Source organism: Rhopalosiphum padi, chromosome 3 (genome assembly GCF_020882245.1).
Source record: "Rhopalosiphum padi isolate XX-2018 chromosome 3, ASM2088224v1, whole genome shotgun sequence".
Lineage (NCBI taxonomy): Eukaryota > Metazoa > Arthropoda > Insecta > Hemiptera > Aphididae > Rhopalosiphum > Rhopalosiphum padi.
In genome coordinates, this window is record NC_083599.1 from 81,412,148 (window position 1) to 81,539,690 (window position 127,543).

The following is a 127,543-nucleotide window of genomic DNA, read 5'->3' on the forward strand; positions in this document are numbered from 1 at the left end:
AATATATACGCATGGGATGTGCCTGGGAGTTCGTTTAATGTTCGTTTGTCTGCTATTTTTTCTCATATTTTGTAATTTATTTTATTACTATTGAAATCTTCTTCAAAAGTACTTCGATTTTCTATAAGTAATTTAATACCTGTTGAAGTCCACAGTTTTGATTCAGGTTTATCTTCAGGTTTTTTAACTGCATTCAAATTTGACATTTCTAAAATTTTAGAGGACTCCAAACAGGCATTTGTTGTCTCCATCTTACAAACGTACAACATGGTAAATTATATGTTCACAAAAACACTTATTTGCCATATTTTACTTTTGTTGGATGGACAACAAATACTTTTAATATTATTCAGCATTCATACCAGTTGTACTTTTAATTGAAGCTTTGTTATTTTCAAACTTTCCATTCATAGTGACATCATATTTCATACCCCTAAATACATTTAAACATAATATTGCTCTGACATTGTCCAAAATTACATATTATTTTTATAACAAATCTATAAAAAATCATACATATCATTCAGGTATTTCCACCCTTATTACGTCGTTTTTTTTTAGATGAACACACTCTCTTGACAAAATTGTATGTATGTTAAAACACAATACATCATTATCAAGATCTAAACATTTTTTTAAGATAAATTAGTACTAAATAAATACTTGACTAAATGTTTATTATAATTGATATATTATTTAACAGATAATTAATATTAATGGTAATGTGATGCAGTGTTAGATCTAAAGTAATGGTCTGAGTGAATATCTATCATATAAACTTATACTTATAATAAAACTGTATACAAACCATGATCAAATGATGAACACATTATTTCTATGTCTAAACATTTGAAATAAACACAATCTTCATGTATAAATGTTATTTCCATTTTTATAAGGATAATAAGAACACAATACTATATAAAAAATAAACGGAGATACGAATTACGTTTATTCTCAACTACAGTCACTAGTCATAGAGATAAGTAATAGGTAAGGTCTCATTAACTCGATATGACGAATGACGATATAATATTATAGTTATAATATAAGAATGGTTATTTTCGTCTCGAATACTTGATCAATATTCAACGGATTATAATTATAGATATTTACTATTTACAATTCATATTAGTGACTTTTGGCGCGAACAGTTATTATCAATTCCATCTGGTTATAAATTCGCTCAACCGTAAAATCACAGATAAATGATAAGTCAATCAGCTTGATTACCTCCCCCCCAACGGATTGGCCATCTGCTGTATTTAGGAACAATCAAATCCAGCGGCTGACCAATCTGATGAATTTAGGAACACACGGAATTAATTAATGATTTAAAAAAAAGAGTATTATTGATTACACAAACCGAGAGATTTTAGATAACCAGAAGATTACCGGCCGAATTTTGCCAGTTAAAAATCCGACCGTAAAACATGTGGTAACCGGAGACTTTTTGCATAACCGACGTATGTAAGAACCAACTGTCCGTTAAATTTTAGTAAAACCCCCGGTTAGCACTAACCGACACTTAACCGGACATTGTAAGAACGGGCCGTAATGTATAACTGATTAAATTAACATTGGGTCTAGGACATTTCGCCGCAGACCGATTCGCCGCCGGACCATCTCGCCGCAGACCCTCTCGCCGCTACCGCTTCGCCGCCGGACTATTCGCCGCAACAGTTTCGCCGCGAAGAGAATCTCCCCACGATATATTATTAAAGATTACTATAGAACAACGCTAAGAACTTTGCAATAACTTTGATATGTTCCTCAATTTAAATCAAGTACATTTTATTACCCCCATGGTCTCACTCTTGTATTTGCAGCTTTAATTTCCATTTGTGCATAAGCAGCCATGCGCTGCTTGTACACTCTGGGGCAGAAGACTTTTTTAGAGTGCATTTAATAGGTGTAACTAGTAATTTAAGTTAGGAGGGGCTAGATTAAAATGTTTTATAGCAAATATTTTTTAATTAAATTATTATTTATTATTTCTAATGGTGTTTACGTGTTTACAATTGACTTAAATGATTATACAATTATACTATTTTATATTGTATTAGGCAAAAATAAAGTTAATACTAATATTATGATTTATGTTTATAATAAGCACATACAATTACCCAACAATTCTGGGGGGCCGAAGCCCCCCCCCCCCCAAGCCCCTATTAATTACGCCTATGAATTGTGCTAATATGAACAAAGTCCCGCAAAACAACACTTTTTGAAAGAAAAAATAGCAGCATAATATTTTGTAAGTACGATCTATGTTTACGGATTAATATTATGTATTTATGTGATAAGAATTATGAAACTATTATAGGTTTAATTTTCGTTTTTAATAAACACGTTTTTAATTTTCAATATAAAAAAAAAATTTGGTAAACCTATTATTTTCTAGATAATAAAAATGAATATTCTAAATGAAATCTAAATTATCATTGTTAAACCTTTGATTAGAACATAATTAATTAGGTATTCGTATTTATTAATAAATTGATTAATGCATAGTGGCATAGAAGACTTCTCTTAATACCAGCGTTCAACATAGGTAAGTCGTAAGTATTTATGATTTATATTTGGTGACGAGGTAACCCATTGATCGTGGTGGCGTGGTATCATAATATATTATATACATCATCATAAGATAGGTAGGTACTTATAAATTATAAGTAAATAAACAAATAAAAACACAAAAAAGTTATGGTAAAAACTAAAAGTTGATGTCGAAAGTTAAAATAATCTCTTTGAACTCGGAACTACTATAATACAACAGAAACTATACTGTTATTTTTTCGACTTAATATAAATTATAATGTATAATTGTTCCTAGTTAATTTTTCCCACTACTTCATCTATTATTATTTATTTATTTACTATACATATTACATATACCTTTGAGGTAATTATTTTGTATTTTCGATTATACTATGTTATATAATTATATGTACCTAGGTTTATATTGGTTAATTATTACATACGCGTAAGTAAATTTTATTAGTTTAAAATTAAATTGTATTTGCTAATAATCATGTACACATTTGTGCAAGAACCACAATAACGTGCATTATTTAGTTAATCGATTTTGATGAATTTTATATACCAAATACATAAATATTTATTTATGTATATTTATGTATTAATGTAACATAGAATACTAATAATATATATTTTTATTTATCATGCAGCCATAACTATTTTGTTACCATTAAAAAAAAAAAATTATTAATGATTTTTACGGATAATTTTTTATTGTACTTATTCATTTTAACACAATAGTTACTGTGTATAACTGTCGCTATTTATATCCAGTTACTTGTATTTTTCTATGTAGAAGGAGTAATTTAAAACTTTCAAGAAGCTCAATTGGAAATTATTAATGGTATTATTGGTATTAACCTTCAAAGTAAGTATAGATTTTAATTTTATTATTTATTTTTTGTTTAACAAGGTGTTATAATTTTTAATAGATTATTTATATTTTGTATTTACAATTTAGATACTGACGATGCCAACAATTCAAATAGTATTAATAATTATTTTAATATTTTTTTTTTCTGTAATATAGAGATCATTTTGTATATCATAATTAAAGTTACCTAATTGATTAATTTACACAAATCACAAGCAGTAATCGAAAGCATCAAAATAAATGATTTGTTTAGTAATCTATATGTTATATCTTAAATTATTTCATAGATATATCATATATTCAAATTTCAAATGTTGAAAAATCGTTAAAATTTAATACAAGGTACATTATAAGTCAGTGGCGTATTTTCAATTTTTTTCGGTGGAGGGGGGTGGTGTAATAAATCCAATGTATAATGACAAAAAATGTATTTGATTTATGAATATTGGGCGACAAAAAACGTTTTTTTGTTGTATGTGGTTCAAGAATTTGTAATGTTGGAGATTCGACTGTCTGATCAGATAGACTGCACGCAACTGGTGCAATAATAAATGATTTCAATGAACTGTTTTATTTTTTTTATTTGAAGACATATTTATTTCAATTCAAAACAATAAATAGATACAAGTATACAACTATAAAATAAATAAAAAAATTAATTTGAAAGTATTTATTAAATAATTATTAAATGTTAGGTTTTGTTAAATATGTTTTTATGATATTACAACCAGAAACCAATTTATTTAAAAATAAATATTCTATATTAACTCATTTTATACAAAAGGTTAGTTAAAAAAAAATCATTCCATTTGACGATTTGCAAGACGATTCTATGCAACACCTATGCATTTTCTATCAGAGACATTTATGAACCGACACATCACAGAGACATAGAGTACAGATAAAGCTACAGATTTTTAAAGAATAAATAATATGAATTTGTATTTAAAAGTTAGGCGCGGCGGCGGGTTTTTGAGTGTTCGACCGCGTCCATTGGCTAATTTTAAGCTATATTTTATTCACGGGAAAAAACTGCATCGTCCGCCCGTGCCTACATAAATCAGGGTTTGCAAATATGTAAGAATTTTTAGTTTTTTTTGTTAGAGGTTCTGGGGGGGGGTCCAGTACCCCTGGACAGCCGTAAATACTCCACTGATTATAAGTAGTACCTATCATAGATCGTGGAGTGCGTTAATACAATACTCAATATCTACTGATATCTAAAATCTGTATATACGATTAGTACCTATAGTCGAAATAATGCTATGATTCTCAGCTAAACGTTGATTTCTAAATGAAAATTACATTTGTTTGTACTTGAGAAGTCAAAATTTAATATTTTCAGTATTTCTTAGTTAAGAAGGAAAAACAAAGAAAAAGTAACGTAAAACAGGAATATTATAGGCAAACCCTTCTTTTTAAAAAATGTGTGTTTATTTGTATAATCTTAGTTACTTTATTTTTCACCAAATATCTTATGATCATTTTCCACACATGACAAAGTTGACTGTTTTTGAACTATTTATAGATCTTATATGAAATTCATTTTTTATAAATATATATCATTGCAATTAAAAAATGTTCGTTGAGTCAAAAAACTTGAAAATTTAATACAAGATTCCTTACAAGTTTTTGTATGCTAAATTCAAATGTTGACAATATTAAATAAATTCTCGAAAATTTGCAAACCGTTTCATATGTTTTATGTATTTAAATGCTTTATTTCGGGCAAAAATTAATTCAACATACTGTGTATGGCTACTGTACCTATAAATTATGTAGTAAACTAGCAATGTCTATATAATAGTAAAATATATTACTTTAACAGCAGTTGGCATTATTGGCAATAATAAAATAGCCAAAAATTATGTCTATGCTCTTGAAGCCCCCTTCTTTTATCACCGCCGTCCCGCGATGTTTTTACCATATCGTTATCGGGTATCGTTTATTTTGACATGTATATGTCTTATGGCTGGGGGTCATTCTGTTAATTTGTGTGACAACGAGAATGTTACCATGACGTCATTAGCGTTTAATATGATGTGTATGCGTGTGTGTGTGTGCATCGACCGGTAGAAACCGGTTCCCGGAAATAGGCGATTATACGAACGTTATCGGAATTGCGGTGTAATGTGATCTATTAGTAACATTAGGTATAGCCCGTTACATATATATATATAAATTTCACCGCTATTTATAAAATCACCGCTGCTATACCGTATTTCTTTTTTCGTTCATCAGTTGTGCGCCCGCCGGAGTTTAATACGGAATAATCGTGTGTGTATTGAGTATTTATACTATGGCTCCGAAACGTAAAGCCGAGTTAATGCGAGAATCTCGTAAACGTAAGCGCGATGATGAATTACGTGATAGCGATGAGTTTTTTCGGTTTATTCGCGATACGCCATTTAGTTCAAAGACTACTGATTCTGAAAAATTTGAAGCGTTTTTACGTTTACGAAATTCGAATGCACCAAAGCCGGCGAGTAACGCCGAAAAGTGTAAGAGATATCGCGAAGTCGACAAATTACGTAAGCGCGAATCCAACAAATTAAGAATGCGCGACGCTCGTTTAAAAAACCAGCTTGAAATCGTCATTCCGATAACCGAACCGCCGCGAAAAGTGTGTATTGACGAATTTCCTGTCTTTTATCTAACTTGAGTTATTGAAGTTCGTTTAGTTTGTATCTAACAAGTCACTAGTCAGTATGAAAACAGAACAAATTAAATCTGCATTGAAAATGTATGTAATATTCAACTGTGCAAACATGAAAAAAAGGTATATTCAAATAAATATAATTTTTTAATTACAAACCTTTCTTCCATAAGTCTTAACAATTTTTGTTTCTGACGACAACTCACTGAGATCTTGGGAGATTTTCTTTTAGAATATGTTATAGTGCTTGAAACTGGTGAACCAAATAATGTAGAAGATAAACATTCTAAAAATATTGTGTTATTTAACATTATATATCTAAAAGTTCATTCCTACATTTAACATAACATGAAATAATAGTTACTTTTTGGTGGAGAAACATTTGATGTAGATCCTAAGAACTCATTCAATATATCATAATATTTCCATGTTTGACAGCCTTTACTGGTAACTTTTTTGGATGCATTATCGTGTACTTTGTTGAATTGATATTTTAATCCACGCCACTTATTACTACAGACGTTAGCATTAAAACAATTTTTTTTTCATTTCTGAAGACATGTCTTCCCACAATCTATTTTTGTTCCTTGCTAATAAAAAATATTTATCTTTTTCTCTTCTAAGCATTTCTAAACATTTGCATGTGTTGTTACTCAATTTTAATAAAATGTAAAATCATTCATAATTCAAGCTTATTGCATAGAATGTAATTATTAATTAACAATCCAAATTTGCTATGTAGCATGCTGGTGAGGAATTTAATATGGTGGGGGAGGGTTATTATATTGATTACAATAATTACATATTATATAATAAATAAATACACGTATAATTCATCATGTTGTAAGGAGACTCTCCACCATGTCTACTGCGCTGAGTGAGACGAAGCCACACATATGAGTGTTGGCAGTGTGAATTCTGTGCATTCTCTTAAGAGGATGTTATACCGGTATGTTGTGTCTCTGCTTTACTAATGTGAGTCATAGCAAATTTGCGTTCAGCAGAATAGATTTTGTGATGTTAGCTTTAATATTATAGTCAATTTACCTATTATCATACTTAAAGGTAATAATATTATCTAGGGCATCTCATAGGCTTTTATTGATATCTTCATTTTTAAAGGAGTTATAGTTATGTGAAATATAAAGACTTAAAAATGCTCATAATTTGCTAAAAATTCAAATATCAATAAAAGCCTATGGAGATGCCCTAGAAAATATTATTACCTTTAAGTTTGAAATTAAATTTACTCTAATATTAAAGCTAACATCACAAAATCTGTTCTGCTGAACGCAAATTTGCTATGACCTACATTAGTAAGACAGAGACAACAAATGCGGGTATAATGTCCTCTTATTATTTTTCTTTTTGTAAGCGAAAAATTATATGTTGAAAAAGTATCAGTACAGACATAGTTAAGTTTGTTTTAAAATATGAATTAAATATCACAGTAACATGATTGGTTTACACCTAATATATTATACTTATACTATATATTATAATATATTATATACTTAATATATTTGTACCTGTTTATAATAATTCATAATCATAACTTTATTCAATATTTATTTGCTTAAATTATTTTAATTGTATTAATCATGTCTGCTATTGTCACAGTATTCAAAAGTTAAATGGTGAATTAAAATAGAGGTGTATAATCATTTAATATAATATATTTTTGTAATTTTAAAATTAAAACCTATCTATTTTAAACTTTTCAGGTGTTTTTTTTTGCTTTTCCAGTTGATTTTCATATTTATTTACAGCAGCATCAAATCAACTATCACAGTAATTGTAGTTAGTATTAGTGATACCAAGTTGTAGTTTAAAAAAAAAAAAAAAAATTAGTAGTAGTGATAATTAACAAAAAAAAAAACTAGTTTTAGTGGTAGTTGCCGTTTAAAAAAAAAATAGTAGTTTTAGTTGTAGTTGTAGTTTTAAATTCCCCTTCCCCACCATAAAAAAGTAGTTTTAGTGGTAGTTGTAGTTGTAGTTAAGATTTTAGTTGTCGAAGAGGGTTTTACTTAGACAGCTAAAAGTGTTGACGAATTATCTTTCAAAAGGAAAATGATCGTAATTTAACAAAAACAATTGCTAATGCCATTAATAGAAAAACTTCATCTCTTCATAAACGTATTGGAAGTATGAACGATGTTGATTTATGTAATGTGTCAGAAATGAATAATACAATAATAAAATGTATTGAAAATTGTAACTATACGTCTAGTGATTTCTTAAACTACAATAACATAATTCTAAATGACATTTGTAAACACCTTAGAGTCACTGCAAATCAAGTTAACCGTACTAAGGTGTATATAAAATGTAAAAAACATTTCAATGTGTCATTGTGTAATCTATCGGATGACACAAACTATATGGATTCAAATACTGTTTATTTTAATGAATATTCTGGTATTGAAAATTGCATTTTATATTCTGATTACACAGAGTCTGAACTTGAATACACAAATATATCGCCCCAAAGTGATTTTAGTTGGATGATGAGAGATCCACTAATACCTAGTAGTACTCCAATTCTACCAGAAAACATGAGCGTTGAATCTGATTCTGTTACACCAAGTAAATTAGTATGCAATAAAGATGTTAGACTTGTGCCTAGTCCCCTTAGAAATGCATATTTTAAAAAAACTCCAGTGAAGTCTGGTGTTGTGCTGCCTTTGGCAACAAAAAATTATTTTCCAAAACAATACGACAGCAATGAAAGTGAGTTTTTTGAAGGAACTTTTTCATTTCCATCTATAGAGTGGTCTCATATGTTGTATACACATGTTAACGGTAAAAAGGTTATGGAAAAGACTATATACCCTATTATGTTCAGAAAGCTCATAAGAACTGTGAACAATACATGCGTTTTAAATGCGAAAAGGGTTAGATACTATAAAAATAATTGCAATGTGTACATGTATTGTAGCCATGAGGGGTGTAAGATTTTTAGAATTAAAGACCAACCTAAAGACAAAGAGTTTGTGGCAAATGTATATAGCTCTGGTCAGACACGGATTGGGCCGGCGGGACGCCGGGAGTTTTCCCGGTGGGCCGGGCAACTGTGTCGTACTTTCTTTTTTCAGAATAAGAGATTGTAATAATAATAATTACTATAAATTTAAACCATGTGTAGATTGCTAGACTGTGTGATTATCATATTTTATTGTTTATTCGTTGACTGATTTGAATTTTATCAGTTATAACATGTAAGCACTGTTACACTGTTATAGTGTTGAATCCATGACTATGGATAATACCATCTTTGATCGCAGTTTGCACATAGTCCTTATACGGTAATATTAGACCGTATAAGTTAAAAATAGTTTGACTATAATAGATTATGTGAAATATTCCGAAAGATAACACGATAACGTCATGTCGTCATGATCGTATAATTATATTATACTTGTCATGAGTCTTATAATATACTTTTTATATTAACACTGAACAGCCAACATTATTTTGTATTTCGTAATCGTAAATATTTATTTTTATTTTAAATATGAGTAATTCGAAACATAAAGGAGGTGCTGAAAAAGCATGAGCCAAAAACAAAAAACTTCTTTTAGAATCTAGTGCAAAATGTCCTAAATTAACTGGTATGTTTAAGATAAATAAAACTGAAATAACGGATAAAATTAGTAAAACTGGTAAGTCTATAAAACTAGTCTATATTGAAAATTAAATTTATGATCCTTATTTATTTAGTGTTGTTTCTAACTAAATAAATTCTATTTGCTTAAACTTATTTAAATTATTTACCCTAGTTATGAAATGCCTTGTTAAATATTGCCTGAAATGCATATTACATGGCTTGATAATTGATATAAAACAAGGCTTATGCTTTTATTTATATAAATGGCTAACTTTTAAGAATTAAATACTTCAGTTGTTAATTTATAGTTATTACTACATTAACTAAAGAATTAATGTATTAATTAGTTATAAATATATTTGTGTAACTAAATTTGAATAATTTTTTTTCAAAAAGGGCCGGCATAGGCACAAGTTTCCCGGGCCGAATTTTTATCCCAATCCGTCCCTGGCTCTGGTTTAAATTAACATCACAATCCAGATGACAACGGTCTCACGAACCACGTAAAAGGGTTTCAGCGAGACTTGAACAAAGAAGCGCTAAAAAAATTAAAGCGTTTTCCTTCAGGAAATAGGACCATAGGCGGACATATTGGTTAAATTTTTAGGGGGGCTATAACAATTAAATGTAAAGTTACTCGCAGGGGCTTCGCCCCCGCACCCCCTTCCTATACATAAATATATAATATTACAAATATAAATATAAATGTTTGTTATAATAATAAAAAAAATAACATATATTTAAAAATAATTAGTAATTAATTTTATTTTAATAGCAAATATCTGTTTTTATCAGCAAAGATATTTAAAATATCTTATAAAGGTTGCTGAATCTATCGTGAAGCATCGACGTCCTTAGCCAAGTTTTTATTTTTTTCATTGCACTGAAACTTCTTTCGCAAGTTGCTGAACTGATTGGTATCGTTAATGCTATTGTAAATAGTTTTTGCAAATTAGGGAATACTGTTTGGTTTTCTGAAAAAATTCTTATAACATCAGTTATGTCAGTCAATATTCACATCAGAACCAATATTTTTAACTACAACATTTTTAGCCACTGTCATTTCTGAATTAAGGCATTCCTTGGATACATTCATTAGAGACTAAAAATTAATATAAAATAATATATTAATAGTAATATTGACTATTGTAATTTATAAATCAATAGAGTAGTATAATTTTAGGTATTTACATGATAATGGTTAATAAAATGAAGACTATCATTAAAATTCAGATTGAAAAAATGATCTATAGATGAAGCCATCATAAGACTTTCAGGTGAAAATCGTTTTTTAAAATTTGCAATAACTAATTCCATGACAGTATAAAAAAATTTAGTTCTGAAATAATCTTCTGTAGTAGACTGTTTTGTATTATCATTAGATATATTATATTGGTCACTAGTAGATGTATTGACAACAAAATTTTTTAAAGTATTTGGCCCCATTCTTTTTCTTTTTGATCCTATATGGCAGTAAGCATAATATTGAAACCTTAATTTATTTTATTATCTGTACATATATCAAGTATTTAAATTTAACTAGAGATGGAATTTCAATCAATATGTTATGTTCATTCAAAAACAATGATATTTCTACCCAAAGTTCAGAAAAGGCCACATATGTTCTTAAACTTTCAAAAGAAGCAATGATACCTTCGATAAGATTGCTTGCTTTACCAAGAGTTGCTGTCTTTTCTTGTAATTTGTTAAGATGTTAATTATAGAAAGAATTTTTTGTAATATGAATAAATGAACTGTAAATGTTACTATTCTAAGATTATTGAAACAAATAATAGCAATAATAAAATTTCAAATTAAGTTTCGATTTTGGGGGGGCTAATGGGCCTATGGGGCAGACGCTGTTGACCTGGCATCACCCACTCAATTGAATTGTGGTAATTTGCAAGGCACTAAATCAGATGATGCTATGAGAAAAATCAGATCAGAAGCTTTAAGTGCCGATGATTATGATAAAGATAATTTCACGATATTGTATTAATGTGTGATGACTAAGAAAACAACTTTGTAAAGCATATCGGCATACCGTCCGTGCATTGTTATAGTAACGAGCAGTTGGACATACTAAAAAATCTGATTAAAAAACAAAAACCAGTAACTGGGTATAAGAATAAAATAATCTTGCCGATTGAAAATCCAAATCGGAACTGAACATTGAAACGTTGAAACATTTACTCATAAACCATATCTTATAAAGATAGTTAATCTTTTTTTTCGTGATAACCTATTGGCCATGATATTTAGCGTATGTACCCAAACGTGCTATGTGTTTGTGTACCCAAACGTGTTCCACATTTACAGGTAAAAATAATGTAATGTACCAAAACGTGCTTCGCCCTGTTTTCCACCACTCGAATGGATCAAAGTCAAATCTTAAGTGTGTTACTGCTAGGTAGCCTTGAAACTAATCAGTATTTCATTCTCAGGAAGACTTTCATGGCAATATAAAAATTTGAGATCGCTATTACCGATTGATGTATGTTGTTGCGGCTGTTGCTGATGAACAACAATATCACTCAATAAATTTTTAACATGATAACGAATTTCTTCTCTAACATAAATCGGTTCATGTTCCAGATCCTTATACCTTTATTTAATTATTTTTTATACCTATTCATATTATACAGTCCATTCACATTATACTTATGGCGACAAGGTTCTTTCACTATTATTGTGGTCACCTTATGCGCCACCATTTTGGTCCATCATCCCGGATTTGATTTTTAAATAAATTGCAATTATATTAACTAGCCTGGTTGTATAAGTATTTATATATATATTTTATTTTAGTTTTTTTTTTATAGTGAAATTTCTTAAATAGTCATAGAAGCCATTATTTATTATTGTAACGGTTAGGATTATTAATAATTTTTGTATATACTTTAAATAAAACCAAATATGATTCGAATCAAATTCATGATAACTACACTAAAAGAAATTAATGCATTTTCTAGGGACTTCACAAATAATACCAAAGCACAACTACAGGTACAACTAGAAGAAATCTTCACCATGGCTGACAAATTTGAGGATTGCCAGGCCCAAATAGAAAGTGATGGTACAAAGACTGAACAAGAATATATTAATGCCAGAAGTGGGTTCCGAAGACTATTATTTGATACAAAGTCAACGTTGTTGGAGCTTTTAGAGCAGTATGATAGAGCCAATGAGTCATTGACCACTCCATGATATAGCCATAATTCAAGAAATAAAAAATTCAATATGTTAAAGCTTCCTACTCTCAAGCCTCCTTCATTCAATGGTGATTGGCAACAGTGGACGGCCTTCATTGATGATTTTGATACCATGTTTCACAAAAATGTAGCAATTATTCAAAAATTTCATTATTTAAAAAGATGTGTTGAAGGCCCAGCAAGAGAAGTAATTCAAAATTTTAAAACAGAAGAAAAATATCAGGTAGCCTATGATGTTTTAAAAATGAGATATGAAAATAAAATTGCAATTATACAATCACATATACGGTCCCTGCTTACAACACCTAAACACCTAAAGTGACAGTGGCTTCGGCTAGCGAGCTACAACGATTACATTACCATATTTCTTCAAATATTAATGCTCTAACAGCCCTCAATCAACCAGTGGATAAATGGGATGCCTGGTTAGTGACCATCACGTGTACTCGTTTAGATAATGTAACTGTTGCTGAGTGGCAACTCAAACAAGACATAAAGGATTTACCCAAGTATAAGGATTTAGAGGTGTTCTTGTCCAATCGTATAACAGCTTATGAAGCGGGTGACATTGCAACGGTATCCTATTCAAATGAAGCAGTAAAAAACAACATGACCTACAAAGCTCGTACTAAAAAGGTTTTGTTAGCAGATACTAATAGTGATCAACACACACAAAAGCCTTATAAAGCTCCACGTTGTAACTTGTGTGCAGGTCCATATAGATTGCCCAGTTGTATGCAGTTTGATGCAATGTATATGGATGAGCGCCATGACCTTGTTGAAAGGAACAGATTATGCTTTAATTGTTTATACCAGTGGTGCGCAACCTTTTTTGATCCACGACCCCCCAAAATAATTTATTTTTTAATACGACCCCCCTTCCTACCAACATTATGTAAGTGTGTAATTTAAATTTACTTAATAGTCTTAATGTATACACACATTTTGTCATATACATTAAATCGTTAATTTTAGAGCAGTTTTAATATTTCTTTAATTAAATTAATCAAAAACATGAAAAAAAAATACAAAATTAAAGTTTTATAAAATCTAAAATTAAAAAATGTATCATTATAATGATAATCAAAAATTTTAATATTTTTAAAATTATAAAATTACTTTTTAATTATTTTAATGAGAGACCTGAGCTTGCATTGTAGACATGATTGATTCTATGTTTGGTTTGATATTTGACACTGCTACTCTTAAATCAGCTTCAACATTTAATCTGGAGCGATATTTGTTTTTAATTATCGTTAGTGTTGAAAATGCTGTTTCGCATAAATAAGTTGATGCAAAAGGAAGTAAAATTGATATAGCTTGTTTTGATAATTTTGGATATTCAGATTTGATGGAAATCCAAAATGTATCACATGCATTTTCTTGAAATCTGATACGTAAATTTTCATCTGATGACAAGTCAATAAGTTCTTCGCTTATTTTTAAATTTCCTAATTTTATTTCATTGATATTAAAATGAAATGGATTTCTTATCCAACCTAGACTTTCTTCTGGGAAATCTTCAAACCGTGCATTAAAGTTTGTTTGTAAACTTATTAGATGAGTAGTTATAATTTATTTTATCATATTAATATCCACATCATTATCACTGAGGAATTCTGATAAACATGAAAATAAAATAATATACAATATACATAGTATAAAACTTTGTCATTTGGTGATTACTGGCGACCCCCTAATAAAATTTCGCGACCCCCAGGTTGCGCACCACTGGTTTATACTATGGACACAGCGTTAGCAAGTGTAGACATTCTTCATGTCCTAAATGTGGTAAACGTCATCATGAAAAATTACATATTAATCAGAATCAGACAAAGTCGTTTGTATCGCTGAAGTTCTTACATCCCAAATTAACATCAATGCTGGTTCCAAATAAACTAACAATAGGATCATATTAGCTACTGCTATTGTGTACATTACTGACATAAATGGTACACCTCAGCTATGCAGAGCAGTGATTGACTCAGGTGCTGAGATCAGTTTGATAACTGCAGCCTGCGCTAAACGTCTGCAATTACCGTTCGAATCATTGCCATGTCCTATTTCTGGTATAGGAATGACTAATTCAAATGCTTACTCCGTCATCAATGCCAAGTTGTCATCGCGCATCAATAATTATTACTGTACCTACAATTTCACGTACTTACCAGCATAACAAATAAAATACCTCATCAATATTTTGATGTCAGTGCTCTGGAAATTCCAGAATCAATTAAGACTCAATTGGCTGATCCAAACTTCAACATTCCTGGTCAAATTGATATATTGCTTGGAGCTGAGTTATCCTATAGTATTTTTAATGGACAAAAGTATCCTTTATCTGATTGCGCCATTTTACATCATACTACTTTAGGATGGGTATTAGCTGGGAAGGCTTTTCTATCATCAGAAATAGCATGCTATTATAATTCTGCAAGACTCGTTGAGAGCTATATCGATATTTTTCGCATGTGCTTATGATTTCCAAACTGGGCATGCATATTTGGCAGCTGAGTAGCTTAGTGCTATTGCTTAGTATATAGCTTAGTTCTCTGTTTGCATTTCTGTTTCTTAAGTGAAAAAAAATACGTTTGCGTTTTATTGGGGTTTGGTCTTTAGTGGTTTTCTTTGTAGTATGTAGACATTTCTTTCAGGGCAAGTGTCAGAGTCTTTTCTACTTCTTCAAACGTGTCTTTTTGAAAGGTAATCGCTAAATCATCCGCATACAGGAAATGTTTTGTGTTTAGATTCGTTGGCTGGTCATTTGTGTAAATATTGAAAAGGGTTGGTGCTAACACGCTGCCTTGTGGCAGACCACTGCGTTGTTTTCGCCATCTACTCTTCTTGCCTTGTAAGCTGACATAGAAACGTCTTTTGTTTAGGAGCATTTCGATAATTCTGGTGAATTTTATGTCTAAAGTAAAGTTAGTTCGTAAACTTTTCGTTTCAGTTTCCTAAGATTTATTGTGTCATAAGTTGCACTCAGATCTGCAAAAACAGCTCCTGTGATTTTTTTCGTTTCAAACCCGTCCTCTATATGTTATGTAAGATGCAATACCTCGCTTGTGCAACTCTTTCCAGGTCGGAAGCCGGCTTGTTCGCTGATCAATTTCTTGTCTATTTTGGGCATGACTCTGTTTAGTATTGTAACGTCCTCTCTTCACCGGGCGTTCGTCTCTCGAACCCTACGGATTTAAGTTCTGTTTATTTTTTCGAGGTCTCGAGGACTCGACCTCGGTGTGTAATATTAATACTAAGAGATCTGGGTTACCTTATTGAAGTAAGCACATAGGTATAAGATATATAAATATATAATATAATAAGTGACAGATATATAATTATTAATGGTTTACCGATCCGGGTAGATGATGACGTGCCGTGAGTGTGGATCGTTGATGGGGCCGTCGGATCGTCGCGGAGTCGATGTTGATGTTGTCGTTGTTTCCGTGCCACACACACTCTCTTCACACACTGCCTCGGTCATAATTATATACTCCGCTACCGTGTGCCTAAAACCCTTGGTCAGCAGTCAGCTGCGATCGCTATTCCTCACACTCAGCATATTAGGTAGCGGGTGCCCTACTTAAGGAATAATGTACGATGCCGATAGATGGCAATCGTTACAGTATCATTCTTTCCAGTAGTTTGTACTTTCCGTACTTATTATGTGGTCGTTCTATGATCAGGGTCATACCGTTAATTTTAGGTCTGTTTTGATCTTCGTCTTTGTGAGTTTCCTGTAAGAGAAGTATTTCGCAGACTTGCTCTTTTACCATATCTGCGATGATTATTTCTTTTTGTGGTGTAAGGCCCTCTATGTTGAAGAACACCAAAGTCAATGCTGGCTCTGATAAGGACCGTTTTGACTGGCTGTGGTTGGTAGGATTGGCTAGCGAGTGATGCATATTTAAAAAACCTAGACGTCCATTTGAAAATATGTCTATTTTCACATATCGTTTGTACGGCCAACATCGCTCCCTTGGTGTAATTATGAATATTTTCCACTTTAGCATTACAGTAATGACAATTTGTAAATAAAATTGACAAAGACTCCCAGAAAACAATGTAACATGAATCATTTTCTATTTCTTTAGATTTCTATAAGACATTTTTTCCAGTTTGAAGTACTTTGATGTCCTCATCATAAACTTCAAAACTTTCATCCTCCGAAGTTGAAAACTCATGAAGTGATCAATTTAATGATAAATTATGGTGACTTTTTAATACTTCACTACCTAATTCACATTGTATACCGATTTCGTTTTGTTTACCAGCCACAAATGATTCATTTGTAATCGCCACTTAATTACCGCCTTCTTCTTCATCAACATCACTCGATTCACATTCACTATTTTCAAAAGACCCAAATGAGGGCTTTAACTTTTTGGGTGTACTTGTCATTATAGAAGATATAGTTTGTTTTTTTCTTTTGACCTTTTTCTCTTTTCTCGTTTGGATAAATTTGTAGAATTTGAAGTAGAGGGTATATTTTGAGGAACCGTAGGAACAGCATTTGCGTTAAGTTTTACTTTGACTTTTATATTTGGCATTAATTGTTGTCGTAATAAATCTGACTGTTCATAGTCTTCGCACATGTTTTGATCAAATTCTCGCGCCATTATCAGGGTTAAAGTTTTTTCGTTTACAATAATACACCCAACTTCGAAACCTAGTAGGTGATTTCGATCGACATGGAAACACATGAAAATGAACTCCAGATAAAGATTGCTTTTCACTTCTTTCATTACAATTAAAAACAGAGCACAGCGTCATTATTTCAATCTTAAGTTGAAAAATTATACAGTGAAAACTATCTAAAACGGAATCGCATGGGACCAACAAAAAATTCCGCTTTAAGTAGTTTTCCGCTTTATTCGATAAAACGGAAAAATTCCGGATTATTCAACAAAAAAATAAGAAATACCAAAGAATATTTCTCAATTTATTGTTTTAATTACATAATATAATTCATTAAAATTCATTAAATTTAAACTAAAATATAGGTTTTTTATTACATATTACATACTATAAGACGACAATAAAATATTACGTATAAACATTAAGCATTTCCAAAAATGATGAAGAGTTTTTTGTTTAGTTACGGTTGCTGCTATTTTTTCTCTGTATGTTGTTTGATCGATGAAACCAATTGAAGAAGATTATCATCTTGTTGATCAATAGCAAACCGATGAAGATTTTTTATTTCAATTAATGCTTCTTTGTATGTTTTAATTGTTGTGACTTCTTCATGCATTACTTCTTCTTCGTCGCCAGATGAATTACTTTCACAATAATTTTGTGAATGTATTTCTTGGCTCTCCGTTACCAAATTTGTATCAATCATCAAGAAATCATTAACATTATTTTCACCTACGGTTAAGTTGATTTCACTTATGTTTTCTTTGATGTGTTCGTCCATTTTTTCAATTTCACGTGTACCATTTGTATCATCATAGGTAAAACCAACTTTAGTGAAACATGCTTTAATTGTTTCTCGCTTCAACAATTTTACAGCGCCATCTAACCACTGTATTGCATCGAGAACTGTTATTTTTTTTGACATTTCCTAAGTACTATTTATTTGATCAATATTTGCAATCAAAGACTGCATGAGAAAACGACGGTAATATATTTTAACGCAATAAATTATACCTTGGTCCATAGGCTGAGTTGTACTTGGTGGGATCCAAGCAAGTTTTAAATTAGATAAAATAAGTTTTGGATAACAAGACGCATTATCCAAGAATACAATTATTTTTCTATTTTCTCTTATCAAACGAATATTAAACTGATTAAGCCAGTTTTCCATTATCGATCCGGTCATCCAAGCTTTTTTATTAGCACACCAAATGACGGGTAATTTTAAAACATCTAGGTTTTTGAAACATCTTGGTTTAACTAATTTTCCTATCACTAGAGGCTTTTCCATCCCTCCGACTATATTACCACATAGTAACACCGTTAATCTTTCTTTAGATAACTTTCCACCTTTGCATTGTTCCCCTTTAAGTTTTAATGTTTTATTTGGAAACTCACGAAAAAAAGTCCAGTTTCATCACAATTGTAAATATTACACGCATCATAATCTTTTACGTATTCAGATATTTTAGATTTACACTCATTTACACTATCAATATTTACATCATTTGACTCACCACAAACTTTATTCCACGCGATATTATGTCTATTTTTAACTAGATAACCAACCGTTGGAAGCTTTAAAAGAATGATTACAATGTCGTACTGCAATTTCACGGGCCTTTTCTTGTATTATTGGTCCCGAAACAGGAATATTTTTAGCTCGTACAGCTACAAACCAGTCCCAAATTTCGTTGTTAATAATTTCATTATCATTATGCTTCATTGCTTTTATCATTTTACCGTTTCCTACAAAAATATAAAATAATTTATATTTACGTTTATAAATTACGTACACTTTCATACATATTATGTACATTATAAACATTGTTAAAATAAATAAAAAATAAGAAATTACCTTTTAACCATTCTTCTTTAATTCTATTTTAATTTTTAAGAGTATCGTAAATCTGAGTTTTTCCACAATTAAATACATTTTGTAATTGTTTTACTGAATGTCCTTTTGTACTCATATCGATCAGTTGATATTCTTCATTTAAGGGGAATGTCTAGTCACACATAGTATGTTTTCGTGACCAGAGATCGCGCTTCAGTCGATTTACCTCTACTTTCCCCCCAATCATGCCATTAATATACAGGTTTAGTATGTTATTGTATTCAGAGATGGTGCGTTAGCCAATTTATACTGACGTGATCCATACCCAAAAGTAATTTGAATTCCAAAATTTTAATGCATATAAATCCGGTCTTTAGTTATAAATTAAAAAATGTTATTATATAATATAGGTGAATATTTTATCATAAAACACTCATTATTTCAAAAAGTCTCATTGTTTTTGAAGAAAAAGTTGGTAGCGGTGTCGTATGCTATCTACGCACTAAATACTAGTGTCGTATGCTATCTACAAATATTTATCTACACTCTACAAAGTACAAAGTTAGATCCCACGGGTTTTTAACGATTAGTTGTGTCTGTGAATTATTCGCGTGTGTTTGTCATTTGTATTGCGTTCAAAATGACTTCAATTGGTGATTTATATAGACATATTATTTATACTGATGATACTTGTGTTAATTTTTTAAAACAAAAAGGTGTCTTACCTAAACAAGAATTTTGTGAAAAAATCAATAATGTTAGTAATGAAGTGTGTGGTAGCGTTCTCAAGGAATGTTATAAAAATAGCCGCAAACACACCGTTTGGGATGTATTTCTAATGAACGAATACTTTTTAAAAAATGTTGTCCATCGATAATATAGCAACAGTGGCGGAACTACATATGATTGAAGGCGGTATTTCGTGAAAGGGGCCTCGGCGCCTCGCAGTAAAATGTACTTTTTAAAAAAAATTTCGGTTCAAGTAAATAAAATCATTGAATACTGAAATAATACAAAGTATACTGATGGGATAAGTGATTACTAAACGTGTATACGGAATAAGGATAACCATACACCATAGTATTTAGTAGGTAGGTACTATTAATAATTAATGTGAATAATAATACGAGTATAATATTGTCATGTCTTATCGCGATATGCGGGCATGCGGCGGCGGGAGATGGTAAACTGCGGCAAAAAAAAAATTAAGATTATACAATCTGCGGCTAAACCGATAAGATACATTATACAAACTGCGGCAATTTATTTTATATACCTTCTATTATAATATACTATATACACATTTATTGTTTAATTAGAGTATATAGTCTATTAGAGTATTAGGCGTAAAAATTAAGAAAAACCAATTTTTAAAATTGAAAAATATTATTATTATCAACAATTATTTTAAGAGATCGTAATGATAGTAATGATAGTATAATCAAAAAACCAATATTAAAATTGAAAAATATTATTATTCTTAAAAATTATTTTAAAAGATTGTTATAGGTATCTTATAATCCAAAAAAAAATTTAGTTTAAAAAATAAAATAATAATACAATAGGTACCTAATTAACACTTTGTCGTTTATTTTTAAAACATACTTTTTTCAAAAATTCATATCTTGAAATTCGTCCTTCTTCTTTCATTTGTCGCTGTTCGTTTATAAATTTGTATTTTTGCGTTATCGCTTTATTTCTTTTTTGTATTACCGCTTCTTCTGCATTTCTAATTTTTATATATGTGCCAACTTGAATATCCTGTATAGCATCTATAAATTTATATAGTGATGGGTGATGATGATAAAAATATGCGTTAAATTTTGAATGGAAAGATTCACATACATTATTTGTTATAACTTCTGATTTCGATGCCCACAAAGAAGGAGGGAATACGTCTTGCATATAAGTTTCTGTTAAATAATCACAAAATTGTACTATTTTATTATTAGATGGCATATCTGCTATTAAATCAAAAACAAACGAATCTTCGACTTCATCAGGTTCAAGGAACGGGAGACCAAAAATATAATTTAAAAATTTTCCTTCATCTGTATCTCTTTCAATATAAAGTTTAGATAGACCCAAATTTTGTAATTTTCTAAACCACGCTTGGCCAAGATGAAAATTACAACCTCGAATAATACTGGTTGGCCATAAACTGCGAACCGCTTTGTGTATTCCAATTTCAAAATCAGTTACGAACATATTCGGGTTAAGTACAAATCCTTCGGTCAAACATGCATCACGTAACTTTTTAAATAAATGTTCATAAGTCGATGTACGTTTATTGGGAAGCAATGCATATACCAGATATATATATATACCATTTTGAAAACCATGCAGTAAGAAAAAACTGATAAAAAAATTTAGTACAGAACTGGAATGTTCTGTCCATAAAAACTTTTTCCATAGAACATAAGTATTTTAAATTTGTGAGACATGTAAATACAATTATATTTGTTTCCTTATCATTAATTAGCAAAAAGTTTTCATTTTTGTTAGTCATAATATTCATATTTATTAGAACTGTATGTACTTCATTAATATCCTTGGGAAGTGGTGGGTGATATTTGGTTTTTTTATTATATAAATTTCTACGAATATATGAAATATCATTAACCAGTGATTGAGTATCGTTTTCTAAACTGCGAAGTTCTTTTCTTATTATTTTAGATGGCATTTCGTTTATATTGCTTTCAGATATTTTTCGTTTAATATTATTATTTACTGCTTGACGTCCAATTGAAGAATCTGATTCATGACTATGATCCAAAACAGATTTTTCTTGATCAAGAATTTTTTCCTTGTTGAAGACCAATTTGGCCTTGCATGTTTTATTGACGCATTCCCATGTTTTATTACCATTTGTCTTTGATTCGTATTTAAATTTGAATTTAAAATTGTTTAACACTGTTAATATTTTGCCATTCTGGCTAAACATTGTTGTAAACTCCATGACGTTGAATAAATATTAACTACTAACACTTGTAAGACGTAAGTAGGTACTAACTAGTATTAACAAAAGTACAGGAACCGATATTACCGATATGTTTCGTTAAGACTTAAAAATACATTTGGATTTACCTTACCAATTTGTACGCAAGACAAATTACGTACATGGTGCCTACATATTAGGTACACATAGACAGGTATATATGATATAGTATATAATAGAAGGTATCTATATAAAATAAATTTCCGCAGTTTGTATAATGTATCTTATCGGTTTTGCCGCAGATTGTATAATCTTAATTTTTTTTTTGCCGCAGTTTACATATCGACTTTTAGAAAAAGGTAAATTTTGCCGCAGTTTACATACAGCCACGGCGGCGATACGCGGTAACTCAGAGTGGAGCCCATAATAGCTGGTATACTAAATTATATAAATAGATTATATACTGCGGTCTACGGCCCAAGAAAGAAATTATTTTTTTCATTTCATTCTAACGATTTTAAATATTTGAATACGAGAGTGGTGTTATTGGGTGTTTGACGGTGTTTGGTGTCAGAAACAACGTCCAAGTTACTTAGGTAAGTAGTTTTACAATTATTTTGCATTGAAAGACAACATTAAATTGTGATTCGTATACAATCATTGTGGTGGGTCTAGGACATTTCGCCGCCGATATTTATATTGTCGTGGACGCTATTGTCATTTATTATAATATATTATACATTTTATTCATATTTTTAATGGAGGCTTGACTATTTTCCTTGACTCGCATTTAATATTTTTATATCTCCATCAAGCCACCACTACATATTATTATCATGTTATTTATTATATTAACACATTCAATCGCTAAATACCCATATTTATTATTGTTTTTATCTGTTGGGCCAACATCGAATTAAAATATAATTTAAATTAATAAATATAGAAAGAAAAATATATTTTTAGTGTACAACTTGAATTTTAAAATCTTATTTATAAAGAATGATCCGAAAAAAAGATTTGAAATTGGAGCGAGTAAACGAAAACGCAAAGCAAAGGAAGAGAGAAAAACTAAATTGTTATCGTCTGTTTCAAAGTTCTTTACCAAAAATCTTGAAATTGAAAAACCTAGTCCTTCAAATTCATTTTCATCCAATGTTGTACAAGATATGCCATCAAGTTCCTCATCATCCTTTCCCATCAACATTATTCCACACTAAATACCATCTAGTCCACCGTCTTTTTCAGTCAGCACTATTCCAAATGAAACACTATCTAGTTTCTCACCTTCTTTATCGACCAACGAAATTTTAGAGGAAATACCATCCATTTCCTCTTCTTTTTCCCCAATTGGCAATATTTCAAATTTAGATTTCTTCACTAAGCTTCTAGCATTACCAAATCCTACTGATATTGGCCATTTTAACCATCTAACGTTATCAGATTAGTTGAAAAAGTTTATTGTTGAATATGGATCATGTCAACCCAAAGGACCATTTTATAGATATTCAGATTCATTAAATAATCGCGTATCTAATTTAACGTTTAATGAAAAATATTATTATTCTGGGTCATCAGTGCCAGGTGGAAAGACAATTAGACTCTGGTTATGTTATTCAATTATTCGCCAAGTGGCATATTGCCAGCCATGTACTCTGTTCGAGAATAGATTAAAAAACAAACAAACATCATGGATTGAAGGTTTTTATGACTGGGATCACATAACAATTGCTATTAGGCGTCATGAAAGTTCTACATTTCATCTTGTGTTATGTTAAGCTTATAATATGTATTTTAAAAACTTAAGTATAGACAGTCAAATAAAGAAGCAAGAAGATTCTGAAGCTGAATATTGGACCGCAGTTTTAAAGCGTATAATAGATGTAACTATCACACTAGGTGGCCAGAATTTATTTTTCAGGGGTCACAGAGAAGATGCCAACTTAAAAAATCCTGGAAACTTTATGGCTATATTAAAACTTTTAACCAAATATGATCCAATATTGGCTACACTTCTAAAAAACCAAAGGGAAGCATAAAATATCTGAGCCATCAAGTTCAAAATCAAATAATTGCATTAGTTGAAAGTGAAAAAAAAAATATAATATCTGATGTTTCTTTTGCGCCATTTTTTTCCTTAATTCTAGATTCAACACAAGACGTGAGCAAGGTTGACCAAGTTTCTACTATATATCGGTACGTGCATATAGAAAAATATGAACTAGGAATTCCTAAAAGTATTGAAATAAAAGAAGATTTCATTGAATTTCCGAAGCAGAAGGAGGTACGGGTGAAGCAATGGAAAAACAGACTATTGAGATATTTAAAGAGAATGGTCTTAATATTGGTAAATTTAGAGGAATTGGATTAGATGGCGCAGCAAGTATGAGTGGAAAACATAATGGCTTGCAGGCTCGACTTCGGAAACGACAACAAAAAGCCAAATATATTCACTGTGCGTCGCATAATTTAAACTTAGTGGTAAACGATTCTGTTAAAAACATTTCCGAAATTAGACAATTTTTTGAGATGTTAGAAACTTTATATATTTTTTTTGGAAACAGTATACTTCGATGGTCAATGTTGAAAAAGAAAGAAGTGACATTTCTAGATCACTTAAAAGGCTATGCCCTACACGATGGTCGTCTAGAATTGATAGTTTAATATCACTCAATCATATGTACCCAGACGTTATGAAAGTTTTAAACAACATAACATTGACTGGGCGTAATAAGGATGAACAAAACGATGCCTCCACACTCAAAAAATATTTCGAAAGGTATGAAACAATTATTTTAATCCTTGTGATGTATAAAATATTGTCAAAAATTAATTTAGCATTCAAAATACTTCAATCACCTGGAGCTGATATTGGAAAGGCAGTTGATTTGATGAAAAACACAATGTAAAATATGTTGAAAATCCGTAATAACTTTAATAATTTGATAGAGGAAGCAGATTTTAAAGCGTTACAGTGGAATGTTACACCGGAGTTTTCTTGTAAACGGACGAGAAAAGTAAAACAATTTTATGGTGAGCTATGTCAAGATCAACGTCTTTCACAAGGAAACCGTTATTTTGAAACGTGAGTTTTATATCGCTGTATCGACACTGTAGTTACACAATTGAAAACAAGATTTGAAGGTGAAATAAGTAATTTATTTAGTTGTATTTTAAGACTGCCTATAATATCAAATCAGTGTCAGATCAGTGAGAGTACAAAAAAGTTGGCTGATGAATTTCAGGACTTTAATCCAGCAGAACTTGCCACACAAATTGAGTCATTTAAGTGTCTGTTTGCTTCTGAACTTAAGTCTTGTAACAGCGTTTTTGATATGACTAAATTACTAATAATTTAATAACTAGTTTCCCTGACTTATTAAAGGCATTTTACTTGTTCCTTATATTACCGGTTACTAAATAAATAAAAAAAAACTTTCAAACAAATCAACATATTATTGTGTAGCTTCTTGCTTATTTTTATTTAAAATATATTTATTTTTATTGCACACTAGTAGACAAATTACTTGGTATATAAAAATTAACAGTTGACACTTAAAAGTTTTGATAATTAAACATTTTTATGGATCTTAACATTAGACAGTCTTACTGTTTCAAATTAAAAATATTATAATAAAATATAATTAATTAATCACAATGTTAGATTTGGTAAAATAATAAAAATAAAATAATAGTCCTCTTCTTTTTTAAAAGCTTAGAAAAAAAATGAAAAAAAAAACAATAGTTAACAATAGTATTTAAGTATTTAATTTTAACAATTAACAGTCTTTTTATTCTTATGTTATTAAAATATACAAAGTATCATACATTAACTTGGTTAGTCTCATACCACCAATAGTTGTGGCATTCAGCATTGCCAATATTGTAAATAGTTACGTTGTGTACTTTTAACTTCATGCTGTAATATAGTGCTTGAAAATATGGGCATAATTTAACTGCTTGCATGTCCATTGTAAATACATGAGCCCTATTTTCTTTGGCAGTTTGTTTATCCAATTCTTTCTCAACCTGAGCACGATCTTTATGAGCTATATGTACAGCAATTTTATTTTCTGAGACTTGGCCAAATTCATACGAAGCACACATGTCACATTTGTCCTTTCTAGGTTTAAATATTGAAAACTTTTTTCTTTTTTAAACTTGACAAAAAAAAGCTTTACTAAATGGAGCTGATTTATCTGAAATACATATTTCTGTGTATAAATTATATATTGCTTGCACGTCTTTGAATGGCCCTTCAAAATAAATTCGTTCTGTTCTTTTACGACCATAATGGAAGGGTAGTTTTGGTAAACTATCAAACGTATTCTTAAGATAATCTAATTTATTAGCATAAGATAATCTTATTGAAATACTTTGAACTGGTCTATACTGTGTAGTAGTCTCATTATTTTTATCTGGTTCTTCAATAGAAATAAGTTGCTTTTGTTTTGGAATACCGTGCTCACTTTTTTTTACCCAGTTTAATACCATCCATTCTTTTAAACATAATGTATTTAGGAACATTTTTTTACAAACTTGAACAGGCAGACTATCTTTATACCTGAGGTGATAATTATAAGTCTTAGATCTTCTTGTATTTTCTTCAGTAGTTTTCCTTTTAACCTCTGTTACCAAAACTGTTCCTAATACAAATGTTTCTTTTTCTTCCCGAGAAGCGTTCAAAAAATGATCAAAAATATTTTGTCTTTGTTCCTCAGTAAAAGAACTGCAAAATCGATTTTTCGATTTTAAGCAAACAGAAGATGAGCAAGTATCCAATAGAGAACGTTTAGACCTAAATATATTTTGTTGTACAACATTTCCTATACGACAGAACCCTATGTATGCCTCTCCTTTCATTCTTAATTTTTTGTTTGTTTCTCTTTGCCATTTAGTACTGTCTGAATATACATTTCGTTTTCTTTTAATTGTACATGAATTGGAATTAATTTCAGCTCAATTATCTAAATTACTATTTTCTTGAACACTAGAAAAATCATTTGTAATAAGTTCATTGATATTCATTTCTAAATCATTAATTATTTCACTTTCTAATAATAATGTATTATCAGAAATCTGGTTTTCAATATTTTCATTATTATTTTGTACAGTAGTTACTTCTAAAGGTATATAATTATCTTCGAATACAACTTCAGCAGAATTTATTAAATCTTCAAAACTAATAGGCTGAGGGTCTTTCAAACTTTCGTTATTGCTAACTGCAATTGCAAGATTAACTATTTTTTTAATTCTTGATTTCGATGTCATGTTTTATATTTATATTTAAAATAAAAAAACAGGCACTAATTAGTAATATTATTATAGGAAAATAATTTAGTAATAATTAAAAAAAAATATTTTTTACTTTAATAAACGGTACAATAACACGTAACTGCAAATTTATTTATTTTTTTTATTTTGCAATACCACGTATCTGAAACAGTATAAAAGAAGTGATTTTATTTAATAAATTTGACAAAATAACTTATTTGTAATTTAAATAGGAACAACTATGCATTGTATTTATAAATTCAAATATAATAATTACTTGGTATAATAAAAGGATTCCGTAAATAAAGCCGTCCTCGAATCCTTCACACAGTAAACTGTGTAGATACGTGTTGTCACAGATACTATTTGGATACGTGTTATCACTTAAATCAAATTTTGAGGGAAAATAATTAATTTTAGGTTATTGTACAGAAAATAAATTTTGTGCGCAAGGAGAAAAAGAATATTTTGGTACCAAAACTCATTTTATGTAAAATGTCAGATACGTGGTATTGTCATTAGTGTAACGATAGGAACAATTTTTTATTAGCATTTGAAGTTCAAATATTGACGAAAATTCATCAAAACCATGATTATTTACAAGTTATTTTGTAGGTATAATTCATAAAAATGTTTGTATAAGTAGCTAAGAGTTGAAAATTTAATACAAGAATTTTCATGAGTTTGGTTTACAATAATTATAAATGAACTTAAATTTTGGTGTATTCAGGCCATTGCCTATAAAATAATTCACTTTTTTCACCAACCACTGGAAATTATATCCTAAGCTGACAAATCATCTCCATTCAAAATCGTTTTTCGTATTCAATGATACCTCTCGTCGGATTCAAATTTAATACATCAATTTATTAGTGACCTACTATACAGTAGAGCGTCTCACTTGACCACCCTTTTTGTTTTGGTTTTCATGGTGCTTTTAAAAATTACTAGGAACTTTAAGCTTTTCGATGCACCAGAAACTAGATTTACTTTCCCATCAAACAAGACACTGAAGTTGAAAATTGAAATATTATTTCGACTACTAATCGTGTAGTCACAAAAATTTTTTTTTAAAACAAAACTAAAAATCATTGTAAAATCAATATATTCATCGCTCCGCTCAGAATCTAAGATAAAAATTTGATTTTGATGACAACTGGTTTCGCGTAAATATTCCAGTATATCCATAATTTTTTTTGGTTTTCCTAATTTTTGTGAATTTTTACGAAGTATGAAGTATGTAATATCACCTCCAGAGCTAAATATTATGTTTTGAATGAAAAATTTTCACTTATCTATTTGAATAAAAATTTGGATATAACAATATTGCATAATAATAGGTATAATAATAATATCACGAATAATTCAAATTTGTTTATTGTTTATGTATAATTATTAATTATATAGGTAGCCAGGTAGGTAACTAATTGCTATATTATATTATAGACTACAGAAATACAGCAGTGGTATAAATTTATAATTGTGTATAAAAAATAAATAATATTATGAACTTATAAATATATTATCAATGCTTACATCAAGTTGTCAATTGCAGCCTCATTTGACAATGAATTAGAAGCTCCATCGCCGCGCTGATTGTGTAAATAATTATTTTCGGAAATCGTTTCCGGGTCAACAACATAATCATATTCCAAATTATTTTCTCTATTGTAAAAATTATAAGACATTTTAATACTAGGTTATATTTTAGTTAAGATAAGTATGAAGAAAAATTAATAAAGTATGTAATAAGTCGGTTTTTTAATAATAATGATTTCCTTTTATTACAAAAATTTCTGACATATATATATATATTACAATATTTTCTTTTATATATAAACGTCTACTTGTTCATTTGAACGTACAATAAAAAATATAATTAATTCACACACAAATATACACCAATATATGTAAATAAATACAACTCACGGTTAGATTCACCGGTACCGGGATACCGGCACTCACACAGAGGTGTTAGTACAGGCTCACTGTACCACAACTGTGTGAGGCGGTGGTGAACACTTAACACGGCGGCAATAACAAAGGCGAACTGTATTCCGACCGTGTAAAGGTCGATAGTGGTCAGGTGAATCCGATGCGGCTTGTTGACTGTTGGACCGTTGAGCTGTATCGACTCCAAGCTGGTTGGCTTGGCTGGGTGGCAGCGACTTGACGGCGGCTCTTTGTTGACTCCACTGGTTGGCTGGGCGGCGGCGGCTCCTAGCTAACTTGACCGACGGCTTTAGTCACTGGCCGGAAAACATACAGCGGCTTAACTACAGGCACTGTATGCTCTGTATTCCGACTGTACGGGAATTCCGACCTAGTCCCGGCTTCTTCAGCTCGGCGGTGAGATTCGATTTCATGGTCGCTGTCGGGTCCTTTATCTGTACTGGTAACAGCTCACCGTTTTTGCAGCTGTTCTTGAGTGGGTTGTGACATTTAGCGACTTTTACATGATTATTCTCTTCTTTTTATTAACGGAGTGTATCGTAGATTGATTAGGAAGATGTATTGATTATTTTTTAGGTCTTGCGGATAATGGTTTGTTTAATAAAAGGTGTGAACCACGACTGGCCACGGGGTTCACAAAATACATGTGCCGCGCCGCGCTCTCTGTTGGTAATAATATGTCGCGAGTGATAATCGTCGACACGGTTGTCAAGGTAACGGAATATCAGTTACGCGCTCTAGCGGTAATAATATTCGTTACAAGTAGATACTAACTTTTCTTTTTGTGCAGTTCTCCAATTAACTAATCCGACATACTTACGTTTTTTACGGATAACACTAAGCCTTAAATGACTTTTTTTACCTTTTCGATAATCTGACATTATACTATACAATAGCAATAGTCAAGTTTCAAACGCAAAATGGAAACTATGAATGAATGTTGTTGTGAACCCCTGTCTGTATGCTATACCCAGAATAAGATATAGTTATAATATAATATAATATAGTATAGTGTGTAAGCATATTGAGAGCATATATTAAGCATATATGAGAAAATACATTCAATATTTTTTGGTAATGAAAATATCAATTCATCTTTAAACCCAATTAGGGTTTCCAATATTTTTAATAAGTATTTTACAACCATTGGGAGTAACCTTGGAGGCTTGATAAATAAATCAAACTATCATTATGTTGAACCAAATACAACTGAATCTTTTGATACAATTTTTAATAAAAAAGTCAGTGTCGACGAAGTTTTATTAATTATCAACAATTTAAAAGATAAGACAGCAGCTGGACATGATGGCATATCAGTTAAAACACTAAAACTCATAGCACAAAATATCTCAGTTCCATTAACCCATATCTATAACTTAAGCATATCGGAAGGTACATTTCCAGATATATTTAAACTAGCCATTATAAAATCATTATATAAAAATGGTGATCGAACAAGTATTATCAACTATAGACCTATCTCAATGATCAGTAATTTCGCCAAAATACTTGAAAAGGTAATAAAAAGTAGGTTAATAAAATTTCTAGAAAAAAACAATATTCTGTCTAAAAACTAGGTACTGAAAATGCGTTATACAATGCGACATCATTTATTTATAATGCACTTGATAACAGTAAAAAAGCAACAGGAATTTTTCTGGACCTGGCTAAAGCTTTTGACACGGTGGATCATGCTGAACTTATCAATTTACTTCCTAATTTTGGTATAACAAAATCAAGTTTTAAATGGTTCAAGAGTTATCTAGACAAAAGAAAACAAAAAGTAAAAATCAATGGCATTTTAGGGGAAGAAATGTTAATTACTTGTGGAGTACCTCAAAGGAGTGTTTTGGGTCCTACTTTGTTTATATTATATATAAATAGTATATGTGATCTTGATATCAATGGGCAAGTCGTAACGTATGCAGATGATACTTGTTTACTTTTTTCTGGTGATACTTGGGATAACGTTCGAACAAAAGCTACACTCGGTTTCAAAAAAGTATTAGGTTACTTGAATCAAAGAAAACTTACAATTAATTATAAAAAAACAAATTTTATTAATTTCTCTATTCATAAGGATGAAAATAATTTTGATCATTTAAAAATACACAATTGTGGAAATGAACCTTGTGGTGAGTTAAATTGTCAAAGTATTTTCAGAGTGTCGTGCACTAGATATCTAGGATTAATAATCGATAATAACTTGAGATGGAATCTACACGTGAGTAATATTGTGTCACGACTACGAACAGTGTCTTTCAAATTTTATAAATTAAGAATTTTTTTACCAGTTCATACTTTAAGAATAATTTATCTTGCCTTATATCAAGCAATATTACAATACGGCCTGTTGGTCTGGGGAGGTACAGCCAAAAACGCACTACAACCACTAGTAATACAACAAAGATTAATAATTAGGATCTGTCTGAGTAAAATAAGCCTAGAAGGATCAACAATAGAAAACTTTAAACTATTCAATGTTCTATCACTGGAAAAACTTTACAAAAAAATAGCTATATTTTTCATAATTAAAAATTATTATCAATGGGTGGACGTCGTTAACATTAATGAAAAAAGAGAAAATAGAGCATACAATGCTAAGATACCTTATACTAAAAAATCTTTTGGGAAAAAATTTATTAATTATCTTAGTCCCACATATTTCAACTCACTGCCAATTAATATTAAAATAAATATATACGATAACTCCAGGAATCTTAAAAAGTCGAATCTCAAAAAATTAATTTTCAACTGGTTAGAAACTCATTTAGACTAGTGTTTATCGTTTATGTATATTATAATTCATGTATTTGTTTATTTATTTATATTTTTATTAATTTTTGTATTAATCACTAGATTTTGTAACTCTCTACCATCATCACAAGCTTGCTTACAGGTGGTAGATAGATTCATTTTATTATTATATTATTGTAAATTTGCTCTTTTGAGCTATGTATAATTTATTATAATAAAAAAAAAAAAAAAAAAAAAAAAATATTAACATGTGAACCGATAGAGTGACACGGTTTTAGGGAATTCGCTGTGTGGACAGTTTTGAGCCCGAGCGAGCCCCTACCGTGTCTCGCCGTCTGTGTAATATTTAGTGTAGTTCTAGCAAACCAACGAGCAGAGCCTCTGTTATTTTCTTAAGTCTAACAATTATTCCGTGTAACTAATTTCTTTTAAAATTGATTATATTAATAAAGTATTAGTGATAACTTAAACACCGCGTATTTATTACTAACGAACAAACTCGGTTGTGGAGACGTCCATAACAATGTATATGAAATATAAATAATAACACAGTATCCCGATTCCTGAATTATAAAATATAATATGTAAATAACTATTAACATACGCTTTTGTCGAATTCCCGTAATGACGTCCGTATTGATTACTAAAATTAGAATTGTTTACGAGTTTGAAATACCGCGGTTATGCAACACATTGTTTTCGTGTAACTACCTATAAACAGTATCGGTTTTTGCCGCTAGAATCACCAGTTGCTGTTCACATTATTTTGAAAATAAATAACTTATTTTACATATTAAAATTTGTTCGATTTTTTTAAGTAATTTTTTTTTAATTCTTGGTGATATTGTCTATGTACGCTCTTTAAAAAAAAATCATATCAATCACCAAAAAGAAAATATTATTAATTAACACTCATAACATTTTCATTGTAGTTTTTTAATTATTTAAAAGAATTGGAATAAAAATTAGAAATCAAAAAAAGAGCGTACGTAGATGATATATTTCTTAAATTTTTAATACAAATTCTAAGGAAATCGACTCATTAGTTTTTACACAATCAGCTTTTTTCTGTGTCTTGTTTTGAATAACATATTTGTAGACTAGTTATCCCCCTTAATGAAAGACACTTATATTTTGGCATTTTAATATTTAATGCGATGAATGGAAGATAAAATAAAATTAAAAGTGTACGTACGACTGTTGGTGTAAGACTGTCTCACAGTTACTAAGAAGAAAATTCGTATCGTTTAAGATGCGATAATATGCATTGTATTTACAATGTACATATATTGTACGAATATGTACCTATAGAATAGTTTTATCTTCTTTATGTATCACTTTTTAACGATGTACATTGTACATCGGCATATCTATATTTTATACCTTACTAGCTTCGGTGTGCCTCACTTTAAGTGAAACTCGCTGTAAGTGAATACCCTAGGACGGATGGAAGAGCTTGAAAGTGGAAAGTTTTCAAAAAAGGAAGACCTACGGCTGATTGGTAGTACTGCGAGTCGTCTATCGGGATGAATGATGATAAGGCGGTTGTTGTCGGGAATTGATAAGACGTTCGTGGCGTCGATAATAATATTATTTATTAAATTATTATTATATATGCCTCGATTCCCGGCTTGTGGAAGCCGCCTTCGAGATTCTAGGGTTGTAGAAGGCGCCTTCGAGGGGGTCGAGTGAAAATCGTTTCAAGGGAAATTCGGTTGGAAATGGTAGTAGGGTGTCTAGAAATCGGTCACATATATAGTTTGTCTTGAGGCTTGCCCGGTTCTTTTTTGAATGTAATTTTCCCAAAAGATATGACGTTCGACTTAAAATTTGTCCCCTACTATACAACATCAGACTTTCGACGTCAGGAGGTATAACAATCCGCCGTAGGCGCATTGCCCAGCACAGGTATCGATTTGCATCGAATGAGGACTGATAGCTAGACACTCGATTACCATTTTTCGTACTTATATATTTTTATACATTCAAAAAAGAACCGGACAAGCCTCGAGTTGAACTATATATGTGACCGATTTCTAGACACCCGACTACCATTTCCAACCGAATTTCCCTTGGAACGATTTTCACTCGACCCCCTCGAAGGCGCCGGAGGCGGCTTCCACAAGCCGGGAATCGAGGCATATATATATAATAATAATTTAATAAACAATATTATTATCGACGCCACGAACGTTTAATCAATTCCCGACAACAACCGCCTTATCATCATTCATCCCGATAGAAGACTCGCAGTACTACCAATCAGCGATAGGTCTTCCTTTTTTGAAAACTTTCCACTTTCAAGCTCTTCCATCCGTCCTAGGGTATTCACTTACAGCGAGTTTCACTCAGAGCGAGGCACACTCACAGCGAGGCACACCCGCAGCTAGTCTTATATAATAAAACGTGAAGCGGTTCTTCTTTTGTCCTCTTGAGCGCTGCCGGTACTTTAGCGGAGAGCCAATCACAAAATTCCGATCTTATCGCCCTTCCGCCGTTATCTCGAAGCCCGCTCTTATCACACCGCCGTCCCGCGATGTTTTTACCGCGTCGTTTTAGTTCGTTTTCTCGGGGTCGCGATCGCGTTGACCGATCTCTCGATTACGATTTTTGCGTGCTAATACGCATATCACGTATTGTAATACGTTGTATGATTTATATAATTTTTTTTTTTTTTAATATGACGTGGGAATTAATTCTTTGGATAAAATAAAATATATATGTTATGCTAAACGTGATTGAAAACATTACGATGTCGCGAACAAATAAAAAAACGCGTTTAGAGTCGAATCGTACGGATTTCGTGGGTAAAAAACGGTGCTTAGACGCCCGATTCGTCGCGGCTCGGAAACGGCTCAAGTGCTCGAGATTCGACGTCGGTCTTCAACTGGGACTGTAGTCGATAGGTTTAGGCGTTAGGATAGGACATAGGATTAGGCAGGTGTTACGAGAACGAATCTCGCTCCGGCGGTAATTCCGGCGGCGCTTTGATTGACACGGCCGCCCACTTTTTTTGCACTTTTTTTCGATTTTTTTTATCACGCGATTTTATATCTTAAAATTTCGACATTTTTTTTTTTCCGTCATAGATCGTTGAATTATTATGACTTAATAATAAATAACCTCATTATATCGGTTTTACGTACGATTTTATTTTACGCGTGTCCTCATTGCCGTCGTCGAGAGTCCAGTGATCTGTCGATAGCGGTGTACTGATATAACGGAAGGTTTATTCGTCGGTAAATTTCCTACGACTTTATTATATATCACACGTATTTCGTTTTTTGTACGTTATAGTTAAGTCTGTTATACATACATAATAATAAAATATTTAAAAACACGTTACGTTTAACGATATTAATAGGTTTAACTATATACATATAATTTAATATACGTCCACGATATATAAGTAGGAAATCGTATAAATATATTTGTGCGTGTGTTTGTGTATGTACTATGAAAAAAAATGTGAGTAGGTATCAAATATAATTAAAATTATTAAAAAAAAAAGAATCGAATACATTACAATAATAGTAAAATAATTTTAAACATAAATGATATTATTTATATTTTTTTTTTTTTATCATAATAATTGTACATCGACAATGTTCTGGTGGACTTAAACGTTACAAACATGATATGTTATAAGTGTATTATATGTGTAAAACTCATACTCTCCTCATCTGTACACAAATTGTTGTTACACCGATTATGTAATAAACATTAAATAATTAAATAAATTATATTTCTAATGTTTTATATAATATCTACCTAATAAAATACGTGGGATTGTATGTAATATTTAATTTTTTTAACACGATACATTGCAAATTTAATCACGTGTATTATATTTAATAATAATATATAATATTAACGAGTGTATTGGCTGATGTTAGTATTTTATCGAAACGGGGGTTAGAGAAAAGTTCTTATTTCACTGATTGCGCCGACATTGTCTGCGATCCGACGTAGGCGGATCGCCTACCCGGCTGGTTTGGTTTTCCTTAAAACTTTTTGAAAGTTGAGTTCATACAACGTTTTGATTTCACTTATTGCGCCGACGGGGTCCGCGATCCGACGCAGTCGGATTGCCTACCTGGTAGGCATAGTAGTTGCATATAAATTTATTTTCACGAGTGATTACTGATTATTCAACGCTCAAAAGACGACATTCGACTATAACATTTTTTCCTGCTTTCGACGCCAGGAGGTCAGACAATCCGCCGTAGGCGGATTCCGCAGCCGGTTATCGATTTACACCGGTAGAGGGCTGATAGCTAGACACTCAAAAGTCTACGTCTCAATTTCGACTTTCAAAAACTTTTCACATTCGAAAGAATACCGCCAAACAATCGACAACTTATCATCATCCCGATAGAAGACTCGCAGTATTACTAATCAGTGGTACCAACACCGCGGACTTATTACCGCCAAATCTTTCTTTTTTTGAAAACTTTCCGCTTTCAAGCTCTTCCATCCGTCCTAGGGTATTCACTTACAGCGAGTTTCACTCAAAGCGAGGCACACTCACAGCGAGGCACACTCACACCGAGGCACACGGGCAGCTAGTCTTATATTATAAAACCGCAAGCGTTTCGCCCGAAACCCACTTGAGTGCGCTTGCTGTACTCGCCGCAGTTCCTAAAACGGAAAAAAGAATGCGCTCCGGTCGCCGTTATCGCGTTCGGTCGGTTATCAAAAATGTGTTGGACAACTATACTATTACTATTATTATTATTATATATTTCACTTTTATACGGATTTTATAGCGTTTTCCGAGTTTTCCCGTGTTCGCGTGATTTACGATATTTTATATATTAGCGATTGGGCGTGAGAAAAAAGTCGTTTAATACGTATATATAATAATATAATAAATATAAATAATGAATAAAATACACATCGAACGGATATTTCAGATATTTACAAATATATTTTAAAGAAAATCAACGAGAATGTCTGTGTGTGTGTGTGTGTGTGTGTAATGAAATACGAATTAAACGATCATGACGCGAATTCGGTGACGGTTCGGAAACGGTTTAAGTGCTCGGGATTTGACATCGGTTTACAACTCAAACTGTAGTCGATAGGATTAGGCGTTAGGATAGGATAGGATTTAAGCAGGTGTAACGAGTTCGAATCCCGATCCGGCGTCGATCCCGGCGGCGCTTTGATTAACACTGCGAGTCATTTTTTGCATTTTTTTTCCAATGTTTTTTTTTATTTTTATATGATTTTGCCGGCGACGTCGGTATATTTTTTTTATTACTCGACTAATAAAAAGCAGTATTTCAACATTTATGTACTATTTTTTTTTTGAATATTGCGAGTGTTAAATATACGTGTTTTTTGTAATAGTACTTATCGACTACCACCGAGTATGTTATATTATATTATTTATAGTATATATATTATATAATATGTAAACACAATATGTGTAGTGTGTACGTATGGAATATTTATTAAAGTAATATAGATCGGGTATGCACACTAATATTTAATTACAACCTGATGTGATAAATGTATTGTGGATTATTTCACTTATAATAACTCACAATACTCACATCGTCCGCGATCCGACGCAGTCTGATTGCCTACCTGAGGGGTTTGGTAACACTTAAAGTATATTCAATTTTTAGCAAATAAAAAATTAAGATTTCATAATTTGCGCCCACATAGTCTGCGATTCGACGCAGTAAATAGGACGTAGATGGGACGTTATAACACTTTGTTCGACTTAAACTTTATCCCCTACTAAACGACATCAGACTTTCGACGTCAGGAGGTATAACAATCCGCCGTAGGCGGATTGCCCAGCACAGATATCGATTTGCATCGAATGAGGACTGATAGCTAGACACTCGATTACCATTTTTCGTACTTATTTAATTTTTATATATATTCAAAAAAGAACCGGGCATGCGACAAGACACGGTATTACACCGGTTAACGACTGATAGCTAGACACTTAGTTACCATTTTTCAAACTTATTTAGTTGTGTATAAATCAATTTTCCCAAAAGATATGACGTTCGACATAAATTTTGTCCCCTACTATACAACATCAGACTTTCGACGTCAGGAGGTATAACAATCCGCCGTAGGCGGATTGCCCACACAGGTATCGATTTGCATCGAGTGAGGACTGATAGCTAGACACTCTATTACCATTTTTCGTACTTATTTAATTTTTATATATATTCAAAAAAGAACCGGGCAAGCCTCGAGTTGAGCTATATATGTGACCGATTTCTAGACACCCGACTACCATTTCCAACCGAATTTCCCTTGGAACGATTTTCACTCGACCCCCTCGAAGGCGCCGGAGGCGGCTTCCACAAGCCGGGAATCGAGGCATATATATATAATAAATAATAATAATTTAATAAACAATATTATTATCGACGCCACGAACGTCTTATCAATTCCCGAAAACAACCGCCTTATCATCATTCATCCCGATAGAAGACTCGCAGTACTACCAATCAGCGGTAGGTCTTCCTTTTTTGAGAACTTTCCACTTTCAAGCTCTACCATCCGTCCTAGGGTATTCACTTACAGCGAGTTTCACTCAAAGCGAGGCACACTTACAGCGAGTTTCACTCAAAGCGAGTTTCACTCAGAGCGAGGCACACTCACAGCGAGGCACACTCACACCGAGGCACACCCGCAGCTAGTCTTATATTATAAAACCGCAAGTGTTTCGCCCGAAACCCACTTGAGTGCGCTTGCTGTACTCGCCGCAGTTCCTAAAACGGAAAAAAGAATGCGCTCCGGTCGCCGTTATCGCGTCCGGTCGGTTATCAAAAATATGTTGGACAACTATACTATTACTATTATTATTATTATATATTTCACTTTTATACGGATTTTATTATAGCGATATCGATTACATTCAAAAGAAAATTAACGAGAATGTGTGTGTGTGTGTGTGTATGTGTAATGAAATACGAATTAAACGAGTAAAACGACGTATAACGCGAATTCGGTGCCGGTTCGGAAACGGTTTAAGTGCTCGAGATTTGACATCGGTTTTCAACTCAAACTGTAGTCGATAGGATTAGGCGTTAGGATAGGATAGGATTAGTCAGGTGTACCGGGATGCGTATTTACGTTCTGTACATGAATCTAGCACTCAGTGCCAAATCAACGTATAGTCCGGAGTTGTAATTTCTGTTCCGTTTTATACACGAGTTTGGCACTTCGGCGTTTATCGTAATATACATTTTATAAAATATGTGCATTATAAAATATTACGTTAATATTAATATTATTTATTATTATTGTAGATAGAACTGAAACTAATAAATAAATAATAACCCGTTCAATATTTTTATTTATACTCGTTTTAATTTATATTTGTTATTTAACACTTAATTGTTATAACTTGTCACAAATTTAAAATATTAATACAATTTTTAATATTAATAATTAAAATATTATAAAATAATATATAAACATTTTTATAAATCAGCTTAAACAAATAATAATAATAAAAAAATATTTTTAGCATTAATAATAATATGTACTAAAATATACTAAAATGTACTGTTATAAATATAAATATTGTTTGTTCACTGTACTAAGTACCTATGTGGCTATGTCAATGAGATTTTGCATTTGTTGTATTATTTTTTATATTTTCTCCTAAATTTCTTTTTTTGTTACGTTTTTTATTAGCTGGCATTTCACTATTTGATGGTCGACCTGCTTGAATTCGTTTGGCACCTGTTGCTATCTGACTTATTCTTCTTGACCACGATGTTGGTTGGATTCCTATTACTTTGCCTCGACGTGATACGCTAGCAGAAACTTCAGATAATTCTGAAACTGTAGTAATTCCACCAATTTTTTTGTTTAATAGTTTTATTTTGTTTAAAACAAATGGGTTGTTATTATTTTTAGCTATTTGTTTTATATTGTTTATATTTTTAGTTAGTAATTCCAATTCAATATCCATTTCATTGTCAATATTAATAACAGTATCATTTTCTACTCCAATTTCCATATTAAATTTTTGCATACTACTGTGAAAATTTAAATTATCTAAGATATTACTTTCTTTATTATTAAACTTTGAACATTCAGTCTCCACCTCAAACTCCATTGTGTCCATATCCATTTTATGTAGAAACGTATGGTCAAAATTATTTCCTACAGCCAAAGTCCCTATTTCAATTCGATCATTGTCTGACAAGTTAGGAAGATTATTAACAGTGTCTCCAAATAAATGTACTGCACATATATGCTTGCAAAAGCGACCACCTTGACCAGCTGCACAATCACAAAAAAAATTTAATTTATCGTTTTTTATAACTGTATAAAAATTATTTCCAGATGATGAATTAATCTCATAAGTTGTATCATTTTTTTTATTTACATCGAGTAATTTAGCTTTATTACAAAAATTTTGAAAAATAATTTCAAATTTTGTAACACGAAATGACGAAAATTTTATCAGACGCCTTTTATGATAATCCTCTAAAATTTTGCAAATAAAGTCGACTAAAGCTGCCGAATTAAAAGCTTTACAACGTTCGAGAACTATGTCTTTAAAAACTCTTATAGATGCTTCTACAATATTATTGGTATTATGGCCATGAGTTGGAAATTGAGTTCTATAACATATACACCATTCTAACATTCTATTTCGATAAGTCATCATATGTTTTGAAAAAAGAACTGATTTATCGTTACATAGTTCATCCATCATTACTTTAGCTTCAATTTCGTTAGGTGAATACATAACTTTTCGAAATCTTTGCATGTATAATTGCCTTTCAAATATACTAACACCATGTTTACTTTCGCATAGCCAACGCCATAATGCCTGTAGAACATGAAATGTACATAACAATAGTGTAGAATTTGGAAAAATTTCATTGAGGGCTTGGCGTTCTGATTTACTATCATCAGTCATAAAAACCAATGGCTCCATTTGTCCATAAAAAGCAAAATTTCCCAATGATTTTCTTAAAAATTTGAATGCGCTGGCATAATCATCTTTAGTAGTGAATTTATGAATCAACACAGCTAATGGTATGCCACCAACTTTTGTAACTCCAAAGAAAAATGTAACGCATGAGCCACCTTGGTCACATGAACCACTAGAATCGACAAAAACAATATCTCTAGAAAGAGGCAATCCATGAGCTCTACGCATTATGGGCGTTACAATACAAATACAAAATGGATTTTCCTGCACTTCAATAATATGATCGTGAAATCTATTTTGCATTTCCCTCACTACTTGTGCAATGCTATTTTCTGTACGATCACCAAAATGTTTTGTCCTAAAAGTAATTTTTTTTCTTTACATTTAAAATTTAATGAAAATATTAAAATTACTTACCTCCAATAATCAAACATTTGATACACTTGTCGATCCGTAGGGTTTGTTTGTACATCTGCTAATAATTTAATAATTTGCATATCATCATCAATGTTGGCCGTTAATTTAATTTCATGATATGTTTTAGCTGCTGAAGGAGTCATCCCGTTTGAAAACATTTCTATAAATTCGTCTTGAATATGTTTTGCTACTCTTAAGTAACTATAAGCTTCAGCATTATTTATTTTATGCGTGTGATGAAAATGTATCTAGAAAAATATTTAAATGTTTTGATTGTTTGTGTAAAAGCAAGCATCAATTCCCACTGTCACTGTGCAATATTACCTATATTTATTTTATATCTATGTAATATTTCACTGCAACACGTAATATCACTAAATTTGTTAATTTAATAGGTATAACATACATATTGCTGCAATTGTAATTGCTTGTATTTGCTGACATTTAAAAATAAATCAAATATATAAAAATAATCACTAAATATGCAAAAATATGCACCATTTAACTATTTAAGGTAAAGTGCTTTTTTTAGAGTATTCAAGTATAGATACTATATCTATATGTAAGTACACACTATTTTTTAAACTATTTTTATTGACATAATTTTCTATTACTTACTTTTATTTCTGCGTTCAGTCCTCTGCGTATCAATACATCCTTTTTTCGCGTATCTTTTGTATTTTTTTTGACATGAATTTTAATTAATGCATTATTACAACCTTTATTGCGATTTCTAGCAATATTAGTTCCAAGTACTTTATTCCACGAAGAATGTTGGCAAACATAATCTTTGCGATATTCAAACAATTTCATGTTTGGAAATGTATTTCTTACAATCCAATTAGTTTTTGATGACATAGAAAATAATTTAACCCATTCATCGCATGTTTTATGGTACGATTCATCAATTTTGTTAAACTTGGTCCTTAAAACAATTTCAAATTTTTCTGAATCTTCGACGTTACTCTTAATTATTTCACAGTATGAATCAAAATCGAAAAGATTTGAAATCATAGTAGTCATTTCTTATTAAAAATTATAATTAAAAATTAACTCAGTTTAGTATTGGTATTTAAATATCTAAATTAACCACACGTAAAACGACGGAACACGGAAATGTACTGTTGAATCTTGTATAGTAAATAGTAATATACGTACAAATTGGTATAATAGGTACTTATTTGAGATAAGTACAAATTCAGTTTATAAAATATATAAACGTATAAAATTCCCACTTGTTCGATTTTTGCTATCGCACTATCAAACGTAATTATTATTACATTATCTATATCATACAAGATAGGTATATACCTACAGGTCACAATAGTTATAAAATGTATAAAAGGTGTGTAACAAATTTGTGACAAGTTAAAACTTAATTACTAACACTTATTTAATTATTATTTATTTAAGCTGATTTATAAAAATGTTTATATATTATTTTATAATATTTTAATTATTAATATTAAAAATTGTATTAATATTTTAAATTTGTGACAAGTTATAACAATTAAGTGTTAAATAACAAATATAAATTAAAACGAGTATAAATAAAAATATTGAACGGGTTATTATTTATTTATTAGTTTCAGTTCTATCTACAATAATAATAAATAATATTAATATTAACGTAATATTTTATAATACACATATTTTATAAAATGTATATTACGATAAACGCCGAAGTGCCAAACTCGTGTATAAAACGGAACAGAAATTACAACTCCGGACTATACGTTGATTTGGCACTGAGTGCTAAATTCATGTACAGAACGTAAATACGCTACCGGGATCGAATCCCGCTCCGGCGTCATAACCGGCGGCGCTTTGATTAACACTGTGAGTTATTTTTTGCATTTTTTTTCACTTTTTTTTCCAATGTTATATTATTTATTATTATTTTAAAAATTATATATTATAATTGTTCTTTTACAATATAAGTATGTCACTTTAATTTCAATTTGTAAATGTTATTATTCTTTCCTATTAAATATATATATATATATATATAGGTTTTGCTAACCAAAACAGAACTTGACCTGAGTGTATTTTGGGAATAATAAAATATTGTAATTATTTGTTTTAAGATTTAAAATAATTCAACGGATACGGTTGTATACATGGATACATATAATTTTTATAGTTGTTATTACATGAGTATATTACAATACACTGTTGTGAGAATAGACACACCATTGTTTTTATAATAAAAAATATTACATTATTATACTGTGTATGCATATACATTTTTTTATTTTGTTGGTAGCTAAACCTTTACACATAATATTATGATTAAATTTAAATATACTGAATAAAGTAAACATACCATCCATAATAATATAATAATAAGTTCTATAAAAAAATAAATACATTTTAATTTTAATTACTTATAACAATTAAAAAAAACCTAAAACAAAACACATAAAAATACTGTAAAAGAACGTGTACTCACTTCAGTGGACTGATGTAAATAAATGGAGTCCAAACGACAATTTTGTTCTAGCCCACGGATTGAATATTACGTAATTATGATTGGTACCAATAACGCAGGTCTGTCCATCGTTCTATCCATCGGCGATGATTGACAAATAGCTTTATAGTCCAGTGCAATTAGACGAAAAAAGGGGTTCAGCTCGGAAAAATTCCCACCTAGCTGAATTTTGGTACACATCTTTATTACATCGTTGTAAACAATGTCTAAAAAGTCGACCTCGATATCATGTACTCGTTAAAGGTTATTCGAGGTCAAAGGTCACGAAATTGGCCTTTTTTTTAATATCTCGTTTTTTATTGGTCGTACAAAAAAAAGTCTTCGATACAAATTGTAGGGGAGGTAATTATCTATAAAAATGGTCAATTAACATTTTCACGTCATGTTGATAGTTTTTCCGTTATAAGGCCAACAATGTGTACACTTTTAATGAAATATGATTTTTTCGCTAAAAACAAGTAGCCTTTGCGTTAATATCTCGCTTTATACTGTTTGTACGATAAAAAGTCTCGAACAAAAATTGTAGAGGATAAAATTTTCTACAAAATGGTTATATATATATATATCCAATCGCACTTGCGGTATACAAATTTTAATGTTTACCATACAAAATGACAATAAAATATTATATTATATCATATTATAATAACGATAATAAGAATGCATTCGTTTTAGGCCATAGTTTGTTCCACCCATTCTTCAAGTTTGAAACACTCAAATCAGCCCATGCACTGGCAACATTGAATATAGCATCCTTTATTGTATATTTTTTCCAAAACTCTTTAATACCTATAGCATCGTTAGATGACAGCAAACTTTCGATAAAATATTTTCTGTACCGACGCTTCATATTCTCAATTATGCCCTGGTCCATAGGTTGGATAAGAGGGGTTGTATTTGCTGGGAGAAAAAGACATGTTATATTGCCATCATCACTTTTCAGTTCTCCAGAGGGATGTGTTGGTGCATTATCCATAAGCAGCAGTGCTTTTTGTGGCAACTGTTTTTCAGCGAGATGAACTTTTACTTGTGGTACAAACACTTTATGAAACCAATCAAAAAATATTGTTTGGTCCATCCAAGCACTTTTTTGTGCATAATAGTTCACAGGTAGTGCATTCATATTTAAATTTTTAAATGCACGTGGTTTTTTTGATTTTCCAATCACCAGCAAAGGTAGCCTATGATTGCCGGTTGCATTTGCACACATATTTGTTTTGACACATGTTGCTCAATTTTTTCAGCATCCCGTTTTATGTCATTCACTGTTGTTCTCCCCACACCATAAATCTGAGCAATATTTGTAGCAGTTTCACCTTTCTTCAAACGTTTAATAATTTCAAGTTTTTGATTGAATCCTAATACAACACGTTTCCTCTTTTCTGCCATTTTCGAAACACGACACATAAACTACGAAAACACTAATACACTGGCTGTTCGTCGGTCACTGATTAAATTACAATACATACATACATAGTACAACACATACACACATAAATTTATAGTTCGTTTATCACGTTTATCGCTTATATTGGATATGTACATATTACAAACTATTTTTATACACTTTATAGTTACTGTGTATGGCACCACGACGAGTTTATCACAATCGTCTAATCGCCTAATTATTTTTTTTTTTCGGCGATGACCGATGACGGATAACAGAGAGTGACGGTTAATCGAAGTTCTACTGTAGTTAGTTGTCGAAGTTGAACGAACGTTGTCACGTGTTTATCGTGTTTTTTTTGCGTTCTGAATTTTTTTACAAGTACTGCTTATATTACATAACCAACTAAATGGCGGGTAATTGTTTTATATGTGAAAACTCGCTATTGGTCGGTGAAACTGTAAATGTCGAGCGTGGATTACAAACATTAAAAAACGCTAGTAATGAAAGAGACGATGGACATCTTGAGTTTTTAAATAATGTAACATCGGTAACTGTGCATGTTGAGTGTCGTAAAGTGTATACACACAAAAAAAAATTGCCTCATTTAAAAGAGAACGTGAAGAAAACGCTGCAGGTCCATCTAACCCTTCACCGCATAAAAAACGATCAAGTAAATTTGATTTTCGAACGCTATGCCTTGTTTGTGGTGAAGAAGCCAACGAAGATGTTGAGAAAAGAAAACGACAAGAATATCGAAGGAAAATTAAACAGGTCAGCACACTTTCATTTAAAGATAATATTATTAAAACAGCTGAGTCCCGTGATGATAGACTCGGTAAAATTGTAAGGGATAGAGTTAATTTTGAATATGATTTAGTAGCTGCTGAGGCGAAATACCATGATAACTGTTTGATATCTTTTAATAAATACAAAAGTGGTGGATTAGTAGGTCGTCCACATGACGAAAATATCAGATTAGCGATGGAAGAAATATTTTATTACATAGAAAATAACAATGATTGTCAATTCACCTTAACAGAGTTAGTAAATGCAATAACTAGTGATTTCATTCCAGATGCAAAAACTATAATTTATAAATTAACTGCTCGTAATGGAAAAGATATTATAATAACTACAAAACACGCTAAATTAACAATTATTTGTTTTCTTGATACGCAAAAAAAAATTTTGTGTCAATCGTGGTATGAAAATAAAAAATCTAATGTTTCGGAAGAACGTCTACGTGTTGTAGAAGCAGCAGCAGCAATTATCAGAGAGGACATTCGTTCTGTCTTGATTAATACCGATACATATCCTCCGGTAAATCAAATGTTCGATAATATTAATAAAAATATACCACAAAGTCTATTATTTTTTTTAAAACAAATAATTATTAAAAATAAAAAAGGTAATATTAATGAATTGGAAAATAAATGTACCGCACTAAGTCATGCAATAATGAAGTGCACTCGCCACTTCAGTGGCTTTCGAGTAATATATTAAATTAAAATATATATATTTAGCAAAATACACACATCACACTTTTAAAAAATTAATTATATTTAAAATTATTAATTCTATTAACTATCAAATACAAATATAACATATAACTTCATAACTCATAACATATCATTGTTTAAAAAAGAAAAACAATTATATAAACATGATGTTGAATGCATTATTGTTACCTCAATAGGTGTAGTGCGTTCAGGTATTTCTATATGATACAACAAACAACTTGAGTCATACAGTGAATATTTTATTGAATACTTAACATTTTTATTATTCATCCATTACTGTAATTCAAATATTCATTGTTTACATTTTAATCACTACTCCCTCTTATTAAAAACCAATTTTAAATTTTAAGAAGAATATGAGTTTGTTGTCCCCCACAACCCATACTTGCTGGTCAAGTATGACGCACACATAAACGTTGAGGTGTGCTCTACTATAAAGAGTGTGATGTATTTATATAAATACGTCTACAAAGGCCATGACGCTGCTACCTTGGAAGTCTGGAATGGAGATGAAATAGAAAAGTATGTGAATTAATTAAACTTATAGATTCTACAATTACAATTAAGTAATATAATTGTGTTAGTTTATTTTTAACTTAATTTATTTTTTAATGTTTTAAAATATACTTATTTATTTAATTGATTGACGTTCACTGCTACACAAATACATTACATAAAAACAATTTTTATAATTTGACGTTTTAAGATTATCAAGTACCATACTTAACATTTTACATGTCATTATTAGGTACATATTGCAATACTTATTACTATATATTACCTAAGTTGACTTTACATTAAACCAATGATGATATTATAAGTAACAAACAAATACCAAACACAAAATTTTATTTATTATATCAAACTGCAACCAGATTGCATGGTAATTACTATTGAATCTTAATATTTGTTATTATTTTTTTTTATTTCTATTTCAATACAATACACTTAGGCGTTAATAATAAAAACAAAAATTGTATTAATATTATCAAAAAGGTCTACTAAAATTATTATAAATTTGTATCAATATTGTTAGTCTACCTTTCTGATTCATATTGTTTATAACAGTTATATTATATTCTTTGATGTTCATATACAATGTACCATAACAATTGACAACTATAATAACATTGCATATTGCTGCATACTACTTATACATTAATTTACTACACTTTAACTTATTAGATATTTTCATACAATGTTAACTTAACATTAATTATTTATTTATTTATATTAAATTATATATGTATTTTCTATTGGCATATATATATATATTATTATATTTTGATTATGATACATGTTGTTATTGATTTCAGTTACATAAACTCGCGGTACGTCAGTCCGCCAGAAGCTGTTTGGAGGTTGTTTTCGTATGAAATGCATAAAAGGAGTCATACGATCGTCAGACTTCCAGTCCACCTGGAAAACTATCACAATGTGTACTTTGAACCTTGACAGGTACTAGAGCGGGTGCAAAACGCCGCACTGGCTCGAACCAAACTCACGGCCTTTTTCGAACTCAACACGACCGACGTCGAAGCTAGACAGTACCTGTACCAAGAGATACCGGTACACTACACTTGGAACGCGACACGTAGAATGTGGTCACGACGGCGAAGACGGGTGACATACGAGACGTTGGCTCGAATGTACGTCGTCAACCCACTTGATCGAGATCGTTTCCAATTGCGACTGCTACTTCTGCACAAGAGAGGCCCACAGTCTTTCCGGGACATGAGGACAGTAGACGGGGTAGAGTATCCAACCTACGGGGCAGCAGCCGTCGCGATGGGACTTTTGGAAGACGACCGAGCTTTGCTGGCGTGCATGGCCGAATCGGCAACATTGGACACTCCAGCCCAGCTTCGTTACCTGTTCGTGACGATGCTATTGTTTTGCGAGACCGCAAACCCATTAGCGTTGTATCAGGTAAGCGAAACACACATAATGGAGGACTTCAATCACCGATTGCGAGACGTCGACCGCGCGAGAGCGGCGTGTTTGGACGCAATCGACCAGTTGCTTCGGGGTCACGGAAAATCGCTCGCGGACTACGGTTTGCCACTACCGGACGTCGCACTGTTGGAAGAAGACCCGGACGACGACATGTTCGGTGCAATAGACGCGACGGTACGCTGGGCCGAACAACTGGATAACTTGAACGACGAACAACGTGCAGTGTTCGATCGTGTGATGGCGGCTGTAGACGACAACAGAAACGTCGCCAAACTCTTCTACGTCGACGGCCCCGGAGGAACAGGTAAAACGACACTATACGGATGCCTCATATGGTCACTTCGCAACCAAGGGCGATCCGTGTTGTCTGTGGCTTTTACAGAAATCGCTGCGTCGCTCATGGACGGCGGCATGACGGTGCACTCGACGTTCGGATTGCCGTTCGGTACGCTGACAGACGATTCGACGTCGACCATCACCATGCAGTCGTTACGTGGTCAGAGGATACGTGACGCGGCACTAATCGTCTGGGACGAAGCGCCCATGTCTCCGGGACTACAACTCACGGTGGTCAATAGGTTATTGAAGGACATCATGGGATCGGAATTGCCGTTCGGCGGTAAACCGGTACTGTTCGCCGGTGATTTCAGACAAATACTGCCTGTCGTGCGGAGGGGGGTGAGGAGTGACATCGTCAGGTCGTCGATCAAATACAACTGTTTGTGGCGTGACTTGAAACAGTTCAGTCTGACGCGGAACATGCGCGCCGACAACGACGTGGACTTTGCGACTTGGTTGCTTCAGCTCGTGAACGGCCAATTGCCAGAGGTCGATGGTGTTCGGGACACCATAGAAATTCCCCGGGAAATGGTATGCGATGTCGCTAATTTGATTGATTTTGTTTTTCCGCAACAAATGTCGTTGGTCAACAACATCGACGAATTTGCTCGGAAAATAATTTTATGTCCCTGGAATGACGAATGCAGGCAGATCAACCGTACGGTGTTACAGCGCATTGACGGAGCTCACCAGAGTTATACGGCCATAGACACTGTGGTGGTCGACGACCCCGACGAAGTGGCTAATTATCCTACAGAGTTCCTGAACACTCTGGAACCGGACGGACTGTCGCCGTACAACTTGACGCTTAAGGTAGGTTCGATTGTGATGTTGCTTAGGAATCTAGATTCGAAGAGACGTCTCTGCAACGGAACGAGATTGGTTGTCACTGAACTGCGACGATACAACTTCAAGGCGAGGATGTTGTCTGGTGGTGCACAGGATGATATAATCATACCTGCGATACCACTCACGTCCAGTGGCGAAGATGACCTGCCCATCATAATGCGGCGAGTGCAGTTCCCCGTACGTTTGTCGTTTGCAATGACCATCAATAAGTCACAGGGTCAAACGTTCGATAGAGTTGGATTGCTTCTGCCTTCACCGGTGTTCACACACGGACAACTGTACCGTAGCCTTTTCAAGAGTGAGGAACTCTCAATCCATTAGAATTGGTATGTTTGGTGACGATCGTGGAAGATTTGTCACTAAGAACATTGTGTACAGAGAAGTCCTACAAGCAGTACAATGAAGTCTTCAAGAACTTCGTGAACATCAAATCTGTGTGATACATCTGTGTGATAAATCTGTGTGATACAAGTTGTCTGTGTGACATACGACGGAGAGAAAGTTCGACAACCTCCACGTGGTTCTCTCTGGATGCGAATTCGCTTTGTAGTGAATTCGTAACTAATGTCGAACATTTATACTTGCAGCAAACACCTAAATATTGGTAAATTATTTACAATTATTATGATTAATAATATAATTTGTTGATAATTATTCAAGCTTACATTATATATTATACACATACATTAAAACTGACCTTCTTTTATTTTTATAGGTAACCAGAAAATAAGAGCTGATTAGTGCTTACCGCATCACAGAATACATACTCCTATAAATAAAATAATTTGAATTATATATTTTCAACAATTTATAACAAATATTTAATATATCTATAAATATTTTTAATATTACTTACGTTGACATGTGTGTTAGTATTGATTGACATTTTGTATTAATAATATGTTGTAAAAAAATTATTATCGCACTAATTTGTAACAAAAACATAAACTGATGACCATAAGAATGTACAGCATTTTAATTATGTATTTTCATTAATTTGTTAATTTTACTAATAATATATAATTAGTATAAAATATATATTATACTGTATGGTTTTTTTTTTAATATTTATAATATTCATATTTATTTATTTATTTATTATTATACTTCTATAATCTATAAATATATTATTACCATTTTACTAATATTGTATTATATTGATAATTGATGTTAATTTAATTTATAAATATTGTTTGTACAATAGTTACTGGTTACTCAACTAATAAAAAGCAGTATTTCAATATTTATGTACTAATTTTCTTTTTGAATCAAACACATAATATATTGCAAATGTTAAATATAAATGTTTTGGTATCAGCTTTGTTTTTATGTATTTTGTAATAGTACTTATTAACTACCACTAAGTATGTTAATAATATTTATTTGAGTCTAGAGATTTTAAATTTAATTATATTTCTATTTAATATATTATATTGTAAAAAAGATTTGTTCCTACCTAATGAAACACAATACCTACGTGTATGTATGGAATATTTAGAAAATATTACTATTATAACTTTTACAATATGATGTAATAAATGTATTGTGGATTATTTCACTTATTACACTCACAATACTCACATTGACCGCGATCCGACGCAGTCAGATTGCCTACCTGAGGGGTTTAGTAACACATAAAGTATTCAATTTTTAGCAAATAAAAAATTCAGATTTCGTAATTAGCGCCCACATAGACTGCAATTCGACGCAACCAAAGCGATTTAGTTGTGTATAAATCCCAAAAGATAGGACGTTAACACTTCGTTTAACTTAAAATTTTTCCCCTACTATACAATATCAGACTTTCGACGTCAGGAGGTATAACAATCCGACTACGGCGCAGCATAGGTATCGATTTGCATCGAATGAGGACTGATAGCTAGACACTCAATTACCATTTTTTGTATACAGTCAAAAAAGAACCGGGCATGCGACAAGACACTATATTACACCGGTTAACGACTGATAGCTAGACACTCTATTACCATTTTTCGTACTTATATATTTTTATACATTCAAAAAAGAACCGGGCAAGCCTCGAGACAAACTATATATTATGTGACCGATTTCTAGACACCCGACTACCATTTCCAACCGAATTTCCTTTGGAACGATTTTCAATCGACCCCCCTCGAAGGCGCCGGAGGCTGCTTCCACAAGCCGGGAATCGAGGCATATATATAATAATAATTTAATAAATAATATTATTATCGACGCCACGAACGTCTTATCAATTCCCGAAAACAACCGCCTTATCATCATTCATCCCGATAGAAGACTCGCAGTACTACCAATCAGCGGTAGGTCTTCCTTTTTTGAAAACTTTCCACTTTCAAGCTCTACCATCCGTCCTAGGGTATTCACTTACAGCGAGTTTCACTCAAAGCGAGGCACACTTACAGCGAGTTTCACTCAAAGCGAGGCACACTCACAGCGAGGCACACTCACACCGAGGCACACCCGCAGCTAGTCTTATATTATAAAACGCGTGACGTTTCGCCCGAAACCCACTTGAGCGCGCTTGCTGTACCCCCCGCAGTTCCTAAAACGGAAAAAAGAATGCGCTCCAGTCATTATCGCCGCTTATCAAAAATGCGTTGGACAACTGTACGATTATTACTATTATTATTATAATATTACGCGCTTTTCTACCTGATTTTATAGCTTTTTCCGAATTTTTCCGTATTTGCGTAGTATACGCTCTTATTATATGTACCAAAAATTCTGTCGTGTGATCGCGACGACCGATTAGGCGTGAGACAAAAGTCGTTTAATACATATATATATATTAATAATTATAAATATAAATTAAATAACCATAAAACGGATATCGATTACAAATATATTCAAGATAAAATTAACGAGAATGTCTGTGTGTGTGTGTGTAATGAAATACGAATTAAACAAGTAAAACGACGTATAACGCGAATTCGGTGACGGTTCGGAAACGGTTTAAGTGCTCAAGATTTGACAACGGTTATCAACTCAAAGTGTAGTCGATAGGATTAGGCGTTAGGATAAGGATAGGTTTAGGCAGGTGAACCGAGATCGAATCCCGCTCCGGCGACATTACCGGTGGCGCTTTGATTAACACTGCGAGTCATTTTTTGCATTTTTTTTCCAATGTTTTTTTTTATTTTCATATGATTTTGCTGGCGACGTTGCTATATTTTTTTTATTATTCGATTAATAAAAAGCAGTATTTCAATATTTACGTACTAATTTTTTTTTTTGAATATTGCAAGTGTTAAATATATATGTTTTTTGTAATAGTACTTATTGATTGACTACCACTGAGTAATATTATTTATTTTTTAAAAAATTTAATTATATGTCTATATAGTATTATATTATATAATATTTATTATATTGTAAAAAAGATCGGTACCTACCTGATAAAACACTATACCTGTATATTGTATATGTATGGAATACTTAGAAAATATTTTAAGAGACTGTGCTATAATGTATTTATTAAAATCATATAGATCGGGTATGCACACTGAGATTTAATTCTTTATAGTGTAAATTCTATAGTTTTTTTTCTATACTAAGGATAGTATATAATAATACAATAAGAGCATGATATATTGTACCCACATAACAAAAAGTGATTTTAAAATCATTTTAGAAATATTTTTCAGAAAACAATGAATATTTATAAAACATCGTTTAATGATCAACATATATTTTAAAAATAATTAGAAAATATTTTTTGGCCGAAAAATATTTTTGTTTCGTTTTCAAAATATCTTTTGAAATATTTTTAAAATATTTGCATAATTAAATTTTTAAAATATATTGTTAACGATATTTTTAAAATATATGATAATATTTTGTATTCATTTTAAAGATGACTTCTAAAAATGCAATTATTAATTTTACCTTTATTATGGTGCATAATATTATACTATTAAAAAAAAGGATTTGGGCTGTTTTTGAAGCCTTGAAGGCGTCAGGGGCAGATTTAAGGGGGGCGAACCGGGGCACTTGCCCCGAAGTTTTGGATGGAGAGCACCAAATTGTGGACATAACTAAGGGAGAGGGCTCTATAATTTTTTATTTTAAAAAATATACAAGATCTGGCACTGGAAGGCGTCAATGTAAAACCATAACAGGAGCAAATTTTTTGCTGTAATTTACATAACAATAACAATTTTGAATACAAATAAGTTAGGAATAATAATTAACAGTTAGAACTATAATAAAAACTTTAAATTTTATTATAGCAAGTAATTTGCAATTTTACTTTTATAATTTATATACTAAAGTACCTATATAGTTTATATCAGCTTAGCTGATGACAATATCCTCTTATTAAATAAACCAAAACATAAATATATAATAATAATAATAATATAATAATAACATAATATAATAGTAATATAATATATATATACATGAACAATAATAATATTAAAAAGGGTTTTTTTGTTTTTGTTTCTTTTCTTCTCGGAACTTAGCATTTGCCATGAAAAACTTCATAGGTTTTAAAACCTCTTGATCCGTGCAGTTTCGATGTTTTTGTACACTTCTTATAGTTTCTAAAATATTAAGTACATTTTATTTTATTAAACTAAGCAGTTTATATAACCTAATATTATAAACAGTATTTAGTATACTAAAAATATCTTACCAAATATGATGGAACAGGAATGTAGAGTAGCAAACACCATTTTATGCTTCTGTCCTGCATAAGAAAACTTTGATAGCAAATTATTGTGAAACATATTATACATTATTTGGCGTGTCATATCTGAGACACTATCACGTGATAGTCTACTTAAATAATGTACCTGCAAAATAAATTATTAAATTTATGTAATAAATATTGAAGATATAATATATTGATAGGTTTATTTTTAACTGAATTATAATTACTATTTTTTGTCGAAAATCATTGTCCACTATTTTTTCTTCAAAAATGTTTAGTTCTTCAAGATTTATTAAAGGAAATTTGTAAATACTTTCATCAACAGGACAATAATTATTTTTTGTGGAAGAACTATTTTGGTTTTTTTGCAGGTCACTTAAAACATTATTTAGCCGGTCAAATTTAGTTGTAATATTTTTTACATCATATTTAATATTTGTCACAGAACGAGTCAAGCTTTTTAAAATATTAAGCATTTCTGAAAAAAAGAAAATGCTTTTATTACAAATTTAATAGATTTGGTTTATTCAATATATTATTACCAGCTTGGACTTTTGAGCTATTTGAAATTGATACAGATGATGACGGTGTACTAAAATGAGTTGGTGTATTGTCCAAATGTTTATCTTCAACATTAAACTTTTCTAGGCAATCACTTTTTAAATCAACATTTATATTATCCATGCCATCTGCTATTAAAATAATATATATATATATATTAAAAAAAAATATACATTAAAATTGTAACTATAACACTAAGCAAATACCTACAATACGTATTGATGTTATAGTTAATCAATTTAAATTAAATCGTGTATACTGATTATTTAGATAGTAAATATTAATAAATAATAAAATCTACAAATAGTTATTATAATAATAAAAATAATATTTTACTGTAATGGATTGAAGTATTATCAATATTAATGTTGTCATGATAAATGTCTGTATTGATTTGTGAAGATTTGGAAGGAATTAAAGTTGACCCAAAATCCAACTTTCTTTTTATAATTTTATTGGAATTTGGTATGTCAATATCGTCCACATCCCATTTTCCAAATGGTGAGATTAAGATAGCACTTGTAGATACTAAAGGCTTATTTTTTGAAATTGATGAACCTATTAAAATAAAATATATACATAATAAGAAATAGGTATATTTTAAAAATTTAAATAGCTACGTTATCTTTATTATTAGTTTATACAATATTTACTTCTAAGAGGTAAATAAGATTCAGTAGATGATCTTTTTTTATCTTCAGATATATTTATACTGGTTTTGTATTGGAAATATTTTAATGGAGACTTTTTTTTGCCTGTTAACAAAATATTAGAATGATTGTATATTTTAAAACATAATTATATTAAATTAACAAAATCTAATTTATTGCTTACTTTTAATGTTTGAAATTAACATAGTATCAGAATCTGAACCAGTATCTTCATCAATATCTGAAATGATTATTAATATAGTATAATTAAAAAAAAAAATGCAGCCATTTTATTTACTATGTTACCTGTTTCAATAAACTTGGGTGGGCTTAGAATTTTGTCTTGAATTGTTTTAAAATGTTTTTTAGGTTTTTTTTTTAAAGAAAAAGAATCACCATCGTTTATATAATCATCATCAATTTTTTTACATCGAATATTCCTTGTTTCTTTATCTTCTTCAATTGAAGATAAGTCTGATGTAAAAGTTGCTACTTCAGCTTTAGCTTTGGCTTCTTTTAAACTTGCTAAAAGTTTTTTAAATATAACAAAAAATATTTTTTATGTTACGATTTTTGGTAATACTTATTATAGTAGATATTAAAATAACTAACAATAATATGAACAGTTTATTAGTAATAATTGTATAGGTAATAATTGTTTTTAATTAAATATGTGTACTTACAAATAGATTTAGCTAATAAGATACGAATTTGAAACCAGGTGTACTCAAGTGTATTAGGTTGTTTTTTTTTCTCAATTTGCCTGATTGGATCTAAATGCCTTTTAGGCCAAGCACATGTTTTTCCATCACTTGACAACCAGTGTGATGGAACAGCTTCTACTGAGTTTTCTTTTATGAATAAAACGATGTGATAGGTCATATTTACAATTATAATAAATAGATAAAAACAAATGTATTTTGTTTACTTTGAGTTTGAATTTAGTAAAAAAAAGGTGTTTCTATTTATTATAATTATAATATTTAATACTAGGTATAACAAAAATGTACATATTGATATTTTGTACAATAGGTAGTTATTAACTTTATTTAACAATTTAACAATGTTGAAGAAATAAAATATGACGTTTATTGCGAGCCACACTGAAACCCGTTCGCCAGCCGTACAAGCACGCGGGCGGCGGGCCACATGTTTGATACAATGATACCATTATGGCACTATCGTATTAAATAATTCGCAGTTTTTTTCGAAACTAGAAAAAATATTAAAAATCAGGAAATTGATGAAATTAAAATTTTAAAACGTCAATATTTTCAGAAAAAAAAACTCTACAAAATGACTATCTTCAATTTTTTTTTAAATAATTAATTGTCATTAAATTGAAAAGTAATATCATCAATTAATTTTTTGACTTTTTCTAGAATATTTTCTCTAACTTCGATTGTTTCATATTCCAAATTTTTGTACCTAGGATCAAAAAATGGGACAACGTGTCTTACAGATATGACACTTGGTGATATTACGCGTTCATTTAATTTAAAACGTTCAGTAAGTTGTTCTATTACAGTTTGTTTAAATTTTAAGCTAATTCCATCATCATTTTCTTTTATTTTTAAATGTTTTTCTATTAGTTTGAACATAATCAGTGTTATTCATAGTCAAATTGGACCTGGTTTAACAATGGTTTAATAGTAGTTTAACAATAGTTTATATTTTTTGTTATTCATAGACGATAAACTTTACTTAGACCATAGACTAAGTTTAACGATAAACCTCTGATTTATAAACTAGGTAAATAGTAGGTTTAAAGCTGGTTTATTATAAAAATCACTGTTATCTTAATATGTATTATCATTTAATTTAATTTAATTCATTCGTGTTTTAAAAACTTGTGTGTTTTATACTTACGAAAAATGGATATCGGTAATGTACAAAATGTTAGACGCGTAAGAAATTTAAGAAATGTGCGTTTTATTAGACAGTGAAAAATATATAAGATTCGTAAAAATCCTTACAACGAACTTACTAATGATGAATTTCGTAAAAAATATCGATTTTCAAAAGCAGAATGCTTACAAATCGTAAACGAAATTCGTGACTTTTTACCTCGAGCAGTTAACAATCGCGGAAAACCAATTTCACCGAGCTTACAATTGTTGATTGCACTTCGTTATTTAGCTAGAGGACAAGTAATTATTAATTATGTTTTAATGTTTATAGTAATAGTTCATTTATGAATTTAAAACAAATTAAAGTACCTATATTGTTATAATTTAAGGTTCAGGACGACAATGGAGACTTACATGGTGTTAGTCAACCGACAGTTAGTCGATGTTTGAGTCAAGTTTGTAGAGCACTAGCATCATTAAAAAATAATTATATTAAGTTTCCATTGACCAATGAAGAGTTAGCTACTAAAAGGCAGATTTTCGTAGAAAATTTAATATGCCTTCGATAATTGGTGCGATAGATTGTACACATATACGGATCAAAAAGGTGGCGGGTGACTACTAGTGATGGGCACAACCGAATAATTTGAATAACCGACTAATAGTTATATTTTACTACAAAAAACCGACTACAGTTGGTTACAAATTTACAATTATCATGGCCAACTAACAAACTGCTCAATGACTAACACTAACAAAAAACGACTAATGACTATAAACTATCGAAAAACGACTAACGACTTATGACTTTTAAAAAAACAACTAGGTAACTAACGAAAACCGACTAAATAACTAAAGGAGAAATTTGTCAACTTATGATATTACCACCAAAAATAAATATTTATCTTAAAGCTAATAAATAAATGTATTTAATGGTTCATTAGCATAATTAGATATTTTTACAAGAAAAAATATTGTAAGTACTTTTTATAGTAATGAAATTTTATCTTTTATTTAAATAAAACACAAAAAGACAATAGCATAGCAATATTATGTCTATGCTAATTCTTTTAAATTTTTGTTTAAAAAAATTAAAACATCTAAATTTTTTGGATCTAGCCGATTCCTTTTGGCACTCATTATTTCCCCTGCTTTTGAAAAAACTCTTTCTGAGGGAACCGAAGTCGCTGGAATTATAGAGTATTTCACAGCTATTTTAAATAATGAGTCCAGAAGTGACTGATGTTTGATCCAGAAATCTAGTGGAATACTTGACCGTTTTTCCAGAGGAAGACTTATATATTGATTTATAAGTGTTTGCGCGGTTGTGTTTGACGTTAAAGTTGTCCTTTCTTCTTCTACTTCAGTTGCCAAAAATGCCCATAAGTCAGAGCATTGATTTTCTTGGGGTTCATGATTTACTATGGGTGCTGAATGCTCTCTGTTTTCTCCTTAGAAAATAATATTAAGGTTAGCATATATATGAAAATAATAGGTAGTAGGCAGTAGCCAGTGGGTTCTCAAATAATCATTATTCATTAGTTCATTACCAATTGATGCAGCTAATTCATTATTTATACTCTGTATAGCTTTATTGGCCAACTCTATATTTGTAAAAGCTACTTTCTTAAACCTTGGGTCAAGAACTGTTGAAATTGAAAAACAAGGTGAAACATCATTATCTTCAATCAGATTAAAACGATCTGACATATTTTTTATCAATTTAGTTTTTAATGCTACACCTAATTCTGTCTCCATTATTTTAGAATTAAGAGCAATATTCACACCTACAAAAAAGTTTGTTAATAATTAGACATACTATAAAAAATTAAATTTATAATAAATTTTAATACCTCTCACTAAAGGTATAACCATGGCAAGTGTTGGGTATTTTTCTCCTGAAAGTTCTGTTGTCATTAAATTAAATGGTGTTAGCAGTGGTATAATATCCTCTATAATTCTCCATTCCATTGGTAGGAGCATTGTTGGACCATCCTTTAGCGACATCATGACACAAGTAAGTGGTTCTTTTAATGTTACCAACCTTTCAAGCATTAAGAGGCTACTGTTCCAACGGGTTGACACATCTTGCTTTAATTTCAAATCGGGTAAACTTAGTTGTTTTAACTTGTCTTGTAAACAGCGATGTCCAATTTCACTTTTTTTAAAAAATGTTACTATTGAACGACATTTTTTTAATAAAATGTTTAAATCGTTAACTCCATCCCAACCAATATTGTTATCTACGTCACTTTCATCTGCACCACACTGAATTTTTAGTGCGTTTGTCACCACTAAGTTCAACTTATGTGCAGTACATGGAATATGAGGTATGCCATTCATTTTTTTTATTGCAGCCTTTATGTTAGCACCAGAATCGGTTACAATAGCTACTACTTTATTAATTATTTTCCATTCTTCAAATATTTCAATCAATGTTTCATATAAGTATTGTGCTGTATGATTTTTATTAAGTTTTTCTGTTGTTAGTACAAATGTTTTCAGTACATAATTTGTATTATATACATGAGCAGTAACTGTTAAAAAAGAATCAGCATTTAAAGATGTCCAAATATCTGATGTAATGGCAACATAATTAGATTCAATTAACATTTGTTGCACTTTTACTTTGGTAGATTGATAAATGTCAGGCATTATTTTCCTAGTAAGGGTACGACGACTAGGAATATGCTCCAAATAACGGGAATCTAAAAAACTGACAATTTTTCGAAAACCATTATTTTCCAAGTATGAAATGGGTTGTAAATCTCCTGCTATCATATCCATTATAATAGATATGAAGTCATTTTTTTGTTTTGTTGATGGTTCGTTAAATCTGTTACATTAAATACAAATAATAATTATTATTTTTAAATTGATAATTAGAGGTAGTAGGTATTTATGGCCTATGCAGTTAAATGGGAGTAAGATTTCTTAACGATTCGTGAAATGCCAACTTCATAGGAAAAAATTTACTTTGCATTAAAAAGCATGTTTTAGGGGTTAGCGAATACTCAATACATTAGAGAATATTTGGAAGTACAATAAAATATTAAAATAAAATGTATAAAAATATTTTATGGAGGAAATAATTATTTTTAAGCACCTCCATGTAAGTTGGAATTTTGGTAATTTAATAACAAAATATACAATATTTTATAATACTGTCAAAGAAAAAAATAAATTTTTATTTGATAGTAATAAATGTTAAAATTTAAAAAAAAAAAAATTAAAAATATAATGTAAACACTAAATATATAAAATGTTGTATAGTTGTACAATGTACCCGTGCAATGAAGTACTATAATAGTCTATAATATTTAAAGAACTAAATTACTCCACCTCTACTGCTGTGAAGTGTGAAGTATTAAAACTTGTCCAAAATTTAATATTAATAAATTTTGTATATAATTAAACAAGTGCAATAATTAATTTCTTACCGTTTTGATAACAACAATTGCTTGGTTTTTTTGGTAGGTGGCTGTTCTTGGTCCGGTTCTTGATCTGTTTCATTTATAAATTGGAATATATTAGTAAATTTAATTATAAAAATATTTATTTTGTAGTCTATAATAAATATTATAAAAAGTAATAAATAATAGGGGAGAGTGTTGTACCTTGGGACCATTTTTATTAAATGTCCCCTAACAGCTCAAATTGTTAATATTTCACGTTAATGCATATTATAAATATTGTAGATATAATAAATCTATACATGAGTATTTTTTTTCCAAATCCTAAATCAACTGCCTTTTGAGATAATTTTATTTTTAAAAAAAATAAAAAAATGGACCAAGGTACATGCGGTATTGCGGACTGCGGTCCAAGGTACAACTTACACTCTCCCCTACATTAATTTTTCCAATTAAATATAATTTTTAACTAACTAATTTCTTATTATTTACACTAGGCGAATTATAGTTTTAGCATACTACTTAGTAGTTAGTACTTACCATAATTTAAGGTTTTTGAACTACTTGGTTGGTTACTACTTGACATATCTAAATCTTTTTCTAATTCTGCATTGCGTTTATCAGCATCTAATTTGGATTGATGAACACGCCGCAAATGTTCGTGCAAATTAGATGTCCCATGACCATGTTTATAATGGGTTGAACAAATTAAGCAAACTGCTTCATTTGGGGTGTTTGGCAATTTTTTGAAGTATTTCCAAACGTCCGACGTATTTTTTCTGGACATGATTGTTTAAACTTTAAAATATTGCGGACCACGATATACTGAGTAGTCAGTAGTCACTAGTCAACTAGTGAGTACTGACTGAGCGATTAGTGATTACTGATTACCAAAATAAATAAAAATGACCAAATAAAATAAAGACGGACGGAATTAACTCATTGTTTTCTATAAATAGTTTGGTAAATATTAATAGGCTCTGATAATCTAATATCGTTCTATTTATGTGTTATTTCAGCTGGATTTTATTTTGGTAGCCTGGTAGGTAATAACTAGTGTTTATTTTCATAAGATAATTATTGATTATTTATATTTTATTCATTTATTCATTAGAAAAATGATTCATTAGTTGGTTTATTATTCGTTAGTTGGTTTTTTATTCGGTAGTGATTAGTCAGTGTTAATAACCGACTTATTTTCTTATTGTTTACTACCGACTAAGTCGATAGTCATTAGTTGGTGCTGCCCATCACTAGTGACTACGCTCAATTTTACATTAATAGAAAAGGCTTTTATTCAATAAATGTTCAAGTAAGCAATATAACATGTATTTTATTAAAATACTCAAATTTATAAAATATAAAGTTAAAATCTTATTAAAATTATATTTAATACTTATAAATAATAATTAATAATTAATAATTTAGGTGATTTGTGATGCAAATTGTCATATATTGCATGTAATTGCTCGTTGGAGAGGAAGTGCACACGATTCAAGAATTTGGAACGAAAGTCTTATCAAGGAACAATTTGAAAATGGATCAATAAATGGTATCTTACTTGGTGATAGTGGTTATGCTTGTACTCCATATATGTTAACACCAATTCTTAATCCACAAAACGATGTGGAGCGACAATACAATTACACACACATCAGAGCAAGAAACACAATAGAAAGATTATTTGGACAAATCAAGCAACGTTTTCACTGTCTATTGCGAGGAATGACCCTAAGTCTCGAGAACGCTAAAGTTGCTATAGTAGCATTATCAGTGTTACACAACATGAAATTACATTTTAAAAAACACTTAATAAATATCAATAATATAAATCCTAACGATAACAACAATAGTAGCACCCTAGAACAATATAGAAACGAAACTCGATCAGCTGATCGCTGAATTGGTTCCCTATGATCTGAAGTCTGAACAAGGAATTGGTTCCGTAAACCAACATGATGTTAGACACAATGTTACCGATATTATGAAAATGGTTCCAAGACGTAGGCGGGGTATCTGCGCGGGGTTGGGTTGGTTCCCGTCACGGCGTCACCGTAAATTGTAACATCGCCACACCGGTACGCAATTTTTTTATTGTTTTACAAACCGACTAAGTTTTGTTTTACAAATTTTGTGTTTGATTTTCACTTCAAAATGGTTGTAAAGTGTCTAGTGTGTTCGAATAAGTATGGATCCTTATCAAATGTTACTTTTCATAGATTTCCAAAGGATAGCGAAAGGTAAATATTATAATTAATTAAATATTAATAATTTATTAATCTAACAATTTTGTTATATATAATTGTATAATGTTTTAGATTTTATAAGTGGGTTGAACTTTGCCGTCGTCCTGATCTAACAGAAAAGAGTCCAAACATTTGTAAACCTACTTATAGACTATGCTCAGAGCACTTTGTCAAAACAGATTTCAACAGTAATGGTCGGTTGAATAATAACGCTGTGCCTTCTGTATTTAGCTGGTCTGATGTGGAGTTGAAACAAACTGATTGTTTAGAAACAATCCCTGAGGAGTCCATTCCTAGTACTTCAGGAACAATGGCCTATTCTGCTGACATTAATAGTGAATCTCTATCGTCAATCAATTGGTCAAATATATCTGACATATTTTGTTCAACTCCTAAAAGCTCTACATCGAGATCATTAACTTATTCATCAGGGAACACTTCAACGTGTACAACACAAACACATAAAGATTTGTCCAGGAACACACCACGAAAGGTAAAACTTAACAAACTGCTAATTATCCAAAAGAATAAATATAATGATCTTCATAAAAAATATCGTGCACTTAAAAAGCATTGTTCTGACCAAGAAAAAAAGTCTTCAACATTAGAGTATTTTCATTTAATGTGCGACAAGTTTCTAAATAAAGGTTTTGCTAATTTTGTTAAAGTACAGTCCAAACTAACATTGCAAGATCCCCGTGGGCATAGGTTTTCTTATGAGACAAAACAGTTTGCACTCATGATACATTTTATGGGTCCTAAAGTTTATAGATTTCTTCGGAAATCCTGGAGTTTGCCATCTGTTAGAACTTTGCAAAAAACTACAGAGAATTGGGAAATTAATCCTGGTTTGAATGAATTTTTGTTCAAAGTTCTAGCAGTAAAAGCAAACTCCATGACAGCAAAGGCTAAAGAATGTGTCTTGTGTGTAGATGAAATGTCACTTAAATCTTTTCTTTTCTTTGATTTCAAAAAAGATGAAATAATAGGTTTTCACAATACAGGATTCATTAAAACTTGCGATGTTACTAAATCAGTTATGGTCATTATGATCAGTGGTCTACATAGTTCTTGGAAACAACCTATAGGCTATTTTTTTGTCGCTTCTACTTGTACTGGATATGATCTGCAAAATATAATCTTCCAAACTATTCAAAAGTTGTCCAATATTTCTTTTAATGTAGTAGCAATGATTTCTGATTTAGGCTCAAATTTTAAGCGCTTTGCAGATCAACAAAGCATTACCCCCCAGACCCCTTACTTTAATGTTGGAGACAAAGAAATTGTTTACATGTTTGACCCACCTCATTTATTAAAGGCAACTAGAAATAACTTTTTCAATTACCGTTTCAAATCTCAAAACAAAATAGCAGAAAAAATTCATCTTACAAATTTTTATGATTTTGATAAAAGTAAACAACATCAATTGGCACCTAAATTAACAGATGTTCATTTAAATCCTAATAGTTTTCAAAAAATGAAAGTCAAATTTGCATGTCATGTTTTTAGTCATACAGTGGTTGCAGGGATGACTACCCTAGTTTCTTGTAATGAATTGCCACATAGTGCTTTCGATACAATTGATTTCATAGATTCCATGGATAAACTGTTTGATATATTTAATTCCCGCCCCAATTCTACCGAAGTTTCTAATCATGATGGATCAAAACGTTATTCATTGCCATTTTCAAACTCTTCTTATCAGAAAGATTTTTTAAATTTAATGTTTAATTATTTTGAAAATTTAGAAATTCAAAAATTTGATGCTGTAAAAAATGAGTGGGTCAATATAGCTAGACACTATAATATAAAATTTATTAATGGCTGGTTAATATCAATCGCTGGATTAAATCGTCTTCATCAAAATTTAACTAATAGCAGTGATTCTGAAATAGATTCAATATGTACTAATAGGTTAAATCAGGACAAATTAGAAAATTTTTTTGGAACTGTAAGAATTCAAAATGGAAATTGCATAAATCCTACATGTATTCAGTTTAAAAGAACTTTTAAAAAACTTTTTTGTCTTGATTATTTTGAGCACTCTGAAGGTGCTAACTGTATTCAAGATTTAGATGATGTCTTACTCACTCTTGAAAAAACTCCTATAAGTGAAATTAAAGTACTTTTCCCTGAAAAAAATCCTATTCAAATTCCATTACCTATTGCAAACATTAATAATTACAAACAAATTAATATACCTGAACAGAATGCTTTGACATATATTTGTGGTTACTTAATTGGGCAATGTTTAAAAGTTCATCAATGTACAACTTGTTTAAGTTTTGCACAAGCAACTACTTCGTTATCCAGTGAAACATTTTATTCCCATTTTAAATCATATGAAGCAAATCCTTCTTTATTATTTGGTAATTTAATGATGCCCGATTCTACTTTTTATCAGTATATTTTTCAAATTAATCAAGTTTTTGATAGACATTTCATTTCATTAGCTCCTCAGCCCAACGTGGGTAAGACTCTTAAAGATTTAATTTTAAATACAATTTTTTTCTATCATCCGTGTGATAATTTTCCTAAAGACTTCTTAATTAACTTATTCTTAAGATTTCGAATATATAACTCATTAAATAGAACCAACAAGAAATCTCAAGCATTACGTACTGGTAAAATGAACAGAAAAGTTCAAATTCTTTCAAATTTATAAATACTGAATTTAAAAAAAAAAACCAGCTGTTGATATTAATTCATTTTTGTTTATGCCTATAATGATTCATAACCAACGAATGTGTAACAAATTAATAGTAATTTCAGTATTATTAGCCAAATACATTTCACTAAAATTGTTCTTTTTAGGACTAACCTCTGGTCATGTAACAAATAATAAAATTGAATAGTCTTTTATTATATTGATTCAGAAAGCGAATACTTTACTTAACCAGTTCTTTTTAGGACTAACCTCTGGTCATGTAACAAATAATAAAATTGAATAGTCTTTTATTATATTGATTCAGAAAGCGAATACTTTACTTAACCAGTTCTTTTTAGGACTTAAACAGTTCTTTTTAGGACTTAAACAGTTCTTTTTAGGACTAACCTCTGGTCATGTAACAAATAATAAAATTGAATAGTCTTTTATTATATTGATTCAGAAAGCGAATACTTTACTTAAACAGTTCTTTTTAGGACTAACAACTGTGATCATATGAAAAATAATAAAATCGATGTATTCTTTTATTACAGCGAGCCATTTAGTATTGTTATAATAAAATGTATGTATTCTTTTAATGTAATATATTATTTTTCATTGAATAAATTAAATATATTCTTACGAAATTTCCAATGTGTTTGTTCTTTAAGCCTAGTATTTTATTCCAAATCCAATTACCTATTATTACACTAGTCATTAATTTAAGTATTGTAATATTTTTTCATTAGAGTAAATTTTAAATCTTAATACATAAACATAAATCTTGGTAAAATTAATAAACAATATTGTCGTATTCGTATTGTACAAAAACTACAAAATGGTACAAATGATATTGTGATATTGATATGATATATTTAATTGATAACGTATGCCACGCCCATCTGGAGACCGTGTTCAAGGTCACAACTGCCTGATTCGGCCAACGCACGGAGTTTCGTACCCCTGGTAGCACAGAAGAAAGTAGTGAAGATGATGATTATAATGAAGATGGCGAAAGTGATAGTTCTGCAGATGATGACAATTATAATGTTGTACAAATAAACCAAAATAGAGGTAATGTAGCAAGAGCGCAGTACATACGACAGTTTTTTTATTAAACATATGTAATATGTATATTATAGGTAGATTACTTATCATATTATATATAGGTAATTTAGTTAATTTTATTATGTAAAGAGTTCATAAGTAATAACTTTTAAGTACATTATTTGATCTTTTATTTGTATCGTTTTTTTTTTTTAATTTCAAATTTCATTAAAAAAAACACTCGTCTTAAATTTAATTAAGTAATAATAGTTATAGGAAAGTATAAAAGATTAAGGAATATAAAATTAACATTTTATAATAATATTAGTATTTTTATTCTTGTAACTTTTGTAAATAAAAACAAATCTCATAATATATTTTATAGTACCTAATAATTATCATATTAATATTTATCAATATATAAGGCCCTCCGCACACGGTAAAACTGTTTTGCAACGAGAATCTCAAATCAGTTGCGTGAGCGATTGTTGAGCAATTGGTTTGCAATCAATTTATGTATTACTCCGCACACGAGTTCGATCGAATTGTGTACAATTTTACAAAAAACAGTGTACGCAGTTGTATGCGAATTGATGTTCGGAAAGAACGTGCGTTTTTTTTAAAGTTTTTCAAAGTTTTTTTATAGTTAAACATTAAACTTTTGCAATATGTCGAGTAGTTCTGATGAAGATGATATAATCGACTACTATCAGTACCGTAGACAACGAAAATTAGTACGAAGGGAATATTGGACCCATCCATATATAGAGAAAAATATGAAATGCAGGCTGTTTATAGCAGCAGAACAACTGAATCAAACTGATACCAAGTTTATAGCGTTCTACAGAATGTCAAAAGATTCATACCGGGAATTGTTAAAGTTGGTTACTCCTAATATACATAAAATAAACACAAATATGAGAGAATGTGTGTCTGCCGAAGAAAGAATATTGATAACTCTGAGGTAAGTGTTATTAGTCTTTATTGAATTATAAGGTTCTGAATTTCTTATATTTTAATCGTAATAATAACATAATATCAACAAATAACTAAATTAAGAAATTAATAATGATTATTAAAATAACTATAATGGTGTGAAACTGGACTCGCACTCCTCATCGTAGTTTTCGACTGTCCCAGAAAAGTTGCTGTAATACTCAAGTGCATTTGATGGTGTACTCCCAGATGTATACGACGTGGTTGACTGCGAAGTGTGTATTGACGGAAATGAATTAGTAGATGGCGACGAGTATGTTGACGATGATTGGGATGATATTTCATCTATAACGCTGAACATTTTTCGTTTAAATAATTTAATCTGATCCTTACTAAAATGTTCAACTTCAGGTATCAAACTTAATAAAAACATCTTGAGAGCTTCTTTGTTTTCACTGTTGTAAGAATTAGTAACTAAATTTGCTTCCAATCTCGCCTTTTTAGCTTTAAAGTATTCAGCCACACAATTATCTGCTTCCACTGCCGATTTATTTTTGAACTTCAGGTTTTTCTTATTTCTAGACGAGAACTGTTCTTCAGGATGGTTAATTTGTTGCGATAGTACTGGTGATGCTGGTGATGCGGAAGGTGATAGGAATGGTGCTTCTAACGTTGGTGATGTTGGAAGTGGTGGCGGTTGTAGTTCTGTAGACTGATCTGAGTACGATGAGTTTGTCAGACCATCACATATTTCTGTATTTTCTATCGTTTCATCAGTCGTTTCGTCTTGCGGTTTCTCCAGAAGATTACCATTGGACGGCGGAACCAACGTTTTTATAAATGGGATAGAAAACTGCATGGCATCTGCTAAATAGTATGCTTTTTTATTTCTACCAGACCCACTTGCCGGAGTTTTCATTTTCCGTGTAAAAACAGTACTAAGATTACGCCATTTTTCTTTACACTCGGACGCTAAAATCATTGTAATAAAAATAATAAATAATAAATATAAAAAAAAACAGGAACTCGTTGTGCTGTTTAGTAGCTATCGAGTGAATCTCGTAAATGAGTAGTGTAAGTAGGATTTTTGACCACTGTCGACCACTGGGACTCACTGTCCCTTAGGACAGTGTGATCCGCAGGGCCGTGGTTACTGGTTAGGTACTCGCTCCGGTCGCCTAACTAAATTACGAGTATTTACAGTGACTACACAGTTTGCACAGTTTCATATAGGTAATAAATTTTGTAATAATATTCACTTATATTTTAACAGATACTTGGCTTCAGGATGTACATTTGTGTCTCTTTCATTATACTTTGCAAGAGGGGAAACTACAGTTGGAACTATTGTGCACGAAACAACTAAAATAATCTGGGACATGTTAAATGAAATATATATGCCGGTACCAACTAGAGAGCATTGGAAATTGATAGCCGATCGTTTTGAGTCAATTTGGAATCTCCCAAACTGCATTGGAGCTCTGGACGGGAAGCATGTACGAATAGAGAAATTTCCCAACGCAGGTTCACAAAATTATAACTATAAATCATACCATTCTGTCGTTTTAATGGCATGCTGCGATGCAGATGGTTTATTCACGATGATAGAATCGGGATACGCGGGAAGAAACAGTGATGGAGGCATTTTTAAAGCTAGTGCAATGAAGTATTGGATTACCCACGAAGGTTTCGACATCCCTTCACCTTCCCCGTTAACATATGATGAGACAAATAGTCCATTTCCATACTACTTTGCAGCTGATGAAGCATTCCCGTTATCGCAGTATTTATTGAGGCCTTATTCCAAAAGGACATTAGACAATGTTAAAAGAATATTCAACTATAGGTTAAGCCGTGGACGGAAAACTATTGAATGCGCCTTTGGCATGGCGGCAGAAAAGTTTCAAGTACTAAATGGTCCCATACGATGTCGAAAAGTAGAATCAGTGAATGACATTATTAAAGCGGTTTGCATTCTACACAATTATGTACGTAAACGAGAGGGTATCGTCTATAGGCCCACAGACACGCAAGAAGATCATGAAATAGCCGCAGTAGGAATAGACACAATAATACCAAGACAGGTGACAATAAATGAAAGATCTTCAGCGAATACTATTAGAAATTATTTATCTAATTATTTTCTTTCTCCTCGTGCATCTCTACCATGGCAATGGAAATACACTGTACCAGAAATAAGAAATACGATACGCTATGATACGACAACATGATTATTATTATATTATTATTATGTAATTATACTTAAAATTATAATTTATAAATAAAATCAAAGTACAATGTAGTACAATAGTACATAAACAGCTAGTATATCATGTTATTTTTTTATGGTATTTTTAGACACTTTATTATTAATATAGCTTGGATAAAGATAAATACAATCCGTATAGGGAAATATTATTTTTAGAACAGCTGAAACGTAATAATTCATATTGAATATACTATTAATATATAATATTGAAATGTGGGAACAAAATAATAATAATATTGTAATATAATATAATAATTATAATATTTTTTGTTTTGTTTTTTTTTTTTTTTTTTTATTGAACTTAAGCCCGGCGACTAAGGCCATCAGATTGTTGTAGGGGTTATGAATTGTGGTAGGGATTTAGTGGTATGGTAGGTTGTGTTACGGTTGTCACGGTATGGTAGCAAACACGTGTATATGTGTGGCAAGGTTTTTAACTACTAAGAACCCGAATGGTCACCCATCCGGGTGCTAGTAGCTGTGGCCGTTACTTACTCCCAGTCGCATTCCACGACTGGTAGCAGCCAACGCGCCACGCCAAGCCACAATTATAATATTATATTACGACTTAAGAGTGTATTGTCAATCAATAAGTTATCACCTCGAGACCATACTATTATTAGAGAACTCGGATGACCGACGCATTTTTATTTTCGTCCTTATTATCGTATTAATTTCTATTTTAATTTGTACACGATATGTTTACAACAGTTCACACTAACACATTGACACATAATCAACACATTAATGTGTTTGTATTTGTATACTTGTATTATACATTTATAACCAGCAGATTATTAAATTTAGTATTAATAGTTTCGAATGATTTATTTATATGAATATAACGGTATTAGGTATGTAAAAGGCGGCATTTTAAAATCTTCCCCCAGGCGGCATATTCGTTAACCCGGCACTGAGTGTATATAGTTACATAATTATTATATAGTTTATATAATTTACAAATTATATTAATTACATTTTTTACATAGATACCTGTCATGTTTACTTTGGCTGCTATCTCGTGCCATGCTTTTTCTGTCAGGTCTCTTCTTGAGTATCCAGAAAGATTATAATTATATAAAAGTTCGTGTTTTTCTACCTCCTCGACAAATTTAATGTTTGCCAACTGCTCATTCATTGTGAATGAATTATCAATTTATCAAAATATAATATTCAGGTATTATATAATAATTATAATAATAAAATAATAATTTTAATACATTCTAAGTAATAAATTAATCATTTATTACAATGCAATCACGCAACTGAAACCGAAATTCGACCTGCAAGCACAGTTGCACGCGACCAGTTGGAAACTGATTACAAACCGATTAGGTTTTGGTCGACAAGTGTGCGGTTTCCTATTATGCTAGACAAGCAAAATCGCCAAACGGTTGCTCGCGCAACTGATTTGAGATTCTCATTGCAAAACAGTTTTACCGTGTGCGGAGGGCCTAATTGTAACAGTCGTAAATAAATAGTTTAAAAACAAATCGCATAATATATGTAATTAATTAGTATCTAAATAACTGATAACATAGTTATAAATATATTAAAGAATATTGTTTAGTATTTTATAATAATTGAAGTATATAGGTAACAGAATTGTTGCGTAATATAAGTAGATGACGAGAAATTAAAAATGTTATCTGATACCTATATTTAATCAGAACAGTTTAAATCTTGAATCTTCTCCAACTGTTTTGTTTTTAATTCATAATACTTCAATTTTGCTTCGTTTATGAGAGAGCGCTGGTTGATGTTCTAAAGTCAAAAACTTTTTTTCTAATTCAAACTTTTCTTTTTGTATTTTTAATAAATTTCCTTCGTATTCAGTCATTTGTATACCTAAAGTATTTCCGTTAAATCTTTGATTTTTTTTTTTTTTGTACCTAATACAAATACAAATTCTAATATTAAGACATATTACTACTTACTAAGAACAGTAGTACTTATTTCAGTACTTACACGTTTATACATATTTATATCGTTCTTTGGTGCGTCACTATTGATTTAACTATTAATTATAATATATATAATCAGAGGTGTTCCCAATATTTGTTTTGAGAGTATACTAAGACTCTAGTCAAGGTGAAGATCCATGATTTAAACAAGGGAGGGTAGAATGATACAAATAGAACCTTTTTTTAAGTATTTAAAAATACTCATAAATCTTTTTAAAATAAAAGTAATAAACATGAATATTTAATAATATACAAATATTTTTACTGTGGTCTATAATTATAAAGGATGTGTTAAAAATATGAAAAAAAAAATCAAACTTTTAAAAAAAGCTTGAAATTACCTTTATAAGTCAATAAAATATGAAAATATACAAATACTAAAAAATTTAATTAAATAAATTGTTAAAAAATAATTTCTGCATCTTATTTTCGTCGTCTATTTCTTTTCTTTCTTTACCTCTAGGAGTGGAAACAGCAGAACGGTGATCTCTTAACCAAATTTTAATATAAGGTCTAGGATTAAAATCTGCAATTGAAGGGCCATTGATAGAGATGAACATAAAATCTGACACATTTTCAATGTTTAAGCTAGTCCTTAAATCAGTTATTGTCAAATTCATATCGGAAAACCCTCGTTCACAATCAGCTGTTGAAGTTGGGAGTATATTTAATGCTTTCATGAAACTAGAAAAAACATTTCTTGAACGGAAGTCAACTACACTTTCAAATTCAGAAAAACCTAATGTCTGTGATACTCTTTTAACTTCATCTTCTCCCTTTGCATCATTAGTTGCTACTTTGAACACTTCATCAATTACCTATAAAATAAAAGACGATTTATTAAAATATTCATTTATTCTGTTTAAATAATCAAAATATTGAAATAAATTATCAAAATAATAGTTTTTTTCTTTACCTGAATGTCTTCTAGCATTGTTTTATTTTTTGAGTCATCAAATAAGCGTTGACGCATTCTGTCTACTAAATTTTGCAAAAATTGTAACCTGTTAATCCCTCCTGATGTTGTCATTGTAATATTGACACCTTTGTTAATTCCTTTCTGAATAGCTTCTATAATTTCCTTTTCTTTTTCCCCAGGTTCAGCTTTCAGACTTTCTAAAATTCTAATCGTTCTATTTATCTCCGACTGGGCACGCATTAGAGTTGTTTTTCTGGACTGTATTATACAAGATAACATTGCAAGCTCAGAAAGAACATCGTAAAAAAGTCCAAGTTCCTCCAAAAAAGAAGAGGATTCTAATTTTTTTTTATGCCATTTGATGTCACATCATGTGTTTTACTAACATGTAAATATATTCCCGGATAATTATTCCATATGGCTTTTATAGTTCGAAAACTGCTTGCAGACCAGCGTACATTCAAAACACGACCTATTTTTTTCATTTCAATGCCTACTTCAACACAAGATTTATCTAAACCCATTGAATTTTTAGGACTTTGATGATAGTAAGCGTAGAGTTTGTCCATTAGACTTTGGAAACGAGAGACTCCAGTACAATCTTTTATTACGTCATGTACTGAGAGTTCGAGGCGATGACATAAACAATGCCAGGTAAATAGATTCGGAATTTTTTCGCGTAGTTTAGTAGCAACTCCAGCTTTCTTACCCGTCATTACACTTGCTCCGTCACTGGCAAAAGCAATCCAGTTGTTTAATGCAAACGATGTTGATATCCCATTACATTCTAAACTTAACCAAATAGATTTTTCGATAGTTTCAGCATCTTGTCTATCTAAGTCAATCAGGTCTAAGAATGCTACAACGGGCGATTCTACGTCAAAATATGATGAAATATACAAAATTAGTGTACATTTGGTACTCAGCGTTGTTGATTCGTCAATCATTATGGTAAATTTCGAATTCGACTGTATAAGGCGTAAAATAAGTCGTTTGCGCATCTCCTTTGCAATGACGTTTACCATTCGAGTGGCAGTTATTCTGCTATGTAAGGAAGATCCCATGTCCAATCCATTGATTTGTTGTAATTGAACAAGTTCTTCAAACTGTTTAAAGGGACGGTGATTTTTTGCCAAGCAATATACAGTTCTAAAAAGTCGCGTATTGGAATCAATCTCTACTTCAGATATACGTTCGAACATTTTATCTAATACTTTGTCTGAGCTTTTTTTCAATATGTTTTCAGCTAACACATGAGCTTTGCTTTCTGAATGTTGTTTAATTTTATTTCTTAATGAAGCCAGTTGATTTGTACGATTACACCCAGCAGCTATGATTTCAAAGCCTACCCACTCAGAAGAAATTCGAACTTTGCTATCGATGTTAGATTTTTGAAAATTGATACTATTTTTAGCTTGAATGCAATTATTACATCCTAGTTTCCCATTTTTGCTACTTAACCATGAGTTTTTCTTTTGAAACTCTATTACCTGTTCTTTTGTCCATAATGCAGGCCAAATTTTGGAAGTATCCCATACATCTTGTATTTGATTATCGATTTGACTATCACTAACAAAATTATCTTCATTGGGCATCACTAGCTTGTGTGAACTAGTAGCACAAATGGCAGTATTAGTCGCATTTTTAGGTTTTTTTTCTCGGGGCATAAAAAAACTATCAAGTGTTCCGCTTTCACGTTTAAAATTCGAACTCATATTTTGATAAAAATTTAAACAACACTTTATACAGTAAAACAGATTAGGATAGTTAATTAAACTCAATTAAATAAATTAATAAAACTGCTCAAATAAAATGAATACGTTAGTAAATAATAATTAATAAAAGAATTAATAGCCCAGTCAAATTAGGAAAAAGTTCGGAACTAATTCCACGAAAGCTGGAGTTTAATTTTTTTTTTAGATCATACCTTACTTATAAACATACTAAAAGTCCTGACACCTACCCCTTGTGCGTAGCCCCCCACCCCTCTTCAAAGGGTGGCGCACCCCTTTCACTTGTTTCGCTTATAACTCGTTAGATTTTTAACTTACGATAAAAATACCCATGACCAAAATTAAAGACCATACAATTTACCATAGACTTGTGCTACTTTTAATATATATATATGTTGCGATAAGTGTTATTTTTTTAAAAAATATAAAAAATAATTTTTTTTTATCTTTTTTTTTATTGTGTTTTAGCCAAAACCGTCAATGATACGCTGAAATGACCTATGACAAAAGTTAACGAGCATATTATTTTACATAAGATAACGTTAAATTATTTTAACAATTTTAATTAGCATAAGTAAAAATGTTTTTTATATAAAAAGTGACGATGTAATTGAACAATTTGTTGACAATTACAAAATATAAGAATCAGAAATCTAATTACAATATACTAAAAAAAAAATGTCGAAAGCTGAATTTCGGTATATGAGCAGTTTATACCTTATTTATGAACATACTAAAAGTCTTGACACCTACCCCTTGTGCGTAGCCCTCCACCCCTCTTCAAAGGGTGGCGCGCCCCTTTCACTGTTTTCGCTTATAACTAGTTAGCTTTTCAACTTACGATAAAAATACCTATGACTAAAATTAAAGACCATAAAATTTACAATGAAAATACATTATTTTATTTTACATACATATTTATAAAATTGAAATAAAAAAAAAGTTAATTATGAAACTATTAATTACATACAGTAATTTATAAAATATTTACAAAAATTGGAAATTATACATTTATTTTTATTTTTTCAGACTATAAGCTATGAAGTTAAATATAAAAATAGTGTTGGGTTTTGGGTCCTGAAACAAAATTAATTAATATACTTAATATTTTCATATTTAATTATTTAAATTATATTATGTATTGAATTATTAAAATCATACAGTACCTTATTAATTATATTATGTGGGTCTAATTTTTTTTATTGTCGGTGTGTTGGTTTCTTCTTTTTGATTTCCAATTAAAAATATTTCATCGATATTGTCCTCAAAGTTGTCATCAATATGGTCCTCTTCTACATCATCTATGATCGGTTGCTGATTTAAACATGAACCTCCGTGACAATGCTTGCATATAACCGAGCATAGCAATCCTGCTTTTCGACAGCTACAATTTTGTTCACATGTTTTTGCGCAGGCACAACTGATCACTTTTAAAAGAGTATCCGGCGCTGGTGGCTTTTTCGTGAAAACTGGATTTAGTTTGCCATTATCTTCTTTCCATCCCCAATTCTGTGGATTTAATCTATTACCACGCCACAACTGTATTTGCAAATACACTCTATGTAAATGTTCTCGTGCCGCATCGATAGTAGGCGGAAGTCTAGCTAGTTGTACTTGTTTTTTGTTGGAAGCTGCGGTTTTGTGAAAAATATGATGTCTTAAATTATTTAAAGATGTAATATGGGCTGGAGCTTTATATAATGCTAAAAGATATTTTTCTCCAGCACATTCAATTTCTTCGGGCGATGACGATTCATTATTAAATATTAATAATGAATCGTGTAATTCCGGGTGTTTTTGAACTGTTTTCAGGTGTTTTATTTTGCCTGTCTGAAATAATGACGAAGTAGTATCACATCCACCCACCGCATGGATAAACATAAAATATTGAATCTCATTTTTAAAATGTTCTTGTAAACTTCCAACAGCATAAGATCTTGTTTCTATTTTTCCTCTACCCGGTTTTTCGAATATTATTGTGTTTTTTGGAGGACTTAATGTTAATAACAGTATAAGTAAATCAATATCCTCTCCTATGACCACTACTTGGATATTATCGTCGGTGTTTCGTATAGCTGTATTGACAATAAGTAAATCAGCGTCATCTTCGGCTTGATGAACAAGAATACCCGAAGTCAAAAACTTTTCAGTCAACATTGTTATAAGCCTTATTTTGTTCTCGGTGTTGGATAAAAATTTTTCTTGAGTGGTTAGTACATCCATTGACTCTTCAAAAATTATGTTTGTACTCGTATACATATTTTTTCGTCGCTGTCTTTCTGAATTTTTAATATTTAATTCGGTATTTGCGTATCCATCAAATACAACTATGCAGTTAGATCCATAGTGTCTTTTCACGTAGCTTATATAATTTTCTATGATATTTCCATACGTCGAAGTTGAAGGCCATACAACACGATGCAATAAGAAACCTCCATCGATTACTACAATAACATTTTTGTCCAGAACATTGTATGTGTTTGTTGTAGTTAGAAACACATCATATAAAATTGATTTTTTAGATTTTCGCATTTGACCTGATTCGTCGAACAATGAAAGAGGAATAGGTGATAACTCGTATTCAAAACATTCTTTGAGCTCTTCGTCAGTCTTAACTCTTATCATTATTCTTTGGAAGAGTAATAAAGGATCAATTGAAAAAATGTCATCTCTAATACAAACCGTTAGTTTTTTAGCAAAATCTAAAGGGACTACGCGATTTGCTCGTTGTAACTTGACATCACTAAAATTATCACCTATAACATTGTTCATCGTCTGTTGGCCGACTTCTTGTGCTTTATAACAATTAATTTGTTCATTTCCTACAAATCCTGTTGAAATTGACATAATTTCGTGTAATTCCGGAAAAGGGCTATGTATTTTTAACCAATTTGTAAGTATACCGATATGTTTGTTATCGATTTTCATGCGAGAATCTCGTTGATCAACATGTTGCTCTGACGTAAAATTAAATGTGTTTGTAAATTGTTCAATTTGGTCGGTTATTGTACTTGCAACTGGAGTGCCTATAAGCCAACGAACTAAAACACTATTTTGAAAACCTCGACCATTGATTAAGCCACCAGATGTTTTCATAGACCGCATTAATGTTTGTTCTATAGTCATATCTGACCATGTGCCACACCAAAACTTGCTTGATCTTTTAATTGTGAAGTAACCTTCATTGCAAAATTTTTTAAATTCTCCAGGATGCATGTGTTTTTCTAATTGATACATATCCTGTAGATATAAATGAGCAGATTTGGCGTATTGAAAATGTCCAGTTGAGTGAAAAAAGGGTATCATTTTTTCCACGCATTCTAAATGCAGATACCAATTTCCCATGCGTTCGGCATAAATAAATTGACGAAGAATATGAACTAAATAAAAATATTGTATCCAAAGCGTAGCAGTTTTACCTCTAGAAGCAATTATTTTAATTTGATTTTCTACTTTACGTATGAGATCTTGAATTATTTCTTGGTTTTCTATATCTTCCAAAGTCAAAGTTGTATAATCTGTATTTGAAATATAATTTTTTAAAGTGATTTTATATTCTTCGGTTAACTGAGTTTCGTCCAAAATTATTTTTGAAAGACAAAGCTGAGTTAACATATGTGCGCGTACTGCTCTTGAATATGCATGTCCTGTCATCATTTTATCAATTGAATTCGCTGCATATATAGTGTTCCATAATTCTTTCAAACCACTACCAGCCATAATGTAACCAATTGAACCCATAAATGACATAAGAAGATGAAACCCACCAAGTCTTACTACTATTTGTGGATTTAATTTAGAGGATTCAACAATATTGCGTGCTTTTATGTATAAGGGTTGGTCAAAAGTTACAAAACACGTTTTTTGGTTTAATTTTTTACTTTCTTGAGCTGCGAAAATCAAAACCGAATGAATACAATCGAGTGAGCTTGGTGGTAAGTTTACAAATGGCAAAAAACTTATTTGCGTTTCTTGGTATTCCTGAGAGTCAGTTATAGTTTCCATAAATCCATTCCAACCAGGACATTTTATAACACCAAGCCACTGTGCGCACATCCAGTGCAATTCACTCGGGGACAAATATGTCACATCATAAACAGTAGGCCTAATATTATTAAAATCTTGAATTATTATTTTGTTATTCATATTACCCGTTTTTTCAAATGAAATAATTGGAATTGATGCAATATTGGCCATAGTTTCTGCAGTAACAACAGTTTTTAATTTTTGTATTCGATCATTCCACTGTATAGAATTTTTGGGCACTACACATTGGATTCCACCCATTGTATGAAAAGTATTATAACCATCGATCGTATTAATATTGAAATCAGCATTATCAAAAACAAATTGTGAAAAACTGTTTTGGTTAACTTTTGGTTGTGGGTATAGTAAAGATGATGACTCAAAAACATAAACATCGGTGTATGAAGCACAAAATCCAAAGTTTGAAAAAATATCTATAGCACGTTTTGTACCAAAATGTCTATGCAAATAAAGACCAAGTCCCAATAGAATCGATGAAATGAACGAGCGAGGCCTACAACAATTTATTATGGCATGCGCCAAAGCCACAAATTTATTATCATATTTTTGAGATTTTGTTTTTTTATTTTTACCACAAACTTCAGACAAAAAAAATAATAAGCTCTTTGGTACGTCTTGTTTTACATTATCCATGAATTGATTTGGTGGAGGAAATGAATCGATCTCATAAACAAATGACCTTATATCCTCTCGTATAATAGTAGCTGCTGCTTCGACTATTCTTAACCGTTCTTCTTCTTCATTTGCTTTTTTTGAATTATACCACGCATTTGTTAATACTTTAAATCCTGTATTTTTAAAACACACTACTGCCTTTTTTCCACGGCTCGTTGTAATAATTATATCGTCGCCATACTTATCAATCAATTTATTTTTTAAAGTTTTTTCATCGCACGTTCCTTCCATTTTTTCATGCAAAAAATTTAGACCAAATTGACATTCATTTTCAGATTCTAAAAAATCACATAAATTGGAAAAAGCGTTTGCTAGATCTTCATCTTGTGGTCTCCCTCTTTTCTTATTTTCATCGACTGGATTTGTCGAGCAAAATCTACGTTCACACGATTTATGATACTTCGATTCTTCAGATACCAAACACATCACACTATTCAACCGTTTGAGCACCTCTTTACCCCATTCATCATTTCTTTTGTTCGCTACGTCCATAATTGAGGTTTTAAAATGAAGGGTAGATACTTGTACTATACTATCTCGACGTTCCTTACTCAATTTTTTTTCCAATTCTTTTGAACATTCTTTGTCGCAGAATAAACAATTTTCTTTAAATTTAAATATATAATTTGAACGTAGCTTACCTTTGACAGGTGATATGTTACTCGTACCTTCTTTTTCATTAACATATTTCCTTATGGTGTCTGGTCTTGTGTAATTCTTTCGGCAATCTTTGTGAACAAGTACATTTTCTAAATTCACTAAAGACTTCCATTTATTATCGAATCGCGCTTTACTCGAATTTATAAGATTTGCTATGCCCTTAGCCTTTACAGATACACATTCACTTTCAACACTTAGTTCTTCATCACATATAAAACATAAATTGGCCATTTTTATAAACACTTTCTGAACTGAGAACGTTAATTTAAAAATAATATTTACTCGCATAAATATATCGACTGTAATGTAACAGTTACAGTGTTCACTATTGACTACACAAACATCGACTGTCGACCGTCTACGTATATGCATCAGACACCACCTGGCGAAATACCAGACGCCCTTCGGAACGCCACTACAATCCGAACAATACAACAATAGATCCCCTCAAGATTCAACGTTCACTGAAACCCTGTTTGTGTACACGTGTACTATGGCCGGCTCACCATCCACAACAATTCCGATTCTACGAATTATATCTTTTACAACCATTGCGATAATATAAATAATATAATATACACGTTAATATAATCCAATGACATTATTCATACTGTATATTTTATAAAATTATACGACTATTTCAAATGTACGACTTACAATAATTAAAATTATTAATATAATTTAACATTACATTATGTAAAATAATATGCTCGTTAACTTTTGTCATAGGTCATTTCAGCGTATCATTGACGGTTTTGGCTAAAACACAATAAAAAAAAAGATAAAAAAAAATTATTTTTTATATTTTTTAAAAAAATAACACTTATCGCAACATATATATATTAAAAGTAGCACAAGTCTATGGTAAATTGTATGGTCTTTAATTTTGGTCATGGGTATTTTTATCGTAAGTTAAAAATCTAACGAGTTATAAGCGAAACAAGTGAAAGGGGTGCGCCACCCTTTGAAGAGGGGTGGGGGGCTACGCACAAGGGGTAGGTGTCAGGACTTTTAGTATGTTTATAAGTAAGGTATGATCTAAAAAAAAAATTAAACTCCAGCTTTCGTGGAATTAGTTCCAAACTTTGTCGATTTTTGGTCTAATTTGACTGGGCTATAAGAACTTATTCACGGTAAACAAAGTACGGTAGATCACACAACGCACAATCGATTTATAAAAATAATAAAATGTTACAAGTCGGCGGTAACGGATGTACTGATTAAATTAATCGTGTTCAGAGTCAGACGCATTTCCATCATCTAACGCGATAGTTCGTTTCTTGTTTTCTGAGAATCTAATAATAGTTGTATGATATAAGTGTCATATTTCCGTTATCAGCGTCATAAATAATAATTGACTTTCGTAGCATTTTCTGAGTAACCAAAACCAGTTTTTTTTTTGTATATAATTTAAGAGTATACGCAGTATACCCATAGTTCTGACAAAATATCTTGAGAGTATACGGCGTATATGTAGTATACCCTATGGGAACACCCCTGTATATAATATATATAGTCAGGGGCCCAGGGCGCCGAGAGAGCGCAAGTCGTCCGCTCATCCAAATGAAGTCGCTCCGCGGTTTCGAGGTCTAATTTCTCCCACCAAGTGGACTGGTCGTACGCCGTCGTACGCCGTCGTAAACTACCCAGCGCTTTACGACTGTTATCGTATTTTGCCAGTTCACGACTTCACGTCAATTATCAATCATTACTTTATTGTTTATTTTAGTTATCAATTTATCATTTATTTTATATACAAATACTATTTACAATATAATACATCGCATATACAAATACCATTTACAATATAATACATCATACACATAATATTTACAATATAATACATCGCATATACAAATACTATTTACAATATAATACATCATACACATAATATTTACAAGATAAAATATAATATCGTCTGTGCAACTTAGGTTAGTTGGTCATCATCAGAGTCGTCAGACTCGGAATCGGAAGTGTTTCCGGTAATGGTTAAGACATGTTGATTCGAGGGTTCCGCATCCAACATGTCATCGGTGATGAAGTCGATCTCGCATAACTTCTCCTCCTCTATAATAACGTGGCTTATAAAATTTTTCCACATGTCGGGTGACACTCGTTCCACGCCTTCAATCAACAATTGTTTTACATCTGGTAATTTATAGGTTGTATTGTTCATTTTAACGTACTGTTTTACACAAGACCACGCCAACTCAATCGGATTTAGTTCACAATGATACGCGGTGGTGCCTAAGTACAATTTTATTATTTTCTTTTGCCAATTCATCAATGACGTACTTGTTACAATCCGTTCGAAATTCTTGTGCCTCTTCCAAGAGTCGATCTTTCACCATACGTTGGTCAATTATTTTTCCTCTAATCGTCAACCATTGAATAATTTTTTCCTTTTTCCACGAAGATTGGGGAAACGTTTCTTTTTTAACCGAATGGTACGGTGCATTATCCATGACAACTACTGCATTTTCTTTTAGTAGTGGTAAAATGCTACTAAACCATTCATAAAATGTGTTGCCATTCATTTCGTCGTGGTAATCACTTGTATTTTTTTTAGATTCAAAAACCAAGAGACCACCAACGACGAAACCATCAGACGATCCTATATGGACAACAATTAAACGTTTGCCTTTACCAGACGGATTTTTTTGTCCAGTAGTTAGCCCTTTTAAAAATGCGTCTCGATGTGATTTTATTGTTTTATCGACCCACGATTTTGAAGTCGTTTCCCCAGCGTTTACCCAAGTCTCATCAAGGTAGTAAATTGGATGACCTTGGCTGCGATAAAATTTAATTTTTTCCAAATACCTTTGTCGCCAGCAGACTAATTCGCTTCGTTCAGTCAGTGCACTATTACGAGTTGTTTTGGTATATACGAAACTTAAATGTTTTAAAATTGTACGTAAAGATGTGCGTTTCAAATTTGGTAAACTAGGATCATCATTGACGGCAGTAAGAATTTTTTGCAAAGTTGGTATTTCTCTTCGAAACCAGAACCCATGAATTTTTTGCCGAATAGCATTTTTGTCTAACTCGTCAATCTTTTCGGTAACTGTTGGCCTTATTTTATTTTTATTAGGAGAAGAAATGATACCTTTTTTTTATAATCCGACAACGTTGTTGTGATGGTGCGTTGTCCAATACCGGTATAGTGAGAAATGAATTTGATGATGTCATAATATTTCGGCTTTTGCTCAACTGGCAGATTGGCTCCCTCTATCATTTTAATTTTGTACATATTTATGATGATTTCTTTTTTTTGGCTACCAACAAACTACAAAAAATGTTTGATATTAGTAAGTAAATTATGATATAATGTGTTATATAATACAAATTCATATTAATATATTGTGATAATTAATTGTATTAAATTGTGCTTACCTTTCCACATAGATTTTTTTTTATTGGTGAAACAACAGCAGCATTTCCCTCTTCCATATTAAAAAATATTGATACAATCGTACACTGTGTATTAACGAAAACACGCTTATCACAATGAAGTGGCTACTGTTTGCGAGTACACGGTAGTCGGTAATTACTAATTAACGAAAAATCGTGGTTATCGCAAGGCGTCAGGCGGTGGTTACTGTTTACGAGTCGCAACGACGCGACGCGCGACGGTCGACGATGTGAGCCGATTATCCGACGGTGGGAGTCACGTTGGTGGGGGATGCGCGAACTACGACGAGTTTTGGTCGCAGCCGACTTGCGCTCTCTCGGCGCCCTGAGTATAGTATTATTATTATATATTTATATATTAAATATTTGATATAATGATATTATTGATTGCGATAATTAATTAAATCATATAAAAAATAAATTATTTATAGCAATATAACATAATTAGGTAGCATTATATAATAGTAAAAGATATTACTTTTTTGGTCTGGTTATTTGTAGTAGGTGAATAATTGTATTCATTTTCATCTACTTCCTCAAGACCAGGTCTCATCATTGAACAACTTTGATTATTTTTTTGAAGGTCTTCATCGTGTATTAATACGTCATGATCAATCATTATGTGCTTTAAATTTAAATGTAACTTGTTAACAAATAAATAATTTAAATTAACATAAAATTGGCTTACATCTTCAAAATCATTTGTTTGTAAAAACTCATCTAAGCTTTCAGCACATATTTGTATACCGGTATTTGAAGTCGCTGTCGATGATGCAGGTGACTCTTTTTCTAATATTTCGAAATCATTTGTTACAGTTTTGTTTATACCATTCTAAATAAGAAAAATAATAATAATCATAATTAAAAAAATAACAAAGTAAAATAATATTATCAAAAACTATTTAGAGAGAAGATTACCTAAATAAGAATCAGTAGTCACAGGATAAATCACTACTTTTTTTTTTAACAACAACATTAAAGTAAAATAGTTTAAAATGTCTATAAATAGCAGAAAAAAAGACAAAAAACTCATAATTACAATTATTATAAAAATTATAAATACTATACCTTTTTAGTTGAGCCTTCATTGTCACAGTCAAAATCGTTTGCATCTTTAATAAAGTCCATTGGCATTAAAGACTGCAATGTCATGTCTAATTTCTTTATAGATTCTGGTGGAGGACCTCCTCCAGTTTGTTTTAAATTTTGTTTATATGATGAAACATTTTTTTTGGCAACTATTTTCATTCTTTTCCATTCGCCTTTAATCTGTAGTAATGTTCTTTGAGTTTTTGAATTACCATTATATTCTTTATAAATTTGTGACCACGCTTCTAGTTTTGACTTATTCGTATTTGTGTCACAATTTTTATTTTCAATCACTTTGATAAATGGCGTGACGATTTCAGTTAGTAGCTCTTTCTCTCCACTTTCCCAATTAACCCTTTTTTGTTTATCCATTTTAAAATAGAATCACGCAATTTAAATTATTATTTTAAATAAATAAATACCACTATTAAACTCAAAAATAGAACACGAAACTAAAAATAAATTCATGTAGGTAATCTAAAAATATTTTACCACAATTCATAAAATATAACGATAACAATGACATGAAAAAAAACACCTGGAAAAACTGTAACGTTCGCATTAAAATAATAGAACATAGAATGTATTTTTACCTATATTTTTTTTTTTTAGATTGGCAACAATTAGTAATAATATGGAAAGTTGGGTGGCTCTATGGCTGTTTTAATAAACTAAAGATAATCTACAGTTTTTCAAAACTTAGCCTAGACCATTGACTATGTTGACTATGAATAATACATTATTAAACCCGAGTTTAACCAAGGTCTAAGAATTAAACCCAGTTGATTTAAACTTAGGTTAAACCTTAGTTTTTGACGATGACTATGAATAACACTGAAGAGGTCTAACCATCGATACTGGTGAATGTTTTTCACTCGAAGGTACAGTCGTAATTATTTGTAATGGTTTCAGTAAAGTAACCAACGTTTCGATTTTCATCCAATCACTTTCTACTATTTCAAATTTTTTTGCCATGGCCGATTTTGTAACTGTACGGTCAGCTAAAACATTTGCTATTGCACATCTATTTGTGTAAAGGCGATTCAACATCAAGTATACAGAATTCCACCTAGTTGCATAACTTTGTATTAATGTATGTTCAGTTAGTCCAAGTTGGGTTTGTTTATTTTTTAATGCGTGTTTAGCTAAATTTAAATGTTTAAAATGGCTTACTATCTTACTACATTGTGTTATTAATAAATTAATATTATCTTGCTGTAATCCGTATTTCACCGCAAGTTGTACGGTATGAGCTGCACATGTCAAATCATTTGTTTCCGAGACATTAGACAGCATTTGTACAGCGTTTAATACATTTTTTGCATTATCAGTAACAACTGTAATTACTTTTTGGTCAATTTCCCATTTTTCAAAAGTATTTTCCAATTGATATGCAAGATTTGAAGCCGTATGAGACTCTTCCATTTTATGAGTTGTAAGCGTATAAGACTTTGGACACCACTCATCATTAATCATATGTGCAGTAACCGTAATATAACTATCCTGTGATAATGATGACCAACAGTCAGACGTACAAGCTATATTGTTAGCACTTTTTAAATCTCTCTGTATAATATCTTGAATTGATAATTTCAATGATTTTAATCTTTTTTTAATTGCTTCTTCTTTGCATATTTTATAGTTAGGTTTCACTATGTTCATAAATTGTTCAAACCCAGCACTTGAGCAGAATGATATAGGCATTTGATTCATGGCTATCATTTTAGCTAGTGCCTGATGTATAAGTTCCGTTTCTTCGGAATTACAAAAGTCATCGTTTTTTCTATTGGCATAAGTCCGACGACGTTTTCTAGGTTGACGATGATTGTTATCAGTAACTTGTGATTCAGAAGTGCTTTGAGTCGAGGTGGATGTTGAAGCACAGAACATTTCAGGATTATCGATTTTATGACGACTAGCATCTCTATAGTTAGATTAAAAAAAAAGTGAGTTACGCGTAGATTTTCGATTTCGTGAAAATTAAAATTTTAGAAACGCGTAAAAATGTTTATATCAAATTTGCAAATATTCATAATGTTTTCAATATTTAGAACTCTAAACACTAATAAAAAAAATTAAATTTTAAACTAAGTTTGTACATACCTTTTTGATTTAGAATTATTGGATAACGGCTGTATATTATGAATTGTTGCTAAGTGTCTTCCTAAAGACCCCGTGGATCCACCATTACAACAGAACTCATTATTTTCATTTTCAGAACATAAATTGCAATATGCTTTATTTTCTACCCGATTAGCATACTGCTATACCCAACTTTTGCGATTACTGTTTATTTTAATTATCTTGTTTTAATTACTGTATAAAATATAAAATAGAAAAGAACACGGTTTTTAAAATAATGTAAAATAAACGTCGCGTTGAAAGGAAATGCGAAACTTTTCTTTTTGTAAATGACAATCAAAACTTTATCTAGGCTTAAATTACGCAATATTCATGATAACAAAATTGAACGAGACAAACACTAAGTCACAGTAATGACTAATGAGACAATGATAAACTTTAAACGCATTTAAAGTTATCTTCTAATATAACATATACTATTAGTATAATATATATATTTTATACACTTATAAGGTCATAATCATAACAGATTACGGTCATTACATAACTCATAACAAATATGGGTTTTTAGATTTACCGTTTAACTATATATTATTGTTAGGATATATATAGAACAACCATGGAATTTATACTTGCAGCCCATAAGTTTTAAATATAACAATATTATTTAATACAAAATTTAAATACACGGACTCTCGAATAATTACACGTGTACCCGGATTTGAATTACACGGTTATTAATACGTTTAAGATACGTGTACACGCCAACCGTGTACACGTGTTGGTTAATACTCGGTCAAAATCGCGAGCTCTAGTTTTTAAAAAACTGTGTTTTTTCGTGTTACAGGGAAAAAAATGGCTTGAGCGGGATAGTCCCCCTTAAACTTTTAAAATCTCCCTGCCCAAAAGTGCTCAGAACATACAAATACATACTACTTATTGGACGTTGTCACATTATAAAACGAAAAACATTGAGCATGTTGATTCTAAGGACAGGTGATATATAATATTATTTTACTATCGCGCTTCGAAAATAACTAAATAACTATAGTATACATTAATACTATAGTTATTTATTATTAAGTAAGATATTATTATAAAAATAATTTTTGTATGAATATTTTTTACAGATGGAAACATGCTGAATGTTCGATGAAGCTTGCAATAACCGATCAGGTAAAGGACCAAACAATATCGAGTGAGCTGATCGAATTGGTTCAAACACTTTTCGACCGCTTCATGAAAGATTCGAAGAAAAAAATTACACGTATTTGATATGTATTATAAATAAATTATGTTTATAATAGTGGTGGGAATCATTTAATAAATAATAAAACTTAGATTACAATATATTATGTCTATTTTATTTAAATAAAAAAAAATAATAATACAATCATAGGTTAAAATAAAAAAAAATAATATAAAAATTGTTATTATAAATTATTAAAATGTTAAAATAGACATCATGCATTGAAATAATATTTATATTGAAATAAATGCGTACCTATGATCTTACACCATAGAATTACACCCACCAATGTATTAATTAATTTAATTATTTATTTTTAAGTTAAAAATGATTTAATGCTTAATAGTAACAGTAATAACTAATAGGTAATATTATACCGTCTGTATATATTTTGTAGATACATTGCTATTATTGACAGACAGATATTATTATAATTTGTATGGTACTAATGTAGATTTTATGTATACTTTTATTTAAATTTTAATTTATATAGAAAATAAAATATGGACAAAGTTATTGGGAAAAAAAAAATTTGCATTAAGTAAATCATCTCGATATCGATTGAGAAAAAAGCTCAAAATGCAGCTTCAATGTTAATTTATTCTTCAAGCTCTGATGATCAAACAAATAATTCAAATATTAATTTATCCTTGTCCAATAAAATTAATCAAAATACAAGAAACTTATCATCTTCTGCTGAAAATTTAACTTCTGATGATTCAATACATTTTAATGATACCAGCAATATAATAGATGAATCGAGAAATATACCTGACACCTGTACAAATTGATGAAAACCTAAATTTAAGATTAATTTTAGCACAATGGGCTTTACGTCATAATATAACCCATGTTGCAGTTAATGATTTACTAAAAAATTTAAAAAAATTTCCATTATTTTCTGAGTTACCTTCAGATGCAAGGACATTATTGAAAACTAATACTACTGCTATACTAAAAAACATTGGAGGTGGTGTTTATCATTATTTTGGTATTAAAAGAGAAGTAGAATTCTTAGTTGATTCTGGACTTAATTTGCCATCAGAACTTTTATTAGTAGCAGGTATTGATGGTCTTCCCATAACATCCAATCCACCAAGTCAATTATGGCCAATTCTTGGTTATTTTTCAAATATTAATTCTGTTAGACCAACTGTTTTTATAATTGGAGTTTTTTATGGAAAAAACAAACCTGAAAATAGCAATGAATATTTAAGAGATTTTGTTGATGAATTAAAAAAATTATCTGATAGTCAAAATAATATTATAAGAGGACAACACATATCAATTAAATTGCATGCATTAACATGTGATGTACCTGCAAAATCGTTTGTTTTAAGTTTTAAAGGACATACAGGAAAGAACTCTTGTGTTAGATGTACATGCAATGGTCAATGGTTAGATGGAAGGGCATGTTTTCCTGATTTAGATGCTACATTAAGGACACATGATAATTTTATATCGTACACTTATAACAATTTTCACATAAGTAATACCATTCTTTCAGAAATACCACATTTTAATTTGATATCATCCATTCCTTATGATTATATGCATTTAGTTCTAATAGGTGCAACTAAAAAACTTTTTTTTTATTTTGGACATCAAAAAAATATATTTATTCTCTACCTTCAAATACAATAAAGGCTCTAGATCAAAAACTTATTTTACTTTCACAATACATACCAGACAATTTTCAAAGAACTCCTAACAAAAATTCTAGATGTCACCCTTTTGATGATGTTAATCGTTGGAAAGCTACTGAGTTGCGTCAATGTTTATTGTATACTGGTTTTGTGATATTTCAAGATATATTAAGTAATCAGATATATACACATTTTAAGGAGTTGTCTATAGCTTTAAGAATTTTATTAACTGTGAACATAAATGAAGAATATATTGATTATGCCATTAACTTAATAAGACATTTTGTTAAATCGTTTAGAGATATTTATAGTACATCATCCATATCTCATAATATTTATGCATTAATTCACTTGCCTGACGATTAAAAAAAGTATGGATCCCTATAAAACATTTCTGCTTTTCCATTCGAAAGTTTTATGCAGCCTATAAAAAAAAAATTAGGTCTGGTGTTAAACCTCTTCAATAATTGGTCCGTCGTTATGAAGAACATCGAATCTATGCTGTAAATATAATTAATGATCAAACAGTTAAACTTGGACCTATAAATACAATATGTCAAAATAGAAATCGTCCATTAATAGCTGGTATAGGTAATCCACAATTTTCTGGGTGGAGAACTGACAATTTTGTTATAAAAATTAACAAATCTGATTGTTGTGTAAAAACAAACGACGGAAGCACATTATTAATTGAAAACATAGCTACATGTGAAACTTCTAAGAGAATTATGGTGATTGGTAGATGTTATGAACAAAAAGAACCATTATTCCTACAACCATGTAATTCAACTTTATTTGGAATTTACAAAGTTTCTAAATTAGGTGCTCTCAAACATTTTATATTTATGATATTAAAGAAAAACTTGTTCGTTTGCCTTCAAATGAAAATATTGGATTGATGATAATAATTCCATTTATTCACAATCATGATTAATATTAATATTTACTAATATTGGTTAGACATAAAATAAATAACCATATATTATATTAGGTATATATTTATTTAAACAAATCATTTAAATAAATACATTTTTAGGTCTTGGATTGTTGTATTATTTATCGATGCCAATGTTATCCAACATGTTCCTAAAATATGGCTTAAAAAAGTTCAACATAAGTAGGCAGCTGTATCTAAAAAAAACTTTTATGTTGGTTCTCTTTTACTAAAACCGATTTTCCAAGTACAAAAGTGCATTTCAAAAGCGATCAAATACAAAAAATGATACATAAATGTTATGTACCTAATAATACAGATGGAACATGGTTTAAATGTAAACAGATTGCTGGTCCTTTTAGTGGGTATAATACTTTATATATCTATAATTTTTTATGTTGAATTTCATTTAGGTAACTTTTCATTTTATTCCTACATTACTAAATTTTTAAATATACATATTTTGTTATAAATAGATAGTGAAATGCAATCTAGAATGATTGCAAAAGCATGGTCTGATGAAAGTCAGAGCTGTGATGCATCTGAAGATTAATTTAGTGATGAGACTAGTGACAATAACAATACTAGTACTAGAAATGTAAGAAGTATTCGTTATAAAAAGAAGCTAAAACGTTTTTCACCAGACATATTTTCTTCGAAAACAAAGCCAGTTAAAACTTGTACTGAACATTATAAACCATCAATACATTCAGAAATACCTAATCCACCTAGTAGACCATTAGCTGATCATAGCAATAAAAAAAAGGATAAACATCAAACAAAATATGTAGAATCAGGTATATTATTATAAATAAATATTTTGTTTTGCTAAAACTGCTTATATAAATGGTTTTTATTATTTATTTGTAGTTACTAGTTGTAATAATGAAAATGAACAAAATATCTCATTGACCACATCAACCAACATTGATTTGGATGAAAAATTATTAAATAACTTAATGAACGAGAATGATACTTTAGGTAAGTTTTTTTTTTAAATAATACATTTCATAGAATATCATGTTTCACTGGTATAGAATATTATAAATCAGTCGCGTTTCAGCTGTTGTAGCGATCGGTTGTTCTTTCCGTCACAGTTATCGCAGCATATTATCGTTACCAATTCGTTAGTGTAATAAAGTACCTATTAATGTCGTCGTCTTCGGGCGGCGACCTGCGCGCGGGTAAATCACCTGCCCCAAATAAAATCAAGCCTTCCTTGACTACTAACCGTACATCGGATTCAAGTTTCACCACCGTCATCTCAAAAAAAAATTTACGTAAGTCAAATTCCAATTTGCTTACACCCCCGTCCCCCGGACTTCAACAGATTATAAATAATACGCCTATTTTAAATACTTCGCAATCAGCCTTCAATTATATTACGGACAATAATTCGTCGGCCGACCCGGTCATTAACAATGGTTTATCTACTGATAACCTTAATGACTCTACATCAAATTCCTTACTGTACGTTAATTCTACACAAATAAACACTTCTATACATTCCACTGATTTACCAAATGATATAAATATGTCGTCTCAATGTATACAACAGACCTTCTCACCTGATTATAACGGCCCGGTCGTGATTCTTGTCGAATGCATTGATTTGGAAAAAAATTTGGGAAACTGGCACCCTATTAAGGCAGCCAAATTTTTCTCTACTCATTTTACCGGTATAACAAATATTAAGTCCGCTGGTTCAAAAAAAATCAAAATTAGTTTTGATTCGATTACGAACGCCAATCTTTGTTTGACTTCAGACGTTTTGTTGGAATGTGGCTTCACAGCTACTATCCCATCGAATCTTATATTCTCTTTTGGCATTATAAGATTAGATTCCGAAGTTTTGGAGGACGATTTTTTGGACGGAGTCCATGTTTCCCCATCGTAAGCTTCAAACGCATTTCTGTTAAAAAAGATGGCAACATGGTTGCAACACGCATCGTTGAACTCAAGTTTTTGTCCCCTAAATTACCTCAACACATCTCAATCTATAATATGATTTTCGACGTCAAACCCAGTATTCGCTCTCCTGTTCAATGCAATCGTTGCCTTCGATTCGGTCACACTCAAAAGTTCTGTCGCAGTGACCCTAAATGCAGTCATTGCGGTACTTCCAAACATTCTATTTCTGAATGTCCCACCGTTCATGCCACAGATCCAAGCTGCATTTTCTGTAAACTTCCTCACCTCGCCACAGACCGTAGCTGCAAAGAATGGTCAATCCAAAAGGATATTAAAAAAATCATGGCTACAGAAAACATTTCCTTCAAAGACGCTAAAGATTTTAAGTAAAATAAATGTTATTCTACTGCAAATACTTTTTCTGACGTTGTAAAAAGCCAGCCTCCAATCTCCGAAATTCTTAAACCCAACTCCACTCTCCGCGAAGATAGCTTCCCTAGTCTACACGATAATCATCATTTTTTCAATTCCGGTAAACAAAAACATAAAGCTCGACCCTCTTTTAACAAAAAATATAATTACTCGGCATTTGAAAACCAATCCCACTCACCTAATGGAAATTACTTAAATAAACTCCCTAACTTAGAATCCTCTCCTGTAAATAACTCAGGAGATTTATCATGGGTTCAATCTCTTTCCCATAAACTATCTGAAACTCTTATTAATTCTCCTTCATTATCTACTCCTTTCTCCTCCACCTCCCTTCAGTCCCTAATTGAATCTTCCATATATTCTCTTCTCAATTCTCCTTTCTATAATCTCACTGCATAAATTATACCTCACTGCAGTTCATTGCGACTCCTCAAATTTTAATTTATATTCTATATTTAAAAAAAAAAATTTAAATAAAAAATATGATGCCGATTGCTAATAATATTAATCCTTTAAACTACGTTAATATAATTCAATGGAATGTGAGAAGCCTCCCTGCTCGCCTTCCATCTCTACAAAACTTACTTAGTTATCATAAATGCTCTATTGCCCTTCTTTCCGAAACTTGGCTCCTACCTTCACGTTCCCTCTCTATCCCAAATTTCAAAATCTACAGATCAGATCGCTCAGATGGTTATGGTGGCGTAGCCGTAGCTATTCACAGTTCCCTTAAATCCAAACTTATTCTCACTGATAATATCACCAGAAATAGATTTACTAATCTAAAAATTGATATCATAGGTGTCGAGGTCGTTTTATCTGATTTGTCTCCCCCTTTAAAGGTATGGTCCTGTTATCTTCCCAGTAGCTCCAGTATTCCCGTTAATCTATGGCATGATTTATTCTCAATTGTTACCCAAAATACCCTACTCTGCGGCGATTTCAATGCTTTTCATCCTGCCTGGGGTTCGGACTTGTCTTCCCGCCGTGGTAACCTTATCTACAATACGATAAATTCATTGGGCCTTTGCATTTTAAATGATGGCAGTTCTACTCATGTCGGACGACCTGGCTCATCCGATTCAGCTATTGATTTATCCTTTTGCTCCCCTGATATCTCCTGGTACTTATCATGGCGCACTCTTGGTGAACCTCATGGTAGCAACCATATCCCCATTATAGTTACTGCCAAAACTAATCGTCTATCACACCGTACGGAACGCAGTGTCAACTTCGATACTGCCGAAAATACTCATAGTTCTTTCAACTTCAATAAAGCAAATTGGTCATCTTTTTCCCTTCAAGTTCAGAATTCAATTGCTTCTTTGACCAACAATAATCCTTCAACTCTATCTTACTCTACCCTCACTAGTATCATTAATAATTCTGCTGAATCCTCAATCCCTAGAAAAAGACCAAATTCTAATCCGTATCCTTCCTCCCCTCCATGGTGGAATTCCTCCTGTACAGAAGCAGTAAAAAATAGAACACTACTTTTTAGGAACTTCCGACGCTCAGGGTCCATGGTCGACTTCCTTAAATATCGTAACTCATGCGCTCTCACCACCCGTCTACTCAAAAGTGAAAAGAGGAAAAATTGGAAATTCTTTTGTTCAAGCCTAAACCCTTCTCATATAATTCAACACCTCTGGACCACTGCCAGAAGATACAAAAATTGTATTAATCCTCGTAAAAACTTTGAAAACGACGATTGGTTCGACAACTTTTGCTCCAAAGTCGCCCCCTGTCACGTTTCGTCAGCTTCAGAAATCCACCCAAATTATTACTCCCAACTTTCTCCACCCCACGTCCTCACTAAAGACTTTTCTATGGTCGAACTTGACATTGCTATTTCTTCGCGTAAATCAATTGCCTCTGGTCTAGATAATATCTCACCAATCATGCTAAAACATTTACCCCTCAATGCTATCCATTTTCTTCTATCCATTCTCAATAATATTTTAGCATCTCAAAAGGTCCCATCCGCCTGGACTTCCTATCGTGTTATCCCTATTCCTAAACCTAACAGTAATAACTCTTTTCGCCCTATATCTCTCTCTTCGTCTATATGCAAAGTCTTTGAGTTTATGCTCAAATCTAGACTTGATTGGTGGCTGGAGTCAAACTCCATCCTTCCTGCTAATTTATTTGCTTTTAGGAAAGGTATGGGTACCTTGGAATGTCTTTCAACTTTTATTGGAAAAATTTATCACTCTTTCAACAACAAAGAATTTTTTATCGCCACTTTTGTCGACATTCGAGGTGCTTTCGATTCGGTTAACATTTCTACACTTATTTCACATCTTCTTTCCTTACAAGTTCCCACTTTATTTTGTAACGTTTTATCTTCCCTCTTCAAGCATAGGAATCTATTTTTTTCGTCTCCTTTCGGTGCTACTAACACTCGCTCTACCTTTTCCGGGCTTCCACAAGGCACCCAGATAGCATAAAAACGTTATTTTAACATTTTTATATTATTATTTTTTTTATTTTATCAATAAGAAAACGTTTTTTTTTCATCAAATTTTGATCAGAAAAATGTTTTTAATATATCAATAAAACGCTATTTGGCCGTCAGAATTACATTATTAAATTATTTTAAATTTTATGACAAGTAAATAATATTTGAATAATATTAATAAAACATACTTTTTTTGATTTAAATTAAATATTATTTTACGGACAATTTATTATTGTTTTATTAGTATCATAAAAAAATCATTATTAAAGTTATACTAATTTAATATTAATTAGATACCATCATAAAAATATTAGTTTTTTAAAAATACCCATAATTTGTAATTCCCAATTTCATTAGATAGTTTACCAAATTTGATTTAATTATATTTTGATCAATTCTAGTAACTGCTCACTATATAATTATTTATTTGAAAAGTTATAAATACATATTCATACAAATTGTATATTTTAATTTCTCACCCCTATGGCTATTAATATACACTTGTATTCATTTTAGCTTTTTGTCTTTCTATAATAAAATCAATTCATTATACCAACTTATTATTACTATTACGGTTAAAGTAAACACATAGATATAGTTAGGACATTTTAATGAAAAATAGAAATAATAATACAAACAATTTAAACTATATTCTGTTTTATTTACTATATACTTATAGATTTAAAAAAGTATGTATAATAAATATATTTATTATATTGTTTGATTGCTTTCTGCATGATTGTGTCTGTTAGTTTTTAATTTACTTTGTTCTCGGAATTTTGCACCTGCAATAAAAATTTTTATTGATTGTTCTACATCTATTGTATTGTAATTTTTAAATTTTCCAATACTTTTAATTGATTCTGAAACAAATAAAATATAATACATTTATTAAATAATAAACATATTATTTAAGAGAAAATTATAACTATACATTTCTATCTGTTTTTAAATCTCACTAAGCAAAACATAAAAAATTAAATTAAAACTAACCACTGACAATTAAAAGAAATTTAATTTTAATAGAGTTAATTTATAAAGCTATTATATAGTTCAAAATTCTTAAGTTCATCACCATCAATTTTTTGGACAGTTAATTTTAGATTATGCTTTTTATAATAGTGAATCAAAAATTGTATTTAGTAAAACAACAATTTGAGATGACCTATTTATTTGATGATTTTGACAGTGGCAGAATTCATCAATACATTCATATTACAGAATTTATTTATCAACTTAAAATAATAGGTTCAATGTAAAGTAATTGTGTCTATACCTATATTTGGCAATGTTTACACTTAGATTGTACTAAATAACAATTTATGAATCAATATATTCATTTAACAAATCATTATATGTTTATACATACTTAATTAAAACTATTAATTTAATCAATTTACATAATTTTTTTTAAATGAATATTCTTATAGTAATAGATTGTTGTAAGGTAGATTGTAAGACAGCTCAAATGACTATTTTTCATAGTTTGGAAATAAGTGATATAATAAATGAAAATCTTAGAAAAAATTATAAATCTTAGAAAATTTGTAATCTATTACACATAAATTTGATTATTGATGGTTAACCTTACATTATAATAAAAAACATACATACCAAAAATCACTGAACAAAGGGCTAAAGTTGAAAATACTTTTTTTTGTTTTTGCCCCTTGTAACTATAGCTTTGTAAAAATGAATCATCAAATAAATATCTTAATATAGCACGAGTAGTACTTTGAATAGTACTCCTTACTAAACGCGATAACTCACACACCTAAAGAAAGTATTTTATTAATTTTAAAATATAATTATAGTTATAATAGTGATACATTTTTAAACACTAAAACTTACTATTTTTTTTTTAAAATTATTATCTAAAAGATTGTTTTCAAATGTTGTTAGACTTTCTTCATTTACTATGGGTAAAACAGACATCATAACTTCAAATGTATTCATAGATTCAAAAGAATTGTCATCAATATGTAGTTGCATACGGTTATTACTAATCATAAATAAATTATTCTCCAATTTTTCGATTTTTTCATTCATTGATTTTATTTCATACCATGTGTTTAAGGTTGTACGATTAATTTTGTTTACTTTATCTGCAAAAAATATTTTTTTACCCATTTTTTTAATTATAATTTTTATAAATTCAACACATTGGTACTTACCAATTAATGAATCACTTGTAAAAGATTGCAAACCAGCTGGTGTCAATGGCAGTGGAATATACGGTTCAGTTATTTCTATTGTCGTTGTATCATTAATATTTGTCACTTTAAAAGGTGAAGCCGTCGTTCTAATAATGTTATTTACTATGTCTTCAACATTTTGACTAACATCGGTGTTATCTTTAAAAATAAAAGATGCAAATTAATCACAAGTTCACAGAAAATATTTTTTCAGTTCACAGAAAATATTTTTTCGTATAAACCTAGATATGCAATAAGTATATAATAAATTAAAATAAAATAAAATTTTACCAGCAGCTACTACTATATTATTGTCAACAGATGCAGATTGAAACTCAATAGGCTCTGACATTATATTAAAGTTTGTTTGACTATTATTTGATTGATAATTATGAATAATAAGTGGTGGTGATTCATCAAAATTAAGTTTTCTTTTCGATGATTCGCCTAGACTTGTCTTTTCGATTCCTATAACATATTTGAATACTAAATCATCTACAATATTATTTTAAATTATTGTTGTATGACAAAAAAAAAATAAAAAATAAGCACAACTTATCTATAAGAATATGATTCATCTATTTTAAAGTAATACTTATTTTTACATAATATATTATTCACAAATCAATGACTACATGTCTTTATTTTTGCATACATTTATAACAATAACGTACAATATTACAAAGTATTTTTACCTGAAGGAACTGATGAAGATATATTTGGCATATGTACTTCATCATTATCAGTATCATCAGATGATGAATCTGAAAACAAAATAATTTTAATGCTAGCTAGTATATTACAATATACAATTACATGAGCAAATATATGAAAATAATGTTTTAAATAAAATGAAAACATTAAAATTTGTAATATATTATTATGTAATACTGATACTCACGAGTGAGAGTAGAAGGACTCCACATGCAATTATCTTTCTTATTTGAAAATATTTTCTTTAATTTTCTTCGTTTTTTCACACTTTCATCAACATTGTCAGATAAGTTTGATGTATTTTCTCCTTTTTTTGCTCTATTTCTAGCATCAAGATAATTTTCTAGAAAAAATTTAAAATTGTATCTAATATCTATAAAACAGTGATAGCCTGTGTATAATTAAATTATTATATAATAAATGTTTGTTTCATACTAATTACATTTTAATTTTTGCTATTTTAAATTATCTACTACTAAGTTCTTACCAACATCTTTCCCAATTTTACGAGCTCTTAAAAAATAAAAATCTGTTTTGTTTGGTATAACTTGTTTTTCAATATATTTTTTTTGATTTTTTTTTGGCCACGCGCATGTATTTTTACGATACCAAACTGATGGAACTGCTTCAATAGAGTTATCATTTTCAAAAATAATTACTGACCACATCATGGAATTATATCTATTATAAAAATGAATAGGTGATTAAGTTTATACATATCAATATAACATTATTACATATTACAAATTATAATATTTCATTAATATCCCCTTTAATATCTGAATGTAACACACCTTAAAATGTGTTTCTCATTACCTATAAATATCATATTAAAGATATAATTGAAGGTTTCCTCATGTATGGTAGTGGTTTTCATTTTGGTGGTCACAAATGATAGGTTTAGAGGTTGTCAAAAATAATAGATAAAATGATTTTTCCATATTATTTAAAAATAAAATAAAGAAATTTTTTTTTCTATATTTATACAATAACATGCCAAGGAGTGTGTGTAATCTTAGCTCAAGTATCCCATTAACACATTAATAACAAGTTAAATCGTACATTGTTAAAATTTTATTGATGTATTTTATACTTAAATTTACTGTGAATGCTTAACAATACGTTTTAAAATAATGTTGTATTATAAATTAATCAAAATTGTATACCATATAAATATTTTATCAATAATTAATCAAATTTTGATGAATAAAACAGCGTTATTTTTTTAAGGGTGTCGCATTACAAAAAAATAAAAATTGGAGGGGGTTGCGATCCAAATAAGGTTGAAAACCACTGATGTATGATATAGTTATCTAAAACAATTTTAGTAGTATAGTTCATTTGAATGAGATTGGGTAAAGGGATTGATGGATTATTTAGCCCGTATTCGATTAACAAAACCCTTTATTAACTTCTAAATATTTATTTTACAAAGAATAATAAGCAAATAAATAAAAAAAAAAAAAAAAGATACAGAGTATTTTTATTATAATTGTATAATATAATTAAAAGTATTAAACTGGTTGAAGTGTATTGTATACATATATATAATTTATAATAATAAATAATAATTATATAATTCAAATTACATTTTAGAGTTTAACATATTTTATAGTTTAAAAATGTATCTAGATTTTACAGAGTTTAGAACTGCACTTATTATTTATAACAAGAATGTAATAATGGAAAAACAATTAAATTTTCACCAGAAGGGAAAACACAAACTTTTTTTTTTATATCTTTAATATTAAATAAAATTAATTCATCATTTAATTTATTAACCACATAAATATTTAAACGTGTTGACTCAATTGGTTTTTTAAATAAGGGGAAAGGATTTATAAATTGTTTACATATTATAATAGCTTCATTTTCATTTCCAACTTGAATAATGTTAAAAACTTTAACTATATTGTTATATTTGGTTAAAACATAAGAATCTGCTTCAATATGCGTTTTAAGTGTAAACCTATCGCATTTATAAGTGGTGAATTGTGAATTTATAGTAGTTGCACTATCCAATAATGGACCTTTATTATGGGGCCCGGAAAAATAAAAATCTTTTTTCTCTGTATTATAAGGGATTGAAGCCATTTCATTATATCTATTAATAATTTGTTCCAGTGGCTTATCTGGTTTTCTCAACATTCTTTTCAAAGTACCCATATAGTTTTCAAATGGAAAGGTTGAACATTGATCTAGTTGACCAAAATTAATGTAATCATCACATATATGTGTTAAGCCATGTATATTATGTGAAATTAAATAACTACCATATAAGATTTGAAAGTTTTCAACAAAAGATTCTAATAATTTACGAGCATAATTTATATATTCACTGAAATCTGGGCTTAGTAATATGATCATAGATATACTTAAATTGAGAAAATGTTTCCAATGAGAATCAGATATAACTGGTTTTGTAACTATAGCACCTACATACAACAAAAAAGTACGGAATTCTGTGGCCTTCCACCTATTAACTTGATCAAAACCTCTAGTTTTACGGGCAATTTCACAAGGGATATTAATTTTTAAATTGTTCATTAAAATCGACATTTCATTTATCTTCCATGAAGGATAACGCACTTTAATTGGGCCTTTGATCCATAAATTAATTAGTTTACGGACTGTACCTAGACAAACTAAATGGAGATAGTCCATAGAAAACCCATAAACAACATCAAAATTAGGCAATGTAGCAATTATTGAATTATTTTTAATATGATGATCCTCATTTAACCGTATTATATAATTTTGATGAGTACGTTTGGGGGGACATCTTTCTGGTTTTAAGTATGGAAAACAAACTCTATTTTGAATGTATTCTCCTTCGTGTTCACACCTGGAGCATGAAGAAAAACCAGAATGACCTTTAGTCCTTAAAACATACGATTTTGCGGGGGCGTCGCAACATAATACACTAACACGGAAATCATACATTTTTCCGTTTATTTTAACACCATTTTGCATTAATAATTTAGCTTCTTCAACAAAATCTAAGATAAATTTGTTGCTATCTGACGGTTTATCTTTCCCATGATAAATTCCTACCGGAAAGACACGACCATTTGGACGAATGTAGGCAAGAATTGGCCAAAATTGGTCAGAACTCGATTTGTATAACGGTAAACCATCAATCCCTACAGCAATTTCAATAACAGATGCATTTCTAACATTATCAACCATATTTAATTTTATACCATTTTCAATACCAAAATGGTAGTAAGAACCTGGTTCTATAGTTTTTAATTTAGAAATACCCAAATGTTTATTATTATTTTGCATCAAAGTTCTGGAGTCAAGAGGTAAAGAATCAATAAAACATTTATGTCGTTTTAAAATCTTCAATAACATATTTAAGGCAATTTGAGGTATATTAAATTCTATGGCCCATTTTTTAATTAAACATTTAATATCATCAGATGGCAGGTCTGATGGTTCAAAATTTATATTTTCATCAATTAAATGAGATTTATTATGTTTTTCAGAATGATACATGCTTAAGTTATTTGGTATGATTTGACTATCATTTAAATCATGATGAATAATTATATGACTTGCATTTAATTGATTACTGGAATTTTGGGTTGGTTGGTTGGATAGTAAAAATAATATATTGTCTGAATTAGAATTTAAATGTGAAGTGGTAGTGACATTATCCGATGTACTAGATGTTGACAAAACAGGGTCAACCAAATTTATTGGAACACTATTTTTTAATTCTTCTGCTACCCGCCTTCTTTTGGATCGAACACTCAGATTAAAATTTTTTTGATGAAATGGCATGTTTAAATAATATAAGAGCCGCAAACTGAAAAAAGTATTTTAGAATCAAAACTATTTAATGTTTATTTATTGTTTTAAAAATTCTAAATATGCATAGGGAACAGTTGTTACAGAATTATTAATTTATGTTTTTATTATAGATATTTTTATAATTATTCATTAGGTGTAAATAATAATAAAAAAAAGTCTAATCAAATATCAGTTAGGTAGGTGTTTAATAGTGGGTATTATACAAGAGTACATAATTTATTCTTAAAATAAATAAGCCAAAATTAAAGATAACACCTAAATGATATTAGTAATTGCCAATTGGAACTATTTAGTTATTTTAAAACAATATTACAGTATAATAGGTATCTAGCATGTTTAAAGAGGATGCCAATATTTTACATATGGTAGTCAGTAACTTGATAAACATTAGATATTAACAATAATAACTTTTAAAAACGAGCTTGGGCCATAAACTAGAATTATACCTTTATTATTTTTAATCATTTATAATATATTTAAGAAAAACATTTAATGAAAAAGGTGCCTATGCCAAATTGTTAACGTAAAAATTGAATAAATATAACTGGTACCTATAATACCGTACATTACAAACACGTGGGTAGTAAAATGTAAAGCGGATACTTACAATTTATAAACTTCGGGTTTTTCGAAAATATGTACACATAGACACCGCAATAAGTGCCAATTAATACTGCCAAAGTGCCAACAGTGCACACGAGAAACGAAATGTTATAAATCGTCTGTAGCAAGATCATAGACAACACTATAGTAAGTAATACTAAGTATTATACGGTAAAATAATCGTCACTCAAGCTGGAGACAATAAAACAAAACTTACAGTCACACTAGATAATATAATAATGGTAGGTTATGTTGAAATGTCGAATCATAAAAATAATGATATAAATAATATACGTACCGCCGATACCGGTTTGTTTATCGCAACCGCCACGCTCCGTTCAATTTTCCAACAAAATTTAAAATCCTTAACTAAAAATAGAAAAGTGAATAATAAACACACTGCACTACTGATAATGATCGTTCGTCGCGCTCAGAACCGCAAGAACGGACGAAGATAGAATTATCGTTTCCACTGTTTCCAGTCAATTCTATCGTAGTCCGTGGTCGCGCGAGAACGGCTCAAATGGCCCTTATACGAAAACAAACTATAAGTACATATTATATTCCCAAGGTCATCAGCGAAAACATTCGTCGATCACAACTAAATAGTAAATTATTGCTATAATAAATACGCTATTATATTTTATTAAAAGACGTATAATATTATACAATATAGTCAATATAGCCCAGACTGGTGGTTTTGGGTGTTCAAAAATAGTTATTGTAGGCTGTAGCTATATTGTTATATGTATTACGATTACGACTGTGTATGTGTGTAATGCCTCGAGTCCCTGTCAATGTATACACAATGCCCTATTTCAATGACTGCAATATGGACAATTATATACTTTACATAATGACTAAAACACAGTGGGAAATTATTACGATTTAAAAGATATAAAACAGTTTTTGTTTTCTCAATAATTTACAATTCAATACGAGCACACACACACACACACATATATGTATATATACATAATATATAATGTATATTATATTATTTATATATAATTCAGATTTCAGGTACAATTAAAAATCATATTTTATAATTAGTTTAGTTTTATAATAACATAAAAATCATATGTTCAGAATAATATTTTATTATTTCAATTATTATACCATAATATTAATAAATTCAAAATGAGATTTAGACATTAAGTTTTTGATAGCAAAATAATCATATTTTTAGAATTCTAGTTTATTATTTCAATTATGATATTATAATATTAATAATTTCAAAATATAATTTAGATATTTCGGTTTTGATACTATATTAAACATATTTACAGACTATAATATTATTATTGCTGTTATAATGTCATAATATTATAATATTCAAAATATATTTTAAACAATTCGTTTTTAACAACATAATGATAATTAATTCAGATTATCAATTTATCATCTTGTTTATGATGTTATATTATTAATATTTTTATAATATTATCTTTCAAAATAATTATTTGAAATTTTATTAATATTTTTTTGATATTATTATTTTTGTAATGAAGATATGATATTAATTGGATATTATCATTAGAAAAATGCTATCTGGGCAGTTGCCTAAGCCCCATCTTATTTAACGTATATATGAGTATCGTAGAAAAACATCTCTCATCACGCGGTCATCAATGTCTAATATATGCGGACGATCTGGTTATTTTTACTTCAAACAAACTTCTTAATCTCGCTATCGAAAACCTTAACCTTGCCCTCAAAGATCTAAGTGAAATCCTTATAAAAGTCTCCTTTGAAATTGCTCCGGAAAAATCAAAATCTGTCATATTCACCCGACGTAGGTACGTAAATCACCCTGATATACTTATCGACGATATTATTATACCAATCGTTCCAAATGTGACCTACTTAGGCATCACTCTAGACTCCAAACTTCGTTGGTTTCCGCATATTAATTCACTTACATCATTCGTCTCTCGATGGTCTAATTTTCTCAGAACGGTTACCGGTACTTGGTGGGGCCCACATCCTTCTAGTCTTCTATCTATCTACCTTTCAATCATACGCTCCAAACTTGACTATGGTTGTTTCCTTTATGATTCAGCTTCCTACTCTATCTGGAAAAAAATTAATAAACACCAAACTTCTTGTCTTAGGAACATTATGGGATACGTTAGGTCCACTCCTCGTCCGGCCATTGAGGTAGAGACTTTATGCCCTCCATTCAATGTCAGGTGCAGGTGGCTTGCGGGAAAATTTCTTTTGAAATCATTATCCCATACCGATCATTACATATTTGATACTTTTTACTCACTATATCTCAATTGGCGCTACGTTCCTAAGACTATGCCTGTTTTGTCTGATATTGCTAATGTATTATCTGTTTTCCACCATTACGTCATGAGATCTGACAAACCCCCAATTTATAATCAATCCTACGATTCTCTTCTTTATTTTCCTCCCGTTCATTTGTGTAATCTATTTTCCGATTTGTCCTCCAATGACTTTAAAAAAATGTCACACTGTATGGTAAATGCAGCTTTTTCGAATCATCTTTTTGTTAACTTCCCCAATTTTATTGTTGTCTATACAGATGGTTCTGTCTCTCCTTTTTCTGCTGGTTATGCATTTTATATTCCAGAGTTACGTGTTTCTTTTTCAAATAATCTCCCCTCTTCGTCTTCCTCCTTTACAGCCGAGTGCTACGCCATCTTTGATGCTTTAACACTCATTTTTAACTTGGCTCCTAACAAATATCTAATAGCTTCCGACTCCATGTCATGTCTTCAAGCCCTAAACTCAAACCCTCTACGCTCTAAATTATCCCCACTTGTTCAACGTATAAAATTACTTATTTTCAATCTTAATTCTTTAAACTATACTATACATTTCATATGGATTCCCGGTCATACCGGCATTCATGGCAATGAGTTTGTCGACAATCTTGCTAAATCCACATCTAATATTATCCTCCCATCTGTTACTCTACTTCCGCACTCTGACTTTACTCCTTTTATTAAACGTTACACAACCAATCTATGGTCTTCATACTGGAATAATTTACCTGGTAACTTTGCGTCTAGGTATAGAGACATTACTCCTAATATTCTTAACAATATCTGGTTCAGCAAGTTAGACCTACACAGATCACATATCATACAATTAAACAGATTACGTATTGGACATTCTCTATTACCCAATCATTCGTTCAAACTCGGCTTAAACGACTCCCCCTTTTGTACACTGCATCTCGATGAACATATTTGCGATTTATCTCATATATTATTCGATTGCCCTGCTCTGATAACCGAACGTCTAGACTTAATTAATTCTTTAAATTTTTCAATTGTCCTTTTAATCTCCATTCTATCCTCAATACTAATTGCATCTTTACGATTAAATGTATTATCAAGTTTATTTTGGATGCTGGCTTTATTATATAAAATCTATGTTTAAATTGTAGTAATATTGTAATGTTTTATTTTTTATTTGTACCTTGTTTATATAATTGTTGAGCTATATTAGTTGTAAACTTGAAGCTATAATAAAAAAAAAAAAAAAAAAAAAAAAAAAAAGAATATTATAAATGATATTATTTTTTATATAAATATATATTATATTATAATAATATGTGATTATTTTTAAGATATATTTTTAAATAACAATGAAACTAACGATATACTCAACAAAGAAAATGATTTGCAAATAGGCAATTATAATGATTCTATGCAAGGTAGATACCTATTTAATTGCACTTTCCAAAACATTTTATTCCACAATTCGTTTTAATTAAACCAATATGTACTATTCATATTTTTTTTTAAAATAGGCAATACTGTGAAAGAAAATCAGAATTTTGAGAATAATTCTAACCAAAATATGGATTTTATTTATGGTATATTTTAAATTATTATGATGTTTATTTACTTTTTTTTTTTTTTTTTTTATTAAAATATAATAATATAAATTTACAATCTGTAATAAAACTAAAACAATAAGTAAATGTGAGATTTTTTTTTTTTATTTACAAGGTTTGGAGGCTTGACTGAAGGGAGCGTCCATTGACACTACTTCAAACTGGTTATTTATTTATTTTATTAGGTTTTTTCTTTTTTTTATTATTTTTTTTTTTTATTGTTTAGCGAAGTAAATCACGGGGCCAATTTCGTTTTAGTCGACGGGGAGGGTTATCCGGGAGAGTCTTGGAGGATAGGCTAGAAATTAGCGGGTTTGGATGATTATTTGTTTTGGAGTGCAATTTTTTATAGTGTGTTGAAGCGAGGGTGAGAAGAGTTGGAATATTCAGGTCTTTATGGATTGTAAGGTTACTAACATACCAAGGTGCATTTGTCAAAAGACGGAGACTGATCGATTGAAAAGATTGGAGAAGATTTAGGTTTGAGTTTTTGGTTGAGCCCCAGATTTCTATACCGTATGTCAATGCAGGACGAATTAATTGTTTGTATACAAGAGTTTTGTCACTAAGTGATATTTTAGAACGGAGAAGTTGACGATGTTTATGAAGTTTTATTTTCATTGATTTTCTTTTGGTTTTAATGTGAGTGGCCCATGTTAATCTTTGGTCTAGATGAATACCTAGATATTTTACAGAACTTACTCTAGGGATAGTTTCGTTATTGAGAGTAACCGAGGGGCTGGTATTAGGTCGAAGCGTAAATGTTATATGAGATGATTTGTTTGCATTTATTTTTATTCTCCATAGATTAAACCAATTTTGTAAGTCATTAAGATGAGATTGAAGGTTCTCCGTTGAAGTTATTATATCTGGATCAGAGGATATTATGCATGTATCATCGGCAAAAGTTGCAAGGCTAGTAAGGGGAGAGTGAGGAATATCAGATGTGTAGATATTATAGAGCGTGGGTGCAAGAATGCTACCTTGGGGAACACCTGCTTTTGCAGAATGAGTTTCAGAAAGAACATCGTCACAGCGCACTTGGAAGGTACGATTAGAGAGAAATGAGTTGATAATGAGATAGAGAGGAGCAGGAAGAAATCGGGATTTGTATAAAAGTCCTTTGTGCCACACTCGGTCGAATGCCTGAGCAACATCTAGAAATACAGCCGAGCAGAAATATTTTCTTTCTAGAGAAGAAGCAATGTTATCTACGATTCTATGGACTTGGTGGAGGGCTGAGTGTTTAATCCTAAATCCAAATTGAGTGTTAGGGATAGTATTTTGCACATTAATGATTGGGTAGATTCTTTTCAGTATTACTTCTTCGAGTATTTTAGAGAAAGACGGCAATAGGCTAATTGGACGATAAGAAGAGGGAAGATTTTCAGGTTTACCTGGCTTGTGGATTAGTATAATGATTGAATGCTTCCATGAAGGTGGAATATAAGATAGTCGAAGGATCGAGTTGAAAATGAACGTGAGGAATATTATGGATTTCTTCGGTAAGTTTTTTATTATACGATTGGTAATAAGGTCATGGCCTGGTGCTTTGTTATTGTGAAGTTTATTGATTATGTGTAGGATTTCAGACGGGGAGGTATGATTAGTCGGTAGAGACATGGGAAGAGTTTTATTGAGTAGGGATTCTACGTGCAACATGTGATATCTGTTTTGGATATCTGGATGGGGCGTGAATCTATTTTCAAGATCTGTGGCAAATAAATTTGCCTTGTCAAAATTAGAGATAGCTAGAGAGTTGTCTGGGTAACGCAAGGGAGCAATTTTGGTTTTTTCTTTGAGGATATTTTTTGTTGCTTTCCATAAGGAGTTATCAGCGTTTTTAATAGAATTTAAATAATCGTGAAATTTGTTTGAGTAAAATTTACGCAGTGTATTCTTAAGAGAAGTAGTAAGATTATTATAAATTCTTTTGTCACTAGGCAAGTGGGTACTTTGCCTTTTTGCGCGGGCTCGACGTTTTTCAGAAATTAGTTGGGAGATGTGTTGAGGTATGACTTTAGTAGTGATTTGGATATCACTGGTTTTAGTGGATGAGTCGATGGCTGCTTTTTGAATAAGAGAAGTAAATGTAAGAACGGTTGATTCGATGTCAGTCGGGGTTTTAAGTGATGTATTAAGGTTAATTGTGTTATCTAGGATATTGCGAAATGTCGACCAGTTTGTTTTACCTGGTGTTAGGGTAGGATAAGATTTGGTGATGTAGGAGGTATCATTCAATATTAGAATCACAGGCGTATGGTCTGAGGATAGGTCTAATGAATCAAATATTTGAAATGAAACGTGATTTGGTAGGGTGGTGATAAAAAAGTCAAGTATGTCTGGGAGTCTGTTAGTATGTGAAGGCCAGTAGGTAGGATTTTTCGGGGAAATAATTTTTAGCTTATTGTTTATAATGTAAGTATTTAAGACACGACCTCTGGTGTTTGTTTGTCTAGAGCCCCATGAGGGATGTTTAGAGTTGAAATCGCCGCCTGCAATAAAAGTATGTCCTAGAGAATTGAAATATTGACGTAGGTCAAGTGTGCTCAGTTTTTGTTGCGGTGGAAAGTAAGCCGATGAAATCGTAGTGGGTATATTGTTTAGGGTTAGGGCTATGTTTGTCGCTTGTATGGTATTTGTTTGGTAAGTTGGAAGGATTGTATGTTTGATGTTTGATTTTAAGAGTATCGCTGAGCCTGCATGGGAAGTGCCATCAGGATGATTGCATTGATACGTTGTGTAACCAGGGATTTTGCAGCAGGAATTATTTGTTAGATGGGATTCGCTAATTAGTAAAATATCTATATCTGTTTGTGAAAGGAAGGCTTTTATTTCGTTTATTTGGTAGATTAGACCGTTTGCATTCCAAAGTAATATTGATAGCGGGCAGTGGCGGCTCGTGGGGTTCGTTGAAGGTGGGGCACAAATATTTCCTTCTTTTTCCACTATGAGAACTTTGAATTTACCATCAATTCCTGTTGATTTTTTAAATGAAATAAAAATTTTTACCAAAACCTTATACTCTTATAAAGTATCATATACCGATAAGGCGATAAATGACAGTACAAAAGTACTAAACGTTTAATAAAATAAACAAAACACACTTAACAGAATTATTAGAATGAACAAATAATAATTAATTGTTATCTTATCATGTTTTCAAAACCGGCGACGGTCGACAATAACAATACGAAGGCAATAGAACCGACAAAATATTATAAATCGTAATAAAAATAGAATTCGGACACAATCCGATTGTGCCCGGCAATGCCGTATTAATTCGTGTCGAAAAGTGGGGGAAATCTAGTACTGTTGATCGGATTATCCGGGCACAACTTCGTTGTGCCCGCCGCCCAATGCGTATATATAGTATACACGTACCGTATCTAGGAGCACCCGTATTTGATAAAACATTGTTTTCGATAATATTCAAACTACCAAGTACCAACTTATATCATGATGGAAGAAATACTTATTCAATATTAATTTTAATAATTGAATATACATTTTTCTTCTCTCTTCTCAATTTTTTAGGTGGGGCACGTGCCCGTGTGCCCTTAGCACGAGTCGCCACTGATAGCGGGTGACTAATATTTTGAAATCTATTTGTCATTACTTATAAGTTTATTTATGACTGTGGTTAAAAGAGAGATAAGAGGATTTATTATTGCTTTGAAATCATCAAGAAAGGAGGATAATTTTTGGGTAAATTTATCTGTGTGAGCAGAGGAGAGGATGTTAGACTGTTTGTTTTTGTTTTCATTGGTATTATTAGTTGCTTAGGCATAGGTTTTTTTTCCGAATCAGTAGTTAAGTTTGAAGTAGTGTTTACATTATTTAAATTAACATTAATATGATTGGAACCAGGGTTTTTTTGGATATGATAGGTTTTTCTTTTTGATTGTTGAGTTGATTGAAATTCTTTGTGAATCGGGCATCCTCTATAGCTGGCTGGGTGGCTGCCTTCACATAAGGCGCATTTTGCAGGGAGACTTTTAGATTTTTGGCAGGTGTCAGAGAGATGATTTTCTCCACAGCGGACGCATTTTGGAGGGTGGTAGCAATACGATTTTGTATGCCCAAAACCTTGGCATCGAAGGCATTGAATAGTTTGGTTGTTGAAACGAGGCTCTTCAACCTTAATTTTGGTGTAGTGTATAAATTCGATTTTAAATATGTCTTTGTTGTTTAATGCGGGCTCTAAATCGATAAAAAATATCGGTAGTGGCATTTTAGTTGTGCGTTGTAGAACATTAGTGATATTTCTGGCAGTATGGCCTAAGGATTCTAGTTCATTTTTTATTACATTTATTGGGGTAGTATGGTGCAAGTTTCTGAGTACAACTCTATATGCTTTCTCTTGCTTTAATTGGTATGTATGAAAGTCTGCCTTATTTTCTTTAAGGAAGCGAATAATAGAGCGATATGACTCTGCTGTTTCCGTGGAAAGTTTAATGCCATTTATTGAGCTTTTGCAATAGAAATTGTCGCATTTAATTAGCTCCTTAACCCGCAATGAGTCGCACCATTGTATGTAACACATGTGGTCGCACAAGGTCTTTTTGACCGTTCACTTATATCTCATATTTTTTTTAACATTTTACATACAAATGCATTTATTAATAATTTACAAAAATTATATTTTATTTATTTATTATATTTTACAATATAAATTGGTATTAATGAACTATTATACTTAAGATTAAAATGAAAATAAATGAAAAATAATTTTATTGAATGAATATGTTTGAATACGATACGGTTTTGATATTATTCTGAATGTTCCTCATTTGAATTTTGACAGTTAACACATACTGTTTGTCCACTATGCTCTTTGCAAATATATGTTTCACATATTCCACATACAGTTTTAGTTTTTCTATTTTTTCGCCAATCACAATAACCACATCTTCCTGGTACACCTTGTTTTTCAAATTTTTCTTGTTTTGTGCCAGTAATCTCATGTATTCTATTTTTTATTGAAATCGGAATACTTTGAGTTTGTACTCTTTTTTTCATTTCTTGCAGAACTAATACTTTTGCTAAATCAGCGAGGTATTTTTTTCTTGGTAAAATATGTCGTGTATTATTTTTATGTATTATTTGGCTATTTATGCCACCCATGTTCAACAACGAAAAAAAAATTGTCATTGGCCATCGATGACTATTTCTGGCTGTGGAATAATTTCCTTTCATAAAATCCACAGTATCAACTCCACCCTTTGTAGAATTATAATAATTTATGATTTCAGGTTTACAATTTTCCCCAGAATCTTGGTCAATTTCATCACTATGATGCATGGTTGATAATAACAACACTATCTTATTTTGTTTCGGTTTATAAGACAATAAAGTCATATTTTTTTGAAACCCAAAAATACTTGAGTTGATGGGTCTTTCTTTTAGTTTTTGAGTAAATAATAGAGGTATTTCCCTTTTATTTTTTTCTCACAGTCCCGACCATTGTCAAATTATGAATTTTTAGTAGGTCATTTGCCAGAGGAAATGAAGTGTACCAATTATCGCATGTAATATTCCTTCCAGACTTAGATATGGGAGCTATCAATCTTTTGATTACCGCGCTTGCACTATTATCTACTTTATACGGACCTTCTGGTTGTTGACCTGCGTAAATTTCCATATTGTATACATAGTATGTTTTAGAATCGACTAACGCGTGCACTTTTATACCATATTTCGCAGGCTTGTTCGGCATATTTTGACGAAAAGAACAACGCCCACGAAAACTTTCTAACATTTCATCTATAGTTACATTTGAACTAAGATTGTAGTAATTTTTAGACCTATCAATAAATCCATCAAACATTTCCCTGATTGGTGCCAATTTATCAAGTTTTTTTCGATCTTCACGTGTATCAGAGTCATCAAAACGTAATGCGCGCAAAAGAAGACGAAATCTACGTAAAGACATAACTAATCAAAAAAGTTCTATGCCCGTGCCATCAGTGTGCCAAAATTCATCTAAATTTATGTGCGCAGATTTCTTCACTCCAGCAAGATATAAAAGGCCAATAACTGACTTTATTTCAATCAAATTAGTTGGAAGAACATCTCTTTCTCTTGAGTAGCTAGATCTAAACTTATCTAATCGTTTATTAGTATATTTGACAATTTGTTCTAGCATATTATCAGGAAAAAATAATGTCCACGCATCTTCTATAGTTTTAGCATTTTGAGCATTTTTTTTTACACCCGGCAGCTGTCTAATTATATTATGTGACCTTGTGCGGGTATTTTTAGGAGGTTGATGCATATTCCAATAAGAATTTTTATCTTTGCTCACGTATTGTGGACCTGATAACCATAAATTTAAATTTTCTACACATTCCTCATCAGATTCCTCAGAACTTGAGTTATGATTAGTGTTCTCAACGAATTCATTGTTACTTTTATCTGATTCATTCCCGTCATCAAACTCTAACAAATCTACATCCTCACTTATATTATCTTCTAATCATCCAGTAATTTGTTCTGTATTCATTATGTCCTATGTTATAACAAATATAGTATTATATTACCTAATATAATCAATATAATATAATACTTATAATATAAATACTAATAATATAATACTTACAAATTATAATATATAATAAATATAATATAATCAACATAAACATCAACTAATATAAAATATTATACCTTTTGAATAATGCACCTGTGACGCGTGTGGAAAGTACGTAATGAAAAAGAAAAATCCGAAACAATGTCGACTGTCAAATATAATAGGTACCGAAACAACCGTGTGACGACTATCTTGACGCGTATAAAGCTATACTGAGTGCGCCGAGAGAGCGGAATAATATTGCAACGTTCGAAGAGATAAGAGGTAAGTGACTAGATATATTGTTTTTGTAGGTTTTTCCATTTAAAATTGTATGCCGACAAAAATAATACGTAACAAAATTGATACCGAGTTTAGTCGCACAAGGTCTTTTTGACAGGTTACGGACTTTACAAATAGCTATAAATTCGATGAACAATAATAGACTGTTCTAAATAGTTTTAAAAAATAGGTCAACGTGTACATTGAAGGTAACCAAATGCATGAAATAAAGTAAATTACTCACAATGATTTATAAGTAAAATCATAAACTCACGGTCTTTTAGACCGTGATGCGACTCATGGCGGGTTAATTTGTGCGCAAAATGTGCTATAGTCATTAACTGTTCGAATAAATATTGGCGGTGGAGGTTTGGTCGCGGTAAGCGGCTCGTTGTCTAAGTCCATGTTGGTGCTCTGATAATCAGTGTCAACGGTTTCATTTGTAGCAAATAACGAGAAACGATTTTTAGAAACGTAGGTAGCTTGTTTTTTTTGTTCATTATTCTTCAGTGATTGTGACGGAGAGATGAGACGTTTAGAATTAGTTGGAAAACTGAATCTATCTTTAGAGGTAGGTGTAGATGGAGAAATTGGAGATTTGTTTTGATAATTATTTGGCACGCTCTGTATGCGAGACTTTTGAATAATTAATGGAGAGACGGTATTTTTATTGCTCATTATGTGTTTATATTTATCGCCGGTTTGATAGGAATTGCTTAATGAGTAATTAGCGGGCCGACCGATCGGCCGCTGTGGATTAGATAACTAGACCTAAGCCTAATTAATTAATTAAATTTATTACCGATTTGATGATGAGACGGTCCAGAGCCGATGTAGAGATGTGAGACGTCGAGGATTGGACTCGGCGTACTTTGGCGAAGGAGAACGTTTTTTTTTGGGAAAAATTTAGAGTACTTAACACACAATGATAAGAGAAAGAAATACGTTAACGGCGTACGATGTTTCATTATCAACGGTCGCGACCGAACTGTTTATTTACTTATAATAATTATCCCAACTTTATCTTAACAATATTTTTTGTCTATAATAGCTGATTCCACGAAGCTTAATAATGTTAATTTTGATATGCAAATTAATAATGATATTATAATTAATAATAATTACCAGCACTTAATATCAAGCAATGAAAAACAAAATGCAAACATAAATGACAGTCCACCTACTTTGATTTGTATTCCTGCACAAGTAATATTAATAGTTATCAATAACATACATATGTATTATAATATTTTGAGTTCCCTTTTTAAGATAGGTAACACAAAATATATATGTAAGTTCTACGACCAATATGCCAAACAAAGAGAAAATATTTGTAAACTATAAAGAATAAATCATTTGTTTTGGTATTTTCTAACTTCTTACAAAATCCTCATTTCAATCATATGGTCACTAGACAAAATTATTTAATGTTTCTTTTAAAATAAAACATACTAGCTGTATTTGCACTTTTCAATTGTGCATACACACAGCTAAAAAAAAAATAGCTACTTATTTTTTTTATTTTTTATTCCCAGTAGTACTTAAAATATTATAATATTATATAACATTGATTTGTATTATAGGTGGGAACAGTTAACAAAAGTTTATTTGATTTTGATGAAGACTGCAGCACCAATTCAATAAATGATGATGAGATAACTAACAATAATATGCCTTTATCAGGTAATCAAGTTTGTTAATAGATTTCAATAACATTTTTTTTTACTAAATTTTAAAGTTTCAGTTGAAAAATATCAGAACTCTAGTTGCTGCGATGCTGTAAAAAAATTTAAAAAAATAATACAGAGTAAAGATCAACAACTTTTAACACAAATATTAATTAATAATACCAATCAAATTAAAGTATGTACGTTTCTGGAAAATATGGACAAAAAAATTAACAAATTGCTAGAAAAAGATAAAAGAACTCAATCCTTCGCATTTCCATTACCTAAATTACCGGCACCGTTCATTGAATTGTTGCCAATAACCAGTGTTAATAGTCTTGGAAGTTGTTGAGCAACTATTGTCAATAGATAATGACAATTTTAACCGTAATGTGGAAGAAATGGTAAGTTAAATCTTTTATTTCTATAAAACTATCAATCATTTCATATCTTCACATATGTTATATGTAAGAAAATCACTGAAAAATATTTAAGTATATTATTATAGTTAGTATACAGTATATTATGATGTACTATACCTACAGAAAATAATCAAACTTATTATCTATTTTTAATTTTTAACATAATTTGTTACTTGAATTTTTTTTCTTAGAAAACCTATTTATTGTTGAAAACTGGCAACCTACAAAGTTTAAATTCTGCAGTTAAATCCGCGTTTGATATATGTTGTACAAGAGAAATTGCTTCCTTGTTTAGTTTACAAGGAAAAACAAAGAAGCCATTTGTAAAACTTGGTATTTACAAAGTAATACATGGTAACTAATATTAAATATAAATTGAATTTTAATTTTACTTATTGTAGACTACAAAGCAGGTTTTTTTTTTTGGAATTTTTAATATAAAATGATTTAATTAATGTTTATAAGAAGGATAATATATCCATATTATACAAATCAGCTATATGAGCATCAATGTCATGCACTTTTTCCCTTTATTTTATCCATATAATATAATATATACATACTTCATCAATAATCTATACGATAATTATGTAGTTGTGGTTTTGTATAATTATGAACAGTATTGACAATATTCAATTTAATATATATTTACAATAAATTGATTAATTAAATTATGATTTTATAGAAACATTATCTGGAAGAATCCATAATGCAGATGAAGAAAAGATATTTTCAAATATCTTAAAACACAGTGGAAATCATTATAAAAATAAAGTATAATATGTATATAATATTAATAATAATAAAAAGATTATTATTCTGCAATATTATGTTAATTATTTATTCATAATATGTTAACCTGGTTCACTATTATTTTATTTAACATAAAATACAATATTGTCTTTATTCATTTACCTTTATATCTATTATTAACTAATACATAAAAGTAAATCAATAATAAAATATAATATTGCATATATTCAAAAGTAAATTTGAAGTAGTAACATGATAAAATAAAAATTGATTATAATTAGGGCTCGGGACTTTTGAATTCGCATATTTTTATTGAATAGTCCAATAAATTGCTAAGTAAGACAGAAATTTGTTTCAAGTTGTAACGAATTTAAATATATCAAAGAAAAATTGCATATTTTTGCATATTTTGAGGTTTTAATAAAAACACGCATATTTTCACAATAGACATTTTTTTATACATTTAATATGCTATATTTTAAGTATTATGTAGAATATTTCTTATAATAGTTAATAAGAGTTTTCTGTGCACTATCGAAATCAATTATTATCGATAAACGTCAAATAAAGATAAGATATTTTAAGAGAACTTTCTGGTATTTTTTTTAAAAATAGTTTCCTATACGGCTCGTCATTACTCTGCTAGCATAATAGTATCAGTCTCGTGTCTTGCGGTCTCGTGTGCGCGTTGTACGATCGTAATATATTATTTTTATTGTAAATTTTATTACGTTTTTAATTTAATTTCGTTTCGTAAAAAAATGCCTAAGCAAATAACGAGTGTTTTAGTTAAAAAATATATTGCAGAATTTGGGACAGATGTTTTTTCAGCAGACCAAAATGTATTGTTTTGTAATTTTTGTGAAACGAAAGTGAGCGTAGATAAAAGGTTTATTGTCACCCAACATCTTAAGACGGAAAAACATAAGCGGGCAGCTAAGCGCGTTGAAAATTGTACAAGTAAACTACTTACACAACCATTTATAACGGACGCTACAAAGAAGTCTATATTCAATCACGATCTATGTAAGGCTTTGTTGACAGCCAATATACCTATGAATAAATTATCCAATCCATGTTTTAAAGAATTTCTATCGAAGTATACTGGTAAAGATATTCCTTCTGAATCAACGTTAAGAAAAGGTTATGTTAATGAAATTTATGAAAATACAATTCAAAAAATTATAAATTATGTTCAAAATAAATGTATTTGGGTGTCAATAGACGAGACAACCGATGTTACAGGCAGATATGTAGCAAACGTTGTTATTGGCATTTTAAATGAAACTGATCGTAGTAAGATTTTTCTTTTACATCCTGAGGAGCTGGAAAAATGTAATAATTCCACAATTTGTAAATTATTTGATAGATCCATGAACTTACTTTGGCCGAACGGTGTTCAGCACGATAAAGTATTATTGTTTCTTAGTGACGCTGCCCCCTATATGGTTAAAGCTGGAAAAGCCATTAAATTATTTTATTCAAAAATTATACACATTACTTGTTTGGCCCATGCATTTCATAGGGTCGCGGAAACTGTACGAGTAGGATATCCAAAAGTTGACAAACTTATTGCAAATGTGAAAAATGTTTTTAGTAAAACACCTTCTCGGATTCAATATTTTAAATAAATAGCTCCATCTCTATCCCTACCACCAGAACCAATTTTGACAAGATGGGGTACTTGGATAAAGGCAGCTAATTACTACTGTGAAAATTTCGAAAAAATAAAATTAATTGTAAATTATTTTGATGACAATGATGCAGTATCAATAAAAAATTCAAAAAAGTATTTCTCTGATCAAAATATTGAAACCCAACTTGTATTTATTAAATCAAATTTTGGATTTTTACCCGATTTAATTACAAGACTTGAAAAACAAGAAATTCCACTGGTAGATTCTATTTCTATTGTCGAAGAAGCAAAAGAAAAATTAATTACAATTAATGGAGAAATGGGGAAAACAATTAAAATTAAGATTGAGTCTGTTTTATCAAACAATAAAGGCTATCAAGCCGTTTTAAAAATATCAGAGATGCTAAATGGAAAAGAAGACACACTTGGATTACCCGAAGATTGGAGTTTATATTATCTCACGTGTATGAAAAACTGTCCAATAACATCAGTTGACGTAGAACGTTCGTTTTCAGCGTACAAAAATTTACTCACTTCCAATCGACAATCGTTCAAATTCGAAAATATCAAAAAATCTTTAATTGTTCAATGCAATTTCCAAGGTAAAATAATATATAACACTATACTAACAGTAAAAATAGGAACTTAAAGAAAATTGTTTTAATTTTTCAGAGCCAGAAAACTCTGGATAACACTTTTCCGAAGGATACTCAAGCTGACTAAATATTATATGACTAATTTGACTATGCGTAAAATTATTATTTATTAAATTATATTTAAAATAAAAATAATAAATTAATTACATATTTCAGTGTATAAAACTTTTTTTGTGCATATTTGAGTGCATTTTTGATAATATTTTAATGCATTTTTGCATGCATATTTTCATGATTTTCAATGCAACAACTTCCGAGCCCTAATTATAATAAATGACCCAAAAAAAACTTGGTTCAATAATTGCCTGGTTAATGCACCGTCAACTGAACCAAAATGAACAGTTAAAAATTGCACCAATGCACCGTCAATGACACTTTAATGAACGGTTAAAAATCGCACCAAAAAACCGTAAATGAACATTATTTGCACTTTGATTGAACTCGGTTTACACCATGTTAAAAACCGTATTCAAATCTCTGAACGGTCGGGGCCAGGAACCAAACCTGAACTGTGTTCTGCACCGTAAATTTATACTTGTAAAAGAACTTTCTATGAACCTCAATTGCTACTCGGGATGCAATTGAAAAGTTTAAAAATCATGAAGAAACTGGTTATCATAAAACATGTATAGAAAATTATAAAGTTATGTCTCAAAAAAATTATACTTCTATAAATATTCAAATAAATAAAGTTATAGCTGCTGGAATTATTGAAAATAGGAAATTGATTAGGTATGCCTGTTATTGAGTCTATAATTTTTTGTGGGCGCCAAGGTCTTTCATTAAGAGGTCATAACGATTCTGGACCTTTAATAATGCAACATGAACCTATTGAAAATGATGGTAACTTTAGAGCTGTATTAAGATATGGACTTCGCATGACTTCTGTAGGAAATTCTGATCTTGAACTAATAAGAGAACGTTGTAAACAAAATGCGCAGTATATTAGTCCAAAAATACAAAACGAAATAGTTAACATATGTAATAATTTAATACTTGATAAAATAGTTTAAAAAATAAATTCTTCAAAGGTTTTTGTGTTCTTGCCGATGAAACTGCAGACGTAGCTGGAGTAGAACAGTTTTCAATTTGTGCTAGGTATATTTATAATAATGAAATAAAAGAAGACTTTCTAAATTTTGTTCCAGTAGAAAGTACAACAGGGAAAAATTTAGCTTATATTTTAATAAAAAGCTTGGAAAATTTTGGTATAAATTTACAATATTTAATAGGGCAAGGCTACGATGGGGCGGCTGCTATGAGTGGAAGGTTTAATGGTGTCCAAAGTATAATTAAACAACAGTACAAGACAGCTGGTATATGTTCATTGCAGTGCTCATGTGTTAAATTTAGTAATATGTAGTTCTTGTGAAATATCTTGTATCAGAAATGCGATGGGTGTTATTGAAAGTATATATAATTTTATGAATACTCCTAAACGACAGTGTGTGTTACAAAGTGAGGTAAGAAATAAAATACCAAATTCAAAGTAAGAAAAATTAATAAAGTTATGTGCGATAAGGTGGGTAGAAAAACATGAATATTAGGACATTTATTGATTTACAAGAAGTTATAGTGTGCTCATTATAAATAATGACAGAGTGGGGCTGATAAAGAAACTTCCTCAAAAGCAACACAACTACTTCTTTCATTAAGAGATACAACATTTAATGTAAGTTTACTAGTTATTGATGAAATATTTCAACATTCTTATGTATTGTGTAAAGCACTACAAAGAGAGTTGAGAGAGATGTTGATTTAATAGAAGCAATGAATTTAGCTGAAGATTTAACTAAAGAAGTAAAACAAATGAGACAAATAAGTGATGAAGTTTTTTCAAACATTTTTATGACCTTAGATGAAAAATCTAAACTTTTAAATTTTGATATTCATATTCCAAGGATTTGTAAACGCCAAACTAACCGTTATAATATTTCTACAGACTCTGCTGAAGAGTATTATAGAATATCAATTTTTACACTGTTTTTAGATTATTTTATTGATCAAATGAATACACGATTTATAGAGCACCGAACAATCTTAAAAGGATTTCAATCTTTATTTGACAATTATTTGGATAAAAATAGAAATTACATTTTAGAGTTACTACATTTTTATAAAGAATCAGATGATTTAAGTGACTCTGATATAGTTATATCGGAACTTAAAATGTGGAAAAACGTTTTAAATAGAATTGAAAATGAACAAAAACCAAAAAAAGCTATTGAATTTCTCAAATTGTGTGATGAAGACTTATTTCCAAATGTGTACAAGTTATTAAAAATAGTTGGTATTTTACCTGTGACAACATGTACCTCTGAAAGAAGTTTTTCATCATTAAGAAGACTTAAAACTTATTTAAGAAGCACTATGACAGAGAATAGACTCAATGGCTTAGCCATGTTAAGTATCCATCGAGAAGAACTTATAACTCCTGAAGAAGTTATTGAAAAGCTAATTAAAAAAAATAGAAGACTTGCATTTTAAATAAAAATTATATTTTAAATTTTAATTGTAAGATTACGGTTATACTTCTTTCTCTTACCAATTATAGAGTATAAAATAAACATTTTTGTTAGTTTTTCAATGATATATATTATATGTAATTTTTTTATACTTTTTTATATGTTAAAAATATTTGGACCCCCCCTTTGAAAAATTCCTGGGTACGCCCCTGGTTCAGAAAGTTTCGCGTCATTACATGCCGTTGCGTAAGTTATCGCCCATGAATTCTATACGGTGCACTAGCGCGCTCCTAGCTCGCAAGTCGCAAACCTATTTTTTAATTAAAGCTCCTGTTTGCTTAAAAATATTAACCAATAAATTAAGCATAAAAATTATTATGCACCAGAACTCGATTTATATTTCTAACCCAATTACTTGTTAAAATACATGTAAAATAATAATTTCATTACGATTAAATAGATTTTTTTAGTAAAAGTGTTGCGTATACGTTATAACTTATAAGTGACATGAAATAATTTTTGTACGATAATTTAATCTCCTAAATAAATATCAGCAACATTTTAAATAGTTTTGATTAATTAATATTGGTTTATTTACTTATTTTAATTTTAAACATATAATACCTACATAAACTAAGTTTAAAAAATGTTATAATCAGAGCTGTGAATTTATTGTTTTAAAAAACATAAAAAAATTAATTTCAAAAAATTTTTCATGTATAGAAAATCCTAATATAAACATTTAGCGAAAATGTCTTGTATTTACAGTTATTCGTTTAAATATACAAACAAAATAAGAAAATCGCTACACGAGAAACCGAATAAATATCCAATGTTATAATAATATGAACTTCATACCCTCATAAAAACTTATGTGACTTTTTTGTAAACATTTTTTTTTTTTTTTAATAAAGGTAGACAAATTGATGAGGAATTCTGTATTACATTTTTAAACCTCCGATTTAAAAAAAAAATATTTTTATGAATTTATAACTCAAAATAATGAACAAATTGTTTTCATTTTTACGTATTTTGTTATTTTAATTTTTAACTTGAAATGCTTATAAAAAAAAAGTGACTGGATTTTTATACTATAACAAATCAAAATATTTTGAACATTTGTTCATGTATAGAAAAGGCTAGTATAAACATAAACATTTAGTGAAAATTTCATATGTTTACGATCATTTGTTTTAGAGTTACACCAAAAACCAAAACCGATTTTGCGTAAAAATTCTCGTTTCTTCTTAATTTTTATTTTGTTTTTTAGGCGCTTTTAAAAACTATTGGGAAATTAAAATTTTGACCTCCAAAAGAAAAAAAAATATATATATAAAATTAAACACATCATTGTAAAACCAATACATTAATTCTTGCTCCGCTCAGAATCTAAAATTTTAAAATTTTAAATGTTCGTTATCAACTAGAAACAAGTCAAAATACTTTGGAAATTTTATCAAGTATACTAATTGATAAATATATATGTATGGTATACATTCCTAGTGTCTCAGGTTATTCGTTTTTTAAATCAAGTGAATATATCTAATGTGGCACAAGCAGAGTGGCGAAGGCTTCACGATTCCAAAAATGGAATTAAACTTTCTAACCGTTTGCCATTAATGAAGCTATTTCAATCGGTAATATTTATACTACAACTTATTAAACTATAATACAACAAACCAACCAATGAAAGTTGTTCTATAAATTCATAATAATCAATAATTAGTAATTACATTACATTATATACCTAGTTTAAATTATACACCTAATCATAGAAGTTTTAATTTTTAGGCAATGTATTCTGAATCAAAAAATGACTTTCAAATAATTGAAGCTCGTATTTAAAAAGAAGCACCAGTTAATTTTATTAAGCGATTTGAGAATAACTGTAAAAGACAGAAACAGTGGGTTCGTTATCACAGACCAAACATTATTTATCGGAATCATGATACAAATAATTATGCCGAAGCATCAATTAGAATTATGAAGGATATATTATTAAATAGAACTAAAGCGTACAATGTTGTTGCTCTTCTTGATTTTATTATGTCAGTTGGTGAAGAGTATTTCACTCTCCAGATACTTAATCATGCACATGGAAGGAATTTAGAAACCCAAAGGTTATATACAAAATTATGTTCTAAAATTATTGATATTAATATTAGTGATATAAAAAAAATTAATGAATCCACCTATGTTATTCCAAGTGTAAGCAATAAAAGTGAGACATATTTAGTGAATATAGATAATGGAGTTTGTACATGCAAAATGGGACATACTGGATCATTTTGTAAACACCAAGCATGGATACATAAAAACATCAAATCACAACTGCCAAATGCACCTGCTGTCACATTAGAAGAACGCCATGCACTTGCTATGTTAGCTTTAGGAAGTAGTAAATGCCCTAAACCAACATTTTTCTTAGGATTAAAAGAAAATGCATCTAAGTCAGAAGATATAGAAAATATTGATAAAAATTTTCAACAATTAGAGAATACATCAAATGACTTAACATCTATTGAATCATCAAATGGTTTACAGAAACAGAATAATATAGAATTTACAATCAATGAAGTCTCCTATATACAATAATTTTAGTAATAACAGCAATAATAGTTTAAATACAGAAGTAGAATATGTCCAAAATGAATGGAATATATTACAGAATATGATACCAACATTACCACCATCAATACTTAAAACAATAGGAAACAGATTAAGTCATGTAAAAAATGCATCTCATTTCGCTAACTTAATGTGTTCGCTGAGTAGTGCATCTTCCAATATAAATAGGAGGAATGGTCAAATTAAAGTACAGCCAACATCAATAAGTCGTCGTAAAACAGGAGTTACATGTGGATCACGGAAGATAAATGCTGGTAGAAGACCATCTAGTCAGGGAAAAAATGTTATAAAAAAAAGACCTCATAACCTGAAATACAATATTGCTCAAAATAAAATGAATGCCAAAAATCATGGCAAAAATCTAATGCGCATTTAATTTTAATACAATTATAATTTAAAATATTTGTAAATATTCTACAATTATGTTGTAATGGTTTTTAATTATAATTTTATAAAATTCAACATTTTCATTGTTTTAAAAGAATAAGATAAAAGCTTTTTTCCAAATTATAATTTAGTGTATAATAAAATTACTTTAAATTTATTTATAATACTTACATATAATATGTCAATATTGTTGGTGTTTTTACATAGGTAATTATTATTATTATTATTATTATAAAAGTATATAGGTACTAGTAAAAATGTTAGTAATGTTACCCATTTTTAATCAATGATATAGGCACAAGTTTAAAATTAAGAATATATTTTAATAAGTACTTTACTGTTTGTCAGAAGATAGCTGTTAAAAATTGTAGGTAGCATTTGCAATATATTATGTGTTTGATTCAAAAAGAAAATTAGTACATAAATATTGAAATACTGCTTTTTATTAGTTGAGTAACCAGTAACTATTATACAATAGGAGCGTAGGTTAGTAATCTACTACAAAAATATACAAACAATATTTATAAATTAAATTAACATCAATTATCAATATAATACAATATTAGTAAAATGGTAATAATATATTTATAGATTATAGAAGTATAATAATAAATAAATAAATAAATATGAATATTATAAATATTAAAAAAAAAACCATACAGTATAATATATATTTTATACTAATTATATTATTACTAAAATTAACAAATTAGTGAAAATACATAATTAAAATGCTGTACATTCTTATGGTCATCAGATTATGTTTTTGTTACAAATTAGTGCGATAATAATTTTTTTACAACATATTATTAATACAAAATGTTAATCAATACTAACACACATGTCGACGTAAGTAATATTAAAAATATTTATAGATATATTTGTTACAACACGGATCGCCCTTGGTTGCGAAGTGACCATATGAGGCATCCGTATAGTGTCGTTTTACCTGTTCCTCCGGGGCCGTCGACGTAGAAGAGTTTGGCGACGTTTCTGTTGTCGTCTACAGCCGCCATCACACGATCGAACACTGCACGTTGTTCGTCGTTCAAGTTATCCAGTTGTTCGGCCCAGCGTACCGTCGCGTCTATTGCACCGAACATGTCGTCGTCCGGGTCTTCTTCCAACAGTGCGACGTCCGGTAGTGGCAAACCGTAGTCCGCGAGCGATTTTCCGTGACCCCGAAGCAACTGGTCGATTGCGTCCAAACACGCCGCTCTCGCGCGGTCGACGTCTCGCAATCGGTGATTGAAGTCCTCCATTATGTGTGTTTCGCTTACCTGATACAACGCTAATGGGTTTGCGGTCTCGCAAAACAATAGCATCGTCACGAACAGGTAACGAAGCTGGGCTGGAGTGTCCAATGTTGCCGATTCGGCCATGCACGCCAGCAAAGCTCGGTCGTCTTCCAAAAGTCCCATCGCGACGGCTGCTGCCCCGTAGGTTGGATACTCTACCCCGTCTACTGTCCTCATGTCCCGGAAAGACTGTGAGCCTCTCTTGTCAGTACCGTGCCAACCATCAGTGGCGCCCTAGGGCAATTACATTTAGCGCCCCTAATCACAGGTAGTCATCAGAGGAGGGGAGGGGGCTAAAAGAAAATTTCTAAAGCCCCCAAAAATTGAAACTATTCAAAATGTTATTATTACCGGGTCACTTTACATTGTATTATGTATATAATAATTAATAAATGAACAAGTAAAACAACTCAATTAACAAAAATTAATAAACAATGAATTTGGTTAGGAGGTAGTAAGAATAAATGTATAAAAATATGAATAACAAAATATATTTTATAATAGTAGTGAATAATGATTTTACAAATAACTTTATGCAAATGTTTTTTTTTCTAGCTTTAAGTTTTGAGAATTTTTTAACAAGACTTGTCCAACTGATATTCTTGACAATTTCATTTTCAATACATAATATTGATAATGCTGATGTTTTCTCATTTGATAATGATGACCGTAAATAGTTTTTGACTCTCTTCAAAACAGAAAAGGACCTTTCTCCACTTGCATTAGAACATGGCATACAAATAAATAATTTTAAAGCGATTTCAACAATAGGAAAAGTTGTGTTTAATGATGGATTATTCATAAGATATTTTAACATTCCTTGCATGTTTTTAGTTTCAATGGGAAAATTTGTTATGTACTTTTTAAATTGAACGATTTCTTCAACAAATTCTACTTCTAAATCATTAACATAATACTCCACAAGCTTTAATGCTTTTTTACGTAGTTCACTTGCTTCAATATTTTCCATATCAGAAAAAAATCCGAATTTGTCATATAGCTTTGTATATGCTTCTTTTCTTTTATTTAGTTGAAGAATCAATGCATCTATTATAGGAATAAAAGTTTCATTCTTCATTTTATCTGAATTAGAAAATATTACTTCACCGCTAGGCTCTTCATCAAAAAATATATTACTGCGCTTAGTTCTAGTTTCCTCCCAAGAAAATTTATGTAAGCCACTTATTTCTATCGCTTCACTTAAAAATATTTCAAAATTGTTTCTTTGCTCTTGAATATAACATACTAATGAATCATATAGAGAAACTACACATGACAAATCAATATTAATTAACTGAAGACTTTTAGAAGTTTTGTCAAATCTTTCTAAAATAGGCGTCCAAACAACTAAAAGAAAGACAAAATCTAATGATTTTATTTTATTGTAAATTGATTTGGCTTCATGTTTAACTGCATTACGATTTATAATTTATTATGTTATTATCATGTCGATTATTCAATAACAATAAATTTTCCGAAAAATGGTTAAAAATAGCTTGTTAATTGCCCGTTCAGTCATCCGCCCCCCCCTGCCACCAACCATAGGTCAACAAAGTTGCCAGTGTAGGCACACACACTAGTCCATAATCATTAATTACAATTTACAACACATTTCTCATAGATACAATATTTTATTTTAATATAGGTAGCATGCATAGAGTAATATTACTCTATGGTAGCATGGCTAAATATTGAGCCATGAATGGTAGTAGGTATTTCAATTTTTGTGACCGTGACGAATTTGGAGTATGAACTAATGGGAAAGTACCAACTTTTTTGCCGCCCTATAAAATATTGCTACTTTTTCCGCCCTAGGGCACTTGCCCTAATTGCCCCCCCTTTGCACGGCTCTGTCTCTTGTGCAGAAGTAGCAGTCGCAAATGGAAACGATCTCGATCAAGTGGGTTGA

General features: G+C 30.5%; 10 protein-coding genes across 10 annotated transcripts; 4 read left to right on the forward strand and 6 right to left on the reverse strand.

Moving 5' to 3' along the window:
* Positions 1–49,411: 49,411 nt before the first annotated feature.
* LOC132926161 (ATP-dependent DNA helicase PIF1-like) lies at positions 49,412–50,502 on the forward strand. The gene has a single exon (XM_060990498.1). The coding sequence runs from the start codon at positions 49,474–49,476 to the stop codon at positions 50,500–50,502; it is 1,029 nt and encodes a 342-aa protein (XP_060846481.1). The 5' UTR covers positions 49,412–49,473.
* A 4,110-nt stretch (positions 50,503–54,612) lies between these two features.
* LOC132926162 (uncharacterized) lies at positions 54,613–57,058 on the reverse strand (the record flags this gene model as incomplete). Its single annotated transcript, XM_060990500.1, has 9 exons — positions 56,730–57,058; positions 56,337–56,571; positions 56,231–56,283; positions 56,050–56,151; positions 55,733–55,954; positions 55,378–55,527; positions 55,063–55,313; positions 54,818–54,977; positions 54,613–54,725 (listed from the first exon to the last, which is right to left on the reverse strand). Coding segments are annotated over exons 1-9 (1,485 nt in total), but the record flags the coding sequence as incomplete, so codon positions are not given.
* Positions 57,059–58,952: 1,894 nt separating this feature from the next.
* LOC132926163 (E3 SUMO-protein ligase ZBED1-like) lies at positions 58,953–62,096 on the reverse strand. Its single transcript, XM_060990501.1, has 6 exons — positions 61,850–62,096; positions 61,337–61,400; positions 60,117–60,732; positions 59,750–59,987; positions 59,447–59,683; positions 58,953–59,347 (listed from the first exon to the last, which is right to left on the reverse strand). Exons 1-6 carry the CDS (start codon positions 62,094–62,096, stop codon positions 58,953–58,955), a joined length of 1,797 nt encoding a protein of 598 aa, XP_060846484.1.
* A 7,468-nt stretch (positions 62,097–69,564) lies between these two features.
* Positions 69,565–70,416, forward strand: LOC132926164 (uncharacterized). The gene has a single exon (XM_060990502.1). It carries the CDS (start codon positions 69,565–69,567, stop codon positions 70,414–70,416), a length of 852 nt encoding a protein of 283 aa, XP_060846485.1.
* A 2,400-nt stretch (positions 70,417–72,816) lies between these two features.
* On the reverse strand, positions 72,817–73,391 carry LOC132924506 (uncharacterized; the record flags this gene model as incomplete). Its single annotated transcript, XM_060988870.1, has 2 exons — positions 73,335–73,391; positions 72,817–73,236 (listed from the first exon to the last, which is right to left on the reverse strand). Coding segments are annotated over exons 1-2 (477 nt in total), but the record flags the coding sequence as incomplete, so codon positions are not given.
* A 284-nt stretch (positions 73,392–73,675) lies between these two features.
* On the reverse strand, positions 73,676–75,052 carry LOC132926165 (E3 SUMO-protein ligase KIAA1586-like). The gene has a single exon (XM_060990503.1). It carries the CDS (start codon positions 75,050–75,052, stop codon positions 73,676–73,678), a length of 1,377 nt encoding a protein of 458 aa, XP_060846486.1.
* An 897-nt stretch (positions 75,053–75,949) lies between these two features.
* Positions 75,950–80,683, reverse strand: LOC132926166 (uncharacterized). Its single transcript, XM_060990504.1, has 3 exons — positions 79,697–80,683; positions 76,237–79,114; positions 75,950–76,147 (listed from the first exon to the last, which is right to left on the reverse strand). Exons 1-2 carry the CDS (start codon positions 80,681–80,683, stop codon positions 76,250–76,252), a joined length of 3,852 nt encoding a protein of 1,283 aa, XP_060846487.1. The 3' UTR covers positions 75,950–76,147; positions 76,237–76,249.
* An 11,330-nt stretch (positions 80,684–92,013) lies between these two features.
* LOC132926279 (uncharacterized) lies at positions 92,014–93,605 on the forward strand. Its single transcript, XM_060990625.1, is given in 2 exon segments — positions 92,014–92,740; positions 92,743–93,605. Coding segments are annotated over 2 exon segments (1,590 nt in total).
* Positions 93,606–96,319: 2,714 nt separating this feature from the next.
* Positions 96,320–103,961, reverse strand: LOC132926280 (homeobox-like protein HDP1). The gene is made up of 9 exons (XM_060990626.1): positions 103,003–103,961; positions 99,064–99,257; positions 98,764–98,919; positions 98,558–98,626; positions 98,154–98,330; positions 97,842–98,021; positions 97,519–97,772; positions 97,282–97,441; positions 96,320–96,530 (listed from the first exon to the last, which is right to left on the reverse strand). The coding sequence occupies exons 2-9, from the start codon at positions 99,245–99,247 to the stop codon at positions 96,379–96,381; spliced, it is 1,332 nt and encodes a 443-aa protein (XP_060846609.1). The 5' UTR covers positions 99,248–99,257; positions 103,003–103,961; the 3' UTR covers positions 96,320–96,378.
* A 627-nt stretch (positions 103,962–104,588) lies between these two features.
* Positions 104,589–107,021, forward strand: LOC132926168 (uncharacterized). Its single transcript, XM_060990505.1, has 2 exons — positions 104,589–106,087; positions 106,988–107,021. Exons 1-2 carry the CDS (start codon positions 104,589–104,591, stop codon positions 107,019–107,021), a joined length of 1,533 nt encoding a protein of 510 aa, XP_060846488.1.
* Positions 107,022–127,543: the final 20,522 nt, after the last annotated feature.

Excerpts from the sequence above, each read along its gene's own strand:
- LOC132926280 (XM_060990626.1), bottom strand. The coding sequence starts at position 99,247 with ATGATGTGGTCAGTAATTATTTTTGAAAATGATAACTCTATTGAAGCA. Across the intron at positions 98,331-98,557 it reads ATCTTCATCAGTTCCTTCAG|GAATCGAAAAGACAAGTCTA; the intron begins GTAAAAATACTT and ends AATATGTTATAG. Across the intron at positions 96,531-97,281 it reads CCTTTGTTCAGTGATTTTTG|AATCAATTAAAAGTATTGGA; the intron begins GTATGTATGTTT and ends TATTTGTTTCAG.
- LOC132926164 (XM_060990502.1), top strand. The coding sequence starts at position 69,565 with ATGTTAAATGAAATATATATGCCGGTACCAACTAGAGAGCATTGGAAA.
- LOC132926165 (XM_060990503.1), bottom strand. The coding sequence starts at position 75,052 with ATGAGTTCGAATTTTAAACGTGAAAGCGGAACACTTGATAGTTTTTTT.
- LOC132926163 (XM_060990501.1), bottom strand. The coding sequence starts at position 62,096 with ATGTCCAGAAAAAATACGTCGGACGTTTGGAAATACTTCAAAAAATTG. Across the intron at positions 59,988-60,116 it reads ACAATATTGGTTGGGATGGA|CAAGATGTGTCAACCCGTTG; the intron begins GTTAACGATTTA and ends TTGAAATTAAAG. Across the intron at positions 59,684-59,749 it reads GGTTATACCTTTAGTGAGAG|GTGTGAATATTGCTCTTAAT; the intron begins GTATTAAAATTT and ends ACTTTTTTGTAG.
- LOC132926168 (XM_060990505.1), top strand. The coding sequence starts at position 104,589 with ATGAGTATCGTAGAAAAACATCTCTCATCACGCGGTCATCAATGTCTA. Across the intron at positions 106,088-106,987 it reads AACAATATCTGGTTCAGCAA|GTTTGGAGGCTTGACTGAAG; the intron begins GTTAGACCTACA and ends TTTATTTACAAG.
- LOC132926166 (XM_060990504.1), bottom strand. The coding sequence starts at position 80,683 with ATGGCCAATTTATGTTTTATATGTGATGAAGAACTAAGTGTTGAAAGT. Across the intron at positions 79,115-79,696 it reads TATTATTTTTTTTGTCTGAA|TGGCTTGGTGTTATAAAATG; the intron begins GTTTGTGGTAAA and ends ATGTGCGCACAG.
- LOC132926161 (XM_060990498.1), top strand. The coding sequence starts at position 49,474 with ATGCAGTCGTTACGTGGTCAGAGGATACGTGACGCGGCACTAATCGTC.